The following is a 144179-nucleotide window of genomic DNA, read 5'->3' as shown; positions in this document are numbered from 1 at the left end:
TAATGAGCTAAAAGCTTAGTGAGGTTTTGAGTGAATTTTTTAAAACTTTTCCAGTCACTATTTATAAGTTCAGTCAAATGTGTGTATATATACATATATCCATTTTTGTGTATATATATATGTGCATACATATTTGAATGAAGAAATGTTAAAAATAACTTCAAAGACATTGATTAAAGTTTGCATTAATTTCATTTTGTCTGATTAAGTTTACTTATCTTTATTGTAAGTGGCATCAGAATTGTCATTATGCAGGTGTATGCCACACTTTTTACTTGTCTGTGTGTGTATAACCACAGACAGTCAAGAGCCTCACAAGTGTAAATGCAAGTTTGCTTCTGAGTGCATAGGACTCAAATCTTCATATGCTACTTTTTTTTTCCCTCCATAAACAATACAAAGAAGTTGACAGGTCTGAAAGGGGCTTATGTGAAAAGATAATTAAGAGCTTTAGAGAGTGTCAAGAGTCAATAGCTCAGCACTGTCAGCACTCCTGAGTGTTACAGGCTATAATTAGATGGCATGGAGGTGTAAGGCATGCTTGGCAGTTGATTCCTGCATGATCTCCAAGGGAAAAACAAAGAGCAGCCTCCACGAGATATCAGGCAAAGTGGAAAACAGGCGTGCTGGAGTCAAACCGCTCAAGGGTCTGGTGTTTTCCTGGGTTGCATCATTTGGTGAAGAGCTTCTTTGCCTTTGATTGGCATCTGCCTGGGCTTTTGGGCCTGTGTTCATCATTCCCACAATCCTTTTGGCTTTGGGCAGCAGACATCCCTTCAGCTCTATGAATTGGAGGTCATTTCTGCCATGTCTCTGGGCACAAGATGTCCCAGGTTCCTGTGTTCATTTTGGATTCCAAAAAGTTCAAACTGATATAAGACAGAGCTAGTTGATCCCTGATAAGAGAACATTTTGCAAAGAGCTCTGAAAAAGTCCAGAAGAGTCTCTCCCTAAGCAGAATTGAAAAGACAGAAGATGTGTATGGGACTGCATTAAGATGCCCTAAACATTGAAAAGCTGTAAGGGAGCAACCAACCATATGAAGTTCAAAGTTAAAAAAAACATCTAAATAGTGAAATTTGTATAAGGAAGTTCAACAGTGTTCTAACTTTTTCCATATATATGTGTATACACACATACACTTGTATATATTATATTTCCCATTCCCTTTTCTTTAAGATATACATATATATATTTTAATAATTTGTGTGTGTGTGTGTGTGTGTGTGTGTGTGTGTGTGTGTATTTTTTTTCTCAGATGTAATGCTTTAGTGCTTTTCTTTGGCTGGAGCTTTAGGTACACTCAGCCTGTTTAATTTACTCCTTAGCTCTGGTGTGCGTTTTTCAGCTGAGTGCAAAATGTACCTTGATTTTACCAGTAAACTCTAACTCTGTAGATTCCAAAACACTGTTTATATTATTAAGCCAAACTTGGGGCAAATTTCCAGATAAATACTGCTGCTGGTCAAAAATTGACCTTAAAAGTTTTTCATTATATAGAAGTGTTATTTTAAAATCAATCTTTATTGAAAAAACTTGTAATTTAATCAATAGTATTTAAGTAAAATATGGGAGTAGACTGGCACAAATTGAATAAATACAAAGTTAGAAGAGCATGTGACACAAAGTTGGCTTGAAATAAACCTGTATGCCCTTAAAACATAACTATTTTTAAAATGATTGAAAATGTATTTCTTGCCTCCAAGAAATCTGACTGTGATCAAAGAATAATCCCACACAGACCTGCTAATTTTTAACATTTCCTTCAAGTCTTTTTAGAATAAGAAGTTATACAATATTACAGATGAAGTTAAGTCCTCATAGTTTCGTTACCTTCTCTCATTTCTAAGGTAATTGCTTTAGTAAGTGATAAATAATTTACATACACTTTATCTATATGTCTGGATAATAATAGAGCCTTATTATTGTGTTTTGAAAGCCATATAAATGATGTCAAATATAATATGCCATTCTGTAATTTGTCTTTTTTTATTTAATACTATGCTTTTTGAAATCTATCCTTGTTGATACATGGTTCATTTCTTTCAACTACTATATACTATTAGATTTGATAATCCTGCTATATTTTATTTCTTTGTTACTCTGTTGATTAAAATTTAGGTGGTTTCCAGTTTTTCTCTCATACAAGCCAAGATTGTATGAACATTCAAGTATGTGTCTATATAGGAGAAATTTCCCTATATATTTGTAGAACATGATTTATACCCTTTTTGGAAAATTTTTCATGTTGCTGTAACACTTTGGGTTTTTTTGGCTCCTAGGAAAAAAAAAGAGAAGAAATAAAAATTATCTGATAATGTGAATAGATGCAATTAAAAACAATACCTGAACTTAAGTCTGTTGAAAATATTAACTTAAGTCTGTTGAAATATTGTATCACTTAAATAGTTTTCCGTAGTTTATCAGTCCAATTGAGTTACTTTTTTGAAGTGATATATTTTATCAATGATTCTCAGACATCTTTATCATCCTTCTAGAACTCAGCAGCCACTCAAAGCCTGCAGAAGTTTAAAGATTACAATTCTGCAGGTCCAGATGCCAGGGTCCTTGAAGCTAATCTTTGGATTCAATGACCCCAGATCATGTGGCTTTCTCCTCAACTGGCAAGAGCATCCAGAGAGGTTTTATCTTTTCTTTTCTCTTTTTTTAAACTTGGTTTCTTTAAAAAAGAAAAGATGGTGAAGATGAACTCAGGCATATTTAGGAAGCAAGTAAACATACAAAATGAATCTCCTTTGCTAGCTTTTGTGACCCCCTTCTCCTGCTCCCAATCAGACTGGAAAAAAAGGTGCATTAAGCTCTGCACCTGTCTCTAAGGGCTGTTTGTCATCGCTTCCTCCTTCCTCGTTTTCTCTCATTGAAATCTAGCAATAAGTGTGCTAAGACAGCTGAACTCAAGGATGGGCATTATAGATAGGCTGTGGTCACATCAACATGAGTTGCTTTAGGCCACCATCATCTAACGCCCTCCAGAAGAAGCCCCTAGAAGCCATCTCCTTCTCCACCACCCTGGACAGCAAGCTATCTCAGGCCCTCATTATACTTAAAAGACTATTTTATTACACTCTGAATTGTGGCCTTAATCTGTAGTTCCACAGAGCCCCTCCCAATCTACTTTTCATACTGTCCCCTCACTCATTCTTCTGATACTCAGATCTTATCGTACCCTTTAACACTGATTAACACTTACAGCCATCCTGTGATGGTTCACCTTCTCCCACATTATTCCCCATGGATGAAGTCCAAAGCCTTAAATATGGATAGAGGGCCTCCACAATCCAGTCCAAATTAACTTTCCAAGCTCATTGTAGGTGTTAATTCTTACTTCCATAATTAGTGTTCTTCCTGGACACTCACTGGGCCTCAAACATAACCTTGTCTCTCACAGCTCTTTGCCTTTGATATGAGGAGTGTTAAAAATCTTCGAATGATACCACCCTGCTAAAATCTTACTCAATAACAATTTATATCTTCCTTACTTGAACCCTTCTAAAACTTTGTAGACACATATGATTCATATACAATTTACCTTCCAGTTATTGCCATTGATGTATGTACCTACCTAACTCCTCAAACTCTAAACTTCTGGAAGGCAAGGAAAATATATCTCATTCCCTATTGGATCCCCCTAGCCAACTGCCATGAATGTAGGGGGCATTCATTTAATAGAGTGGAAGCTAGATGAGAAATGAGTCTTATCTCATATTCCGGACTTTTACCTCTTGCACTTAGAATAGCATTTGACATATAAGAAATATTCACAAATATTTTTTAATATATCAGTTGGTAAACTATGATATGTGAACCAAATCCAGCTCAATACCCATTTTTTCAGCTCTGTAGCTCCCCCTCCATTTTTATAAATAAAGATTTGTTGGACCACAGCCATGCATTCATTGGCATATTACTTTGGAATATTCATACAACAGCAGAGTTGAATGACTGCAGTAGATACTGCATGGTCCACAGAGCCTAAATATTTACTGTCTGGCCCTTTCCACAAAAAGTCTTCTGACCAAATGAAGGAGAATGGGCTGTGTAGCAGGAAGATGCAAGATCAGAGAGCAGCACAAAATGTTTATAAAACTATTGCACTTAATTATCACTCAGATTTGTCATTTCAGGATAATGTCCCCCCCCCATTTCTATCCACATGAAGATAGGCACATATGCATCTGTTGTCAGCTTTTATGCCTTTATTTCATGGTGAATGATGATGAGACATCAGTCCAACATAGCTTGGACTGATATTTGGGATATCTACCTATCCATCTACCCATCCAACCAACCATCCACACACATAGATATATGTGACATATATAATTGTTAATCATAGGTATCATTTTGGAAAAAGCTAAAAAATGAAGAAAACATGATCACCCCCAATCACATAGCTCAAAGTTTTAAAAATCACATGGATGGTTTTATCTGAGTGCTTTTCAGAGAGAGTTCAGTTCATTACTGGCTGAATATCCAAGAGTGACCTGCATATAATTGCAAAGCAACAATATAATAATTCCATTTGAAACAGTGGTACTTATTATATGCTAACTTGTGTTTACTCTGAAACTCCATCACCTGATGAATATGCAATTAACCTACTTATTACCACAGAAAACATCTCCTTAGAAATACAACACATCCACATAATTTTAAATCTGATCTTCAAAGACTTTCTGTGAGAGAAAATCATTTTTCCCAATAAGATATATTATTGGAAACACAAGTCTATGTAGCCAATTCGCTACATCATCTGATTTATTTTAATTAGAGGTTAGCTGCTGAATGTGATTACAGTTATAATTATTACAATACCAGTCATCCACATTTCCATTAGCATTCCACTTGATAGTTAGCAATAAGCAGAAATAAAATATTAGGACTTTTAAGAGAAGAGAGTACCAATTAGTACAATTCTCCACTGGCACAAGATAATTATTAATTATGATCATCATGGTAATTATTCACCAAGCTAAATTTCACTGGGCTACCTGTGTGCAGATTCCATCTGTACTGCATTCTAATATCGGCAGCCTTCTTATCTGCTATGGAAATCCTGAAGCAATATTTGTATTAGATACACAGTTGACTGCACACCAAATGGAAAGGCAGCTGCAAAGGTACAGGATGGACCTCCATTTCATTAAAGGATCCCTGCTCTTTGTGGGGTATTGCAAGGGAGTATGTAAAAACATATACTTTCGAAGAGAGGTATCTTGCTAGCTAGTCGCATATATGTTTTCTGATCACACGTGATAAAATTGTATCCAAACTAGTCCTCTCCATGTCAGCTCTTTCATTCTCCTGAAACTGTCATTCTTATCCAAACCAAGACAATTTATTGTAAACAAACAAGCCAATCAAATTTGAGGGATTGTTGATTACTTAAGGACTAATACTATGTAGATAATGTAGAAAATTATCTACAGGCATCATGGTTTTCCACTTATATCCACATCACCATTGAAATGCTAAAATACTATATAAAGACATTATTTAGCAGTATGTTCGTTCTACATAAGTGCCTTTATATAAAACTGCCATATTATAAAACAGCCATATTATAAAACTGCCATATTCTGCTCCAGGCTTTCTCCCTGAAGTGAGAGAAGTTTCAGAAGATTCAAAGGAAATAAATACCAAATGAAACTTGAGAAGAAAGAAAATTTGCTGGAGTAGACAGCACTAGATTGAGAATCAGGTAAGAATCGATACTAGTTTTGACTCTGATCATGCGTGGTTACTTTCTCCAGGTAAGTTATTGGTCTTCTCAGAGCCTCAGGACGGTTACTTGCATTCAGGGACATTATCTCTTCTGCTTTACTTGGGAGGCTGTTAGTAGAGTCTAATGAGATTGTATATGAAACAATTTTTATAAGCTATAAAGTGTTGTTCAAAGATAAGGCAACCTTTAATGATGCAAAGGAATTACATTTAACTTAGACCGTTGGATGCTTCTTAAAAAATAACTTGAGTGTTATATAGCACCAAGCTTACATTTTCATTCAGTAGACAGAAGGGAAAAATCCGAAATTGCCAAAAAATGGAAATTAGGTAAGATATTAGAGTTTCTTCAAACTTTGACTTAGGAAATGCTGATACAAAGTATAAAGTAAGGTTTCATTATTTCCTTTTTTTGTATATTTAAAAGCAAAAGGCAAATAGCTGATGTTTTGGAAGGGAAGAGTCTTTGGGTCACCCGGTACCTCACAGGTAGGGTGAACAACCTCTGAGAATCCCTTTCAGAGGCAAAAGCCACTGTATTAGTCACCAGGATGCTCTTCTTTGCTGTGGTTGCCTCTGTCGTGACTGCACCAATCCAAGTGCTGCTGATTCTAACTAGGAGAAAATAAAGTAAATTCCAAATGATTTTTTGTTTTCATTGCCATTCATGTTTGCTGCCAATGTTTGCCTCCATGCTTGAAAACATGAGCAAAGATTTGTGAAGCGCTCTACTTCTCATGTTTAAATAGCTGGTGTTCTAATGGGGACTGAGAAGAGATGGGGGCACTGCCACAATCCAATGGACACATTTGCTCAACAAAACCCAAAATGTTTAGGAGGAAAAAGAAAGCAATTTGTAATGTGGTATCTTCTATTGCTTACCTATATTTCTTGAGTTGGATCAGAAAGACAAACAGATATGGCTCAAATTGTTTTGGAGCATTTATTATTTTAAATGTTTGGAAAGCCCAGCTTGCATGTAAGTACCAGAGCTATTAAAGATTTATAGATGTAATAGTCATTTTCTTGGTAATTTAATTCTGTTACAAGTTAAAAAAACATATACAACTTCTATTCTAGGCCAAATTTCTGAAATATCTGTCAGGAAGAAAAAAAACTATATATATATATATGAATTTTTTGCCCTATGAACTGATTATTTTTAGCAGCTTTTATGAGCATAATAATAGTAATTTTAGCAGCTAATTTACCTAAAATCATTTTATTCCCAAACCTGAAAGCCCCCAAATCAAAGGGTTCTCTTTATCTAAAAAGTTAAATCAAAATAAATGTTTCTAGTTAGTTTTAAGAGAAGAAATTAGGGTTTCTTGGTGCTGAAATATTTAGTAAGCTCTCAAGGAGGTAGGCATGGGGGGAAGCAATCTGCCTGTCAGAGGAGAGGAAAAAAATTAAAGAGCAGAATTTTTAAATTGTACCTCTTGACACCAATAAATAACGAGAGAGAGAGCTAGTACCATTCTTTAACATGCATGCGTACAATACAATAAGCAAATCTGACTCATCTGCCAGCCTGATTGCTTTGTTTAGAATCCCACTGTCAGAGGTAAGGTGAGGGTGAGGGGGCTTTATGTAAATTAGGCCCTTCCAAGTGGGGAAAAAGTTGGATCATTTAAATTAAAAAAAAAAAACAAAAAACTTTTCCAAGTTTAGAAAGTTAGAAGTGTTTTTATTCCCACATCAATTCTGAATAAGAATGACTTAAAGTTCTCAGAATCAGGTTAAAAATATGATCTGGAAACCATGGCTATGAATTTCCACAGATTTCTCAAAGCTCTGAAAGCAACTGTGATCCGTATCTTCCTGCCTTTCTGGTATTACCATGTGTGAGCGTTTGGGAAGGCAGGGTGGATTTTTGGATGAGATGTTTAGTTTCCTGTTTCTATAATGGGACGAGTGTAATCAATCAGATTAATCTAAGAAATCAACAGCCATGTGTCTGAAGGTTTTGTAAGGTGACGCAACTCCGATTTGTTTATATTCAATCAGAATCGCTAGGAAGGTACCCCTAGAAACCACTGTCTAGTACCCTAACGCTGTGGGCATTTTTGGTTTGTTTTTGAGAGAATCAGGGGCTGGAGCTAGTTCCTAGACTCTCCAATTCCCTACCGTGACTATTCCCTGTGATCTACACTAGAGGGCTGAATTTAATTCACTTCAAGCATTCTAGGGATATGAGCTATATAATACTTTTGCAGGGATGGGAGTGTTGCAGAAATGACCAAAAATTAGGAAGTTGTAAGTTCAAACCTACACCGGTTGTTGGGGAATTAGAGAGCAGACTCTTCTCCAGGGAATGCTGGTTTTGGGGCAAGGGCTGGGAGGTGATTGTGGGGTGCTAGCCATCCATGTATGCATTACTGCTGTCCTTCCTCTCTTCTCAGCTTCCATCCAATCAACAACAATTCACAAGCTGATTGTGAGAATCTTCCAGCTCCCATAGTGAGTTAGAGGGAGAGAAGGGGAGACAGGCACAGAGCAGACCTCCAGGATCCTATTTCCCTCTTGGAATAGTGGTCAGCCTAAAGGCCAACAGCAGATGTCTGGGCCAGTGGCTCTCAGGTTTTGTGGAGAGCAAGGGTGGCTTCTGTCCCCTTGTGGTTCTGGAAATACCTGCTGATCTGCCTCACCCCAGAGGAGCTAAGGGCCAGGAGGACTCGTGTTCCCTCTCTGTTTGAGGTGAAAGGCATCAATCTTTGCTGCAAAGGAGACCAAGAACCAGACAGGCTGCCTCCTGTGGTCTCCGTGGTCTCTGTGACTTACCAGTTGGTGCTTTATGGGCCTATAGGGATATAAATGCTTCCCAGAACTCATTCATTTTCCACTATTTGAAGTCCTAGCAGCCTGAGTGAATCTATATAACAACATACCAAATTGTTGCCTGGGCTAGAATACAGTGGTGTCATCATAGCTCACAGCAACCTCAAACTCCTGGGTTCAAGAGATCCTCCTGCCTCAGCCTCCCTAGCAGCTGGGACCACAGATGCATGCAACCATGCCCAGATTTTTCTAGTTTTTGTAGAAACAGGATCTTGGTATGAGTTCCTGGCCTCAAGCCATCCTCCTACCTCAGCCTCCCAAAGTGCTGGGATTACAAATGTGAGCCACCACACCCAGCCTTCCTCATTATTTTTTAATACCATTTATTATTTTTAAATGAAGAAGTGGAATTAAGCCTGGCTATGAGTGGAATCTCCTGTTAGATGGTTGCTCTAACATTGGCTACCATTTTTCTTGTGGAGCTGGATAGGAGCTAGCTTTGGGCAGAGAATTGGAGAGGAGGTTCAAGGTAAGACAAACACAACTTCCTAAGAGGATGTTAAGGTGAGGAACATGGTTTCTAAGCTGGTTACAAAAGATTGATGTGTCTTTAGTGCCATGATAATGGAGGCGATGACCCAGTAGAAACTCAATTTGAAATGGCAAATGTTTCTGTTACGGATTCTGTTATGAATTTAAAAGTTCCATCAACCCACTTAAACTATGCCCCAGCAATTATTCTACATATGTTGCTTAAATTATTTTATGTTTTCAGTAATTTTTGAATAGTAGTGGGATTGAGTACAGGTTCTATGATTTATAGATTTTTATTGGGTGGCTAGTTCTAATAAGTCTAAAAATGCTTAGAATGAAATAAAAAAAAGTCTTTAAACCAATTATGCAAATTATACAAGCAGATTTCTTTCCAATCATTTTTACTTGTTTCTTAAGTATGAAACATTATTTGATGAATATTTTATTAATACAAGCATTAAGCAACATTATTCAATAGCTTTGAAAAGATTTCAAGAAAGAATATTTTTAAGTGAAAACATTTTAAAAATCTCTGTTCCATAAGAGGTCAAATTTGACCATATTTGAAACAATGTGACTCAAAACACACCCTATTTTCATTCTCTTCCTCCAATTTATTCATGGAGACGGTCATGTCAGTTACCAAATCTCTAAACATGCTCTTTCCAAAGCATCCTCTCAGAAGCAGCTGTAGCCTTGAAGTACATTAAGCCCTAGGGGTTATAGGTGGCTTTTAAAGAGATACAGAATTGCCACAAAATCAAATGACCCATCATGTGGGCCATCCTGGTACCAGTCTATGAGAAAAGTTTTTTACATCCTTTTTATTCTTGTAAGAGACATTATTAGAGACATTGCACAATATTACGAAGACTTATATAATAAATTAAAAAGATTTAGGGGGCTAATGATCAGATATAAGACAATTTTAAAAAAAACCCTATTTGACCCATTGTGTTTCCCATTATATTTTAGTTTCCAGAAAGCCCCCAAATGAGAATTAATTCTCCCTTTGAATAAATTATTAAGTTTATATTTTTAGCATACCTATTTTCCCTTTCCTCTCCAAGGTTTTTGATACTTTAATATTCCATTCCACATTTAATGATATTTCTATACACCTAGTATTTGTTATAATCACTCATAGCATTTTGGATAATAGACTGGATTTGAACCACAAATAACCTGTCTTAGCAAAGACATGTAGTGTAATTTGTGATATTCATGCTGATAAAGAGAACACTAAAGAAGTGAGTTTATGTGAGTAATTTTTCATTTTCTTTTTGTAATTTAAAAGTTCTCTCCCAATATTGTTAAAATATATGCTTCCAAATTTTATGACAACAACATTAAAACACAAACTGTATAGAAATTAATTTATAGCTTTCATATTAGGCTTATGTTACAGTACTTCAGAATGGTGGATGAAAGAAAGCCAGGTCTTCAACTTGGGGACAAATATCTGTGCTTGACAATATTTAAGTAAAATATTTTAGGGCTATAATCCACAGAGAGAATTGCAACCAAGTTTGACTACAGGAACTCAAGTTTTAGTTGTTTATATAATCATTATACATTATAAATATACAAATGTTCTTGAAAACATGTGAAGTCCTTATAATATTATATTTTCCACATACCACCACTACTGCCTTATTTGGTAAATGCTCTCTCCAACTTTGCAATACACCAACATTTTTTCTCAACTTTGCATGCTTTTTATTCTTCCAGAATGCATATTTAAAGACTTGTAAATCTATTGGAACCACACAACAAGAAATAAACAGCAGATGCCCAAGTTCATCTAGAGATGAATAAATTATACAACTGGAAAATGAATGACTTGTGTGAGAAGGAACATGTCCCTTCCTAGACGTGTGGTGTGTGTGCATGTGGGGGATGTCCATCATTTTAACAGATTCTCAGAAACCTCAGGGAGACCACAGAGGCAGGCACTGGCAGGCAGATTGTTCAATCTTTCACTTTAAAACACCTTAACTAGTAGATATCTGAGCTCTAGTTTTATTATTGAAACTTGACTCAGGCAAATATTAAACTCATACGCTTCAGTTTCCCACAATTATTGGAATTATATCATTTTTATTGGTTGTAGTGTGGGAGGGGAAAAAATCTAACATTTTCATTCCTTTCTCCTACAGATTTGACCCCAAAATATAGTGAGTCCTTGTTGCCATTGTGTTCCTCAGCTCTAGTGTCTAGACTAATGTTTCTCAATCTTGCAAGTGCAATGCCTAGGAATCTTGTCAATATGGAGATTTTCATTTAGGAGATGTGGGTAGGACTTGAGATCCTGCATTTCTAGCAAGCTCCTGGGTGACACCAGTGCTGCTGGGCTGTGGATCCCATTTCAAGGGCAATTGTCTAGAGATAATAGTCCATTATAAATGCTGTCTATTGTGCCTTTGATATTTTTAATATAAATTATTTTGGAGAGGGTCTAGGCTTACAGTGGATTCAATTCTATATATATAGTGTAATGGTATTAAAATGTAGAACATGACTAGCAGTGGAAGTACTTTAATTTTAATAGAACTCATCTGTGATGTGAGATGGATGTACAAGAAAGAGTCTGAAGTCCCTAAACTTCAATATAATTTAAATATATCACTCTAGTCCATGTTCTGTAGCTATAAAGAGAAATACATTTTTTTTCTCAAAAAATTTTAGCTTCTGGCTCATTATAAGTCTTCCCAACACTACCCCTTTCATAAGTCTTACTGATTTTCCTGACCGACCTAAATGATTTTAGCTCCTTGACCTCTCCAATCACCCTCTCCTCCATTATACATCAGTCTCATCCTTCCATAAGATCATTTTCAGTCATCTCATTCTCTAACTACCACCTCCTACTTTCCACTTAGCAGCAATAGTCTATTGATGCCCCATATCTTGCAGTCTAGGGGGACCTACACCTCACTTTCACATCCTTCTCCTCTTCTCACTCTCAGTTATCAGGTTTACTCCAATAGTCTACCATAGAATCATCCCCTCACATATTCTCTCTCAGTCCCCTCTCTCCTCTCTTGCTTCATTACTCTGGCTTCACAATACCATAATGCTGCCTGGGGTAGGCTGAATAATGGCTCCCAAAGACATACAAGTACTGATTCCAGGATTCTTTACTTGTCATTTTAATATGACATGACAGACTTTGCATATGTGATTAAGTTGTGGATTTTGGGAGAGGGAGATTACCCTGTATTGTCTGAATGGGTGGTAAGTGCAATTACAAGTGTCCCAATGAGACAGAGGAGAAGTGAATTTGACACAGAAGGCAGAAGAAGACAATATGATGATGGAAGCATAAACCATTTGAAGATGCTATGTTACTGGCTTAAAAGATGGAGAAGGTACCATGAGCCAAGAATTGCCTCTCTGGAAGCTGGAAAAAGCAAGGAAATAGATTCTCCCCTAGACCCTCCAGAAAGAGACTGGCCCTGCCAACACCTTGACTCTAGCCCAGTAAAACTAACTTTGGATTTCTGGCTTACAGAACTGTAAGAGAATAAATTTGTATTGTTATGAGCTACTAAGTGACAATTTGTTATAATAGCCATAGGAAATTAATGCACTACTTAAATGTAACTCTGCCTACACTGTGGTTGCATCTGCATAGCTAAATGTGGTAGAGAGAAAACGCACAACCATCCTGGTTAGTCTCATGTTAAATGACGGTCCTCAAGTGAGCATTTAGTTCTGATCTGAAATTCTATTACATTAATAGAATTTGCCTTCTCGTGTTCTTCCACTACTTTAGGCGATGTTTCCTACATTCTTCCTCCTCAATCTTCTAGTACTTCTAATCTACTTTTGGCTGATGCATTGCTATTTTATTGCAAAAACAAAAAACAAAAAACAAAAAAATAACGACCAAATCGATCAGAAACAACTTGAAGAACTTCAGCAAGTTTTTATAACTTTGCTGTGTCTTTGCTTATTCACCAACTTCCCTTCTGTTATTGTAGATAAACTGTCCTTGCCCCAAGCTAAGTCCAACATCTCTAATTTTATGCCAATTGTCATCTCTTCTGCTTGCTCAAGGATGATTCTCTTCCCTCTTCTGGACTAACAGTTTTTCTCCTTTGAGTTGCTCATTGCCAACAGCTTAAAAGTGCTCTTGTTCATCCCACTCCTACTGTAGCCCTATTTATCCCCTCCATTTTACCATAAAACATATCAAAAAAGTATCCATTCTTGCTGTGTTTACTTCTTACATGGTGTCTTATTCCTGCCCAAATTGGACTTCTACTCAATCATTCAATAAAAGTGTTCTGGTAAAGGTCACCAGTGATGTTGGTATATCTCTGCATCCAAAGGTAAACTCTCAATCTTTACTTATTTGTCCCATTAGCAATATGGACAAAATTGGTCATTTTCTGCTCTCTGAAATACCTTCTTCATTAGGCTTCCAGCACAAAAAGTCTCTGCTGGCTGTTCTATCTCATTAGTCAAACTGTCTCCCAGACCTCTTAACACTGGGCTGCCCCAGAGCTAAGTCCTTGGACCTCACTATTTCTCTACTAACATTCACCCCTTGTTTATCTCTTCCAATCTCATGGATTTCATACTGTCTCTAAACCAATGAATCCCAAATTTATGTATCCATCCTAGGTCTGCTCTTCTACACCCAAGACTTGTACATGTAACCACTTGCTCAAAATCTCTACTCCAGGACACAATAGAAACCTCAAATTTAACATGTATTGACAGATTTGATCTTCCTCACAAAAATCTTCTCCTTACACACTCTGTCCTATCTCCGTAGATAGTCACCCCAGTCTGTAGTTAGACCAAAAACATGAGCCACCCTTGATTCCTTTTTCTCACATTCCACATTCACTGCGCCAGCAAATCCAACTCAGTCTTCAGAATTTTTCCAGAATCTGACCACTTCTTACCATATTCAATTCTCCTACTATGGTCCTTGCCACCAAGAGATGTCACCTGGAATATGGCAACACCTTCCTTTCTACATTCCCAACATCTGCCCACTCTCAGAATTTATTCTTGACACAGCAGCCAGAGTGATATTTTTATAAGTGACACAGATCATGTTACTTCTCTGCACAAAAACCTTGATTCTGACTTTATTTATACCATTTTAGCCAAACCAACCTCCTTCCTGTCCCTTGAATACACTAGGTGCACTCACAATTCAGGGTTTTTGCACCTGCTCTTTTCCTCTGCATTCTTCCTCAGATATCCACATTTATTCACTCTCTCCCTTCCTTCAGAAACATCACTTACTTAATGAATTTTTCTAACATAGTTTTTAGTGAGTTCTTCATAACACTCAGCACCATCAGATAGCCTATAATTTTTTGAACTGTTTATTATCTCTTTCTCCCCCTTACTAAAATACAAAGCTTTTGGGACCAGGGAATTTTCCCTATTCTGTTTACTGCAATATCCCTAGTGCACAGAACGGTGCTTGATGTACACTAGGTACTCAATGAATAATTTTTGAATAAGTGGGTAAATGAATGAATGAATACAATAATTTATAGCTATTGCCTTCAAATAAGCCAGATGAGCAGCTGGATGGCTCCCTTGAGAGTAGAAGCAGTCAAGCAAGAGGTGTGCACTGTGCTCTGGGGTCATGTAGAAATGCATGAATGCAATGTGCCATTTCAAGGATGTTGCTAACAGATTATGCTGAAGGGTTGGAGCTACCTAATGAGAGTGTACCATTGATTGTTCTTTTCTATATTTCCCTTGATGTCTTTGAATGAGGAATCCTCCTTCTTCCTTAAGAAATCAAACCCAGGGAGAAACAGAAGATGTATGATAATGTTGCATTTTCTGAAATGAGTGGCTTTGGTAAAATCTCAACTATTATTGCCATATAAATATCTTCAATTATTTTCTTTGTGTGTGTACGGGTAATATATGTGTGTGTGTGTATGTCTTGGGGATTAGAAGTGGTGGGAAGTACTTAGAATGGAAAGTACATAACATAGCACCTTGGTTATCCACTCTCTTTTTGCCCCCATCACTTTATTTCAGAAAATTTCAAACCTATAGAAAGTTGAAAAAAAATAGTACAATCAATAGTCTCATTCTCTTTACCTAGATTCATTAGCTATTAATATTTTGTCATATTTCTTATGTATACAATCAACTTTGTACATACGTGTCTCTCTAGATATATTTTTTTCCTGAACTATGTGAAAGACAGAGTGACTGAATGGATACAAACACGATACAACTATATTCTGCCCGTAAGACTCACTTTAGATTTCAGGACACATAGGTTGAAAATAAATGGATGAAAAAATTTACTCTATGTAAGCAGTAACCCAAATAGAGCAAGGATGGATTCATATATATATATATATATATATATATATATATATATATATTAGACTTTAAGTCAAAGATTGTCAAAAGAAGTAATTATGTAATGATAAAGGGATCAATTCATCAAGGTGATATAATAATTGTAAATATATTATGCACCCAACATCGAAACAACTAAATATATAAAACAAATATTAACAGAACTTATGGGACAAGTAGTAATACAATAATTCTAGAAATCTTCAATATCCCAATTTCAACAATGGGTAGATCATCTGACAGAAAAATCAATAAGAAAATGGTGGATTAGAACATTATGGACCAAATGGGCCTAACACACATTCCATCCAATAGCAACAAAAAATACATTCATTTCAAGTACATATGGAACATTCTCACAGATAACATCTTAGGTGACAATGCAAGTCTTAAAAAAATTTTTTAGATGAAAATTATATCAGGTATCTCTTTCAATTGCAATGGTATGAAACTAGAAATCAATAATAAAAATTATAATAAATAGTAAAAAATTAGAAAATTCACAAATATGTGGAAATTAAACCACACATCCCTTAACAACCAATGGGTCAAAAAAGAAATTAAAAGGAAAATACAAAATATCTTTGGACAAGTAAAAATGGAAACACAACATACCAAAATTTATGAAATGCAGCAAAATCAGTGCTTAGAGGAAAATTTACATTGATAAACACCTATATTAACAAAACAAAGGATCTCAAATAAACAATCTAACTTTATATATGAAAGAACTGAAAAAAAGAACAAATTAACCATAGAGTTACAGAAGGAAGGAAATACTAATGATTAGAGCCTAAATACATGAAATAGAGATTAGAAAAACAGTAGAAAACATCAATAAAACTGAGATTTTTTTAATAAATGAGAGAACAATCAAAGAAAACTATAAATGAAAGAAGAAATATTATAATACTGCAGAAAAGAGACTACTATAACAATTATATGCCAAAAATTGCATAGCATACAAGAAATGGATAAATAAAATCTACCGAGACAGAATAATGAAGAAATAAAGAATCTGAACAACCAACAAGAAGTAAGGAGATTGAATCAGTAATAAAAATCTCTCAAAGAAAAAAAAGCCCAGGACCTGATGGCTTCACTGGTGAATTCATAAAACATTTAGAAAAGGACTAATGCCAATTCTTCACAAACTTCCAAAAAATTAAAGAGAAGAGAACCCTTCCAAACTCATTTTATGAGGCCAGAATTACCCTGAAACCAAAGCCAGATAAGAACACAAGAGAAGAAAATTACAGGCAAATATCCCTGATGAGCATAGATGTAAAAATTTTCAATTAAATGTAAGCAAACCAAATTAAAAGGATTATAGACCACGATCAAGTGGAATTTATCCCTAGAATGCAAAAGACTCAACATACACAAATCAACACATATAATACATTACATTAACAGAATGAAGGATAAAAATGTCACCTCAATAAATGCAGAAAAGGTATTTGACAAAATTCAACATTTATTTCATCATAAAAATGCTCAACAAACTAGGTATAGAATAAATGTACCTCAACATAATAAAGGCCATATTATATGACAAACCCATAACTAACATTGTACTCATTAGTGAAACCTAAAATCTTTTCTTCTGAGATGAGGAACAAGGTAAGTATGCTTAATTTTGCCACTTCTAGTCAATATAGTACTGAAAGTCTTAGCCAGAGCAATTAGAAAAGAAAAGGAAATAAGAGATATCCAAACAGGAAAGAAAGAAGTAAAATTGTCTCTGTTTGCAAATGACATTATCTTACATATAGAAACCCTGAAGATACCACCAAGAAACTCTTAGGACCAATAAACAAATTTAGTAAAGTTGTAGGATAAAAAATCAACATCCAAAAAGTTGTGTTGCTATGCATTAATGACAAGCTATTCAAAAAATAAAGAAAACTATACCATTTACACTAGCATAAAATATTCTTAGGAATAAATTTAACCAAGGAGGTAAAAAATCTGTACAATAAAAATCATAAAACACTGATGAAAGAAATTGAAGAAGATATAAATAAATACAAAGATACCTGTGTTCAAGAATTAGAATAATTAATATGGTTAAAATGTCCCTACTAGTCAAAGTAATCTACATATCTAATGCAATCCCTTTCAAATTCCAATGACATTTTTTACAGAAATAGAAGAAAAGGTACTAAATTCTCTCGGAACCAAAAAGTCCCTAAATATATAAGTTAATCTTGAACAAAAAGAAAAAATCTGGAGTCCTCATACTACCTGATTTCAAAATATATATTAAGCTAAAGTAATCAAAATAATACAGTAGCAGCACAAAAACAGACGTATAAAACCAATGAGACAGAATAGAGAGCTCAGAAATAAATCCATGCATTTATGATCAACTGATCTTTGACAAAGATACCATAAACACACAACAGGAAAAGGACAGTCTCTTCAATAAATGGTGCTGGGAAAACTGGATATTCACATGCAGAAGAATGAACTTGAACCCTTGTCTCATACCAAACATAAAAATAAACTCAAAATGGATTAAAGACTTAAATGTGGGATCTGTATCTAAAACTACCAGAAGAAAACACAGGAAAAAAGCTCCATAACATTGGTTTGGACAATGATTTTTTGGATACAGCCACAAAAGCACAGACAACAAAAGCAAAAATAGACAAATTGGAGTGAATCATCTAAAATGTTTCTGCATCATAAAGGAAAGAATCAACAGAATGAAGAGAATCCTATGAAATAGAAGAAAATATTTGCAAACCATACATCTAAGAAAAGGTTAAAATCTACAATATATAAAGGACTCAAACAAATATAAATAAAATAAATAACCCAATTAAAAGATGTACAAAGGACTTGAGTAGATGTTTCTCCAAAGAAGACATCCAAATGGCCAACAGGTATATGAAAATAAAAGCTCAAAATCACTAATCATCAGTGAATTACAAATCAAAACTGCAATTAGATATCACTTCACACCTGTTAGGATGGCAAGTATCAAAATGACAAAAGATAAGTCTTAGTGAGGGGGTGGAGAAAAGGAAATCTCTGTTTGCTATTATTTGGAATGTAAATTGACATAGCCATTATAGAAAACAGCACAGAGATTCCTCAAAAAATTAAAAATATAGTAGAATTATCTCACGATTTAGCAGTCTCACAATTCTCTCTCTCTCTCTCTCTCTCTCTCTCTCTCTCTCTCTCCATACACACACACACACACAGAGGAAATTAAATTAGTATGTCTAATTCTTATGTTTGGCTTCTTTACATAATCCCATAATTCTTGTAGGTTTTGTTCCTTCTTCTTAATTCTCTGTTCTTTATCTTGACTGACTTGTTTAATTTGAAAGTGTTGTCTTCAAGCTCTGAGATTTTTTCTTCTTCCTGGTCTAGTCTATTCTTAAGACTTTCTACTGTGTTTTGTATTTCCTTGAATGAATTTTTCATTTCCAGAAGTTCTATTTATTTCAATAATTCAATTTCTTTAGTGAATTTTTCATTCATTCCCTGGATTTTTTTTGTGGTTTCTTTGTGTTGGTTTCCCATTTTCTCTTGTATTTCATTGAGTTTACTTATAATCCATATTTGGAATTCTTTATCTGTCATTTCAATATTCTGATTCTGGTTGGTTTCCATTGCTAGAGAGCTAGTGTTCCCTTTTGGGGGTGACCTTTCACTCTGATTCTTCATAGTTCCAGAGTTCTTTCACTGATTCCATCTGGAGCAGCTGTTGCTTCTTATTTTTGGAGGGTTTTTTTTTGTTTAGATAGGGCTTTTCCCCCTCACCTCACTTGTATGGGTGTGTTTGTAGCATATGGTGAGTGAGAACCTTTGGCTTTGCTTGTGGGTATGTTGATGTAGTCTAGGTTCTGGATGGATGCCTTGGTTATAAATGTCCTCAGTGTGGTGGTTTTCTCAGTTGCTAGTTGTTTGTAGGCTGTAGGAGTGGTGAGCTGTGTGAGTGGGGTGATTCTCTGCCTCTCTTTGACAAGGGAGGATGGAGGTCTTTGAAATCCTTTTTCTTTCCCTAGCTCTGTAGTCTTTTTAACAGTGTGAGGTGTAATAGCATGCCCAGTTTAATCTCTGTGACAGTAGGTGGTGCTTGTGGGTGAAAATCAACCACACCCTGTATGATTGAGTCAGTAAATGCTGTAAAGGGTGTGCAGATTGACCTCCCTGTCAGTAGATGGTGCTTGCCAGAAGGAACAAGCTGCAATATTGTTTTTGGGTCCTGTGACCAGCTCTTGTTCCTCAGGAGAAACACTCTAATGCCCCAGGTATTGGGTAGGGCCCTGGAACTTCCAGGTGAGTCCTTATTCTCCAACACAGCAGAGGTGGATGAGAAAGGTGGCTGGGCAGGGCTGGGTTGGATGATCCTGCCCTCAAGCTCCACAAATGCTGGCAAGGGATATGCTTTAGCAAGGGTGGAAGGGCTGCTCCCAGTTTCCAAGTGTGTGGGGATGCTAAAGTGTCCCTACCCAACCAGCAATTCTTCTTGTGGAGGTGGGGCCATCAACAAGGATGGTAGTAGCCTTGCTCTTCTCCACCTTCCCCTGCTCTGTGGTATCACCCTGGTATCTGCCAGCAAGCAGGAGCGCAAACCAGCTGAGTTCCCAATGATTGTGATGCAGGCTGGGAGGTTCCCTGCTCAGGATCCCTGGCCTGAGCTGAGAGTGCAGCCCTCCTGTGGGGGAAGGGGTGCCCCACAAGCACACACAGCTAGACCCACACTGCACTATTCCCCCCTGATCTGCCCATGTGGGCTCCCTTGCCTACCCAGACTAATTCACAAATCTCTGTTCCTTGCCCATGAGCAATCAAGACCTGAGGGTATGTAGTCTGGCATGCAGGCCCATCCCTACGTCCCTGAAGATCAATCCCTGACCATGCCAGGGAGAAGTGTGCAGGTCCCAAGTTGCCCACAGGATGCCCAACCAGGTTCAATGTCCCTCCATCTAGGTGTTTGCCCTGCTCTGGTGGAGTCTCTGGACAAGTAGCACCAGGTTAGGGCTGGCAGGGAGCTCATAGTCTGAGCACCCCTCAGTCCACTGCAGGACCCCAAAGGGAAAGGTCTGAGTCCCATTCTCTGTAGAAGCCTTGGTGTGATGGCTCAATTGTCTCTCTCAGAGGCCATGGGTGGGGGAGGGGAAAGGGAAAAAACCAGTCTGAATGGAGGAAAGCCAGCACTCTGGTTGTGTCCATCCCTTACTCTGGGAGGCTGCCCACCCAGAATGTCCAGGCACTGGAGTCATGCAGATCACCAGGGACCCACTGATCCCTGTGGCTCCCACAGTCTGGGCCAGAGGTGAGAAATGTCTGTGTGGGAGTCAGCAAGATGAAACCCAAGGAGTTGAAGTCCCCTGGGTAGGACAAAGGTGCATGGTGGGGAGAGAAACAATATGGTGCCTTCCAACCCAGCTCAGGTCTGTGGAGACAGGAGGCCCCCCTGGGGGCTGGGAGCCTGGTACTCTGTCCACAAGAAGCTTCCAGCTCACTGGTGGCAGCTGTCTCTGGGCTCATGTGGGCAGAAAGTCTCTTCAGCAGCTCCAGAACCCACCAACTGTCAGAGATGCAAGGGAGGGAGAAGCAAACCACTTCTTCTACCCTTGTCACTGGACTCCAAGCCACTCAGGGGTTGATCTCTGCCAGTACCTTGCTCCTTCCTGCTCTGCTCTGCAACTTCTTCCCACGGAGTCTCCTGAAGGTTCTGGCACTCTTGCCTCAGATCTGCACCTGATCTCTGTGTGTCTGTTTGTTCATTTTTTTCTCTTTCATCTGAAACTTCCCCTTCTTACTGAGACACTCTAGCAGCTGGTGTCTCTGATCATCCATCTTGCTCCAATCTATATTGTCTACTTTCAAAAGCTCTGATGTTCCTATGTGCTCAGTGTGCTCACCATTAAAAAAGACACGTTTGGAGTCAAATATCTGAAAGTGTTGCAGTGGGCAAACTCTGGGTTATTATTATTATCATTATTATTTTGCCTAGAATATGCAAATAATGGTGGTTACATCACAGGGTTGTTATAAACTTTAAAAGATACAATGTGCTTGATGTGCATAACATAGCTTGGGTATGTCCTAGTAAGTGCTCAGTGAATGTTTTTTTTTACTAATATTATAGTTTTTATTATGTAAAAGACACCCATTTTTACAAAACTAAGAGTGAAGATGCAATTTTCAGGAGATCTGAGTCTTTTTCCTGTTTCAAACATAGGCTTATCTTTAATTCCAGAGCAGTAAATTTCACATTTTTCTTGCCTTAATTTGGCTTATTGAATAGCTAATGATTATTGTAAGATCAAATTTCAAAATGAATCTGCATTCTAGCTCATCTAATTTACACATGGCCGCATGCATCCTTCCACATTCTCACCTTTACAATGAGATTAACAATGCCTGTTCTTTAAACTCTTGTGAAAATATCCAGAGGACTAATTCTGTTTTAGAAAAAAAAAATAAGTTATTAGGAGGTATTATTTTTCCAAACAAATAGAAAATTGCTATTTATTTCTTAGAAAATGTAACAAGGAATCAAAACAAAGTTGGACTGTGCGATTTAATATCTGTATTCAAAAGAAATTGGTATTTTGGATTCTCTAAATGGTGACTAGCCTTTTAGGTAAAACAGTGTTTAGGGACTCTTGACAGTTTTGGAAATTTGTATTCTAACTGGCTTACAGTAAAAAATACGAATCCAGGGTCTATTTTATCCGAATTAGTCTTTTGCAATTGATTGAATGATATGCAGACGAGGGAGAATATACAGGCGAAGGAGCCGCTGGGCTATTGTGGCAGTGCTGACCCATGGCTGCTGATTCAGAGATAAGGGAAACAAAGGCACGGTCTTTCTTCCACTGGACTCACAGGGCTGAGGGAAACAAAGAAACAGGCTTTTATTTTTTCCACTTTTCCCTCCTGTTCCTGCGGTCTCCTTTTCTGACCCATGCCCAAGGATATCAGTGCTTAAACATATTAAGATACAGACATCAAGGCTGACATCTCAACATCGTTATCTCCACCAGTGAGCAAAGCCATGTGACGTCGGTGGTGCGGCTGCACCCAGAGCGTGTTGAACCATATCTCTTGGTGTCATCAGAAAGTGTCAGAACTCTGTGGGTAGTTATCCGTGGAAGTATTAGGGAAGAGGCATATGAATTACTGCCATTATTATCCTGTGAATTGATTGCTTATGAAGACATTGATGGCGTGATCTGCATGTGTACCTGAATAATGCTGGAAAGGCTTTTGCTTTGAAAGTTCCAGAAGGGTCCTCTGACTGTTATTGAAATGTCCAAATATATGTGGAGTATTAATATTATTGATAATGATGGTGAATGTTTTGAATCAAAATTTCTTTCTAATGCACATGTTTGTCAATTAATGGAGGAAATTTGATGTGTGGGAAATATTAAGATTTCAGATTTCGTAACAATAAGGGTTGAATTAATTATTTTGAATACGATATCTTGGGACATATAGAGATGTTTATAATAATCACATTTGGAAGTAGTTGAGAAATTATTTGAGGAGGTGATTTAATGCCCTCTCAGAAAAGAGTAACTTGGAAATTTGGGGTCTAGCTTTGAAAATCTTTTTGATTTTGTTAGTGCTGGTTGGTTTGGGCCGTTGGTTTATACAGAAAATTCTAGAAGGCCAAGTAATAAAATTTGGGGCATTATATCAACTAGATTTTGCTAGATAATAGATTACCTCAAAACTCAAATGCTTATGACAACAATAACCAATTATTTGGCTAATAATTTGGGCTGGGCTGCACTGGGTGGTTCTTCTGCTCTATCATACAGTTATGTTCACCTGCTAGGTTAGCTGAGGTTGGCTCCCTGAGGACTGACTTTAAGCTGTGACAGTTAATTCCTCTACACAGTTTCTCATCCTCCAGCAAGGTCGCTCAGGTTTGTTCACAAAGCACCTGGGCAAGTTTCCATGGGAGCAAACAGATGTGTACAAGACTTCTTGTGTCCTGGGCTTGGAATAGGCACATCATCTCTTCTGCCATATGTTATTCATCAAAGAAAATCATGAGGCCATCCCGGATTCAAGAGGTGTGGAACTAGACTTTGCCTCAAAATGAAAGATACTGCTGCATAGTCACATCATATAGAGTGTGGTTTAGGGAGGAGAAGAGTGTAGCCACTTTTACAGTCTATCAAAGAGTTCTTCAAGTGACTGAAGTTTAGTTTGGTTTATGATACCTGGGTTCTTTTCAGGTCTATTAAAAAATAACCACTCTTTTGAGCTAACTTTATTCTAATGATCTTCCAGGAATGAGGAAATACCAGTGGTCCAATATTGATCTCTTACAGAACCCATTAATAGGTCCAGAGGCATGTCCTTTGAGGTAGTATGAAACAGTTCCATGAGTTAGATATTTTGGAATAATCAAGTGTTTTAAGATGGGTCAGGAAATTGGAAGAGTCAAAAATTATCAGTTAAATTGTAGCTGAACCCAGCTAGTATTCTTGAGCAGGAGGAATGAGTTGAGCAAGTCACAATATATTCATAAATAAGAGTTAGGCTGGATATTGCCATGCATGATTTTCTTCTGAATCTGTACAAAATGCTTCATGCTTATTTTTCATATTTAATTTTGCCTGTAAGCTAAGTAAAATTAATAGCAGTGAAATGTAATGTTTTGAAATAACCCCATAGTTTTCAAGTGCTCTTGAGCAATGGAAAGCAACAGGGCTCTATGTGCTTTTCTCCACAAACTTAACACTTATTGTTTATACTGCCTAGAACGTTGTCTTTAATTGATACTTGGCTTGATATCCTTTTAAATTATTAAAGATTCGAGGCACTCATTAAGAGATTAAAAGACATAGTAGACACAGCTAATTATTAAAGGCCCAAGAAGGGACATGAAATGCATTTTATCTGAGGCTTTAGTGGATTGTTAAAATGAATGAATGTTTTAGTGATAAACCAGTTGGAGTTAATCAATTGAGCAAAACTATAGGGAAGCTATTTTGGCCTAGATTTGAAGGGTTTGTAAGTAATCATTGTTAGAGACCTACAGCTGCTCTCCATTTTTTAATTTTAGACTCTTGAGCTGCTAATTGGTCAGGAAATTGGGCCCAAGCTCTCGAGTGGTGACTAGAGGAAGGCAGTATATGGGTGTTTGTGGGGAAGGTCTGCATTGCTAAACATGAGCAGATCAGAAGGTGGAGTGAATGCTTTCGTGGCACGTTGTGATTTAAAGGCTATCACGAATCATTCTGGAAGCAAAGCTCTGAGGAGACCTATTTTCAACTTCCTCACTTCCTGAACTTTTCAACCTCTCAACTGCTCCCTTAATTTCCAAATAATGAGCCATGTATTATTTTTGCCTACTTACTAAGAGGGAAGGTTGGTTGCTGACATAGCCACTGCTGGCCAGTGAGATTAGTAACATGATACAAAGATTTTCACCCTTTACAAGTCACTGGCTCGACATGGCTCAGATAGGTAATGACTTAAAGTTATTCTGACCTGACAGCTGTTTAGAGGCTCATTTGAAGTGACTATTTCTCGGTTCGCCTCCAGACAGGGGACATGTTGCTGCTGTGGATTGCAAAATGTCATCTCTGTTGGAATCCTACGTAGCAGTGAGGCTCAGCGTTGAGTCATCATCACGAAGGCTAAAATAACATGTTCTCTAGAATTAGGAACATTTGGCTGGCTTTTGTGTAAAGGTTTTGAGCCCTGTGGAAAAATAATATTGAGTTAGTTTCTCCCCAGAGTCAAAGTCACTCTACTTATAAGCTTAATACCATTAACTAGTTCAAGACACCAGGGCACCATTTAATACATTACTAACAATTGACTAAAGCTTCAGAGAAGATACATTTAATGTCCTTTCCCTGGGCCTTCAACAATTAGCCACATCTACCATGCTTTCTAATCACTTCTTTAATGAACATCTCCAATAGGAAATAAGTGTCTGCCAGCCACCTAAGGGTGATTTAGGCACTAGAAAAGATAAGGTTCACAGTGTTCAAATCACCAAGGACTGAGGAATTTCCAGCTTCATAAAATTCACGTTGAAAAGGCACATAGTTCAAAGACAACGGCCAAAACAGATTGTAACAAAAAGTGTGAGAGTACAATGGGATGGCAATTAGGGAAATGGAATATGACACACTGGTTAATAATAAAACTTTGTTTAAAAATGCATACTTTAAAGTGGCTATGCCAGAAGAACATACTCTGTGTAACTGCAGAGTTTCAAGTCGTTGAGTGTAGCACTTCTAATTGTGTGCCTCAATCTACATCAAGGATTCTAATAGCCCTTTTTGTGACATAACCTTTCTTTTCACTATTCGGTGATTGTCATTATATCCAATGCGTGCCTATTACACCAAACGTAATAACATATTTCTGATTTTTTTATTCAATTTTGTGCTGATGTTAGTGCAAAGTATGCAAAGATTTTCATCTGTGGAATTAATTTCTTGTGTTTAATCTTTCTAAATTATAATGGTCAAATCTGTTATTGAGTATTCTCTTTTATATATTCATGTCTTACCTTCACAGATGATCTGTACTTCCTTGGAAGGCAGCATTTTTTTTTTTTAACTGCTATATACCCTCACCCTGCTACAGAGTGTGATGAGAACATGGCCAGTGCCTGATAAATGAATTTTTTAAATCGCTTTTGAGCTCCTTTAGGCATAGAATGAAATTACTAATATTTAATTAAATTATTAATATTATTGCTGCTTGCCATACAGCCCAAAGTTTAAGGCAGAAAGAGGAGACTGTGACTGTTCTCAACCTCCACCCATCCTACGTATGGACAAGGAGGCGTTGGTGTAGAAAGCGCGTATCCTGTGAGTTCCCATGGATGTGCCATCCTTTAGCAGGCCTCTGTCTTCTCGAGGTTCTCTGAGTTGACAAACTGGTTTAGAATTTCTGTAAGCTAAAATTTCTACAAAGTGAGTGCTTTAACCAGAGACTCATAGGGAAACCAAAGGAGTAAGGAGATAAACCCCTAATTCTAGTCATACTGCTTTCCCTAGGGAATCAGGTGGAAGACATGAAGCAGATCATTTTCTTGACTATTTTGTCCCTTCTTAACTCTGCTTGTGCTGCAGCAGGGACTCTATGCTGGGCTGAAGTATGGAGCCTTATATCTTTTGAAGTCACCCTGATCTTAATATGCAATGCCATTTAATGAATTTCTGTGTTTTCTTTTCTGTACTAACAGAATATTTTCAATTTTCCTTTCCCTGGACTTCTATTCATCCTTCTAAACTTTTCACATATTTTGTTCTCTTTGTGATACCTTTCTCTAGCTCTATTCAACAATTGTTCAATTACTTGCTTGTGTTCTGATTAAACTTTGGTTTTAATTTTACTATTGTAAATGCACCATTGGTTTGTAAATGTGTGTTAGTTTATCTGTTTCTCTTACTTATATGTGAACTATTTGAAGGCAAAAATGGGGTCTGCAATTGTTCTATCGAAGCTTTTTCCTTCACTCTCCTTCTTGTCAGCTCTAGGAATATACACAGAGACACATAATACTCAATAAGCATTGTTACATATAATGAATTTGGGAGAAAAATAAGATTTTCTTTAAAAATTTCACAGGAAACATCATTTTGTATTGATACCAAATTTACAGTTTCTGTGTTGAAGTTAATCTAACAGTTAATGGGAAATTTTAACGAGTGTATTGCAGATCGACTAACATAAGATACAAAATGCCTCTAAATGTGACACTATTGTAATACATTCCATTTGAAAATGATAGAATATTGTCAGTTTTTAAGATAATTGAGGAATAACAAAAATAATAATGGACTTGTAATTAATTAAGATGATGGTTTAGATGCTACTCATATGATAAATCTATCACAAAGTTGGGTTGGAGGATGAATAATTAAACCCATGGAAAATAAGCCCTGTAGAATGGATAATAAATTGATGCTTAGGCAAAAGACTAAGAAATGGGTATTTTGATTATCCTTAAATTCACTCCTAAGTTGATAACTTTATACTTTGTTAGCAAAACAATGCCTAGAGTTGGCTTCCTTGATTCTCTCAAGTCTGCATGTCATTCATTAAGTGGCTTTAGTGTCCTAGTGACTTGTTGCTACTCATTGTGGTCTTCTGGATCATCAGAGTTTGTATTACCTGGGAGCTTGTTGAAAACAGACTCTAGAGCTACTTTGCATCAGTGGCTCCATTTTAACAAAAGTCCCAGGCGATTCGCATGTACATTAAGACTGTGCAGTGCTTGTTGTAAAGTATGTCATTGAAATGTGCACGATGATTACAGAAGATTAAGTCCATTTGAACAAACAATCAATTGCCACTTTCTTCCAAGAAAGGAGCAGGATACACATATATAACACAACAGCTTTCTGAATGCCTTTTACTAGGTTAGCAGTTTTTATATGAAAATCAGTTTTTATCTTCTAAAATTTATTGTGCAACTAACAGAAGAAAAAAAAAGGAATACCAAATAGTACAGTTAAAATAACAATTTCTTTCATTTCATTCTGTCAAGAAGTGATGTTTTCAACTAAACGTTTAAAAAATTAGAATTCTTTTTATTTTATTTTATTTTTATTTTTTTCTTTTTTTAACCTTAACAACATTTGTAAAAAGTAGAATTCTTTATGAGAGTTTGCCAGCATCTTTAGTTTAGGTATTTTTAGTCTGCCTACTCAGTGTTTTTAGAGCAGGAACATTAGACTTGTGTTATAATAGAAGATCCTGCTCAAGGGGTATCCAGATATACTGGACCATTGGGGAAACTGAAGGAGTTAAATTTCACTTGGACAAATGAGTATTTTTGATTGACTGATAATGTTAAAACTCAAGGGGATGGCTTACAGTTACATAGTGTTTCTTCTGTAAGATACTGGGCTATAAGGACAATGGACCTTCCAGAACCTTCCAGCTTCTGTTTACTGCTTGTTTGCTAACCGCAAGGCATTATGAGTACATTATGGAATGCAGAGGAAAAAGACAACACAGAAACCGGAGTCTCTCAGCTAGGACCAGGAACAGATTAGAGCCTATCAGGGGCAGGATGAAGTAAGAATCACTGTGGGGGCGGATGCATGACCAGTGTGTAAACAACTGAGTTATAAAAAGGGGACTAACACACAAAGGAGGGTCCCTGCCCGGAAAAGAGGCCACTGCGCTGGCACTCTGGGGGCTCGGACCCTAGCTCGAGCTAGACAATAAAACTCCTTTTGATAATTACAGCCTCGGCGAGTCTGTCTCTCTGTCCTGCGGCCTTGTGAATCTCGAATATAACACTTCTATTGTCATAACTACTTCATTTAGATTTTATTCAAATCCTGGGTGGAGGGTATCCGTGTAGTTTCCTAGACAAAAACCATGTTAGATAATAAAAACGAAATAGTGGACTAAATGAAGCACTCTACTTTCTTTCTCTCTTTCATTTTGATTTTTTTAAAAAATGAGACTCTGTTGTAGAAATGTCTCATGTGATCTATTTGTCTCTATTATGAAATAAGGAGCAATATTAGGCTGTAAGATTCTGGGGCCTGTTAATGAGGGTTAATACCAATTGTTCAGCCCATATGTATAGATACTTGGCTTTAGATTTTTCAAAGGAATCAAACCAGTGATGGTAAACCAGCTTTATTCTGATTGTTGCAAAACTACTTCCATTTCCTGCTGGACTCTCAAACAGCTTTTTCTGAGAAGTCCTCTAGATAAACACTTACTTCTTCTTCCCTCCGCCTCCTTGCCCCTAAGTCAAACACGTGGACTTCTGATGTCCATCCCCTACTAATGTCCATGTCCAATCTCATCTAATTGCAATAATGGAGATTTACTGCTGAGCTATTCTGAGGGATGGTTTTATCTGCTGGACAGCAGAGATCCTTTCATGCAGCAGCAAAATATAAACAACCCTGTATGCCCTTTTCCTCCTCCTTTCCTCCCAGAGCCCAGAGCATAAGATCAGATCAGCTCAAATATCTTAGAAATGGTGCTTTCGTCTGGCAGTTATTATTTTGTTCATTTTTTTTAAGTGACCTTAATTTTTTTCCCCCTCCTCTTTGTTGCACTAACAGCCTGAGGCATAGAGAAATACAAACCCATCCGAAAACACATCCAGACATTTGCTTGTCAGGCCTTATGTTTGTATTTTTGACGGTTTGAAAATTAATTAAGAGATGTTGATTTCAAAGTGCCTTTTCCTAAGTTTCTCAAATATTTAAACAATTTTTTACACACTTTTTAAAAAATTTCCCCTTTCTCTCTGTTTGTAATAAGATTAATTATGTGAGGTGCACCGCTGCTTATCCCCATGAAAGAAAATCTAAAACGAGGGATTTCAGCTTCAAGAAGGCTATTTTGTCCTGTTTCCGATGTTCTAAAGGGATTAATTTACCATATCGTATAGCCCTGGAAGACTGTGATAATTGAAAACATCCATATTCATTGCATGTTCAAAGGGATCCGTCTGACTTTGTAATGTAAAAAGTGCATTTTTAACCTGAACGGGGACCTGCATCTGCTATTGCTTAATCCTATTAGTCCGACAGTTCCAAAGCTTTAGTGTATAATCATTAGCTCGTGTTAATCCTGAGACATGCCTCCAGCTTCAGCCTGTCAGAAGGAATCCCTGCAGGGAAAATGTGGAGGTGCTGATAGCACAACACCAACTAATCTTATCTTAAATGCTAGCAGCAGCCTCTATCTGTGATAGCCAGGGAATTAAAAACAAATTTTTTATGGGTATTGGATAGCAGGATGTTCCTACCCACCCCCCTCTTTCTCTCTCTCTCTCTCTCTCTGTTACTGCTTCTTCTTTGCCCTAGTTTCCCTAGATTCTTTGTTAGGGTGATGCTAGTGATGACAGAACAGGATGAATGGAAAGAGGGTGGGGGAAAAAACGTAGAAGATACTGTTTCAGCAGTGGAAACTCCTTGCTAAATCACTTAGGATGCTTGCCAGGTCTTCTATCATTTTTATTCCTTGACATCAGAAAGTCAGGCCATTCCTGCGCTTTGTGCTGCTGGGGATTATAAAGGAAGATGACAAAAGGTATCTTACAGTTATCACCCCCTCCCATGGCATGCTCCCCCCCCCTCCCCGAGACTCTCAGATCTGGGGCCCCAGGTGCTGGCAGGAGCTTGCCTGAGCAGAGAAGTGAGCTACCATAGACGGCTGGCAGGTGAGCATTTTACAGGTGGGCAAGGGAAGGGCCGTGGGAAGTTGTGAGTAGGAGAAAGTATAGGTTTGGGGGCTGCTGTAAGAGGTATATAAAAATGTCACTAAGTAGAACGTAAAGCTGTATATTTGCACATGCAGAGTGGAACGCCAGTCACGAGTACTGGCTAAAAGCAGTGGGAATATGAAGACCCACCAGAAAGAGGCTCTGCCCTCCAAATACTCACTCTTTAATAAAGGAGAGGCAATATGGACACATCTACTTTTTATAAAGGGTAGAAAGTGTAAAAATAAGGAGTTTGGAGAACCGAATATTGCTAGCAGCTGGCAAGATAAGAAAGTGTTCTATATTAGTTGTCGCCAGCCCTGATTGCAGATTAGAATTATTGGGGGAGAACTGAAAAACCCCAGGGTCTGGGCCTCACTCTCAGACTCAAGTGGTTTAGGTGGGGCTTGATCATCACTATTTTTAGAAACCTCCCTAAATGATTTTTAATGTGCAGCCAGGGATGAAAACCAGTGTTCTGAATACTTGTCATTAAGAACTGGGTGGCTTTGAGAATTTTCAAGACATCATATTTTCAATTAAAAAAAAAATGTCTTGATGGAAAATGGTACATAGATTTTGTATATTCTCAGTGTTGATATGGATCAATTCATTTCAAATGTTTCATCAAACAAATGTGAAAATGTTTCAACATGTATTTTAACAAATTATAGTAATCAGACTTGGTTCTCACAGGGTTCTACTTGCAACGATAAAACATTCATTAGCACATTGACATGGAATTTTTTTTAAAACTTCTTATTCACAGTAGATACAGATTTTATTTACTTTTAAGTGTGAATTGGTAAAGAAAGTTTCAGATATTTCGTCAATATTCTAAAAATTGACCAATGTCATTTGAATTTTGTTCAACTCTACTTTTTCTTCCATATAGAATCTTCTGCCATTTAACAAAGATCTTAGGACTAATTTTCATAATAGAATAGCTACCATAAAGAGCTTTTGAAGAGGAGCTATCCTGAAACTTGTTCATTATAATGGTAGACTATTTCAAAAACCATCTTTAAGTTATCAAATTGGCTTGCTTGCTTTCTGTTGGCCCGATTACTTCTCTGAAGAGAAACTTGGATGCTGGGAACAAGTGTTGTCAAATGGAGACACTATGAAAAGGAGCTCTTATTTTCTCCTAAGGGCTCCTCATTAAGCAGATAGCTTCCTGAGAACTCAGCCTTTACCACTCTGGAGAAACTAATGGAATGCTCTTTTTGAAATTGTCTAGTTTATTCTTTGCTATGGATTTTCTTCAACTGTGCAAAACCTGGCTCAATTAGAGAACTTTCTAATCTCAATTCTTTAGTGAAATTGGAAAGGCACTCAAGAAACCCCCAAATCTGGGCACAATTGTGCATAAGACATGCAAAGCCAGTCCACTCTATTTTTTAAAATTTTGGGAAATAATCCCAAAGAAGGAATAAATAAATGAAGGAATAAATAAATGAAGAAATAGATATGAAAGACACTAGGACCACTAGGTAATAACCTTTCCCAATTGGATAAGTATTTCATTACTTATCCTATTCCTTGTAAAAAGAAACAATAGCTTCTCAATGGCTCCTCTATGAGTCCATCTAAAGCATGAGCACTTGTACCCCTTTCCAAGAAAAGGCAGAAAAGCTCTACTCTGGGGTGTCTCAGGGAGAAAAACCTAAGTCAAAATATCAGAAAGTGTGATAGATATGGCATTTGTGGCAGACAGATATCACCCATCAAATCCTGCACTAATTGCCCCATATTTCCCAGTCTTCTTGCAGTAAGGAAAGGGTCATGTAAGTAGTTTTGATCTAGAAAAATGTGAATATATGTGTGTCGACTGCAGAGTGAAGGAGTGAAAGGCCCATGAACAGTTTCCCATTTCCAATCTCTCTCTTCCCCTAACATGACAACTAAAAAGGCTACCTGTTACAGATAGACAGCTACAAGGAAGGAGGGCCTATGCGTGTCAGGGAGACTGAAGCAGAGGCCTCCCTCTGCTCCTAACCAACCAACAGGGGTAATACAGTGTGCCTGAGAAATAGCAAACCACTGAGCATTTTGTGTTTTTGCTACTGCAGCATAGCCTGGTTATTTCGACAAATGCAATCAACTAATATTAGTACTGTGATCCACTACAATGTAACCTTGCCTAATCCTGACTCTTCTCTGCATTAAATCATTCTCATTCTGCATAACCTTTTGACTTTTTGGAAGTCATGCAAAATAACAGCAGCAATAACAACAATAACAAGTATTGGTAGCTATTAAATCACTCCCTCTGAGCCAAGCCTCAGTTTGTTAAGGGAAAAACTACAAGAAGGCTGAGGGGGAGGAGGTCTACCTACTTTGTGTCCAAGGGGAGTGTGTTGTTTTAATGCCTTTTTGAGCCCGAAGGAAATAATTGGGCTCATTAAGTTGCTTTTCAGTCTTCTTTTCTTTAGTCTAAATAACCCTTAGGTTAATTAGACATGGTTTCTAGCCTCAGGAAATTTTTCTGTGTGTGGTTAGTAATAGAGAGAATGGTCATAAACTCAATAATTAAATTTTCAGTTTTGCAAATGCTAAAGTACCTGTAAGATGTCTTTAAAAATCAATAGCCCTTGTGAAACTAATAGCTTATATCAATAATTCTGCAAATATTAGGTCATAATTGAGATGCTTCTATTAGGGCGACAAAATGGTTAATCCCAGTGCATGCCTGGCCAAGTATGCCACATTCATTAACAGACAGAATTAGGCTGCATGGCTGCTTCTCGGTGCTAGTTGCACATATATCTGACTTTGTTTTAAAAATACTGTTGCCTGGGCCTGATCCCAGAGCAACTGAATAAGAATTTCCGAGTCATTCTAATATCCAGCTATGGTTAGGAACTACTAGTGAAGTGAACAAGAAGTAAGAAGTGTAATGTAGAGTCAGAATCTGAGTTCTGATGCTCTGTCTTTTTATTAGCTGGGTAACTTCAGACAAACCATGGTGTCTCTCTGGATTTTGGTTTTCTTACACCTATGATAAGTATAATACTGCTCTCTCTGTCTTGTTTCAAGTACAGTTTTGATATTAGGAAAAAAATATATAGAAGTGCTTTGTAAATTATGAAGAATGAAAATTATGAAGAGTAAAAATTATGAAGAGCAGAAATATATTTTCCTTATTACCATGGACTCATAGACATGATTCATTCCCACTTCTAATCATTTTATCGGAATAGTACGAACCAAGTTAATGTTAGTAAATTATCCACCTGAGTGTCAGCGCCCAAGATATAACTAAAAATCCAAATGGAGTGACTTTGCTGGTAGACAGCTTCTCCCACTCAGATGTTTCATATTTGTACAAAAAAAAAAAAAGCATTCCAACATTTTGACAAATTATCATTCCTTGGCTCCATTTAGGTCACAGTGGAAGTGGATCACTATTGTCAGAATTGCTGCTGCCTTCGGGGGCTGATCCTTTCCATTTTCCTCTAGGTCTTTATTTCTTTAAGGACTGTGCACCTACGGGCAGACGCTACAGAGGGCAGAGGCAGGACAGAGGTGGGGCACAGGCAGCTACTTCACACTTTGCGTTTAGATGGACCTAGATTTGATTCTTGACTCTACTGTTTGCTGGTTGTGTGAACTTGGGTAAGTCACGTGACCCTTTGAGCTTATTAAATCTTTATTGAGTCTATTACCAGACACTTTGATTAAAGCAGAGAAGACCAGTTTCAAAATAATAATAATAATACTTTTTAAAAGTTCCTCCTCAAAGAACGGATATTCCAAAAGGGAAGACCAGGAAACAAAGGTGCAGTGATGTTTACCTTCAGTGTTGGTTTGTAATTAAGCCAGCCCAGTGACTGGCAGAGAAGCTGTCACCAGTAATTGGTAAGGAATATTGTCATTATCCCTTGTCTTGGGCACGCCAGAGGCACAGCCAAGGGATATGAATCCAAGCCCTCAGCCTAAGCAGGTGGGGCCAAACTCAGTTTATCTGCACTTCCCTGCCCCTGGCTGAGCTCTGTCTGGGCTGAAGGAGAGCAGGGACTTTCTCTGAGTACAAAGAGGCCTTGAAAAGCCTGCCCTTGACCTCAGCCATCCCTGCTATTGGACTTATTCTAAAGCCAACCTACGGCCCTGGGTTTTCTCCAGGACTGACAGGGCACGATTCCAGATCACGATTTCAGAACTTATCCTGGCTGGCAGGGAGCTGCCTGGGTTATCCTCAGAAACACCTTTGCCTCCTGAGAATCTGCCCAACCAAAATTCCTGGGAGCTGGTCCAGACTCCTTCAGGCCTTTTCTGGTCTTTGCTGGGGAATCAGTTTGGGGCCAGAACCTATTCCAAGATGAGAGGTGAGCAGAGGCTTGCCAAAGATGAACCAGCTGTCCCAACCGTGGCTTTCTTTTGTAGGTTCATTATATCAAAATTAATGAAACATATTTTTTTTGAATCACAGAGATTTATCTATGTAATAAACAAATCTTAACTCTGACCCCTCATTTTAAAGGAGACCATAATCATTCCTAGCTTACTGACATTAATGAATGGCGTGCTATTGTGTTATCGGAAGATTCTGCCAAGTTAGAGCTTAAATCTGCCGTGTGCGAAAACCTACAGGTGTTTGTGGTTTAAACAAAAGCAAAAGGAAAACCAAGAAAAAATATCCTCTCTACTAAAGGAGAAAAACTGAATCATAACTTAAAAGTGGAAGAAACATTTTGTATGTGTTTTATTTTTCTGTTTCCAAGCCTGACCTTAAACATGCCCGTTTATTTGTTATCCAAAGACAATCAACTCCATCACTGTCAGCTCCACATTGATGGTCTGGAGATTTAAAGGATCTTGTACTGTAGATAATTAAAAATTCATCAAGAGTAAGCATCCTGTTACAGGTTCTAAGTGGTTTAAGAGAGAAGGGTTGTCTGTTTGGCATCTCCTGCCACAACATAGCTCCTACTGACTTGCTTCTCATGGTGACACTTTCTGAAAAGTACACCAACCTAAGCTATTCAGTGCTGTGACAGACAACATTCCACACAGGACCAAACTTCAGGCAGCCTCCTGAACCTTCCCCTAGGCCTGTCTATGCACTTCCTTGTAAAAATCCCGTCTTCGCAGAGAACCCTAAGTCAGTTTAAAAAGATCCTCCACCCTCAAAATCTGATCATCCTAGAGCCCAATCCCCCCACCACCACTGCAAAATGTCATTGCAGAGGTCACTATACCAACAGTGACGGTCTGTGAAGATCCACCTTACTGTGCTTTCACAAGTACCACTGAATAATTCTTTTCTTTAACACGTGCATGTGGTAAGATCACCTCCATAGCCTGCTTCTATGTTGGAAAAGCCAGAAAAGTGTTCAAATAAAAATAGTGGCATTTGGTGGAAGATGTTTTCTTTCTCTCTCTGCTCATTTTTCATCTTCCCGGAGGGCCCTCCCTCTCCCCGCATCTCCCCTCCTCTGCTAGTCTTTACTCCTCTCGCTCCTCTCTGCTCCTGACACGGAGGAGTGCCTCCACCGGGCCAATACATCAAGCCGTGACACCGGCAGAGTCTCATTCCCTCTGACAGACGTCAGTTTAAAAGGCAAGAGAAGATTTCAACGCAGGGGTGAGGGACGTGAATGGAATTAGTCATCATTACCCTGAAGCGACAGGGGCTGGCTGTAGCTGTTCCCTCACCAGGCTTCTCCTGACTATGCCCCGAGGATCACCCCCATCACTCTAAACAGTCATGACACAGCCAATGTATGGGTTAAAATGATGAGCAGGGGAGACAGGCAGATCCCAAAGTAAATAGACTGAATTAGAGGCATTACAACAGTTAATATGTCAGGTCCCTGTTGGGAGGCCATAGATCCTGTGTGGTCTATTTCCCCTGCATATTGAAATTGATTGTGCCTGGGGCTATGGCAGCCTTGGTGGGGGAGGGGCGCAGGCGATTCATCCTTCTTGTCACAAGGATCAAAGAAAGCAGACAGTGTTATGTGGAATGATTTGCTCTGAAGATGCAGGGAATAGAATTTAATAGAGAAATGGGGTATAATGAAGGAAGCTGCGGGTCTTAGCCAGTGTCTCCCCTTCCACACCACCTGAGAAGTAGAAATAAGGTCATGCTCCTACCCAAATCGTATTTCTCTGGCTCAGCTCTATCTAAAACGGCGGGGACTCTACCCTCCCTTCCTTTTTCTCCACCTGGCCAACTATTTCTAGGAGACCTCAAGGGATGCTTCCCATGCTTTTGAACACAGTCTTCTTGGCTACCATAGCTGAGGTTCTCCTCCTCCCCTTCTGCTCACGGCGGTGATGTCTATCAGGGGAGGCTGCCAACTCCTGGGCTAGTCCCTGATGCCAAATGCAAAGGGCACCGTTGCCACTGTGATGCTGCTGGCACTGCCCTGTCACCTGTAATCCCACAGAGTCTCAATTTAGTGCTCAAGCGCCAGGCACCAACACTCTTCATCTAACTTGGTTCTTTTTAGACTCAAAGCAAATGCAGTGCCACGGTGACTTTAATGGAATCGATCTTTGTGCGTCTACTTCCTTCTGACTGCTGCCCCCCACTTGCAAGCCATAGGCATCAATCCACAGCGACTGGTTCAGAGGACAGTCTGAGTAATTGATACTGCCCCGGTTCAGGTTTTCCCGAAACAGACTGGGAAGGAGAGTTGTGTGCGGCGTGTGCATTGGCAGTGCGCTCAAGACCATGACTGTGAGAGGGGAGGTGAGGAGAAGCAGAGGAACACCGGTGGGAAGAGTGAGGGGGTGTGATTGGGCGGAGGAAGAAGGTCAAAGAAGGTCAGTGGTATTGCAGTTGCAACCAGCACCTTCTCCAAGTGCGTGGGGAGATCTGGAGCTGACTGGCTCCTCAGAGTTGTTCACAATTGAGGCAAGGAGCTTGGATTTTTACCCTCACATCACTCAGTTGTTGGATGTGGGTCGACTCAGGCAGGGAACGTAACCTTGAGTGCAGTGGTCCTTTTCAATGAGGGCAAGTCCCAACAAAAGGATTCAGCTGGCAGTGGTTTGTAGCTGACTCTTTGTGCAGCTCTGGGAATGAGTGCCTTGGTCTTCAAGGGGAATCTGGCTGGTGCACATTTGATCTCTCGGCCTCTCCTTTTACCTATAAACTTTGCTGACTTTGGCTCAACACCTTTCTTTCATCCGAATTATTTCTAAAGAAGATCCTCAAACTTTGGCAAGCCCTTTTCCCTCAGTCCTCTTTGAGCCCTTGGGTAAATGATCGCTAATGCTCATACTTGGACCACTACCATAAGAAAATCAAAATATGCCTCCTTCAATTCCCAGAAAGCAAGGCAGGAAGCTTGCGTAACACCAAGCATGTGAGACCTGAGTTCCCCTCTGCCTGTTTCACCTCTTAGGTGACACTGAACAATTACTCCACCCTTCCAGGTCTTATCTCTTAAATGCAGATTTCCACTAGCCAGTTTCTAAGGTCATTTTTCAGTTTTGGATTTCTCCAACAATGTGATCATGCTGACGTGGGAAAAGCCAATGATATTATCTGTGTCTTGGAGGGTACTGAAACTTTGTTAAGTAGGCAAAATAAGGCAATTAGGAAAGAACTAAGAACAACAAACAATTAGAATAAAAAGCAGTCGATACACTCAAATTCCAAAATAATTGCCAGAGGCAACTCCATCTATACAGGGCAGGGGTCAGGAATTTTTCCTTTAAATGGACAAATAACACATAATTTTGCAATTTGAAGTCACACAGGGTCTCTGTCACACTACTCCACACTGCTATAGTAGTGCGAAAACAGTGTGAAAACATAATAAATAGTAAGGGAAATCCAGTTGTATAGGCAATAGGTTTCTTAGGCCAGACTAAAGTAATTGCCGGCGTGTCTTCCCTGGCCTTCCGGGGAGACGTGAGTCAGCACGGTTACGTAACCAAGGTGTTATCTCCCGTGCGAGCCCGTATGATCATGCTTTCCCATGGCACGTTGCCACTATTGTTCTGCCACGTTGCCATATATAAGTGCCTGCCATGTTCCTGGCCATGCTCTCGTCACAGCTACATTCCCCTGACAATAAAGAGCATGCCTCATCTGCTCTCTGCCACTGCTTCTTATTTCAACTCCCAGAAGCCCGCTCCAGCGCACTCGCTGGCCACAGAGCCCACTCCCCACATAAATTAGAGAGAGCATGGCTGTGTTACAATAAAACTTTATTTACAAGACCTCACTGCCAGTTGTGGTTTGCCAATGCCTGCATCACAGCTAAAGAGAGGAAAGGAGCCTTCATGACTGTCTAATGCTTGCTGCTCAAAGTGCAGCTCACTGGGCGCTCAGCATTGCCATCACGGGGGAGAGATTTGAAATGGAGACCCTAGGGCAGCACTCCAAAAACAGCCCCAGGCGATTTATATGCACAAAACAATTCGAGTAGAACGAATCTATTCTAATCGTCTCATTTTTACAGAGGAACACAATGAGGCCCAGAGTGAACAGGTGACTTACCTGAGGTCACACTGACATGGCCACTGAGGTGGCCGCTTGCCACCTCCCGGCCGCTCCGCATCCCCCAGGGACAGTGTTGTGTGGGGCCCACTGGAGGCCATGGCCGGTGCGTGCTGCTGGGGCTGGGGCCTGGCCTTGCATATGCCAGCCGCCTGCTCCCACCCTCCAGCCACGCTGCTTGCGTGATCCTGATTGGGTGCTTTTTGAATCCCACTGTTACCAATTGGATGTTAAAGCTTGTTGTTGATTGGATGTTAGAGGTCGTTGCTGATTGGATGTTAAAGTTTGTTGTTGATTGGATGTTAGAGCTTGTTGCTGATTGGATGTTAAAGCCTGTTGTTGATTGGACGCTTTTTGACTCCTACCAAAGAAATAAAACCAGGAGGAGAAGAAGGAAGGGAGGAGGTCAGAAGATCAGAAGGTGTGAAGAGAGCTGTAACACTTGCTGGGGTGAGCCTGTCGGAAGAATAAAGACTGTTCTCGGAAGCTTTGTGTGCCACTCGGTTCTTTCCCCAGTCAAGAGCTGTAACACTAGCTGTACACTTGTCGTAACAACACAGTTAGTTTTAGACAAATTGAGATTAGAGATCTTCTGACTTTTTTCTTTATTCTACAAATATTTATTGAGCGTCTCCTATATGTCAGGCAAAACTATGCACCTTCATGGAACTTGCATTCTTTTCAGAGGAAAACAGACAATAAAACAATTAAAAATTAATTATTTGACAAGTTAAAAATCAATACATGTTTTGGAGAAAAATAAATCAAAAATAGAGAATAGAGAAGGAGGTGCAGATTACGATTTTACATGTGTTAGTCAAGAAGGACCCACTGAGAAGGCAACATCTGATTAATGAGTTGAAGGAGGCCACAGAGCTGGCACGTAGATATCCAAGGGAAGAGCCTTCCAGACACAGGGAACAGCAGTGCACAGGCCCTGCATTGGGAGGATGATCATTGTGTCCAAGGAACAAGAAAGCAGCTCTGTGGCTTGGAGCAGAGTGAAAGCAGGAGGAGTTGGTTGGAAAAAAGGTTGTGAGGTCAGAGAGAGGTCATGGACAGTAGAAGGGTAGAAGATACAATTGTGTATGGCCTCATAAAGTGATGTAAAAATTTGCCTTTTATGCAAACTAAAAGTTCTTGAGCAGAAGACAGACAACATGGTCACTCTAGGTCTGTGTTGAGAATACAGAACAGCTGGAGATCTGTCAAAAGACAGAGTAAGGAGACCAGTTAGAAAAGCCATTGCAATCATGCAGGGGAGACATGACAGTGGCTCATACCAGACGTAGCAAGACGTGGAGGGGTTTCATATAGACTTTGAAGTCAAAGAAAACATGTTTTCCTGGTGGATGAATGTAGAGTGTTAAAGAGGAATGAAGGATGAAGTTGACATTAACTGATAGGAAGGAAAATACTGGAGCAGGGTTAGGGGTGATGACCATGCATTTACTTTTTGACAGAATAAATTTGAGATGCCAATTGACCTCCAGTGGGAGATGCTGAGTAAGAGCAAGCATGTGACTCCTGAGTTCACTGGAAAGGTCAGGGTTGAAGTTCTAAATTTGCAGATACACAGTGTAGAGATGACATTTAAGGTCATGAGATTAGATGAGGCAATCAAGGAAAAGGGTGTATAAAAAGAAGAGAAGAGGTCCAACGACTGAGTCCTGGGACACTCTGATTTAAGAACCTGGAGATGAAGAAGGACAAGCAAAGCACACTGTACACTGCTTTCCCTCTTAGGGTATGATCACATTCGAGAAGCATCTCCTGGGTGATACACCACCCCTGAGAGCCTTACCCAAGACACTCTTCTCGTTTCCTATTGCTAATTGTTTTCTACTCCAGCTCTCTGGCTGTTTCATCTGGGCCTGCCTTTTCATTTCATTCCTACCAGATGCTGAGCACGAGGCTTAAAACAGTGTAAGTTATGGGGGGTAAAGAAAGGTTAATTTTATGTGTCTGAAGATGGCTCTTCTGGTACCAATGAACTATTTTGTTTTGGGCTTGTATTCCACAGTAGAAAGGAGAAAGGGCACCAGAGCTATTTTCTCTTGACAAGCTCCATCAAACTCTGCTGATTTAATTTGAATTAAGAAAAGAAAAAAAAAAGATAAACAAAATTAACACAGATGGGGGAATCCTTTATTTCCAGGCTGAAAGAAACTGGTTCAGGAGCATTCAGTCTCAGGATGACATTAGAAAAGGAACAGGCAGGATGGAAGTTGGAAAGCCATGTGCTAATTTCTGCGGTAGAACACATCTGTACTTTGGTCACTTCCACGTTATAGGTCATTTAGTTGAACTCTCTGTGGGGTCACCTCTTTTGGAAAAAAAATTAAAGCAAGGATTGTAGTTTTAGATGTATAGAATGTTGAAGAATTAGTAGACCCACCTGGGAGGCAGGGGGAGTTTAAACAAATAAAAGATGTGAGACTGTAATGATGAGTGATTCTAAGGTAGGAATGAAAGTCTGAATTTTTATGTGAAATTTCCCAAAATTTAAGTATTCACTAACTGTTTCAAATAGTTTTCAAATATAGTGAAAGTAAAAACATACACACACACACACACTCATGTACACATGTCTGTGGAACAACACATCTCTCCCAAGAGCAAACTGTGTGTATCCACAAATAATAAAGAATTTTCTAGCAATCATGATAAACTTCCAGATAAACTTATTACCAAGAAAATATTTCTTGGTAATAAGATTTCCTGCTTAAAAAGAACAATAACAAAGACAATATGTGAAGGAGAAGAAACCTCATTACCTAGTGCCATAATGGAATTTTAACAATCTGTGGAAATTCTAAGAATCAACCTTAAAATTGATTCAGGAAAATTTTTTTTGGCATGGGAGCCTTTTTACCACTGAACCAGCAATTCAGTAGTTAGCCTTTCATACCTCCATGTGAGGGTAGTCTTCCCATTACACCAAATTTAACATAGAAAAAAGGAAAAAGAAGGAAAATAATGATAAAATGCTAAAGCTCTCACAACAGATGTTCTGGAACAGATTTTTATTCTTCTCCAGATAAAGAATGTTAGAAATTGACCTAAGTCAATTTGGCCCTTCTGCATTTTTAAAGGATTTTGGTGAATATCACAAGAGATTAGAAATATGTAGAAGTTATAAGGTCTTTTCACTGGATGCTAATTTACAGTGAAATCAGATCTTAGACGAAACTACAATAATCCTCTAGTAAGTAGGCACAACCCACCCTAGCAGGTGTGAAATCTCCATTCTGTCCTCAGGCTTTCCCACAAGTACTTGCGGTGAAGGACTCATGTGAGTGTGGAAGCCAGAATTCTAAGAACTCGGTCTCAGCCAATTTCTAGTTGGGTCAGTCACAGTGTTCTCCAGAAAGTTCCAAATAGAGCAAGGGCCTGCAGCATTCTCATATCTTTCTTATGCAAGAGTCTGGGGGGCTGAATAGTCTTTTTGTCCAATCATATATTTTGACCACTCATTTCATCAGTAAAAAATTATCCCTTCTACTGATGAATGAAACCACTAGTGTAGGTTTCATTAATGATACTTGAAATTCTTACATAGCAGCAGTCTCTAAGTATTGGCTATTAACTAGAGTTCTTCAAACACTAGGTAATCATTGAAATGGGAATTCCAGAGTAGGTTTCTTCAGATGTTAACAGTTCCTTGGGTGTAGATTACAATGAATCTATACATTAGTACATTACACTTACGAATAAGAAGCATGCTACGTGGACAACATAACAGTAGCTCCCTGTCTTCAATCATTAGACAAAGCACAAATACCTTCTTATTTTGGTTTCCTACCCCCACCATATATATAATTCCAGACGCTCATGTCACTAAAGGCTATCACAATATTGGCTCAGAAAATCATCTTCATTACAGGAAATTTCCTCCTTGAACCTGATATGAACATTTCCAAACCTGTGATTCTACCTTTCAGCTCTTCCCTCCATAAGCTACTATGTTCTTTCTGGCTAGATCAAAAATCCATATGCATATTCATGAAAATTAAAAAGCAATCAAAAGGTCAGTCATTACATTTATCTGTATCTTATATTATCTATATCTTCCTTTCATTCAACTATTCTATAAATGAAAACCATGACAAATAATATGACATTGAGACATTTCCCACATATTATTAAACATATTTTGATTTTTACTCTTTTCAACAGTTCCAAAAAAAAAAAAAAAAAACAAAAAACAAAACTTACCATCAACTTCTTCACTATCTCATCCTTTATAATTTTGTGGTTTGCTTACCTCAAAGACACGTTCAAAGCCAAATGAGAAAGAGAAGTGAATAGGCCCTAAAATATACATTGAGTGCATAACTTCCTTCCTTAGTACTGGTAATGTGACAATAACCAAGAAATTTACCAGAGAAGTGCAAACATTTCAGACTATCTATGGGAGGAGGAAAAGGAGCTATTTAACTGCAATGTGAAGAATGAGCAGCAAAATAGAGAGTTGTCCATAGTGAGAATGCGTGTTTGATGGGGACTAGAAAATACAGGGAACATACAGGAAAATACAAAGAAAAATCAGGAACATTTGTAGTAGCTTCTAGCCATGATTGATTAAAGAAAATCTATTATTAGATTATGAGGTAGCATGAAGCAGGATAAGCCAAGATAGATCTTGCTTGGCATGACTAGGAGAAACAGTGGATTTTTCTGGACATATGAGCTAATTAGATCTATGACTAATTCTTGTTCTTCACTAATAACCATCTGTGTGAAGTTGGCTACGTAACTTAATTTCCTGATTCTCACACCCGAATTTCAGAAGAATAGTGCAAAAATGGAGGACTTAATTATTTTTCTCTCATAAAAACGTTATACATTTTGTTTCCATGGAATCTTAAGAAGAATAGACCAGAGGGAAAACTGTAACTTATTTTGGGAAAAAATAATTAATTGTCTTATTTGCCTGTTATCAAAATTTTTCTCATTTTGTTTTCTTCTTGGTTTTATTCACTATCACATATACTTTTATATGGATTGATGATGATACATAATTTTTATTTTATTTTACCAACTTTGTATTACAATTTAAGTCTGTTCTTTTATAGTTTTCACCCTCCCTTTTACCGTCTTTCCATATTACGGATTGCTGTAAATATTTACAGTTAAATGAAGTAAGATCTTCCAATTAAGTTGAAGATCATAGGGGTCTGGTAGTCTAATTAATAATAGGCAGATTTAAGAATTATAACTTCTGAACAGTTTTGTAGGATGTAAATTATCTCAAAATTATATGAAAGAAACATAACTATACAACAGTATATCAATAGAGACATAAAAGAGACACAGAAACATAATAACAGAATAATTCAACACAATTGTTTTGTCTTTCATCTCTCTTCAAGGATCATGGCAGTTTCAATTTTGGTGTAAATATTTCTAGTCTTTCTCCAAATAAGTTCAAATATGAATGTATGCATGTGTATATATTTTGTTTTGCACCATTATCACAATATTTGAATTATTATGTAACTTGCTTTTTATACTTATAGAAATCTTTACATGTTAGTACACATAGGTCTATAGCACTTTTAATTATATGAAATATATTAGTGTTATTGCTATATGTTGACATAACTATTTCTCTGATGGCCATTTAGTTTCTTTCTCCAAATTTTCTATTTTAAATAATGTTATAAATGAATAATTGTTACATATGTGCCTTTGTGCACATGTGATATTTTTATCATAGGATAGAGTCCTGGACATGGAGTCATTGAGTTAATAAGCCATTCATATTGTAAATTTTCATAGACATTGCCAAATTTTCCTCCAAATAATCTTGTCTAATATGATACCATAAAGAATGCTAGATGTATGTTTCCTAAAAGTATCAATATTAAATGTTGATACTTATTGTAACAATATTAAATGTTGTCATTCTCACTAGATTTTCCAATTTAATGTGAAGGATGGTATTTTGTTGCGATTTAGATTTTCACTTCCCTGATTGTTACTAAGGATGAGCATTTTATCCCTAAGTATTTATTGGTCATGTGCATTTAATTTTAGGAAAATTTCTAGCTCGTATCTTTTGTTCAAATTTCTAACAAGGTGTCTTCTTTTTTACTGCTTTTTTTCAGGAACTATCCAAATATTCTGAATAGTAATTCCTTATATATTATATGTATCGTTCGTATCTTCTTATAATTAGTCAATTATTTAAACAACACCTTCTCATGGGTTTTATTTATAAACATTTTCAAGTCTACCTTGAACTTGTGTGAGACAAGGGATGGCTGTGACAGGAAGCTGACTGTGGTGGTCATGAAAGGAGAGTGAAGAAGAGAGCCCTCACCTTCCTACTCATTTCTCGTTTCTCCTCTACGTTTGATTTAGAACAATCATGTAAAGTAGCTGTGATATATTAGTACACAAATAAGGGAGGGATATTAGCAATTTGCAACAAAACAAGCAATCATACAGTTTTAGTAATTTAGGCATTCAAAGAAGATACAAAGTAGACAGGATAAATAGTAGCATTGATTTAGCTGAAGTGGGAATATGTAGGTGCAAGCTCAGATAGTGGATAGTTTGCTCACAAAAGCCAGCAAAAGAGAATAAGGAGATAAAAAGCATATATATGATAAAAGTAGGATTTATTAAAGATTACAAAAAGGGGTTCCCACCTTTTTAATGGAGTCCAACCTTTTTAATGGAGCCCAGGAAGAAATAAAAATAAAGAGGGAAATATTTGAAGAAATAATGGAAATAAATATTCCACAATTGAAGAAAATGGTGACTTCCAATTGTGACTTCCAAACAGAAATATAACGAAAAACCTACACTTTGGTTAACTTTAGGATTAGAAAAGTCAGTGAGAAAACTCTAAAACTCTTCAGAGAGTACGAGCAGATCATCTACAAAAGAAGAATTGAATTGATATTATACTTTTCAATAGCAATGCTGCAGAAACAGTTTTAAAGTATTGAGGGAAAATCATTTTTAATGCAGAATTTTATATATAGTCAATTTATCATTGAAATATGAAGGAATAACAAACATCCTATCAGATATGCAGGGATTTAGAAGCTTTCTACATAAACACCAACATTGAAACTTATTTCAAAGAATGTATTCAAACAAGAACAGCGATATATGCCAAGGATGATACAAAAGGCATGGAGAATCAGAGTGATTAAATATCTTGGAAGTTTATGTTGTTAAAAAAAAAAAAAAGAGGAAAGCACAGAACCAGTGAAAAGGAAAAGACAAGGTATGTCCATTGTAGTAAACTTTTGAAGTAAAATTTTAGAACATGTCCACAAGATGGGGGTGATAGAGTAGAGGAGGAGGTTAACAGACCACAGGGACATACACGTAAGCAAGCTGAACTTCCTGTCTCATGAAAGTGACAGAACATCAATGTGAGGAACTAACCAGAGAAGGTAAACATGAGTTTGAGTCTTAGTCTTAAGGGAACAAACATGGGCGCAAAAAAAGAATGCATAGCTTTTACACAAGCAAAAGAAAACTTGGTCTATTTAATGGATATTGAGAATTAGAGCTTGCAGGGTGGCTCACTCCTGTAATCCCAGTATTTGGGAGGCCAAGGCAGGAGTATCACTTGAGCCCAAGAGTTCGAGACCAACCTGGGCAATATAGCGAAGCCTTCGCTCTATGGAAAAAAAAAAAAAAATTAGCATGCTGGTGCACGCCTGTAGTCCCAACTACTCAGGAGGCTGAGGTAGGAGCATCGCTTGATCTCAGGAATTGGAGGTTGCAGGGAGATATGATGCCACCATTGTCCTCTAGCCTGGGTGACAGAGTGAGCCCCTATCTCTAACAAAAAAAAAAAAAAAAAGGAAAAAAGAACAAACCTGAAGGGATGAATAATGAATGCATATGCTCAAAAAACACACTTAAAGACACAAAGAATGTTTGAAAGTAAAAGAGTGGACAAGGGTACACTGGTGTGGGAATTATAATATCTGATAATATATAACTTAAGGTAAACAATTTATTAAGGGCAAAAAAACTTTATAGACTGATAAAATAAATGATTTCTATACTAAATTTAATATACTCTCCAAACATAAAGCTTCAGAGTATATTCACAATAACTGACAGTACTCTAGAGAAAAGAGATATATCAAAGACATCCTTCTTAGAGACAGATAGATTACACAAACAGATAAACAAAAATAGATATTAAAGACTTGGTTTAAACTATGTAGACATATAATTCCATAATTCGCAAACAGAGAATGCACAATATTGGGGATTTTTATAAAATAAGACTTATCTATTAAGCCATAAATGAATTAACAATCAATCAAAAACCATCAATATTGTACAGCATTAGTTCTTTTACAGAGTGCAATGAAGTTGGGAAACAAAACGAGAACTCAAATATCTTGTTTATTTGTATGCTAAAAGAAAAATTACTAGATAACCATTGTGTTGAAAGAAAAAAAACATATAATACTTAGAAATGGATGACAATGGCTGTGGTAGCCAGAGATCTGAAATGGCCCCTGGGACTGCTACCCCTGGTGTCCAGGGACTTTGCAGTGAGCCTATAAAGCACAGATCTAGTGATGTAAAAGGACTTTGCAAATATAATTAAGATCCCAAATTATTTGAGTTGGAGATTATCCTTGGTGGGCTAATCTAGTAAACCCTCAAAAGAGACTGGGCTCTTCCTGATGCAAGAGAGTTGAAGAATGAGAAGGATTTGATGCAAGGGCGATTTTTCACTGCTGGCTTTGGAGATGAAGAGGGCCAAGAGGAAAAGACTGTGAGTGGCCTCTGGGTGCTGAAAGTAACCACTGCTGAGGAGCCAGCAAGGAAATGGGGACCGGAGACAACAATCACCAGGAACAGAATTTTGCCACAACCGTGTGAACTCAGAGGGAATCTGGAGCTCCTGATAAGAACGCATCTTTGCCAACACCTTATTTTAGACTTGTGAGCCCCTGAGTGGAGAATTCTAGCCCACTGTGCCTAAAATTCTGCACTAGAGAACGGTGAGATATTAATGAGCCAGCAATTGTCTATATTGGAAAATCTGGGAGGGTTTTAACCATCAATTCATTTCTTAAATAGGTACAAGATTGTTCAAGTTACCTATTTCTTATTGAGTGAGGGTTGCTAGGTGTGTCTTTAACCTCTAGTTTTCTTGAACATAGAGATGATAGCTATTTTAGAGTTCATGTTTGATAATGTCATTATGTGACTGCCCTGTGTGTCTAATTATATTTTCTCTCTCTCCTTTTTTTTTGTTTCCCTTTGATTTTAGTCACTTCTTTTCTTTTTGTATGCCTGGTAATTTTTTTTTTTAATTTTGTTTGTTTATTTCTTTTTGTTTTTTGTCTTTTTCAGAAAGCCAAAGCTTGTGTACGAAAAGCCACAGAAATAATTTGAGGCTCAGGATGATGTTTTATTCCTCTAAAGAGGCTTCACTTTGCTTCTGACTTTCTAGGGTAGGGTCACTAACAATTCCAGATTGTCTCAATTCCAAAAAGTTTAAATTATTTGTACCTAGACTTTGTTCCCTGTTTGGCGCTGGCCTGTTTCTGCTTCAATGTTACTTGCTGTACCACCTGAAAGTGTGGGTTTTCACAAGGACCCTCCCACTTGGTAGGACCTGAGTTCTGCTTTCGGGTCTCAGATCTATGAATCTATTGAAAGCTCTGCTCAGTTTCTCAAGTTATATCTGCTGTTGTTGGAATTGCCAATCACCTTGAGGGAAGCAACTAATGCTTATTGCTGTCCTTTATCAAGTCATAGAGTAATATTCCTTAATATTTATTCATCATCACTTATTATTACTATCTTGAAGAAAATTGAGGTTACTTAAAACTTTTCAAAATATGTAAAAATCAAATATATTTCAGATGGAGTTTTTTTCTTGGAACTCTGCCATTTTTGTTTTATTTTCTTGTGGTATGTAACGTTGTCCAGAAGCAGCCCGATGCTAATAAATATGCTACTTTTTCTTTTGTAGGGCACCTGCAAATTTCTTCCTTTTTGGAATATTTTAGAAGTGTTGTTTTTTTAGTCTTTGCTTGTGGAGTCACACCTTGAATATATTTAGCTTTGGATTTGTATTCATTCTCCAGGTTGACAACTTTGTTTCTTTTCAATGAATTTATTTCATATGCTCGGAAAAAATTTTCTATTATTTCATTGATTATATATATATGTTTTCTGTTCTCTAGGTTTCCTTTTCATGATGTTCCTATTAAATGGATTTCAGGTCTACTGAATCTATTCTCTACAACTCTGTATTTCATTGTAAGTTCCATCATTTTTTTCCTTTCACATGGTGTTCCGTGAAATAATTTGCATGATTGTCTAGGTCACTAAGTTACTCTTCAGCCTAATTCATTTTGCTATTCAACTCATCTTTTGAATGTACAGTGTTTTTATTTACAAGTTTTTCAGATTATTTTTTCAGTAAATACTTTTATAGATATGATAAATATATCATTATAATCTCATTAGAATTTAGTCTACTTGTTCCATTAAGTCTATTTCCACGTTAGTATTCTACTTATTAAACTGAGGATCTTTCTTTTGTAGTTTTGGTTTTCCTCAGGCATTTGTTGATTCTTAGTTTATCTGCTAATATTTCTTAGAAACATTTCCTGTTTACTTGTTTGTAGATGAGTATTTTGATTAAACCTGGTCTTTGAAGGGATAGAAATACTGCAGAACATGGTGTACTGCAGCCTGCTTTGCAGTTTTTTTTCTCTTTTTCTTTTATTATTATTATTATTATCATTTTTATCGAAAATCAAAGCTCACATGCTTTGTAGTATTGAAGGTACTGCCTTCTCTCTCTGGACTTTTAGCAACCTGGAATTCTCTGGCTTTTTTGAACTTATATTTTTTGGGGGCAAACTCAAGTTACTCTCTCCTCTCAAAACATTTGTACAAAGTGATGGCATGACCTGACAATTACCTAATATCTCATCATCATTATCTGGCTTCTTTGACCTTGAGTATTCTCCCAAGCCATTCTGATTTCAATACCATTTCTTTACTCTGTATTAGTGTTTTATTCATTACAATTTGATATAGTTTCTGTTTCAGCCCCATTAGCTTTCTATTCTTCAGAAATTCATCAAAATTTTGTGTTCATCTAAGACAATGTTTTTTATTTTCCAGTAACATTGTAGAATATTTTTAAACAGCTTTTGTCTCATTTCAATGGATTTTAGACTGGAGTGAAAGTGGTTGCTTATGCTCAGTCCACTCTGCTTTAATAGCTTTGTAATGAAAACCACAATGTTGTAGTGGTATAAATTGTAGAGCAAAAAGCTCAGAAGTAGTTTACACAGAAACACATGATGATGGTTCATATCTACTTTTAGGGTTGCTATTATATGGAGAGGATGGGGGTAGGAGGATAACCATGAAATTTCCAGGGATTTATTTGTATTCCAAATTGAGTATGATTGAATATTTGGTCCATGGTTACCCCCACCTCTCCCCCCCCAAAAAAAGAAAGAACAGTATAATAAATGCTGAGCTAGAACACAAATCAGAGGAATGCTTTGGAATAAGTCAAGGCAGGTCTCACATAAATCCTCTTCCCAAAATGCAGGACACAAGTGAGTATTTGATGGCAGGAAAGAAGTTTGAAAGCAATAGCCATATTGAAGTGCAAGATTTTGGTTGATTTCAGGATACTGTTTATTGACAGTGATTGACATTTTATTGCAGCCATCACTGAAGGAGACTGCAATTACCTCTGAACCAAAGCACTAGACCAAGAATTTTCTATGGTATGTAAATAATAATGATATTTTTATTTCTTAACTTCCTTCAATGTATCCACCCCCAGCCTAGGTACTCAGAGCACTTTAGAAGCCACTCAAAATATATTAATAATGAAACAAATTTTCAGCACATTTAAAATTATGTGTTATATGCTATTTTAGAAAGGCCATTACCAAAGGTGCACATGCTGGCATTGCACAATGTGGAAGCAATCTATTGAGGTCAGCTCAATTTTAGGAATTTTAGAAGTTTGAGTCCATCTGTGTATGTTTAACTTTGAAACTTGAGTATGAGAGTAATAGAATGTAGGTAGAAGGAGCTAGAAACTCATAGGCTAATGTCAGCAGCATTTTAATTATCTAAAATTTTAAAGTAAACATGGTTGAGAGCTTGAATTATATCTATGGTGACTGCCAAGCATGGCTGCATGTTAAGATCTCAGAGGGGGCATTTAAAAATGCGGAGCCCTGGGTCTTACTCAGATTTTGTTTCAGTTGGTTTTCAGGGGACCTTGGGAATTTATAATTTAAAAATCTCCCTAGATCATACATGACATGCAGTAAGGTATCAAAATCACTGATTTAGAAAACTTCCTGAATTCTTCAATGTTCCTTTGCTCATAGAATATGCATCCTATGTAGTTTTTATTTTTTTTAACTAAAAGTTCTAGAATTTTCCTCAAAATGCTCCCAGATCTCAATTTTAGGTAAATGGTGGCACAGAAATTAAATTTAGCAGAAAATCAACCTATCTCCATGTCACCTAAATGGTTTTAAAGAGTGTCTCTCTTTTTTATCTACCAACAAATGTTGAAAACACCATCCCACAGTGAAAAAAAATACCCAAAAGAACAACTTTTGTAACTCTCATTGTCAAAAACAGGAAACATCTGAGCTTTAACAAATCCTTTGATGAAAACTTTTGCAAAACTAACTCCTCAGACAACATAAACTAAGCCCCCATCTTCCATATGGTCATTGACAGGGTTCATTGCCATTCTCTAAGCCTTGTGAATCACCCACAGGGTTTTACAGTGTCTTTTAGGGTTATTACCAGAGTATCCAAATTTGTCTTAAGTCTTGATATTCTTTTTCCATTCATTTAAAACTTACAACAAACCTGAAGCATCTCACTTTTTTTTTTTTTTTAACTCGGTGAATAAATGTCAATATGGAAGAAAATGTACATTTAAATGCTGTGGTCTTCTCCTAAAACCTAGAACAGAAAAGACCTAACTGCCCAATTTTAACACTTAACTCTCTTAATTAAAATCTTTCAAAGCCTTCTCATTTTCCTTAGGATGGAATACAAAATAGGATATGCTAGTGATTCTCTGTTTGCCATTTCATCCTCCCCCAGTTTCTCTGTCCTTCTCTGCTCTGCTCTGTGTTCAAAGAAAGACATTGGATGGGATGCCTTCACCAGGCATGAGGACAGAGCGTTGGGAGGTGTTTCTTTCCTGCTGCCTCTCTGTTTCTGGTTTGCCTCTCTGCCAGTGATGTGGGCAGCCTACCCTGGACAGGTCCAGCTACCACTGGACTCCAATAGCTCAATTCCCTCCCCTTACTCCTGAAGGTGGGGGTGAAGGTGAGGGTGACAGCTTCCTGTTACTGCTATTCTCTGGGTGTCTGGATCTCAACCCTTGTTTGTTTCCTAACTACTGACTACACATCTATAAGGATCCCTTTTATCAAAATCTCTTTATTAAATCATCCGAGTTATTTTTGTTTGTTCCTGGAACCTAGACCCAGGCTGAGGTTACAAAGCCCTGTATGATCTAACCCTTGCCTACCACGCCCACGTTTCACTCTATATTCCAACCACAATATTTCCCACTCAAGGGCATGTGCTGCTTCCTTGGCCTGCAATGTTCTTCCTCATACTCTTACCTAGTTCCTCCCTCTCATCCTTAAGGTCTCTGTGTATTTGAAAAGATTTGTAGATCAGTACTGAGAAGTTCTCAATAAATGTTTGACACTTAGTAAATGTTTTGTGGTGGTGAGGATAACACTCATGCAAAGTGTTTCATCCTCAGTTTAGCCCAGGGAAATAGCTATTGATGATACAGATGAATTTGCTTCTTTGTACAATTTTTAAAATTATTATTTGATTTAGTATGTATTGGACATACTCATTAAAAGTATTTTATCCTGATGGAAAATCAGGCAAGTTAGACCATAAGCCTTCTTTGGAATTCACCTGATACATCACATCCTTTTGAAATTTTATCGGAAACGTATTTAATATAAAGGTCTTAAGGAGAATGTAAGTTTGTTCTTATATGCCATTGTACATATAGGAGAGATTTATTTAAAAAGGGAAAGGAAGAGCCAACATTATAGATGGGCCAAGGCAAAGAAAGATATGTCTCTTTTTTTTTTTTAAGTGCCAATCATTAATGTCTGGCGAATAGCAGATATTCTACAACTATTAGTGCTCTTCCTCTTGCAAGAGAACTCTGGAAAAATGTTCCTCTGGAAATAAACAAACAAACAATTGAGAACATTGTGTCTCGGCAAAAATTTGTCATTGGTATATGAGCATAGAGCAAAAGCTGCTGCTGCCACAGAGAATGGAGTTTGGCGGTACTACCCTTGGATCTGTTGCCTTTCCTGAATGAGAACTTAAAAGAAGTTTGTCATTAATTTTAAAGTCATTTATTTAAAGAGAATCTGGACCATCTTATTTCTAACCACAGATTATATCTGCTTAATGAAGGCCATCAAGTGCACTATGAACTCAATTAAAAACAGCCAATGCATCTGCACCTCATAGCAACAATTGACTCCTCCTGTGGTCTGTGGAAACTAGAATCACAGCATGGCACAAGGTGGTTGGGCCCTTTACCTATGGCTGATTTGGCAGACATTTCCAGAAATTGGCTGAATTTCCTTTGTATAAAAATATCACCTCTCACTTCAAGAGCAATCATTTGCAATGACATGATGAGATGAGCAGATGTTGGCCAGGCCCTTTTTCTACCTGTGTAAGCTGATGCAGTCGCCAGGGCAAATGGATGAGTGAGGCGTACCCTTTCTTTCTCCTTGGTCCTGGCTCTGAGGGGGGCCTCCAATTTAGCTCCGTACTTCTATAGTGGCATCTGGCGCTTGTGCTTAAAACCCAGATTCCTCAGTGAATAGTGAGTGGTTCAATGAGAAAAGAATTGTTTAAGTGTAGGATGGCAAATCCCTGCCCCTCCCCCATTCCCAAAGCCAATTGAGACATTGGTTCATTCAGTTTCCTGAAGAAGTGAAGGAAAAGAATCAGGGGAGGGGAAGAGGAAAATCCACTTGGATAAAAAAGCCAATCATCAGGCGACATCTCCGGCACGAACATTTAGTAACTGATAATTGCTGTAACTAGGGCCATTGAGCTTTGCAAATATTATCCAGTAAATTTTAATTAGCACCCGAGGGATTGAAGAGTTTCGGAATAAGCTCCTGGGAGAATCTCCCCCAGCCAGTGGCGATGTGTGCTGAGTAATTTTAGATCAGCTTGCCTGTCAGAGCGGATCAGTGTCATCGCGCCACTTATCCAGAGGAAAATGCACCTGCTTCTACATGGAAATAAGGTGCATTATCTGCCAATTTGTGCTGCTTATTTCTGCTGCTCCCAGGTTTGAGGATTGGGGAGTGCAAGGCCTAAATCAGGAGGCTGTGGAGGAGACAGGCAGGCGGGTTCTGCTGCCCTTCAAGGGCACACACTGTCACAGCTCTGCTGCTTTCGGTTGGGTTGGGACCTTTCTTGGAGCCGTATTGAATGGGATGCGTTTGCTATGGAAACTGATGATATTATTTTGCAACAAAATGTTTAAAATTATTTTCTTTTGGCATGGAGAAATTTTAGTATTATTCTGAAAGATGGGGTGAGCAATTAGGTACAGAGGGACATTGATCCAGGAGGAGGAATCTATTAAAGCCTAAACCAAAATATTGGCTGGAAATGTTTAGAAACAAATAGTATGTACAAATATAAAATGTATTAATTCATTGTTTTCTGTAATCACACAGTACATGAAACATCTCCTTATTGTAAAAGAATCAATAAATATAGAAATATTGAGCTGATATTTATAAATAAGCTATATAGCAGGCAGTGTGATAAGCAAGTTATGTATGCTACTTTTCTTGTCCCCACTCCCAGATAGGGAAAATGAATGTAGAGCAATTACGCAACTTGCTGCAGGTTACTCAGGTATTTTGTGGCAATGTCTGAGTTTGACCTCAAGCAATTTAACCCAAGAACCAATGCTTTCAATAGTTCTGGGACATATACATATGCATATATAAGCATGTACAAACATGTATGTATACACACATATATACACATTCATATCAGCTTAGTGTGTCTGCTATATCTGCTCCTTTTTCTATCTTAGTGATTTTGAATGGCTATAAGATCAAGGATTTTAACATTGAATTTCATAGTTGTAATAAATATTTTAAGACGAACTTCCAAAAAAAGCCTAGGATTAGCCATCTGGGAAATGCAAATAGAAGCCACATTTAGATATTACTTCACAACCACTAGGATGGTACATTAGTCAAGGCTCTGTATAATCAAAGAGACAGGTAATAACAAGTGTTGGTGAGGATGTGGAAAAACTGGAACTCTCATATACTGCTGGTGGAAATGTAAATTGGTGCTGCCCCTTTGGAAAACAGTCTGGCAGTTTTTTGAAAGGTTAAACATAATTGTTATATGACCCAGCAATTCCACTCCTAGGTGAAATAAAAAGAGAAATAAAAACATACATCCACACAAAAACAAAATGGGTACAATGAAATATTATTCAGTCATAAAAGTGAATGAAGTACTGACACATGCTACAACATAGATGAATCTTGAAAACATTATGCTAAGTGAAAGTAGTAGTCACAAACGCCATATGTTATATGATTATTTTATATGAAATGTCCAGAATAGGAAAAATCTACAGAGACTGAGAGACTAGTGATTACCTAGGGGTGGAGGGATGGGAGAATTGGGAGGTGATTGCTAAGGGGTACAGGGTTTGTTTTGGGACGGTAAAAATGTTGTAAAATCGATCGTGGTGATGATTGAACAGCTCTGGTCAACTGTATTATATGTGAATGGTATCTCAAAAAGTTGTTTTAAAAAAAGAGAAACTTAGGTGCACATCGTGACTCTGAACGTTTTAATTGGATGACTTTGGTAACATCAGTTTCCTTCCCAACTCCCAGTTTCCTCATTTTCAAAATATGAACAATCATATCCCCCATTCAGAGTTGTGAGAATTAAAGGTACTTCTTATAAAATATTTGAGGTGCAATAGATTCTTCATAAATGTTGGTGGCAGGAGCAGCAGCTGTTATTAGCATGGAATTGCATTTTGTGGCCAGTAAAGGAAAACCCGGGTGTAGAGGAATCAGAAGAACATGAAGGAAAGTTAGGACTGAGGAGGGTACAGATGGAGAAACAAAAGGACAGCCACACAGCATAAGAAAAAGGGAAAAGGAGGGAGGAAAGTCACGTGGACATTTAGAGAGGTCAGAGTTGAGGGGTCATGCAGGATGTCTGGGAAACAGGAAGCCAGTGGAACAGCATCCGCTGAAGGAGAACAAAAGAGAGCTCCTTGTCACATGCTGCTCCGTCCTTTTGTCCATATCACCCATGTCTTACCTCTGACTACAGTGTATGGACTAGCTGACCCACCACTGTTGCCCTCTTTATTCATGAGTCTTTAAAACTCTGGGTTTTTGTGCTTCCCTCCTCCCGCCTGCATTCCTGCCATGCCCAAGGCGCTCGGAGCACTTGCTACAATGTGATTCTCTTCTGGGGCCTTCCACTAGATTTTGGAGCCCTGTGGAGGGGATAACCACACAGTCTAAGTGGCCTAAAAACAAGGGTGAGGGCAGATAAATTGAAACCAAGGTGTAGATTAGGCTCAGTTGTAGATTCGTCATTTCTCAGCCTCATTCACAATCCTACTGTTTTCTTTCCTCTCATACAGACGCAGGATATTAATGGCCAACGCTCATTTGACTCCGTGTAGTTGGTTCGGGGACGCAAAATGCAACAGTGATCAGAAAACAGACGTAGACATTCAGAAAGACTTGTGTATTCTCGGGAAAATTAATTAACCTTCTCTGAACCTATTTCCTCAAGATCTATTGTGGCTATTTTGCAGGCTTCTTATAATTTTAAGAGGTAAAAGATGGAAACTGGGAGAGGACTCCCTGATTCATGGTAATCTCTTAAATGCTTAGTTTGGTTTAACTTTTTTTTCCCCCACTGGTTTATCACCCTGCACATTTAGGAACTCACATTGTACCAAACAGAAATCACAACATATGTCTGTTTCAAAGGAGACAAGAATGAAGTGATTGATACAAATCAAGACTAAACCTGAAAGTAAAGTGAGTTTTTCTGGTTTTGAAAAAAATAATTCTTCATATAAATAGTGACATAGCTACCTGCATTTGGCAGATATTTGTGTGTGTATGTAAATATTATGCTTTGTTTCCTCTTAAGTGCTGGTACAAAAACAGAAGTACGAAAATATCACACAGTATTTCCAGTTTTACTGTAAGTTTCAAGAATCTCATAGGCTCCTATATTGACATAGTTGGCTGGGGTCATTTATATTAGCTCTTTATCCAATCTGTATTTTTTTTTAAATCATTTTAGCATCTTGTGTAGAATTCATCAAATCTGCTATAGACATTAATTTACCTTGAGGTTTCTCAATCTGGGTTTGTGTCACACTTTGATTTGAATGGAGGCAAATGAATATACATTTATTGAGTAAATCTTAATGTATGTATTAAGTGTCACCTGTGGATTTAACATTCTGTCATGCATTTTGCAAAAGCTGCAAAATATAAAAACCAGTCTTCATCTCAAACTTTGGAGAAACAAAAAAAAAACAAAGTGTGAGATAGCTGGAAAACTGTGAGTGGAATATGGCAGTGGAATATGGCATTTTGGAAAGAAATATTTTAGAGATGGTAGGGCAAGAGGGAAACTGGGTGGTAATATTAGACCAATTGCTTGAAAAGTGGCCAGCATTTGCCAAGAGAAGGTTTGTGTGTGTGTGTGTGTGTGTGTGTGTATAGTCTTAAAAAGCATTTTACAGTGGTTTTATTTTTTTCTTTTCTTTAATATAATAATTCATCTTCTTTTTCCTCTCTTTTTCTTCCTCCCTTCCTTCTCCTCCTTCTTCTTCTGTGCTGTGTATGAATTTTAAAACACTTTAGGACTCATCTAAGAATTAGGTTGAAGGCTGGGGTATGCGGTGGTGTCTGTATTCTTCAGATTTTATTAAGGTGTGTTTCTTCTACATTACCTACTGGCAGACATTTTGTAAGCCTGAATCACTTTAATAACTGCCTTTAATTTCTACTTTACTCAGGTTATATTAAACATACTAACTAATCTTTGAATAGCACTAAAAAGTTTACCTAGAATTCCCACAGATTATCTCATTTGATCTCATAATTACCATGTCAGGTAATTTCATATTAGCTCATTTTTCATCTAATGTGCTGAGACTTAGAGAGAATAACTATTTTTCTGAGTTCACTCAATGATGAAATGAACAATTCTAAGGTTCCCAAGTATCCTTTAAGCATTTTTTGTAAAAAAAAAAAAAAAAAAAAAAAAAGGACTAGATGCAAGAGAAAAGATTATAAAATGTAACTGAATGGGACTGTTTTCTGTTATCTTGGAATTTCAGCAAAAGTTCCAAAGCTGTGAAGTGTATAAAGGGTGACAAAGTTTTTCCTTATACTAAAGAAAAGTGCTGAACCTAACCCCATAGAGTCTGCTAGAAGTGGAAACCCAGTTCGGCCACCATCACTCAAACAGCCCAGGTAAGAGAAGATCAGACATTTCAAAGTAGATTTGGCGAAGGAAATATCCTTTGAATAAAAATGCTGGTTCTTGCTTCTCTCCCTTAGGAAGGGGAGGGGTTGCTTCCTTCCTCTATGCCAAAGTAGGGCCCACAACCAAATATTAGGGTGTCCATAAGAGGTAAACTGGCATCTCACTGTGGCTCGAAGAGCTCTGAGCCTTTTAGGTCACCCAGAGCTGCTCCTGGATGAAGGATACAATAATCCTTGGAAGAGTTTGAAGTGTATCCTCTGGGTTTGGAGAGGGGCATAGAGCCAGGCATCTGCCTCTCACTTTGAGAAGTCTACAAACCTGAGGCTGGATGAAGGTGACTGCAGAGGAAAATAAAAAAGAGAAGACTGAAGATCAGTGGTGGATCAAGCTGTACTTCCCTAATTTGGAAGAGAGCCAGGATACATGTTTTGCTATAAGACACTGTAGGAGGTTGCCAGGCCTGGAAAGTCTTGAAAGGATCTTGACCAAGCAGGGTATGTGCATCTCCAAAAACCAATTCATGTGCTGTATAGCAGGGTTGTCTTTTGGATATTTACTGTGATAGACAGAAGACATTTGGTATCCAAGAAAGAATTACCAAAAGCTCTGGCAGAAGCAGTGGAAGAGGTTGGAGAGAAAGGAGAGTGAAAAAGCCAGGGGTGATATTCAAACTATTTTGCAATTAGTGGGGTGAATATTCAAACTATTTTACAATTAGCAGGGCTTGCATAATGCTGACTAACCAGAAAGGATGCCTTCCAGGCCTGGAGTGACCTGGAAGAATAACAGTGTGCAAAAGTGGGTTTCAGTTATCCGTCTGTGATAGTGTAATACTTATCAAACCTCAGGTCAGCCTTGAACTTGGGGAGCAGAGAAGACAGTCTATGTAGGCTATGATGTGAAAGCCTAGGTTTAGACTGGAGCAGACTTTTTAACACAGAAAATGAGACTTTCCAAATCTATTGGGCCTGCTGGAGATGTTGTCTGGAAGAGAAAATGTTGCCTCCTACAGAGAATGTTTCAAAGTACTTGTGGGAGATCATTCAGACTAATGCTATTTGTATCCTACCAAGTCCAGCAAGTGTACTAAATTATTTACATTTAACAAATTTATTTTTATAAAACAGTCATGAACATGGCCAGGCATTGTGGCTCACACCTGTAATCCTGGCACTCTGGGTGGCCGAGGCAAGTTCATTGCTTGAGGTTAAAAGTTCAAAACCAGCCTGAGCAAGAGTGAGACCCTGTCTCTACTATAAATAGAAAGAAACTAATTGGCCAACTAATATATATAGAAAAAATTAGCCAGGCATGGTGGTGCATGCCTGTAGTCCCAGCTACTCGGGAGCCTGAGGCAGAAGGATTGCTTGAGCCCAGGAGTTTGAGGTTGCTGTGAGCTAGGCTGACGCCACGGCACTCTAGCCTGGGCAACAGAGTGAGAGTCTGCTTCAAAATAAATAAATAAATAAATAAATAAATAAATAAATAAATAAATAAAATAAAACAGTCATGAACATAAAGGAAAAAAGTTTGATGTGGATTTGGGTAACGTTTTATAAGTGAGTGTTTGTACTGAGAGATCCGTGCAGATGAAGTTGCTTGGCCAAAGTGGTACACACAGTTTAATAGAACACTGCACGGTGTACAGGCTTTTCTTGAGCAAGGTCAAGCTCACCTTTTACTAGAGGAATGACATGTTGCGCTGCTTAAGGTTACACAACACACACGTGTGATTTCTCCTATAACAACAGGAAAGGATAATTTGTTGTAGCCCCCAGGAATAAATCAGATTTTTGGGAAGACTCTAAAGAAAGTAAAGATGAAAGGACGACAAGCTTTATCTTATATTGTTACAAGTTGACTCAGTTTTGGAGGAAACGCTGAAGGCTAGAAAACAGCTGGCAGAATCCAATTATTAAAGAAAGGAATCTAAGCCATGCCAGAGAATTAGAGACCAGTTTGCAATACTGATCTCTAAGGAATGGCCAGAGAAAATATTTTGGAGGATCCAGCAAAATTGGGAAAAAAAAAAAAAATTTGTTTAATCAAAATAGGCCAACATATGGGGAAGAATGCCTCATGTCTGGAAAATAATGTAATTGAGGAGAGCGCATATATTTTTTTTTCCTTTTCTAAATTATTGATTCAAAATACTTTACTATCCTCCAGTTTGTATTCTTCCTCTCACACTAGGATACATGGCATAATCTCTTTTTATTAAAAAAAATGTTCTTGCCTTAGGGGTAGGTCTCTTATTTTGGAGAAGTTTAGGGAAAAAATTCAATGTTGTAAGAGATAACTGGGGCCTTAGAGCTACTCTCATGGAGTTCAGATTCTAATGCGAATATACAGTCAATTAAAAAAAAAACGTAATTAGTAAACTGTGTACTGTAGAAAAAATAGCAAGTAAAGGGAAAATGAGAGTTCCAAGTGAGGCTGGGAGAGGGGACAGGTAGCAATTTTAAGAGTCACTGTCATTGTGATAGGAAGAAATATGGCAGGTTAGGCTTGATTTTGACCTGCAACAGCAGATACCTGTGGCATGCTCGTTTGTTCCATGTCTTGTCTGCTGTACTAAAACAACAGCAGATTTTCTGCTTTTAAAACACAAGCCTCTTTCCACCTACTCCTCTTCCTTCTCTTCTGTTAAAATGTCACTTCTACCTGCTACACAGCCTGAGGCTGCTAAGGTGGCAACCGCGCAGGTTAGCGTAGGCAGTTCTCCGTTCTCGTGTCTTGAGTCAAACTCGCACATGTGCCACCGCAAATGGATGGCTGCTCCATTTGTTTGCTTGTGGATCCTCACAACTTCATCGGTGTTTTGTCAATAAAAATGTCAGTATCTTTAACAGCTGGAGGACATGACAGGAGCTGGTACAGCGTTAGTCCGCGGTTCTCAACTCGGGCTGCACATGAGAATCACCCAGGGAACTTGGAAAAATGCAGATGCCAGGGCCCAGGGCCAGAGACATGGATTTAACTGGTCTCCCTGGGGCCTGGGCATTAGTGCTTTGAGATGCTGTCCAGGGATGCTGAGAAGTATCCAGGGCCAGGGGTGCCAAGGTGTGCCGGGCAACCTGCATTTACTTTCAAAGGAATGTGCCACATGATTTAATCCTCACGACACTACAACAAAGGCATGGGGGCGGGGGCTCATTTTGCAGAGGAGACTGTATTTCCAAGCGATGGCATGATTCTTCCCAGAGCCACATCACTAGGGTGTAGAAGGGTGTATTTCATTTCTGACATCGTATTTGGAAATTGTGGGTTGGAAAAGCTAATTCAGTTCCACTCAAATAAAATGGTTTACTTGTGAAGCGTTTTTCCACCATCTGCGCCTCTGAAAATAGAGTGGCAATTTCCATTATGGAACTGCAGAAAGTTTGACCCCAAATGAACAACCGATGAAAAGTGAAATTAAATAACATACCCGATTTTAGAGAGGGGATCCCAGAATAGGTATCTTAAAATGATTTCCATTGTTTGCTTTTATATTTATACATTTCAAAGGAGAGATTCGGCCAACCTTTATTTTTTAATGTTTGAAGCAGCATTTTTTCCCCCATTATTTCTGAGCAAGATAAACCCAGGAAGCACTAGAAATTTCATGCAATAGGTTTTTCTTCCTGATGATAACACTTGAGAAGTGCAAAATGTGGATAAAACACATACCCACTTTTGTTAAGCGATTTTGAATTATTACTTTGGGTATAAATAAATTCCAAATACAGAAGGTATTGTTACAGTGACTGAGACAAGCATGACTGTTCTCATATTGTGATCATGCTACAGTCCTGCACATATATGAATCTTTGTACAAAATGTCTTTTTTTGTTGATTGAATGGTAGTTTTTGTGTATGATAGAAAATACAGAGGTTAAAAAAAAAGGGGATAATAGTGAAAAGACAGTGCAATTGCTAGCCTAGAACCAATGCCCTACTCATCCCCAGAGTTAACCATTTTTACCATATTTTTATTTTGTTTGTGTGACAATCCTTTTAGCAATACTTTTTGACTCTGTAAACATAAAAGACATATATTTACCTTTTCACATAAATAGCCACACACTGTAAATTCATAATTCTGTATCTTGCTATTTTCACTGGCTAATATTTAAGGTCATTAACTATAAGCACATATAGATCTACTTCATTATTTTTAGTGACTACATTGTGTTACATTTTATGCATGCACCATATTTATTTAATCAGTACCCACTGGTGGATATTTATGAGTTGTAAATTTCTTGATGTTATAAACAATAGTACCGCATGCTCTATGAAGTGTTTGAACCAACTTACACTTCGGCCAGTAAACACTTTGGTCAGCTCTGTATTCTCACACTTAAAATTTTTTATCTAAATCTAATAGGTGAAAAATACTTCCCAATTATTCTAATTTATACTTCGTGTGTTGAGTAATACTGACTCTGCATTCATATTTTAGAAAGCAACTTATATTTTCTTTTTCTGTGAATTGCCTGAACCTGCCCATATATTTGTGAAGTGTATAAAGATAAATAACAATGCAAATAGTCATTTGTCTACCACCTAGCTTCATATGTAGAACATAAATCATTCCCTAAAACAAACAAACAAACAAAAATTTGTGGATTATTCTTATTTCCTCCTTACCACTTAAAGACTATGACTGAATTGCATCTTCCATTCTCTTGCATTTCTCAGCAGTTTTATGATATCTGATGGAATCCCTAAATTTTAGATCCTTTAGCTTTTTATGCTTTTCAAGTTTCTACATATGAAATCAAACTATATGTATATATTTGTGTCTTGATTTTTTTTTTCTCACTCAAAAACAGTTTTATAATATCCATCCATGTCTCTACTTGAATGTTAGTGTCTTTCAAATGTTCTGGAAAATTCTCAAGTACCAGCTTACATTCTTCATTCTAGAATTCTTCCTCGTAGCCTCCATGTCTCTTAACTTCTTTTTAGTATTTTCCATCACTTTATTTTTTTGTGTGACATTTTAGAAAACAAGTATATCCATCTTGGTATAATTAAATCTCTCTTAATCTATTTAATCTGCTATTTAATTTATCCTTTAAAATTTTTATATCTATTTCTTAATTTCGAGAATATATATTTGTTTTCTTTTTCATATCTCCTTAGTGTTTTTTTTTTCCTTTCTTACATTTTAAGTCATTTTTACTTTTAATGCAGAACTCTGGTTACTTTAGTTTCATTTGATAATTCTCATATCTAAAGTCCTGCTTAATCTGATTCTGCTATCTGCCGTTTATTTTGGCTATCATCCAAGGTACCTTGAAATCTTTGCTATTATAAATGATATCTTTTTTTAGTGTTACAGTTCTTTTGGATTTTTTTATTTTTTATTTTTTTTTTGAGACAGAGTCTCTCTTTGTTGCCCTGGGTAGAGTGCAGTGGCATCATCGTAGCTCACTGCACCCTCGAACTCCTGGGCTCAAGCGATTCTCCTGCCTCAGCTTCCTGAGTAGCTTGGACAACAGGCACACACCACAACACCCTGCTAATTTTCCTACTATTTTTTTTACTAGAAATGGTGTTTCGCTCTTGCTCAGGCTTGCCTCGAACTCCTGATCTTGAGTGATTGTCCCGCCTCAGCCTCCCAGCGTGCTAGGATTACAGGCGTGAGCCACTGAGCCTAGCCATTCTTTTGGAATTTGTTCACCTGGTTTTCTGATTTTCATTGGAAACTCCACCCTGCCCCACAAAATGCTATCATTTTTACAATCAATCCTCCAGTTGTTGGTTACTGGTGTACAGAAATATAACTCATGCTCATTCTATATACTGATTTTTATCTATCTAGTGTCCTTGATAAATTCATAATTTAGTTCTAATTCTTTACACATTCTTTGGTTTTTCTACATACACAATCATTTATTAATAATGACATTTTTCCATCTTCCTTCATTTATACCTTTATTTATAATTTTTATTTCTTTTGTTGTCTGACATCATCAGCTACAAACTCTAGAACAATGTTAGATAGAAATGACAATACCAAGAGCCCCTGTCTCCTTCCTAATCTCAGGCAATTACCTTTCAATATTTCACCATTAAGCACTATGTTTGCTATAAAGTTTTTAGAGATGGGTGATTAACATATTAAGGCACATTCTATTACTAGTTTGCTAAGAAGTCTTTCTTCATTTATCACGAAAAGATATTGAATTTTATTAATTTTTTTCATCCTCAAAAACAGGATGATTTTCAGTTATTACCCAACATAAGCCCATCTAGATTGTGATGTATTATTATTTTTTATATAATGTTGGAGTTAGTTTGCTAATTTTTAGTATAGGAATTTCATATTCATGTTCATGAAATCAGCCTGTAATTTTTCCTTTTTGTTATCTCTTTCCAAATTTGGTACCAAAGTTCTGTTGGCCAACAAAAAAAATATTTTGAAAGTCTTTTCTATGTTTCTATTCTTCATAAGAGTTTTTGTAATATTGGTAGTATTTGTTTCTCAAATATTTGGTGGAATTCACAGGGAAACCATCTGGACCTGCAGGGTTTTTTTCTGTGGAAACATTTTTATTTTTTTTAAAGCAGCTTTATTGATGTATAATTTACATATCATAAAATTCACCCATTTTGAATGTAAACCTCAATGATTTCTAGTAAATTTACAGAGTTTTTGCAGCTATCGCCAAAATCTAATTTTAGAACATTTTCATCATCTTAAAAATATTTCTCACACCAATTTTGCAGTTATTTTTATTCCTACCCCTAGTTCTAGGCAACCACTAATCTACTTTCTGCCTCTATAGATTTGCCTTTTTTGGTCATTTGTTATAAATGCAATCATACAACATATGGCCTTTTGTCTCTAGCTTCTTTTACTTAGTATAATATTTTTGAAGCTCATCTATATTGTAGCTATTTGATCAGTAGTTCACTCATTTTTATTGCTGAATACTATTCCATAATATGAATATATTTTGTGGTACTTATTAAGTCATCATTTGATGAACATTGGGTCTTTCTTTGAAGCAATATCTATTCAAATTTTTTTCCTATTTTTATAGTTTTAAACTTTTTAGTTGTTATGGGTATATAATTGTTGTATACCTTTATAGGATACATGTGATGTTTTAATACAGATATACAATATAAATTAATCAAATCAGGGTAATTGGGGTCTCCATCACCTCAGGTATTTAACATTTCTTTGTGTTAGGAGCATTCTAATCCCACTCTTTTAGCTATTTTAAAGTATACCCTAACTTATTGGTTTTTTAATTTTTTTTATTTTTGAGACAGAGTCTCACTCTGTTGACTAGGCTAGAGTGCTATGGCATCAGCCTAGCTCACAGCAACCTCAAAGTCGTGGGCTCAAGCAATCCTCCTGCCTCAGCCTCCTGAGTAGCTAGGACTACAGGCATGCACCACCATGCCCGGCTAATTTTTTCTATTTTCTATTTATTTGGCCAATTTCTTTCTATTTTTAGTAGAGACGGGGTCTCACTCTTGCTCAGGCTGGTTTTGAACTCCTGACCTTGAGCAATCCGCCCGTCTCGGCCTCCCAGAGTGCTAGGATTACAAGCATGAGCCACCGTGCCCAGCCCTAACTTATTGTTGATTATACTTTTTTGTTTATTTGATCTTTTCTTTCCTATTTTTTGGTTTTGGTTTCAATTTCACTTATTTCTGCTGATCTTTATTATTTCTTTTCTGCTACTAATTTTGAGTTTGGTTTGCTTTTGTTTTTCTAGTTCTTTGAGATGCATTGTTAAGTTCTTTTTTGAAGCTTTTCTACTTTTTTGATGTAGACAATTGCTATAAACTTTCCTCTTATTACTGCTTTTACTGTATCCCATAGGTTTTGATATGTTGTGTTTTCATTTTCATTTGTTTCAAGAAATTTTTAAATTTCCTTCTTAATCTCTTCATTGACCCCCTTGGTCATTGAGGAGCATATTGTTTAATTTCCATGTGTTTGTATAGTTCCTCTTGCTATCGATTTCTAGTTTTATTCCATTTTGGTCAGAGAAAATACTTCTTATGATTTCAGGTTCTTTCGAATTTTCTGAGACTGTTTTGGTGGCCTGACATGATGTATCCTTGAGAATGATTCATGAGCTAAGGAGAAGAATGTGTGTTCTGCAGATGTTGGATGAAACATTCTGTAAATATCTATTAGGTCCATTTGGTCTATTGTGCAGATAAATTCTTATTTTCTTTGTTGATTTTCTGTCTAGATGATCAGTCCAATGCTGAAAGTGGACTGTTGAGGTCTCCAAAGATTATTGTATTGGGATCTATCTTTCTATTTAGTCATGATAATATTTGCTTTATATATCTGGGTGCTCCAGTGTTAGGTGTATGTACGAGTTGGGTATATATTTAGAATTGTCATATCCTCTTGCTGTATTGACTCCTTTGTCACTATATAATTACCTTCTTTGTCTCCTTTTACAGTTTTTGTCTTGAGATCTATCTTATCTGATGGAAGCATAGCTACTACCGCTCATTTTTGGTTACCATTTGCATGGAATATCTTTTTCCATCCCTTTATTTTTCAATCTATGTGTATCTTTATAGGTGTAGGGTGTTTCTTGCAGACAACATATAGTTGGCTCTTGATTTTTTATCCATTTTATGTTTTTTAATTGGAGAGTTTAGTACACTCACATTCATTGTTATTATTGATAGGTAAGGACTTACTACCACCATGTCTTTATTTGGTTTCTGATGCTTTTGTGATCCTCTCTTTCTTCCTTCCTTCCTGTTTAGTTTTGCTAAAACTGATTTTCCCTGGTAGTTTTGATTTGTTTTGATTTCTTGCTTTTTATTTTTTTGTGTATCTGTTGTAAGCATTTTTGATTTGAGGTTACAATGAGGCTTGCAAAAAACATTTTATAGCCAATTATTTTAAACATATGACAACTCTGTTTACAAACAAACAAAGAAATAAGCACAGCAAAATCTAACAGAAATTCTCCCCTTTAACTCTATCCCCCTGGCTTTTTAAGTTTTTGTTGTTTGCATCCATATCGTTTTATACTATCTATCTCTCAAAAAGTTGTTATTTTTGACAGGTTTGTCTTTTAGTCTTCCTACTCAAGATACAAGTGATTTATGTACTACAATTACAGCAATAGAGTATTGTGTATTTGTGGCCTTACTGTTACCAGTGAGTTGTATACCTTCAGATGATTTCTTGTTGTTTATTAACATCCTTTTCTTTCAGATTGAAGAACTCCTTTTAGCATTTTTTGTAGGATAAATCTGATGTTGATGAAATCCCTCAACTTCTGTTTGTCTGGGAAAGTCTTTATTCCTCCTTCATGTTTGAAGGATATTTTTGCAGGATATAATATTCTAGGAGTAAGGTTTTTTCCTTTAGTGCTTCGAATATGTCATACCACTCTGTCCAGCCTGTAAGGTTTGCACTAGAAGTCTGCTGCCAGAATTACTGGAGTTATTTTTCTCTTTTCTCTTGCTTCCCTGAGGACCTTTTCTTTATCCATGACCTTTGGGAGCTGGATAATTAAATGTATTGGGGTAGTCTTGTTTGAGTTAAATCTGCTTGGTGGTCTATGATCTTCGTGCACCTGAATATTTATGTCCTTCTCTAGGTTTGGAAAGTTCTCTTTTCTTATTTAATCAAATACACTTTTTATCACAGTCTCACTCTCTACCTCCTCTTTAAGGCCAATAACTCTTGGATTTGCTCTTGGCTACTCTGCGTGTGCTCAAAGTGTGTTGACGGTGCATTCTCAAATAGCCTGTCTTCACGCTCACTAATTCTCTCTTCTGCTTGGTCAGTTCTGCTGTTGAGAGACTCTAATGCATTTTCAGTTTGTCAATTGAATTCTTAAGTTCTAGAATTTCTGCTGCTTGATTTTTTTTATTATTATTATTTCAATCTCTGTGTTAAATCTCTGATAGGCTTCTGACTTCCTTCTCTGTGTTGTCTTGAAGTTCATTGCGCTTCTCAGGACAGCCATTTTGAATTGTTTGTAAGAAAGGTCACCTACCTCTGTCACTCCAGGATTGGTCACTGGTACCTTATTTAGTTTGTTTAGTGAGAACATGTCTTTCTGGGTGTTCCTGATGCTTGTGTGTATTCTTTGCTCTCTGGAAATTGAAGAGTTAGGCATTTATTTAGTCTTTGAAGTCTGGGTTTGTTTGAACCCACCCTTCTTGAGAAGGCATTACATGTATTCAAGGGAACTGAATGTCATGCTCTTAGTCTTCTGTCAATGTAGCCATGTCGGCACTGAGGGTGTCCCAAGCCCAAACAAAAACATTTTAAAGGAACTTAATTTAATGTCTTTATTTCAAAAATTTTTCTTGGTCATTGAGTTATCATGTAGAACACATAAAAGGATCCCATAGTCCAAAAGAGATGAAGTTATTGTCTCTATTCACTTTGTTCCTGATGATTCAAAGGATCCTACTATTTCTGAAGCAAGAAAATTTTTATTTCATCTCTGGCAAAATGTTTATGGAGAGCCCTCTATAAGCCAGGTTTAAAGGCCACAAAACCAAACCATAGATCATATCCATGATGAATTTAAAGCCTATAGAAGAAAAGACCTTTTAGGCTTTTCTCTTTAATTTGTTGTTAATATATTAAACTTTTAAAGGAAAGACACTCTCCAAAAGCTTCCATGTTAATGTTACAACTATTTTCAATTATTATACATTATAATTTGCTTATGCCATTATTTATATTAAACTTTTACATGGTTTCTAATTTTTACACTTGACTTTATATCAATAACATTTTTTTATGCATATTACCCTGGAATGACTTCTTGTTTAGGGCATAGGGTTTATAGTATATGAAGTTAGTGTAGACTTCTCTTTTGAGGAACTGGGCAGCTTCCTCTCCCTTCCCTGTGAAAGATCTAGGAGTGCTTGGCTTTCTTACACCCATTTCCCCACATTTCCTTAAAAATCTACAGAGGTAAAACAATTTGCCCTTACAAACACACAATTGTGAGCCCTGTGAATATGTAGCAAATGTAAGGATTATTTTAAATGCATTCATATATTTAAATAAGAATTATATTTTAGCTATGAAAACTAAGAGAATTAAAAAATATACCCTGCCAACTTAACATAGAAAAACTATATATCCTCTTTAGTAAAACATTGTTATGCTGTGTCTTTTGTTGATTCTCAAGAGAAGGACAGAACAAGGTGATGATCAGAATTTGTGAGTCAAGAAGGCACAAAAAAAAGAAAGAAAGAAAAGAAATCCTTGGGAATTGAGAGTTTGTCCTGGAGAAATTCTAAGCACTTATAATAAATTCTTAATTACTTGGCTTCTCGTCTGTATTTGCTTTTTCTCAAAAACAAATGTTATTTACTCCAGGGATGGACAGCTGGGTTTGTGAAATATGTGTGAAATGTTGCTTGGGTTGGAAATACTTCAGATCAAATAATATTGTCACAATATCTGTTAAACCAGGAGTCCTCCAAAATGGGGCAGGAGCTCTGAATAGCTTTATATTCATAATTTTTGAAAAAAAAAAATAAGAGTCATAGCTGAAAGTGAGCTTTTCTATTATTAATTTATAGATAATTTATTAGATATTATTAGTTATTTAAGACAAAACTAATGTACAATTGTTAACATAGGCAGTATTCTATAAGAGAAGGTCACAGGCTGCTATCAAGATACAGGGTCAGGGAGGCTTCTGTAGAGATAAGGTGATTTAACACGATTTTTTGAAGAATGGATCAGTGATAAGTAGACCAAAGAAGAGAAGGGGAAGAACAGTCCAGGCAGAGGAAACAGCATAGGCAAATGCCTAAGGCAATCAGCAGCATGGAAACCTTCAAGGAAAAGAAGGAAGGGTGGTTAGAGGGAATGCAGATGGAAAGGGAGAGCTTGGTGCAAAACTGGATTGTGAAGCAGGAGCCAGATTCAGCAGGGAATTTTGGCCTGTGTAAGGAGTTTAGTGTCTTTGAGCACACAGACAGTAGCCCAGGCAAATAGACACCAGGTGCATATTTATTATAAAAAGTCAGAATCCCACTAAACTTTGCCACTTTTAGGATGTCCATTTAAGAAAAGATGGGGATGAGTAGGTATTTGGTATAGACCCTGTCCCCTTCCCCTTAACAGGCATGATGGCCCAGAGATCAAGGGCACTCAGCCTCTGGAGCCAATTGGCCTGGGCATAAATACTGCCTGCCAATGATTAGCTGTGTGACCCTAAGCAAAATAAACTTTCTGATCGTGTTTCCTTACCTGTAAAATAGGGACGGTAATGGTATATTTCTCACAGTGCTATGAGAAAATCAGTTAAAATTGGAAAGAATGCCAGGACAATCCCTGGCACATAATAAGCATTTAATTAATGACAATAAAAATAATTATTGTTCTAAAGGAAGGGTTAAGATATTATTGCCAGTCTGCCAAATGTGGAGGCTGCCCGTTTTTGTAAATAAAGTGTTATTGGAACACAGCCATGCTTATTTGCTTTTACATTATAATGGCAAAATTAAGTTGTTCGAACAGAGACTATATGGCCCACAAAACTGAAAATATTGCTATCTGGCTCTTTACAGAGTAAGTGTGCAGACCCCTTGTTCTGGAAGGCGTAAGCACCACTTGCCCCATGCATCCCAGCCATCGTGGGTTCCTTCGACAGTTTTCTGAGGACATCGTAGCAACTCTTTAGTTATTCCATGTCCTCATCCCACTTCCTCAAAGTGCACTTATCCTTTATTCTAAACTAGCTGCCAGCATGTCTAATCTTTTCTAGTCCAACTTCATGAGAGCTTCTTAATGGAAGCCTCTTACTCTACTAACCTCTCCAATTACTGGTTAAACAAAAATACCCATCTTCCGTCTCTGCTGTGGTTATTTGGAAGTGTGAGGCTGTCATCTAAGGCTCTTCCAACTAAGGATTGTTCCTAGATGCCACCCCCCTCCCACCTAATTGAAGCAAACTGCTCCCTGGTGGGGTTCACCACAGCCCCACCAGTTTTGCCCTGACACAAGTGCTCACGCTGAAGGACTGAAATAAGAAACAATGTATTAAATGGATTGTCTCATTGAATCCTCACTCTGTTAACCCCCATTTTGTAAATTAGGATTCTGAGGCTCAACAGAAGAAGCACCTTGTCCAAGGTCTCTTTGATGGTCCAAGTCCAGCCTAGGTGACTGTGGGGCCCATGTCCTTAACCCCTCCTCATGCTGAGAGCTGAAGGCTGGCGTTCTAGGCACCTGGCCCTGAACCGCCATCTCCATGTCATCTCCATGTCATCTGACGAACAGGAGGAGCAACAAGGGCTTAGTAACACAGATAAGGGGTCTAGTCCCTAGTGGGTTAAATCCTCATGTACATACAAGCCTAGCTGTCTAGAAAATTCATCTGGACTGCAGGTAAAGGCAGCAGTACCAGGAAGGCCCTCAAAAGAGAGGTGAAATTTAGTCTTGGCTGGAGAGACTTTTACATGATTTGGGGAATAATTCTCTCAAGGGTAGCTAGCTTCGAATCCAGAGTTTGGAGAATATAAGCATATCTCAGAGACAGTTGGTTCCACATCATCACAATAAAGTGAGTTGCACAATATTTTTGTTTATTTGTTTCCAAGTGTACTTAAAAGTTTTGTTTATACTATCTTATGCTATATAGCCTAGTAAGCATGCAATATAGTATTATATCTAAAAACACAATGTAAATACCTTAATCTAAAAATAACTTATTGCTAGAAAATGCTAAAACTCATCTAAGCCTTTAGCCAGTCATAATCTTTTTACTGGTGGAGGGTCCTACCTTGATCTTGATGGCTGTTGACTGAACAGGGAAGCGGTTGCTAAAATTTGGGGTGGTTGTGCCAATCTTTAAAAATAAGACAGCAGTGAAGTTTGCCATATGATCTTCTTTCATGAACAGTTTCTCTGTAGTATGCAGTGATATTTGATAGCATTTTACCCATTTCTTTCAAAATTAGAGTCAATCTTCTCAAACCCTGGTCTCTGCTATTTCAGCTAAGTTTATGTAATATTCTAAATCTTCTGTTGTTATTTCGACAATGGTCACGGCATCTTCAGCAGCAGTAGATTCCATCTCAAGAAACCACTTTTTTTGCTGATCCCTAAGAAGCAACTCCTTATCTGTTCAAGTTTTATCATGACATTGTAGCAATTTAGTCACATATTCAAGCTCCACTTCTAACTCTATAATAGTTCTTTTAGTATTTCCACCACATCTGTTTTAACTTCCTGCACTGAAGTCTTGAACCCTTCAAAGTCATCTATGAAGGCTGGAATTAACTTCTTCCAAATTCCTGTTAATGTTGATATTTTGACATTCTCCCACCAATCATGAATATTCTTAATATTAATAGGATCTGGACTGGTGAATCCTTTCCAGGAGGCTTACAATTTTCTTTTTGCAGACCCATCAGAGGAATTACTGCTTATGGTAGCTATATCTTTATAAAATATATTTTTTAAATACTAAGATTTGAAAGTTGAAATCACTCTTTGATCCATGGGCTACAGAATCGCTGTTGTGTTACCAGGCCTGCAAACAACATTCATCTTCTTGTATGTCTCCAGAGAGCTCTTGGGTAAGAAGATGCATCATCAATGAACAGTGATATTTTGAAAGGAATCTTTGTTTTTCTGCTGAGCAGTAAAACTCAATAGTGGGCTTAAAATATTCAGTAAATTATGTTGTAAACCAATGTTCTTTGTTGTTCCATTTATAGAGCACAGGCGGAGGACATTTAGTATAATTCTTAAGGGCCCTGGGATTTTTGTAATGGTAAATGAGCACTGGCTTCAACTTAAAAAGTCACCAGTTGCATTAGCCCCTAACAAGAGAGTCATCCTGTCCTTTGAAGCTTTGAAATCAGGCATTGACTTCTCCTCTCCAGCTATAAAAATCCTAGATGACATCAATTCCATTCCAATATAAAGCTGTTTATCTACATTGAAAGATACCTGTTGTTTACCGTAGCCACCATCGTCAATGATCTTAGCTTGATCTTCTGGATAACTTGCTGCAGCTTCTCCATCAGCACTTGCAGCTTTACCTTGCACTGTTATGTTGTTGCTATGTTATGTTTGTTATGTTATTATGTTATGTTATATTAAGTCAGCTTTTTTCCTTAAACCTCATAAAACAACATCTGCTAGCTTCATAGGATTTTTCTTCTATAGCTTCATCACCACTTTCAGCCTTCACAGAATTGAACAGAGTTAGGGCCTTGCTCTGGATTAGGCTTTGGCTTAAGGGAATGTTGTGGCTGATTTGATCTTCTATCCAGACCACTAAAACTTACTGTATATCAGCAATAAGGCTGTTTTGCTTTCTTATCATTCGTGTGTTCACTGGAGTAGCACTTTTAATTCCTTTCGAGAACTTTTCCTTTGCATCACAACTTGGCTAGCTGGCACAAGAGGCCTAACTTCTGACCTATTTCAGCTTTTAACATGCCTTCCTCACTAAGCTTAATCATGTCTAGCTTTGATTTAGTGTGAGAGGGGTGGGACTATTCCTTTTATTTGAACACTTAGAGGCCACTTCAGTGTTATTAATTGGCCTAATTTCAATAGTGTTGCTTCTCAGGGAATGAGGAAACCCAAGGAGGGGGTTGAGGGGGGCACAGCCAGTCTGGAGCAGCCAGAACACATGCAATATTTATAGATTAAGTGCATCATCTTATATCAGCATGGTTTGTGGTGCCCAAACAATGACAATAGTAACATCAAAGATAACTGATCCCAGATCACCATAATAGATACACTAATAATGATGAAAACATTTGAAATATTTCAAGAATTATCAAAATGTGACACAGAGACATGAAACAAGCACATATTGTAGGGAAAATGGTGCTGAAAGGGTTGCTCAGCATAGGGTTCTCACAAAAGTTTAATTTGTGAAAAATGCAATATTTGTGAATATTGAATAAATATCCACTCGCATAAAGTGAAGTTCAGTAAAACAAAGTTCTCCTGTACAAATGGAGTTATTTTTCAGGATTGGCATGTACACAAGCATGCACACATATGTACAAAGGTTTGGGGGGAGCAGAGAGAAAATAGTATGTGTTCTAATATCTCCTTTGAACTGTGATGAAGCTAGCGGCATTCAAATATTTCATTTCTACTGGAGAACCACATATATTGCTCTGTGCAGAGAAACTCATTTCAACTAGTCAAATCGAGGAAAATGAATCTTCCTACTTCTGCTTCCCTGTTGTGCCTATTGATGGTAATTTCTACAGAGGTTTATCCCACATGCTGTTTAGAAATGCCACCAACACTTGCTTGCAGTTTACTTTTCCGGGATCAGGAAACCCGGGCAACAGATTTCTTTAGAACTGAAGAGAAGGGTGATTAGTTTTCTGAATTTAGGCCATTTTTGTCTTGTCACTCTTGTCAACAGCTTTTGTTGAGGTGATGGCTCTTTAGATCCCAGTCATGAGAACGTGTGTTTAGTTCAAGTGCAACTGATCAATAACTCTGAGATCCATTTATATAGTAGTTCACTCGACACAATGAGAACATAAAGTAAATAATGTGGCCCCTCCATTGCAATTCTTACAGCGTAGCTGGAGATGAAATAGCACCTGTAATATAAGCAGAGAACTGTAATATAAGCGGTACAAATCAGTATGATGTTGAATATAAAAGGCAACAGGAGTTTAGTGAAAAAAAATCAGAGAATAGAAGTTTAATTTTTAATATTTGGGAAGGTTTTAGTTTTACACAGCAAACATTTATGGAGGAAAGGTGACTCAGGGAACAGGAATGTATACATTGAATTTGGTAAGTGGTAGTGGGGCTATCTGCTATTATAGTCTTGAATCCATGTAATTTTTCCTCAAGTGGCAATTAAAAGTTACTATCTTCTACTACTGACTTTGTCAGCTCTAACTGGCTTTCTGAATTTCATCGGCTCAAGTGACACTTTCTTTTGGTGTGAGAATCTCCTTATATTATTGTTTTACAATCTTGTGCTCTATGTAGTTACTTTTAAAAAGTTAAATTGCAGCTGGTGTTTTGCCTTTGCCGTCTTTGTCATAGGCAAAGCCCTGAACCTCTAGAAGTTGTCCAATTTAGTCAAGTTGTCAAAGGTGAGCAGGAAGCTGTAAGACAACTTGTTAAGATGCAAAGGGCAAGTTAAACTTCAAAATGAGCCATGACAAAAGCTGCCTCGTGACATAGTATATTCTAGGCCCTACTGATTCCACTAGGTCCCTGCAGCTGAGCAATCTGAAACCCACAGGGCTTCTTAGATGAAAGACTCTCTGAGTTACAAAATCTCTCCCATGTACCAGACAGCTCAAAGATTCCAGAGGTGACTGCTACTTTTCAATCTAGGAGGAAACCAGTAGAAACAAATTTCTCATTGAAGAATCTTACATTAATACTCTCAAAAAATAAGAACTAAGGTTTCCTTACATATTATAGATGAAAATCATGATGATCTAATCTTTTAATGAAAATTTTAAAATTTTAATATTAAAGTATGGCTGAAATTGAACATCTGTTCATGTTTCTAATCTATTAGTATTTTCTTCTAAAATGTTTTTCTTCTTAAAAGAAAGGCAACTGGTACTTCATTCTATGTTTGTAATTACTTAAAATGATACCATCATTTGTTTTTCTGTAAAAATTTCTCTGTCTTTTGAGGAAAAGCAATTAAACACTGATCCAAGAGGAAAATTGATAAACTTTCCCACCTAAAAACTGGTTAGCATCAAATACCCTAATGTCAAAAAAAGAAAAAGAAAAGAAAAAATATTTGCAGCACATATGATTGTGTTAAGAATTAAACTCTTTATCATTTAAGCAACTATTATAAATCAAGGAAAGAGTAAAGAAATTTGTAGAAAAAAGAGAAAGATTGTGAATAGTATGACAAAAAAGAAAATACAAATAGCTTAGAAATATATTAACAAATGTTCAATTTTATCTATAACTTCATATTAAAATTTAAAACAACTATGAAATAGCATTTTAACTTTCTATTCAACCAAAAACGTCATTGGTAAAGATGTGGGGAAATAAACAATTTCAAACAACATTAACAGGAATGTACATTAGAACATCCACTTTGAAGCACAATTTAGAAATGTCTTTCAAATTTTAAATTTATGTACTATTTGATCTCGCTATTCCATTTCTAGGAATCTCTCTTATGGATATGCCCAACATGTATAAGCAAAAATATGTATCCATTGTTATTAGTAGTAAGAATCTAGAAATATTCTAAAATGCTCATTAATAGGAAACTGATTGAAAAGATTATGCTATATTCATATAATGGATTACTTTGTGGTCATTTTTTAAATGTGGCTTCTCCTTATGTCCTGACATGCTGATAGAATTTTCTCCAAGATATATTATTAAGAGAAAAAAAAAAAGAAAGTTGTGGAAGAGGGGAACATAGGACACAGTGATCTATTAATACATAGAAATTCCAGAAAATGTACACAAGAACCTTTAAACTGTTGTTCTCTGTGGGATGGTATGGGATGGGAAGAATAATTATTTTCACTATTTACCCATTTTTCTATTTTGCACGTACACTTCTTACTTTAATTATGAAATTTAGCTGAGAATAAGTATATAGTGTGCCATGTCAGAATAGGTAGTCTGAGCACCGTAGATAGGTTTTTTAATATCCTTCTAAGAAAAGTAGGGATAACATTCAGCTTAAATATATCAAAGGGAAATTACGGGAAGAATGAGTAGATAGATGAACATCCAGGGTGCACGTTACTTTCGAATCCGGACATCTAGAGTGTTTCACAGTATCTCCGGGCAGGTGATATGTTCACTCGTCTCGCTAGCTAGCTCACTTTTCATGTAACTCATTCCTATTCCTCACATTGGGTTAAAAGAACACAGTTATACCTAAAGGATTAACAGAAATATCCTTAAAAATGTTGTGACTACGATAAGGAGAGGCATAAAATTCTCTCCCATATTGCCAAATCATTTTTTATGCCTGGTTTATATGGCTGTTTAATAATTTGCCCAGCTGCCATCAATGGCAATGTGTTTTCTTTTCTTCACTGTAATAATACCTAACTATTTGTTAACATTTTCGTAACACAGTCTTAGCATATGGTAGGTACTCGATTTACTTGACATTTTGCATACACTGTTCAAAGGTTGGTGGTTGTTTCTCTGAAGTAGCATTAATTCGTGGGAGTTGTGACATCCCTGTGGCTTCGTGGTTTCTGCTTTCCTCCCCACCGAAGTTTCCATTGAATTCATAAGAAATAGCCATTTATTGAAAGCGCATGACTACATACACGAAATACACGCTGCTGGTGGACTTCCAAAGAGCTCTTTTTGAAATGAAATGCATTTTAAATGCACCCAGATGAATATGTGTAGGTTTCATACTTAACCCACTTGTTTTCCTCTGTGTTGACTTGTAAATTAACTTCAGCTGGTTTCCAGTCTGCAGCCTGAAAATATACTGAGTTAAAATTCTTCCTTCTTTTCTATTTTCAATGAGGACAATAAAACCAATACATTTGGATTTTATACTCCATTTCTCTTCTCTTACTGAACAAAACCCAAGTTGAATATTCCCAGCCCATAGAACACACACTCTCTCTCTTTGTCTCTCTCATTCTAACAGGAAGTTACATGCCCAAGATGATTTTCGTGAACAGATACTCTTGTACATAATGAATACTTTGAAAACTTTCTTGCCAAAACAGTGCCTTTCAATATTATAGTCGTGTACATTCCCTCTTTCTCTCTTTCTCTCTCTCTCACCCTTCTGAAATTCAATATCACAGTCTCATAAGGGATCGTATCTACTTAACATTCTTTATCCAGAAACCTAACATATATTTCGGTACTACTTTTCAAAAAAATAAAACCACTGTCCTTCTGAAAGGCAACTAAAAACTAATATATTGATTTTTAAATACGGCTCTGATTCCCACCAAAATTATAAAAAGTAATTACCAGCAAAAAAGACTTTATTTTTAGAACACACCTGAGAAGATATGAGATTTTTTTTTCTTTTCAAAGTGGTTATTGCCAAGAGTTGGTAAGACTCATGCATAGTTTTGTGATTGCAATGGGAATGAATGAGAAAGAAGGTGTTGGGCTGTGCATGGGGCATAGGTCAAATAAACAGTATTTCTTTTCATAATTAGGTCCTTGCTGAAAGTCTCAGCAAAGAGGCCAAATGTTAAATGTTGTTTGATTAAATACGTCTCTCATCACAAAAAGTAACCAGGTAAACAGCCATAAGGCACTGTCCTAATAGCATCAGAAAGGCTGTGTTGTGTGACCACTGTCCACTGCAGGTTTGATGTGTGACAGTCTCTAGTGCTGTCTATCTGCTGGTTTTCCAGGGATACATGAATTGAAGAGTAAAAGCATCAAAAACCCCCAAACAAAATCTTCCGGGGGTAAAAAGAGTCTGAATGTATGAACTACAACAATGGGAATTGCTTACTTATAAATAGAGACAATTTTCAAAAATCACTTTCTACAATCTTAGAAAATATCAAAATGTTACTTTTTCTGGTTCATCCTTATCTAAAACTGATTAGGCCAATTGGGTTTGGGGATTTACTTTTTTCTCCATACTTGACAAAGATAACACAGTGCGCACACACACATGCACACATTTTACATTATGTAATGGCCCTCAGTGGGGTCTAGGGCCGCTCCCCCTAATCAAACCCGTTAAGATTTCTACAACAAAAAGCATCAATATTTACACTAAGTGAGATAAATGGACTCCAAAATAGTCTCATTATCAGTTCAAGTCAGGTTTTGCCATTAAATAAATATGGTGCTAATTTAGAAAGCAAAATCAAAATTTTTGATTTTCAGAGTTTCTATGTTTTGCCTCTGTGGGTAAGGGGTAATGGAGTTGTATTATATTGGCACTACACATCATGCAAGAGTATGTAAAAGCCTTTTTCAATGGCATCAACAAAATTAATTGCCTAGTCTTTTCTTGTAGGTTGGAAAAAACACCATTGGTAATGGGTTACAGCTCAAAAATACAACTAATCAGAGCCTTTGCCATGAAATATGTAAGCACATAGGTCAAGCAGGATTCTCTGTTCTAGAAGCTGGGAAAACATGTGGGGTTAAAAAGCCACATCAGGCCGGGCGCGGTGGCTCAAGCCTGTAATCCTAGCACTCTGGGAGGCTGAGGCGGGCGGATTGCTCGAGGTCAGGAGTTCGAAACCAGCCTGAGCAAGAGCGAGACCCCGTCTCTACTATAAATAGAAAGAAATTAATTGGCCAACTAATATATATATAAAATTAGCCGGGCGTGGTGGCGCATGCCTGTAGTCCCAGCTACTCGGGAGGCTGAGGCAGAAGGATCGCTTGAGCCCAGGAGTTTGAGGTTGCTGTGAGCTAGGCTGACGCCACGGCACTCACTCTAGCCTGTGCAACAAAGCGAGACTCTGTCTCAAAAAAAAAAAAAAAAAAAAGCCACATCAGCTGATCGGAACTGGGTACCATTTCTGTGAAGAAGGTAAGCCCCATGCTTCTCACTGAATTTGTGAGCTTTAATTGATGTAATTGGACTTTGACCTTGAGGGTTAAGGTGTGGCCAATACACAAGAGGTTATGTTGTCATTAGTGATCTTTTTCCTAGCTGCTGCCCATCTGACATTTTTAAAAACTATTGGTGGTTTAGAATGGTGACTGCTTTAATGAACGGCATTGAATTTAATGTTTCTGACCTCATTGATTAAAAGGAGTCAGCTACATGACAGAAATTTATTATTATTTTTATTTTTAATTTTTTTTTATTTCAGCATATTATGGGGGTACAAATGTTAAGGTTATGTATATTGCCCATGTCCCCCACCTTGAGTCAGAGCTTCAAGCGTGACCATCCCCCAAACGTTGCACATCTCACTCATTATGTTTGTATATTCCTATCCCCTCCTCCCCCTTCCCACCCACCTGACACCCGATAAATGTTTCTCCTATATATCCACTTAGGTGTTGATCCATTAATACCAATTTGCTGGTGAGTACATCTGGTGCTGGTTTTTCTATTCTTGAGATACTTCACTTAGTAGAATGGGTTCCAGCTCTACCCAGGAAAATACAAGAGGTGCTATATCACCATTGTTTCTTACAGCTGAATAGTACTCTATGGTATACATATACCACATTTTACTAATCCACTCATGTATCGATGGGCACTTGGGTTGCTTCCATACCTTTGCGATTGTGAACTGTGCTGCTATAAACATTCGAGTGCAGGTGTCCCATTTGTAGAGCGTCATTTGATCTTTTGGGTAGATGCCCAGTAGTGGAATTGCTGGATCAAATGGTAGATCTACTTGTATCGCTTTAAGGTATCTCCATATTGCTTTCTACAGAGGCTGAACCAGTTTGCAGTCCCACCAGCAGTGTAGGAGTGTTCCTATCTCTCCGCATCCATGCCAGCATTTATTGTTTGGGGACTTTTTGATAAAGGCTATTCTTACTGGGGATAAGTGATATCTCATTGCAGTTTTGATTTGCAAAATTTCCCTGATGATTAGAGATGGTGAGCATTTTTTCATATGTTTGTTGGCCTTTATTCTGTCTTCTTTTGAAAAATTTCTGTCCATGCCCTTTGAACAGAAATTTATTATTAATTGGCCTAAAATTTTAAAAGGGGACAGTGGCTTAATAAACTTAGAACATGATAAACATCATATATAGAAACAGGCTGGTTGAGAATAAGAGAAAAGAGACTCCACGTGTCCGTACAGTTTTGTAAATTAAACTTTATTTTCTCTTGCTGGTTTGAATGTGTTGAATGTTGCCTTCTGGTAGTGAGGCAAAAATATTGGCCTTCTGTGGAAAGCCCTGTTCAGAGCACAAAGTACTTTTAAGACCCAGAGGGAGTGGGAAACTTCCCAGGTAAAAATGCTTGGGAAGTCCCCACCTGCCCACACAACAGAGATCAGTGAACCTTGTCAATGAAACCCACCCTGTTTCCCATCAGCTTTCAGCTCTTACATAGATGCACCTGACATGCAAAGCTATTGTCCCTAGACCTCTTTTAGCCTTTCCTGACAAACAACCATCACTTCCTGATATTCAACCCTCTGCTTTGTTTCTGTATGAGTGTCCCGCCCCTGTCTTCCCCACCCTCCTCACCCACATCAGCTTGATCTGGTTATATAGGGTATTTGATATCTTCAAATTTATTTCTGCTCAAGCCAAAGTTTTAGTCCTGGCTTGTCAAAAAACAAAAACAAAAAGGGTCTCCTTCATCCTCCCCAAATGTCTGCACTGATTCCCATATCAAAGCAAAGCGAACTATTAATAGACCCCAGGTAGATTCCGTAGCCATCTGGATCCTCCTTGAAAATAGGCAGTTGGGAGACTAATAGAACAACTTTCAGGGGAAGCAGAAATACTCTTTCATTTATCAGTTGTCTAATTTTGGGCAAGCCACATTGCCTCTCCAGAGTCGAGATTCGTCTCTGCTGAAATGGAAGATCATGGAATTAAATGACTGCCAAGTCTCGCTTCGACTTTCAAAGCTTATTAAGCATCAGTTCTTCTGTTTTTGGCAGACTCTGCCATACCAGCCTGATTGGCCAGTCTCACCGTGGACCAACAGAGCAGACCTTACTGAATCTCCTCCACTCCTTCCTTGTCAAGCTATTACCTACTTACTCTTCCATGCTAGCTGTTGGCCCTTCCTTCCTTGGCCTCTCCCCCAGACTAATTAAGAGAAGACTGTTTGTACACGTGCTCAACGTGGAATTACAGTAGACATGAGATAATGTGTATGTTTTTCCTAAGCCAGAAGCTTGAGCAAAAATGTTTACTTGTTTCAGGCTTACACTTGAGAATTGGTCAAAAGAATCACTTGTCTGGCAAAACCATAACTCAATAGGAAACCACATTCATTTAAATGCTTTCTAAAGAACATTTGTTGCCTCTTGGCTCTTAATGGCACAATTTTGTTTCTCCAATTCTGCCTATAGGAGTAATTACTGGCACTTGGAGGGCATATTTTTAAAAAAAGAAAGGGCAGGGCAAAAAAAACTCTTGCAAAGATATATTTTTGTCTCTAAAATTATCATAAAACTGTGCAATAACTGAAAGTGTAGTATTGGATGATTGTGATTTTTCTCCCTGCCTGCCCATACATTGGACTTGGAAGGAAAATAGATAAGTAAACTAAAAACAAAACATTGTTTTTTTAAACAATATTTGCTAATATAAATTTCATGTGAAACATGAAATTTAAGCAAAATGGATAGATGTTATTTATGTAAATGAGCCCCTAGTGGCACTAGCATCTGCGATTTTGGTATAAAATTTTATTTGTTATGAAATACATTATCCAGGAGAGTTTACTCCTAAACTATTGGTTGATAAAAAAGAATGTTCCCACTCAAGGAATCCAGGAAAAGGAAGATTCCATCTGATGTAAGTCCTCTAGAAAGAGCCAGTTACACATAAGGTATAGAAAAGCCTTCAGGCAGGAGAAAGGAAAATAATCACAGTCAACTGCATTTTAACTGAAATAAAGCCAGACGCCAATTTTAATTTCTGAATAATTAGTCTCAAATCAGCCGGTACAGCCCTTACCATCTTAGAATCTGGGACAAAGCAGAAATCACGATTTGGCAATTGCTTGAACACGTTGAGATAAGGAATTTGTGCGCAGGGAAAATAACCCACAGGATTTAGTGTTTAGAATTTTGACCTTTAAAAGGTTCATTAATCTCTGCAGTACTCCATTTTTCAGTCAATGAAATGGGATATTCACCAACTACCCTACATAAGACTTGTAATATGAATGTAAGTAAATCATTTAGCAAAAAAATATGGTCATTCCCTTTTAATTTCTTTTTTATTGATTTCGAAAAAATAAAAGTGGTTCATGCTTATTAAAGACAATTTGGAAAAGAGATGTGATAGATATATCCCAGGACTTAACACTCATAAGACTATTTCAAGTCTAAATGGGCCTCAGAATCCTTTACCCTTTTGAAGAGAGGAAATCCAGTTTTTCCTGGGACTTTTTCCCTCCAGGAATCTCTGACATGGATGACGAGTAGAAGGACTCCCTGTTCTCTCTGCTCTGGAACCTGGTGACGCATTCTTTTGCTCACCTGCTCCTGAGACAAGCATCACTTGGCTGCCTTGTCTCCTCTATTCCCTGCATCCAGCGGGGCCTTCAGGGGGGTTTCCCTCTGGAGTTTTTAAGTTAAAATTACAGATCCTCCATTCTCATGCCCACACCTGTAGAATCTAGGGTGCTGCAGGACTGAGACTTGGGGGGGATGGTTGCCCTGTGACTCCCTCGGTGATTTTCTCTCACGAACTCCATCATCTTTGCCTGCAGCCCAGCCTCCCACGTGGAAGCCTGGCCCATTTGACCGGAACTGGGGTCGTGTGATAGCCAAGTGGGCTGTGGATGGAACAGAGAAGGCTGTGCAGCCCGGATTAGCATTTCTCTACAAACTTCTGAGGCTGGAGCCAGCCCGGCAAGGGTCGGATTGTTTCTTTCATTTTTTGTTCCATGAAAAACACATGACCTGGCCCCACTGGGGTGATGGAAGGGGCTAATAGCTTTCTACGTATGAGGCTCAAGTCCTCTCATATAATGATCTTAGGCTAAAGCAACTATTTGCAGGACAGGATGTTTCTGGAACAGGCTGTAGGAGGGTTATGGGGCTGTCTCCCCTAGAGCACACCTACCTTTGCCTTCAGTGATAATCTAACATGGTCTCACCTCTAATGGAGCTAGAGCCTGGGTTGTCTTTCTAACTCTTCTCAGTTTCTGCCTTCCAGACCTGAGCTCTAAATGTTAAAGTTCTGCACAGCTTTTTCTTAGTTTTCATTCTTTTCTCTCCCTCCACTCCCTCTTTAAGGGATCTCCTCTATTCCCAGGGCCATCAAATGTATCGATTTGCTTGTGCCTCCCTAAGGTGTAACTCCTGGCAGACCTTGCTTCTGACCTCCAAGGTGAGGGTGGTTTTGAAGAGTGGGGCTGATGGAAGTGGTGTGTCTGGATTCTTGATCTATTTTGAGGGTCAGGACAATGTAATATCTTGGTTGCTATTGGAGAAAAGAGTCCACAAGAATCCTAAGGTGCTCTGCCTTGAGCAGATGGTTGAATGGAATTCCCATTTGAGATTGGGAAGATTGCAAGACAAGCGGGTTTGTCAGGGAGAGTCAGAAGTTCAGTTTTGAGATGCCCGTTGGTCATCCAAAAGAGGTTGGAAAGGCAGTTCTCTATCAAAATGTGGAGTGAGGAGAGAGGGCTGAGAGATGTCAACACAGAATTTGTGGAACAGAACAAAATCCCCAGTAGAATAGTATAACTGCATTAGACGTATTTGTGTTATGTTTGTGCATTTTAAATATTTTTCTATCATTTGTTTATATTTATATACATATATGTATAATGTAAATGCATGTCATACATGTTATTAATATTTCCAAGTCTTTTGATCACATGGCATCATTACTTTTTTAAAATGGCTTTACAAATGTATATTCCCTTCGTCTGTCTGCAAATGTATCCATTTCTCTCTAGAACACTGGATTTTACTTAGGTATCACACCCTGTCTGGGTAGGAGATACCCAGAAACTGGTGAAGTGTTGTATTTATCTGCAGGCTAAAAGATAGCACTTCTCCAAGATTATGAGCAGTGCAGAGACGTTTAGTCTCATATATACGAGATGGGCTCAGGGATTTTTGCCTTTGAGTTTAAAAGATTAACTCCAAGGGAACTGTCCTTGTTCAAATAGCTACTGTAGAAATCTGATGGAGATCGAGATGACTGATACTTCTCGAGGGGTAAAGAAGAGAATCAGTCACCCTGATGCTGCCGCTTGCTACAGTGGGAGCAGCAGTAAGAAAACCAGAAAATAGAACCAACTCCTTGAAGAAGATGATATTCCATTTAGGAACAGGTAATGGAGTTTTGTAGGTCCATGTTTTTGTTATCATTACACCGAGTATTGCTAAGGCTGTATTTATCGCTGATAATGATTTGACAAATAGGTTGGTGTCACTTTGGTTAGTATTTTCTCTGCCCTGAGCCCCAGGGACCCCATTCCTCCACTTTCACCGGGCCTGGGAGTTAGGTCGGTTTCCCACCAGCTTGGGAAATGAGCCAATGACTGCTAAGTGATCATTCTCTCCAGGACAGCATTTTCAGGCTGGGAGAAGTAGTTGAAATTTATAGTAATACTATATCTTTACAGAGCATCTTTCTCTTAGGAGCTGGCTGTATTTTACAGGCATTCAGCTTGATTCTCCCCAGGACCCAGGAAAAACTGGTAACAGTAATGACATATACAAATACCTATAAACCTTAATGACAGGGGCAGGTACTGTCCTAGGAAAGAAAATGTCTACCTTGAGTACGGTCTTTTCTGCTTGATGCAAAACTCTGCTGAGAGGCGCCGCTGCTGCTGCCTGTCTGCCCTAAACCCTAAGGGCTGAGCTGCACGGTGGGGCTGAGTGGATTTCCCCTTGCAAAATATTAAAGGGAAAAAGCTTCTCATCAGTATGCATCAGTGGGGAATATCACTATAGAGAATGATGGTTCAACAGTTCGGTTCAACAACAATTTATTAAGTGGTTCCTATGTGCTAGTCCTTTTGTGACAGACAGGTCCCTGGCCAAATGCCTAGATTCTAAGATGTGGTTCCCAACCTCGCTACCAGGCAATTGTGCTAGGCAGGCTGCACCAGCACTGAATGAAGGAGGTGTTTTAATAGAGACTCCACTGTCCTGCCTCTAGTGGGTGTCAGCTGGGTTCCAGGTTCTGTCTTTGAAACAAAACCCATTTCAACAAAAAGGTGATTTTCCTGAGCTATCAAATGCAGGAGTCATTGTTCTTATTGATTCGTTACACTATGATAGCATTATATTTTAAATAATTTTGGAAAATGGAGCTGTAGAAAGAAGTAGGATATCATTGAACTGGAGGGAGGCAGTATTGTGCGGTGGTAAATGTTAGATTTTGGAACTGGACTGTTTGATTCTTTCCTTTTCCTCTTACTGGGTGGCGTTTGACAAGCCACTCAAGAGCTTTAGCATCAGCTTTAGCATACCGTTCTCCTCTGTGAAATAGAGATAATAATCCCTTATCTTACAGGTTGCTTTGCTGATGAAATAGAATATTGCATGCAAAGTGTGACACAATGAGTACCCTGTTAATGATAGTTATGTTATTGTCATTGTTGCTATCACTGGTATCTCAAAGAAAATCCAATCCCCTTCATTAGAATACCGGGCCTCTCTGTCATTAGCTCTGTAAGGACAGATATCAGATAGACACACACGTGCACACTTATGCACGTGGTGCACATAAGTGGAAGGTATGACCAGTAGCTCATCTCAAATAGCATTCCCTTTTAGTCTCAGTCTAATTTTTTGCTTTACAAAATAAGTTAAAAGAAAATAATCTTGTCCACGTATGAGTTCCTAGGTTATTTCTCCTCAGAGCAAATGTTGGTATCATTAGTATTGAGGTCTTCTGAGAGAGGGCATAAGCCTTCTTGTGTACAGACCTACCCATAAATATATACAACATTAGCATGGAAGTCTGATCAGATGGTACATTCTGTCCTAGAACTCTAGATTTTTCTCCTGAGAGAGACAGAAAAAGTGCTGGGACACTTCCTGAAAAATCAATGGGCATCACATAAAAACTGCAGGAGAAAAATCCCTCAAGGCTTTTATAATATGTGGCTTGCTGCCTAAGAGTTTTAGTCAGCACCAGTTAAGGCAATACATGTCCCCTAACGGGGGAAAGGAAGGTACCTTCCAAGACAAGATGCAGAACAGAGGCTCCACCGTTGAGCCAGGAAAGAGAGGGTTAACAGAACCAAAGTTAGTCACCTGTTAACATGTGGGAGGTTAATTTATAGACTCAGCAAGTAGAACAGGCTGGATTCCATTTAAGGACACAGCTGAGGCTACCAGACTCTGAAAGGATTCTCGAAATCATCCCTCTTCATTCTACTTTCTTCAAAAAGCTGAAGGAAGAGGTAAAGAATTAGAGAAAGCAATAAGGGAGGAAGGGAGTGGGGGACAGATGTAAACAGTAAGAACAATGGACCTAGCATTTATCAACATATTTTAAAAACTGGTTTCACAGATAATTGATCCAAGGTGTGCAACAGGCATTTCCTGGTGTTTCTGTCACCATGATTTGAGTATTTTTTTAATTTCTACCATATTGTCCCTCAAAATAGTCAATACTTCATCCATTCATTTATGCACTCATTCATTCATTCATTCACCAAAAATTCCTTGAGTCATTTTCTATAAGCCCAAACAATGTCCAATTGGGAGATGGATAGATAGCCAGATGACTATCCTGTGATGAGATAATGTGTGAGAACAGAAGCTATCGGGCCTGGAGACTGAATTTACATGAAATGCTTTGGAGAAAGTAAATACCATTTCCACGTGGATGGTCCATTGGGCCATCAGGTGGGCAGGAAGGGAAGGGGCAGCTGTTTGGGATCATGCTGGGGAGAGTGGACTTTATCTCATGAAAACAGGGAAATATTGACTATTGTTAGGTGGGAAAATGGTATGTTCATTAAGTATTTTGCACATCTTTCACAGACTATAGAAAGATGGAGACAATGGTGAAGAAATAATTAATTAAAAAGACATGAGCATTAACTATAAACCTGCCATCCTACAGGCAGAGTGCTGGGTGCTTCCATAGAAGCATTCTTTATGAAATCCACCCCCCCCACACACACACACGCAAACTGCTATGTAGCAATAATTGCTTCCATATTCCAGATAAGAGAGTTGAGGCTCATTGAGGTTATGTAGCTGGCCCAAGCTGCCAATTTAATAAATGGCAAATGTAGAACCCAAACCCGAGGGTCTCTGATAGGAGGGGCCATACTCTCTCCTCTCTCACCACGCTGCTCCCCCCTACCCCCAGCAAGTTGCTCCAGGTCAGGATTTCACAGGGTTTGCAGGATGATGAGAATCTGTCAGTAACTTAAAAGAAGGCTTGAAACAACAAAGTGAAATACAGTGAAATACAGTCCAACTGCTACAATTGAATAAGACCCTGAATCTTAATCTTCCTGTCACAAAAGACAAAGAAGGATGGTCGGGATTAACACAGTTGGCGATCTCAGCAGCCCGCCATCAGCGGTACACTCAGAGCACACACGGAACAGCACTTAGTCCTACCCAAGCCATGGTGACTGACAAGAGAAGTTCTCTGTCTTATGAACACACACAACGCAGACGATTTTGCCCAATGAATTATTCATTCAAAGCTTCCAACAAAAAACCCGTTGCTTTTTATTCAGTGAGGGGGATACGAGGAGGGGGGTTAGAAGTGCTGAGGTGACAGGAAGGATGTTGACGTTATTTAACAGACGGAGGTGCTATAATAATAAGCTTTAGGTAACAGTTACTAAATAAAGCAGAGCCTAGTGAAATATGCAATTAAAAAAGAACAGAAATTGGTTGGTGAAAACAAGTCAGGGATCACAAATCCAGTCGATTTGGTACCTAAGGTACGAGAAGAATGTAAAAAGGAAAGAAATTTTCTGAAAATAGTTACTGTTTCTTAACAAGTCAAATGATTATTAGTCATTCAAATGAACTAAAAGAAAAAAATGCTGAATTGCCTGTGATAATATCATTAGGACATTTACTAGCCATAAGAAATCTCAGGCAGATGGTATTTTAAAACTGATTTTCCTTCCAAAGGACAGGGGAAATTTGGGAATTGTCTTTCAAGGATAGTCTTAGGACATATAAATAAAATAGAAATAAAAACATAAATCAGAAAAAGTAAGGGCATATAAGACACAGGTCTTAAGATTTCAAAATCTTGCAAATCATTGAGAAAACTATAAATGTCCTAATTTAAATGGGGTAAGAATATCAACAAGTAACTCACAAAAAGGAAAAATCAATTGTTTAATATAATTTTACATGAAAAAAATCCTAAAAGCAAATAATCACGGAAATTCAAATGAGAAGAACAATTTATGATAATACTTATTTTAGGCAACTCAAATGGCAATTTTTAAATAATAAAGAGTCTTAGCAAGTTTGTTAAGGAAATGGGCATTGTTATACATTGTAGTTAAAAGTGAAATCAGTATATATTTCTAGAGACCATTTTGATAATAGTTGTATATAAAATTATGAGAATTGTTATCACTTGTATTCAGCAACAATTTATGTCTGGGAATTTATTCACAGAAGTAATAAAAGTAGTGTGCAAATATTTGTGATTGACAAAATAGTTGCCCAATGAACCTCTTTACCTACAAGAACTATGTTACTACTAAACTTGCCACTACACTTTGAAGTAGAAAGTATCTTAACCCTTATTTGACAAGAGGAGGTAACAGAACTTTTTAGACATTGATTAATTTGCTCAAGTAACCCAACTTGTAAGACATGAGTGGGAAGGAATTAGAACACATATCTGCCTACAGAGCCTGCATTCTGTCATTTGTAGACAAGTAGAAGCTTTCTATAAAGACTTCCACTTACTTGTTTTACTAGATTAATGGACAATCTCTATTTCCTCTGCAAAACACAGGGATGGATGTTCCCTTGTGTTGTGTGCCTATCACCAGTTGCTGTCCCTCTATTGAGCCCAGACTTTCTTGCCTCTCCTACTGAGTTATATGTTTACCAACAGTCAGTTGTGTTTCTCTCCCTGTGTTTATTCCAGGTACAATTATCATTGTCATTAGATAATTTAATGAAATATTGTCTTAAGTTCCTGGCCCGAGATAAGTATGAAAAGATAGGACTTTTTGTTTCAATGGAAGCTAAGTTCGATACTTCAAACACTTTATACCTTTAAGCTGATAGAAGAAAAAATTTTTGCTGTCGAATTAAGAGAGACTAAGACAGTTGTAAAATATCAGGAAGATTTTATTATCTTAATATTAATCATTTCATAAGTAATGACTTCATGTTGTCTTAAAGTTCTTATTCTACTTAAATACTAATAAATAGCAAATATTTATGGAGTACTGTGGTAGGAAGTATAATGCCCCCCTATAAAAAATGTCCTCATCCTAATCTCCAGAATTTGTGCATATGTTAGTTTACATGGCAGAAGGGGAATTAAGGCTGATAATAGCTGACTGTAAGGGAGATTATGCTGGTTTATCTGGGCGCTCCCAATGTAATCAAAAAGATTCTTCAAAATGGAAGAAGAGGGAGACAGAAATGGAGAGAGTTAAAGAAATATGTGATGATAAGTGCAAGTTCACAGGGATGCCATAAGGGAAGGGCTCAACCTTCATCACTGACTTTGAAAGTAGAGAAAGGGGCCATAAAGCAAGGAATGCAGACAACCTTTAGGAGCTGAAAAAGGCCAGAAAATAAATTCTCCCCTTGAGCCTCTAGAAAGAACAGACATCTCGCCAAAGATATATAGGTGACAAATATACAGATGAAAAGATGCATGAAATCATGTGTCATTGGGGAACTGCAAAGTAAAACACTAATGAGAAACCTCTACATATCTATTAGAACAACTAAAATCCATTAACACGGTCAACATCAAATAATGATGAGGGTGTGGAACAACAGGAACAGGAATTCATCGCTGGTGGGAATGCAAAATGGTATAGCAACTTTGTAAGACAGTTTCTTCCAAAATGTACTGTTACCATAGGATACAACAATTATTCTTTTTGGAGTTGAAAACTTATGTCCACACAAAAACCTGCATCTATATGTGTATGGCAACTTTACTCCTAATTGCGACAACTTGGAAGGAACCAAGATGTCCTTCAACTTGCACCTGTTGTACATAGTACACTCATACAATGGACTGTTATTCAGCACTAAAAAGAAATGAGCTATTAAGCCAAGAAAATATGTGGAAGAACCTAAAATGCACATCACTAAGTGAAAGAAACCACTCTGAATAAGCTATACATGTTATGATTCCAACTATATAACATTCTGGAGAATGCAAAACTACAGGTGGAGTAAAAGGATCAGTGGTTGCCCAAGGGTTAGGAAGAAGAGAGGGATGAACAGGCAGAGCACAGAGGATTTTTAGGCCAGTGAAACTATTCTGTATGGTACTACAATGGCGGACATGTATCGTCATACATCTGTCCAAACCCATAGAATGTACAACACCGAGAGTGAACCTTAATATAAACTACAGACTTTGGGTGATATTGATGTGTCTATGCAGGTTCATCAATTGAAACAAATGTTCCCACCTGGTGTGGATGTTGCTTAAACCTTTCTTGTCCTGTCCTTAGAACACATTTTCAGATTTTTAACATGGTCTGTAAAACTCTCTGTGATCAAGCACCTGCCTACCTTTCTTACCTCTTCTCTTTCATTCTTTGTGTTCTAACTTTAAAGGGAATCATTTTGTTAAATATAATATTACCTGAGAATGCCACTTTTATTTCACTGGTTTTCTCACTAGGGCTTTCAGCCTTGCTGTTCCTTCTTTGTGAACTGTCCTCTCCCTCACCCACTTATCTCCTTTTGTTTTCTCAACTTCAAACGGAGCTGGTGTCTGCCCATTGTATTTCCCAGGCTGTTGAGAGGATTAAAAATCAAATATATGATTATAGGCTCTCTGAATTAAAAAAAAGTTATTTTATAATTGTAAATCTCTAGGCCTGGAAACCCAAGTTACTCTGTAATGTCAGGAAAGGCAACCATGAAGAAGCAATTGTACCACTGATATAGGAAGGATCACTAGGAAGAATTCAATAAGTGAAAGAGGAAACTGAGGTTGGGCAGCATGGGGGCGGTGAGTAAGAATAGACTCTGGGCAGATGAACTTAGGCTCAAATCACAGCTCCTCGTGACCATATGACTTTTGACAACTAACCTCCTCATTCCCAGTTTCCTCGCCGGTAAAATGAGAAATATGATAACTTTCTTCCTGTTTGGGGTTTTGTAAAGATTATGAGTGTAAATATTAAATGCATATTAAATGTTATCTGCATCCTTGTTATGATGAATTTTGTTTGGGATATGTTGGATTTAAATGCCAGTAGGATATCCAGTGTGCAAGTAGGCAGCTGAGTGCATGCTTCTGAATTTCAAGAGTGGGCTCTGGGTGGGTAATTTGAATTTGTGAATCATCAACATAAACATAGAACTTGAAGTCCCGGGAATAAATGAGATGACCTAGAGAGAGTGTGAAGACTGAAAAGAGAAGTGGTTTAGACCTCAACATTTAGGGGATGGAAATAAAAAGAGAACCAGTGAACAGGATTGAGAAAATGCAGCCTTTGGAAAGAAATCAGGAGCCTGCCTGTGTCAGAGAAATCAAGGAATATAATATTTGAAGAAGATAGATAGCCAATTTGGAGATATCAGTAATTTAGTGATTCACCTCCATATTCTAGATCTGCCATGCATATGAATAAAATTATGCCTGAGGAAAATGACAAATGATTACATATCATGAACCTCCATGAGTTTCTGACAAAGTCAGATCTCAGAATATTATATCTGTGGAAGTCAAGAGTCTCATGAACTTTTGGGACCCCCTGATATGATCTGCATGTCTCTTGAAACACAACACTTTGACACTTAGTCATCTATGTAGGAAAACACTGTCCATGACATCACTGGTAATAAAATTACCCAGGCTTTAAAAATAAATGTAAAATATCGTATTTTTCTTGACTATTGGTTCCTGCTGCAGTAAAATATACACTTTGAGTTACATAGAGTTGTGGATGGTTTAATTAAAAGCTACCACTCCATGAATATTAGCGAGATAAGAAACCTGCAGCCAAGGGTAAGGTGCCTTATCTGAAAATGCAAACATAACAAGTGGTAATGTTATCTTCTGGATTGGATTTTCAAATAGAGTAGCTGTAATGCCCCATAAAGCAACACTCCTAATTTGTAGTAAAGTTGAGTTGTACCCCTCCTCTGAATCCCTTTGCTGGGTTCCAGTTCTGGCTGAGAAAAGGGAACACGAAACTTGAAATAAGATCCTTGCGTAACAAACACCTATGATTCATACCTGATGTGCAGAAAATGGCAACCCGCTAACAAGCATCTTTGAGCAGCCTGGCTATTTGCTGAAATCTCATGGGTGGACCTAGATTTAATTATACAGAGAAGAGCAAAATGTTTCTGTTCTCAAAGGAATCGCTGGTCTCCAAGGGCTAACGTGGATGTCACTGGCAATAATGCAGTTACTGATAATTGCCATTTTACAGAGCTTTGGGTGGGTGGGGTCATTCAATTAGAAATGCCATGCTGCCTCCATTTCACTGGATTGGGATCAGAAGGTGCTTTAGCTTGAAGTGAAATGAGAAACAGAAAGCGAGTCTCTCACCCCTCTTGGGCCACTAACCCTGCTTTCCTAAGCTTGCAGTGTTTTGAAAGCTGCTCTGTCTGGCCTTTGAAATTGCATTCAAATCCTTCTCTGAAAGTCCTCAGACAGTAACCAATCTCATATGGCGAGGGCAGCTTGAGACTGAAAAAGGAACATATAACTGTGATGGGTCTATTGAATATACTAGAAGGCATCTTAAAGTGGAATAATACAATTGGTTTCAAAAGCTACACTTCCCCCCAAAAGTCACCAGCAAGGGTAAATTGGATGGGAATGCGTAAAAATTGAGTTCCTTGGGCTTTTTTCCGTGACTTGGTACTAGTAAATTTTCCTCCATCTCCTTTTATTTCCTGGCTTGCTTTTCTCTCATTCATGTACGATAGTAGAATATAAACAGCTGGTTCCTTTGCAATCCATTATGACATTTATAATACTGCCATCCTCATAAAGACAAGGTTTATTGTTAGGGATATATTATTTCTAGGGTCTAACAACTTGTTATCTGACAGATTGTATATCTGCATGTTTAATTTATAATTAATCCCAGTTTGGTCCACTTGAAACTGACTCAAAAAACACAGACATGGGAGGGTTTTTTTTGTTATATACTTATAAGAATAACAATTGAAACATGACTAATTACTCAAACCAAACCTTGTTCTCTTTGTCTCTTTGAGGTGAAAATATTATTTTTAGCTAGTTCCTAAATTTACGTGAGCTGTACATTTTGACTCTGACACTTCCCTCCTGGTATTTATACTTTTATTCATGAACTTGGGAATTGACAAGGTATTGTAAATAGTCTTTCAAGAATTCCTATTTTAGGACCTGTGCACCAAAGAGGGAAAGATCAGCTGCCTCTACTGCTTTAAACCTTAATAGGTTTAAACCTCAGTCAGGGGAGAGAGAGAAAAAAGTATGTCTTTTTAACTAATACCATGTCATCTTCTTAATCATGCTGATTCTGAATAATTCAGCCTCCATGGAAGTTGCAGAGCCAGAATCTATAGCTCTGTCTCTCTCAGGGGTGGTGGGGGGAGGCGTTTATTATTACCAAGCCTGACAGGAGAGAGCACTGGCAGGTTAATTGCTACAGCAGGACTAGCTGGGAGTTTGCTGGTGATATACAGCGACTAAAGAGAGTGAAGGAGATTGACTATGCCTGTTACAGCACAAATATCTTCATGCACCTCAGGTTTCTCTGAAAGATATGAGAAATAAATGTTCGCTGTTCATTTTCTGTCTGCACAATAAAAATAGCCTCCAGCTAAACATGGCAACTACAGCACAGAGACTTTAAAAAAAAAAGGAGAGAGAAAGAGAGAGAGAGGAAATTTGCAAATTAACATTATTACAAACATTCCTGCCTCAAAGTGCTGAAAATCAATTTCAATATATTTTGCATTTTAATGAATTGCCAAGGAGATAAATCAGCTAGTGTTTGAGGAATGCTTGCTTGGCAATGATGTTTTCTTATCGCATCTTGTCTTAACTGATAGCATTTAAAATGAAACCAGTGTTAATTGAAGGCGTGGGAAATGTAACTGCTAGTTAATGAAGTAAATGTATGCTAGTTATGCAGAATTAGAAATCTGCTTTAATGTACTTACTCTAACATTGTCTCCCTGCTTTATAGTTCCCTAATTCCAAGGTGGTAATACTCAACTGTTATAAATGGTTAAAAGTTAAGAGACATTGTCACCTGAACTATAGCTAAAGGCCACTGTGTTTTAATCTCCCAATGGAAACAGGATGCAAACACTGTTGTTTTTATTTTACACAGTAAACAACACATTTCAACTCCTGGGCCTTTGGGGGAAGTCTTTCTATTAAGAAAATAAGGAACACAACTTTTCAATCTATCAGCTGTTTATGCTGTTTAAAATTGCCTAGCTGAAAGAAGTTGGTTGGTTAATGTTATTGAGGTTCTAGCTTCTCCATGTTTTATCAGTCCATGCTAGGCACATAGTATGTACTCATTCAAATATTATTGAATAAATAGATGGATGGATGATTGTTCTCCTTTGATCTTTGAGTCTCTGAACAACAAATAAATCATCACATTTCCCACTATATTTGTAAAGGTGTTTAACAAACATACACATTATATAAACCATATTCTATGATAGCATATATAGAATATACATGCAGTTACTTCCTTATGTCTTCTACAAGAATACAGTCCATCTCCAACTCCATATTGTTCTTACTAATTGCATTTCACTATCCTGTAGGTCATGAGCGTTCTTTCTTCCTTCCTCTCTTTTAATTGTGTAAAACAACATAAATAATGCGATCTCTTTCTTAGGAAATAATTTCTTGCAAAGTAACAAAAGACACATTATTTGGCAAACTAAAATTAGGCAGCAACAAAGGAGGCAATTTATATTTTCCTCTGCACTACAGAATATTTTAAGTCTGGAAGCGGCTGAGGTGAGTTCTACTTTCTGTGAATGACACAGAAAGGATTACCTTAAGAAATCAGTTGGCCAATGCAAGACTTGCTCTTTGTAATGCAACCCTCAGGCGCTTCATTTTTCTTAAATTTTTAATGTCAACACTAGTGTGTCAAATAACTAAACTTCATTTTTTTTTTAATTTTGAGGAATTCATAATAAATATGTGGCAATTAATGAGAAACACACTTCACAATGGATAGAAAATATCCCCATTAGATCTTAATCATGGAAAAGTTGTCTGATACAGTGTGCAACTTGCTAGGTAAACTGGACCTCACTGGTTAAGTTAGCAAGGATAACGTGGCTCTTAGTCTTTAAACTGGGAATACAGTGAGAAACAATTTTGATGCCTAATCATTATAGTGCAGTTTATAACTACTTTTAATTTGCAAGGCCTTTTAAAATCAATTACCCCCCAAATTCCAAGGTCAAGCCAGAAAATAGCATTCTGTTTTTAAAATCTCTCTGGTATCACCTCGCCACCATCAAATTTATTGCTCACCCTGAGAGCAAAGAGCTCTCTGTTGACAAAGATTCTCTGCTTGATTACATGTGGAACCCTCTGCTAGGCTTATCTGTGCACTTCCTTATAAAATCCAGTTTTGGCAAGAACCCTGCTAAGTCAGTTTAGCCAAGAACCCACTGTCCTCAATATCCAATCATTCTGGATCTGATCAGAGTCCTCATCATGCACCCTTCCCAAGTGATGTCTACTCACCCTGGCCTGTCTTCAGCAAGAATCCTATTAGGTTGGTTTAGCCAGAATCCCCCTCATCCCTGCTGTTACCTCTCAGAAAATTTCCATCCACTGACCCGGACTCCACTCCTTGGCTATCAATTCCCACTTGCCCCTGCCATATTCAGAAATGAACCAAGTTCTGTACTGAGGTCTCTTTCCCTCATTGCAATGGACCTAACATCTGTTTGTACCACTTTACTCCCCAGTAGTTTGATGCTGGGGAGCAGTGAGAGAGGAAAGAGTGAGCTTCCATTGTATCTTTTCTGGCCTTTTGCTCAATGATAGAGGAAGCAGCTAATTACTGATGTTGGAGAACTCGAGACATTTAGAATGTAAATGTCAAAAAAAAAAAAATGAAGCTTAGTATTTCAGAAGACGCAGTTGTGCATCTCCCTAGATTGTTCTTGCTTTGCCCATTGTTACGCTTCCAGCATTGCAAAAAGTAGCCACAGGCCCACTGTGCTGGTCATCTGTGTTCCTGTTCAAGTCAGCAACATCTTCAGGCACCTTCTTGGTGGCAGTGACTGCACGTGATGCTGTGGAACACAGCACAATCTGTGAAGCAGTTGTCAGTGGTTTACTGAAAAGCTCGGAACTCAGTCCTTCAAATCGCAACCCACCTCTACTGTTTACTCTTTGTACCTCCGATAGCAAGGTGTTCATATGTTCTGAGCTCCAGTTTTGCTTTTCCACAAAATGGGCACAGTAATTCCTGCTCTGTAACTCTGGTGGGGTTATTTGACGACTACACAGGGCAGAAACGCACATAACTATGACGTAAGTTGAACAACAAAAGCAGTGCTAATAGAGGTACTAGTAGTCAAGGCTTCACAAGAAGTGGGACTGTTAAGTTAAACTTGAAAATTCAACAAAGGTATTTCTGGGAGATGTGACATTAAGCTGTCATGTCCACCCTGGAGATTTACTTTATGTTTATGTAAAAGCTCTTTATGATTATCAGCTTGCAGAATTAAATGCCTTAATTTCATTTTTAAAAATATTTTAACATAATAGTATGTAGCATAGAACTAAGTCGCTTCTACTGTTAAAATCAGGGCCCTATTTATTAATATGTTAACATCTTCCCACCATGCTTGTCTTCATGCAGTCTTAGAAAGAGCCAGATATAAACCCCTCACACAACCAAGTTTTATAAACATCATATATAAAACATGGAGTTGCTTAATAAACATGATGTGTTGAGGTGATGAATTCTTACAGTAAACCCAAGGGTAAAGAGCCTTTAAAAATTAATCTAATTCCTCCTGATAACACTTTTCTACACAAAACATGAGATGGCTTGTAGCCAAGCTGGCTTTGAAAAACCATCACTAACAGCTATTTTTTCCTGATCATTTACAAGGCCAATTGCAGGTATTAGAGGGATAATTGGCCTGGGCAGGGCTGGAAATCCTATTGCATAAAAGGCTTGGGACACTTTTTCTTTAATTGATTTCATTAAACTTAATATAAACAACATTTTAAAGTAGAAACCAAAAAATGAATGATAATCAAACTTCAAACTTACCCAACACTTTGCATTTGTCTGAGGAAAAGCCATCCACATAGTATTTTAAATATAAAAATTGAAAACTAGAAGCAATATGATATTTATTTTTAAAATGAAAGAAAAGTTCAGATCTGTGTTGCAGTACAGTTGTGTTAAATAGTATTTCCAAAATAGCTGCTTCCCTTTCTTTCCTCCTCTAAAATCTTCCTCAGGAACCATATCTGAGAAATTTCTATAGCCAAATAGCCGTTATGGAAGGGCTGTATAATGTATACTACTGCATTTGAAGAATAGTGAAAGAGAGGAAAATGGCCTTTTTCAAAGATTATTGATGTGATTAATGTGTCCTTGAGAATCAAATTTATTTCTTATCCCCCTCCCAATTTTGTAATGCTGTTAGTGGTATTTGTTTGCTTGTTTGTTTTTAATGTTTAGGTTAAGAGCTAAAGCTATCAGGATTTCTTAAGGACAGACTTGAAATTTAGAAGCAATTAAGCCATGCTTTTAAAACTGGTTTCCACAATGGGTGATGAAAAAGTCTTGCTCAAATGGCATGGCCATAATATTAATACTAAATATCAAAGGGACATCTGGTTTAGATCCTCTGGGTGGTGCTCATTTTGCAGGAAAGCAAAGAGTGAATCCACTGCAGTTGAAAATCCATGTCTCCTACACCATGACAGAATCATTAGATTCCCCGAGAAAAGAAATATTAACTCACAGCAGCAATTAATTGACAAGTAGTAGAGATTTGTTTTAAAAGGCTCACATGAACCAAGCAAATGTATTTTAGTAGGATTATTGCCTATAGGCATGACTCCAAAATTCTTTTCCTTTATTTCTTCTTGTTGGCATCTGGCCAGTGGTAGGTTGAATGAGATTCTCCATTTCTTCCATCATTTTTGCGTCTACACTCTTAGCATGGTCTCATTTTGGGTGACTGACTTTCCCCACCTTGAATGTTGGCTTTTTCATATGACTTGCTTTGGTGAATGGCACAGGGGCAGAAGTTATGTCGTGCCAGTTCTGAGCTTAAGTCTTTATAGGACCCATGAATCTATTTGCATTCTTTACCCTTGACACCACCATGAGAAGAACCAATCCTGGCTCACTTGCTGGTCCAAGGTACATAAAACACAGGTGTTGCAGACTTGAACTGCAGACCTGCAGCACAGAGCACAACAGCAGAACCTGTCCTGTTGATCCATGTAAGGTAATGAGTGATATGTAAAGTCCTGTTGATCCATGTAAAGTAATGAGTGGTGTGTAAAGCAATCTTTTTTTGCGGGGAGGTGGAGGGGAGGGAAGTGCTTGTTGTTACACAGCTTTATTATAGTCATTGTTGACTGATACAGGGACTTTAATTGACGAAAGCTTGTTTAAAAACTGTTTCCAAAGTGTTTGCTGTAAGTTAATTATGTTGCCATTGTTTTCAGTTTAATATTAAATATGTGTTTTGGGCTGTATAATATTTTCAGTTTCTATGTTATATAGCTAACAGAGTTACAGATTTTATCTTTGGTGCCAATTTTTATTGTTAATGGAAAGACGTGTCAATCTTCAAGGGAAAGAGGACTTTCTTTGATTAACAATGACTGCCACAGGCATGCATTGTATACATTTTCAGACACCTATTAGAGTACTATTAGTAATACTGGGTTTGATTTTTCTATTGGATTCTCAAATCCTGAGCTGCATTTCATCAGTGGTATGATCTAGCTTCATAACCCCCAGGTTAAAAGATCAAGATGTCACTGGATAATTCTGTTTTGAAACAGCACAATACAGGGCATTAGACTAGGAGCTGGGAGGTCTGGGATCTATCTAACCTTCGTTATGCTACCAATTACCTGTTATCCCTACAAAAAGCCTCTTAATAACTACTTGAGCCATAGATCCCATATGACTATAAAGTTCTACATTTTTCTAATCCTAGATTTTTCACTTAGCTGTGCCAATTTACAGTAACATCAGAAAATGAAATTCTGACAACACTATAATTAATCATATAAGTATGGGAGAAACCGAGGAGTTGTCTACAGAGACTTTTGTGGCTGCTCAAGTATCTCTCCAATAAAATTGATTTAAGAAAGGACATGTACAAAAGATGAAAAGAGAGCCATGTAGCAAAAGGGAAATGATACCAATAAAGCTAAAACTCAGAATGAGATAAAAATTATGCAAAATCCTAACTTAGAACTAAGAAAAATTAGGATGAGAATGAGAAAAACAATGATGGCATTGGCTGACCGCTTGGAGTTATCTAAGATCCAGACAAGTGGAGTTCCTACCACTTGCCAGCCCTGTGCTTGAGAAGGTCCCACTCTGGGCTGGCTCTGGTTACTGTCCTCCTGTTTGGGTAAAGAGAACTAGGGAACTAGGACACACGCCCATATAGACCAGACCCCCATATGTCTCAGCGATGGTAGCTTGGTCCCAGGTAGCTTGGGACCCTGAAATTTCCTGCAAAAGGTCTCAAGTCTGCTTTCAGTGCCTGTACAGACCTCTTCCTTCAGTCTGTCCTTCCAAGGATAGATGACCAACACGCAGCTCTTTGTAGGGAATGGAGCATAGTTTGGGTGTGGGATGAACTATGCATCAGGGTATACAGACAGGGGTGGAAATAGGAGTAGGCTGGGACTGCAGTTGGCTTCATGGGTATGTAACCTGTATAATCACACAGGCACCCACACAGAGAAGGACCCCACACTTAGTTTAACACTCCGATATTGCTGTCTTGGTATTCTTAATAATTTCCATCCTTGAATTTGTGCTTCAAATGTGAAGTCTAATAGGACAACTGAATATGCACATGAGCGGACAAGGTACATGCCATGTGGATGTCCACTACCATTCCTTTTCACCCTGTATGCGTACACCATGCATGGTGGCTTGTGAGCATTGAATCTAGTGGACTCACATGTATGGGACTTCAGTGAGACTCAACGTAAGTACAAATAAGTGTGTTAGGTCTACAACTAAGTGGGATTGCTCATCGTCCCGAGAGACCACCCTTTCCATTTGAACCAGAACTTCTATTCAGACCATTAAAACTTTTTCCATATCAGCAGTAAGGCTATTTGGCTTTCTTATTCATGTGTTCGCTGTAATAGTACTTTTACTTTCCTTTAAGAAGTTTCCCTTTGTATTCATAACTTGGCTAACTGTTTGGCACAAGAGGCCTAGCTTTCAGTCCATCTTAACCTAGCTTTCAATCCATCTTAACGTTTTTTTTTTTTTTTTTGAGACAGAGTCTCGCTTTGTTGCCCAGGTTAGGGTGAGTGCCATGGCGTCAACCTAGCTCACAGCAACATCAAATTCCTGGGCTCAAGCGATCCTTCTGCCTCAGCCTCCTGAGTAGCTGGGACTACAGGCATGCGCCACCATGCCTGGCTAATTTTTTCTATGTAGTTTTAGTTGGCCAATTAATTTCTTTCTATTTTTGGTAGAGACGGTGTCTCACTCTTGCTCAGGCTGGTTTCAAACTCCTGACCTCGAGCGATCCACTCGCCTCGGCCTCCCAGAGTGCTAGGATTATAGGCGTGAGCCACCACGCCCAGCCCATCTTAACTTTTGACAAGGCTTCCTCAGTAAGCCTAATCATTTTGAGATTTTTGCTTTACAGTAATTGACATGTAACTCTCCCTTTCACTGAACACTTAGAAGCTATTGTAAGGTTATTAATTGGCCTAATCACAATATTGTCAGGGAATAGGGAGGTTCAAGGGAAGGGAGAGAGACAGGAAAATGGCTGGTTGGTGGAGCAGTCAGAACATGCCCAACATTTATTGATTACGTTTGCCATCTTGTATGGGCACAGTTTATGGTGCCCCAAAACAATTACAATAGTAATATGAAAAGTCACTGATCACGGATCAGTGAAAACATTTTAAATATTTCAAAAGTTACCAGAATGTGTCACAGAGATGTGAATTGAACACATGTTGTTGGAAAAAGTGACACCAATAGATTTGCTTAATGCAGATTTGTTACAAACTTCCATTTTGCAAAGGTGCAATAGGTGCAAAGCACAACCAAACAAGATGGGCCTGTATGGTGATTGAAAACTAGGTAAAATAGAATTCATGGTAAAATATATATACTGGTAAAACAAATAATAGGTCAAGAATGTATAGTAATCATAAGCATATATATATATATACCTAAAACAGAGTGAAACATATAGTAAAACTGAAAACTTCAAATAAAAATTTGGTAATTTAGTGCCAGTTTCTTAAAAGACAAAAATAAGCAAAAACAAAATGAGTAAGTTCAAATTGATTCAAGAACAACTTTACATTCAACAAACAAAATCAACATTTTCAAGTTACATGAAAGTTTTATAAAATGTTGTCAGAAAGAAAGACTTATTACATTTTAAGAAACAATAACACATCATATAAAATATAGTCTGCTACAAAAATGTCATATGTATAAAATTAAGAAAAGAATAGATATAAATTACTTTTATATACTTGATTATTAAAAACAAATTGAAACAAAGCTACTATGATTTTTCAGTTAAAGAGAAGGTAAAGTAAAACATCTTAAATACTTAAAACCAAATGACAATGAAAATACTTTAAGTTAAAATTTGAGTTGAGGTAGTGCTAAGAAATGCCAAGGTTTACATACATGCTTGTTAAAACATAATATATTGAAAACAAACAACATAAGTCTTCTACCCTACAAACTGAGTGAAGAAATATGTGTTTTGAAAAAAAAAAAGTTTAGTAATTTATAAATATCAGGGCACAACTCTCTGAAAGAAAGACCCCCTTCCTAAACACGAGCAAAATAACTTCCACCCCTAAAAAAACAACAGCCTTGTACCTTTGAAAGATTCATATGAAATAAAAACCTCTGGAAAGACCACTGGAGAAATCCAAAATGAACGAAGTGCAAACCATCAAAATACCAAATGATACCAAATAAATGATACCAAAATACCAAATGATACCAAATAAAATACTATAAATGTGATCACTGGAGTCAAACTTAATTTAAAAACTTAATTTTAAAGCATGTAAATTAATTATAAGCTACTAAATTTGTTTAAAAACAAATGTAATGAAAGAATTTCTGAAATGAATGCCTTTCTGTGGAAAAAAGGTAAAGTGGCATATTTGACATAAATAGAAATAGTAAAAAATAGAATATGTGAATAGATAATCACTTAGGAAATTGAAATGGAAATAAAAGAATACCCTGGAAAAAGAAGACCAAAAAATAAAAAGAAACAAATTCAAAGTTTTTGCAGTTTTGCTGGTAGTTTCTATAAATTTTCCAAGGGCTAGATCATTCCCACTAGCTTTTATAATGTTTTACAAGAAAATTAGAAAGTATACTGTGACATATGCAAAGTGACAAAAAATTAGAAAACTTGAATAAAAAGGGTTACCCCCTTTAATTTATTTTATTGGCTTGTTTTCAAAACTAGGTCGGGATAATATAAGAACATAAAATTATTCGACAATACAATTATGAACACAAATTGAAAAAATTGTAAATAAAAGATCTGCCTACCAATTTTAACTGTATATTTAAAAATCATACATTATTTATTCAAGGAATTCAAGGATAGTTTGATATTAGAAAGTTGATCACCACATTAAAAAGGAAAAATATTAACAAATTACTAATGTGTTCCCAAGAAGCTTTAGAAAACATTTAAGATAAAAATTCTTGGAATACAAGAAATAGAATAGAACTTTCTCTACTTGATAAACATATAATACAAAACAAAAACTAAAGTAAAAAATGCTACATTAAAATTTATGGAAAAAGTTTTGTTGAATTTCCATTAAAATTGTGAACAAAATAGAATATACATGGCCGGGCGCTGTGGCTCACGCCTGTAATCCTAGCTCTTGGGAGGCCGAGGCGGGCGGATTGCTCAAGGTCAGGAGTTCAAAACCAGCCTGAGCAAGAGCGAGACCCCGTCTCTACTATAAAATAGAAAGAAATTAATTGGCCAACTGATATATATTTAAAAAATTAGCCGGGCATGGTGGCGCATGCCTGTAGTCCCAGCTACTCGGGAGGCTGAGGCAGAAGGATCACTCAAGCCCAGGAGTTTGAGGTTGCTGTGAGCTAGGCTGACGCCACGGCACTCACTCTAGCCTGGACAACAAAGTGAGACTCTGTCTCAAAAAAAAAAAAACAAAAACAAAAAAACAAAAAAAAAATTAATTAAAATAGAATATACATTATCACAACATATATATTATCACAACATAATATCACATAATATTATGTGATATTATTATCACATAATAATTGTTGTTGTGATAATCACAATTATCACAACATAATGTGTGTTGGATTATCACAACATAATCCAACATATGGATAGCATTGGCAATCCATAGTAATAATGAATGAGAAGATATTATATGAGTAAAGATTGGAAAAGATAAAATTATTATTTGCAGAAGATAAATTCAGCAAACATGACAGAATGAACAAATAAAGTCTTAGAACTAATTATAGTTCAGCTAGGTCATAGGCTACAACAGCAACAAAAATATATCAATATACCTTCCTTGCTAAAAAAAAAAAAAGCAAGAGCAATAAGAAATAATACTTTACTCATATTGCATTTACAATATTGCAAAGTACCATTTTATATATAGATACACATGCATATATACACACACACATTGTATAAATCTAGGATATAACCTAAAAATAAATACAATACCTGAGAAGGGAAAATTTTAAATCTGTAAAAGAATATAATAGAAAAATTTCTTCAAAGGTTAGATAGACCTTGTTCATGAATGAGATGACCTATCACCTTATTATCTCATTTTATTCTCAACTATCTTATAAACTCAGTCCATATACATATAATAAAAATGCCAGCTCAATTTTTTTTGAGAAATTGGAACTTATAAGTAGATTTCAGAAAGGAGATTTACAAGTAGATTTAAAAACAAAATAACAAATAAAGGTTGCATTGCCCTACATGATAACAAGAAAAATTTTGGTATTAAAACTAGTAAAGCATATGGTACAGGAACTCATATTCTAAAATAGTATATAGCAGTGTTATCCAATGGAAAAATAATGCAAGCCATACATACATGGTTTTAATTTTTTGTGTAAGTACTTTATAAAAAATAAAGATGGTATAAATGTTAATCATATATTTATATGTAGCCCAAGGTAACCAAAATGTTATCATTTCAACACATAGTCAACATAAAAAAATTAATTACATTTTGTAATTTTCTCAACTAAGAAAATTTGAAATCCAGTATGCATTTGGACTCACAAGAATATCTAAAGTACTCAGTAGCCATAAGAAGCTAGTGATGACCCTATTGGGCAGCGTGAACTCAAAATTGACCCATGTATTAACACTATGGAAAAAACTGGAAAAGTATTGTTACATACATTAAATTTGGAATATAGTACATTTTATGAAGAAGAATAAACTTAGATACTTAAATCACATTTCATACAAAAGTAAACTCACATGGAATACAGACTTTCACAGGAAAGGCAAAACTGTTGAAAAAGAAGTGCCCTACCAGTGAAGAAAAAATCCTTCAAATAGACTCTAAAAAAAACAAGTCACAAATAAAACAATGTCCCAGCTTAATTATATAAAAATCAAGATTTTCTACTCAGTAAAGAATTTCACAAATAAAATTAATAGACAGCTGATAAACTGGCTGGGAGAAGAAATGTGTAATGTTAAAAACAGACTAAAATTCCAGGAACTCAAAAAGAAAAAGACATAAAACACAAAGGAAAAGGGATGTGAATAAGCAATCAGAGAAAAGAAAACCAGAGTAACACTGATTCTACTTCATAAATCTTTCCTGGACTTCCAAGAGCAAACGGCCATCTGACTTTACATCTTCCATTCCAATTGCTGGGTATACAATACAGCTACAGTATTAATCATGCGCTTAGAGCAATGGATGCAGGAGCCAGTAGGTGCACAAAGGCAACTATGTTTCCTCCTCTACTCTGCTGTCTCTGTATTGTGACACTTGTTTTCTTCTTCTGTAACAGGATTTTTCATCAATACGAACAGGAGTTATTTTACTTCCCATTGAGTGCTGTAAGTGTATATTTAAATTACATGAACATTTCAAATTTGCCTCTTTCAATAATTGCCTTTGCAGTAAATTCTCAGAAAAAAAAGGGAAAAACAGAAGAATGATTACTAATGAAACAAGAAAGCCTATTTTATGTTGAAATATTATATTTTATAAAAAGAGATGAGTCAATAGTGTCAGTGTGTTTGTGTGTACTTATATGTGTGCTTGCCTAGGAATTCTCCTGATTATATAGCAATTGAAATGATATTCAAGTGATGCATACTTATTAAGCGTCTTCTAATGGTAATACTAAACCAGTGTGACCCAGCTGAGATTTTAGGAATTTTTTTTTTCTTTTACTATATGTGAAAGTCCTGGCTTGGCATAAGTCCTCACAATATTCTGGCAGATATAGATCTTGCAGATATGTGAACTGAGATTGAATACAAATTATATTCTTTGTTTTAATTTATTTTAGTACTCACTTTATAGAATTTCTTTGAGTTAGAGTGGGCATTTTTGCAGCATTTCCTTCTAGGAAGTTTTTAAGCCCCAAAAGTTATTATTTGAACAACTCAAGGTGTGTGCATGAATATACAAATTGTTTCACTCCTCTATGGAGGGAGATAGGAGAAAAGTTGGATTTCGATGGTGGTAAGTAGATCCAGGTATTTCATGGAAGTACCTGCACAATTAGGGCTGTCAGAGGATGACCTAAAAAGAAGGAATCTAAAACTGGTGGGGAAAACGTGATAGAAGTTGTTTACACTGCATTATATTTGATGAATTCAATGGAGAGTAATATTTATAAAGTAACACATTTTGTACGTGTGTATATATAGAAAGCAGAACGAAGGTTAGTTATAAAATGTCAGCAGTTAGTTTAAGGGGCTTTTATGCTTTCTGTCTATCCTAAAACTAGTTATATATCTGAATCAGCTGTGGCAGTAAAAAAAAAAAAAAATCAAAGCTCAGATGCTCAAGCCCCATCAGTAAGGATTACCATTCAGTAGGATCTAGATTTCTTCTATAGTTAATAACTCCATAGGTGATTCTCATGTGATGTAGAGCCATAATTTATAGCTTGTGTTTTAAAATAAAGAATACCTTCTTACATAATCATTTTATGGTTTTATTAATATGTATGACATTTTGATGGTTAAGTCTGATGTGAAATGTACTCCCCAGTTGGGGGAAAGAAAAAAAGAAGCCAGTACTCTTTACTGCCACTTGGTGGCAGCATACATATATTGCAAGGGCAATTATTGTAGGAAGCCAATTAGAGTATTTTAGAACTGGAAAACCATATAGAGATCATCTAGTCAAGCTTCCACTTTTTAGAGTTATGAAAACTAAGACCCATATACATGAAGTGATTTATCTCCAGTCAAAGAGAGTTAGTGAAAGAGAATGAAATAAAAAAGATCTCTGGATTTTTAATTTAGCGCTATTTCCGTTAATGTCAAATTATAGCTCAAACTTCAGTGTGACAGATTTGGGATTGAGTTCTTGCTCAAATTTACTGCTGTACGCCTTTCGGCAAGTTACTAAAACACTTTGAACCTTGATTTTCACATATGTAAAATGTAAAACAGTGAGACTTGAATGATATATAGTATAAGAAACCCTAGAACTGTGCTTAACATGTACAAGTACTTAAAAAAAATTGACTGTCATCTCTTAAACAACTTCTATCCATTTAACAGTAAAAGTGCCATTCAGCTAGCAAGCCACCCTAGAGCTGACAACATTTTGGCAAGAGATATAGGATTTTTATTTTCCACTGGGATTCCTTAGACCTAATATTTGAACTACGTTTAACCATCAACTTCTGTTATTTATATTGCATTAATGCATTGAGTAGAAGAATTTTTAAAAGGAATATTTGGGAATTTAGTAACTGCCTGACTCTCAAAAACTACAATTCATTATTGGCAGCTAAAACCATAAACGGTATTTTGACAAGAAATCCATATTAGATATGAGTGACATGCACTTTCTTTCCTCTATTAAGAATTATTAGAATTCTTTAAAATTTTTTTTAATGGGCAGTAATTTTCTTCTGACTCATTTAAGCTACCTGACAAGAAGGAAAAAAAAAGAAAAAAAACAAAAACACCAACCTTCCAGAATTCTTGTTTTAAAGGTGTTTTAAAATAAAGCAAATAAACTTTTGCAACATTTCTCAAACTTTTATCAAATTGGATGAGGATTCCTAAAGACCACTATTTTATAGCTTTATCTTTATTTTCATATTCCTCATATGAATGGACCTAAGAAATTAGCAATGAGACCAGAGTTTCACTCTCAATATATTTTTAATTTTATATGCAAACAGTACGGGGAAAACAGTAAAACAATAAACAATAAAAGAATAAGGAAATTTAGTTACAGAAAGGAATGAACATGAATGAAATTTGAACACTATGCTAATTAAAAGATGCTAAACACAAAAGGCCACCCACTGTATGTTCCATTTATACAAGCGACCAGATTAGGATAATCCATAGAGACAGAAAAAGTCTCTATGATATAGAAAGAGAAAGTTGTTGCCAGAGGCTTGGGGGAGGGGAAAATAGGGAGTGACTGCTCAATGGGATGAGATTTCCTTTTGTGGTAAAGTAAGTGTTCTGAAACTAGACAGTGGTGATAGTTGGTCAACATTGTGAATATACTAGATTCCATTGAATTGCACATTTCAAAATGATTAAAATGGTGAATTTCATGTTATCTGTATTTTACTACAATAAAAAAGAAAGGATTAGGGAAAAGCTTAGTGCTTTGGGAACTACGGTGAACTGGTCAGGAATAAAGACAACTCTACTATTCAGTTTTCTCTCAGCTTTCCCAGTACATAGGCCCTCCTCAAAGAGAGATCTGAGCTCACAGAGGGCCTTTATTCAACACAGTAAAGTGAATCAAATAAAATCCAACTACTTCTCCTAAGAACATCTATGACACCTGTTTGGTTAACTTAGCCATATAGACATACATGTGTACATCGCAACGTGCGGTTTCCTCTACTTCAGCACTTTGCTCATAGCTCATTCGCACAAGTAGGCACCAACACTCCTTCAGGCAAGCAACCCTGCAATACTGGTGGTAATGGGCCTCATGGGAGGAAAAGAAGAGGGAAAAGCCTCCCATTGGCCTGGTGCATGATTGCAGAAGAGGACTGCTTGGTTGTTAAGCTGCAAAATTTTATTTTCCCTTTTCCTTTTCATCTTTCCTGTCAGTTCTTCTGCCCATTTTTCATCACATTCTTTCAAACCAGAAGGATACTAATTGGCTGCATTGTTTTTATTTCTTCGTGAAACAACTATTGTTTCAATTTTCTTGCGGTTCTGCAGATGTTAATTGTTCTCAACCACAAGAAAGCAGCTTTGGTGGTTGACGCAGGAGTCTCTTGAGAACTTAACCTTTCCAGTGACAAAGATGAAAGCTTTTTGTTTGAATTGGCTTTTACTGGGTGCTTTGAGCTTGGTTCTTGGCTCTTTGACACAGGACAGAAAAGCACCACATTTTCTTTGAGGTTCTAATAAAGGATGCCATTTCCTCCTTGGACTTTTAGGTGTTTTTGCTGTGGTCTTTCACAGCTAGATGGGTGTTCCAGGAAGGTGACATGTAAATAATCTGATGTTTTAGAATTTGCTTTGGCCATTCTCCTGGCCCCATTCTACTTCTTGTAGCAAATAGCTTTAGGAGAGCATTAGCCTTATATAAATTTAAATTTATGTATTTTAAGTATTTATTTCACATATAAAGATGAATATATATTTAAAATTTTATTTACATAGGAATCTATCGATCATAAAAAATTGAAATATAAAAATAGGCAATATTTTAAATGAAATTGGCCATAATCCCTCTAACCTAGACATAACTACTTTTAAATTCTTGGACTATGTCTAAATGATATCTATACATCTCTCTATCTACATGTGCATGTATATACATGCACATATATACACATCCAAACACTATATATATAAGCTTCAAGTTTAATGAATATAAATATTTTACATAAATATATATTTTTGTATATGTGCATATATATTATCACGTTTTCATGTATATATATAAATGTGTGCTGTGTGATTTCATTTTTGTATATAAATATAAATCATACAAGTTATGTATGCATATGTATATATATATATATAAATAAACGTATGACCATCTACTTTCTGTATACACAGAAATGTGCTAATTTTAAAAGGGACCAAAATGAAATGAACACATTTCTATAATAAAACAAAGAGTTGTTCCTCACTGTTTTAATAACTATTTATAGTTTTCCACTGTATGTGCTTCCATAATTTTTATGAACAATTCTTTATTGAATGTTAAATTGTTTTCAATTTTTGCTGTTATTAATGGGACTACGAACAATATGGTAGGTAAGATTATTCCCAAAAACTGTTACAAAATAAAATACTTAGATACACTAGTCTAAATTATTTTTATGTATATGGTTGATTTGGAAGAATGTAAATAAAATTACATGAATGGAGAGGGTTATTCCGATGTGAGAGTTAAGGCTATACTGAGAGTAGATTGCAGGCAAACTTTTTCTTGTGGGGTCCAATAGTAAACATTTTAGTAACATCCTCTTTGCAGTAACATCCTCTTTGGAAGATATTGTGTAGGTACTAATAAAACCATTTAAAATGTCACTACTTAACAACTTGACAATCATCATGGTTCATAGGCCATGAAAGATAGGCAGCTGGGTGGATCTGGCCCATGAGCCACCATTTGCTGACATCTGACCTAAAGACTTATAGTGATGACTGAGATCACGTGGAAAGTAAGAGGTTAAGACCTGATCCATACTAGATGGGAAGTTAAAACTGAGAACCTGTACCTAGTCTCATCTTTAATGAAAGAGTGCACTAGGAAAGCATCCACTGTCAAAGGAAGACTGAAAGCAAATTCTGCGGGCCTCTTCTCTGAGTAGGAAACAAGACAGAACCTCTTGAGAACTTAGAACCCCAGATCTTCTTTCACAGTGTTGGGCTGCAAATTTATTTGTGGTCCTAGAAACACAAGCAAAGAAATTAACCTAAAGCGCTCCCAGCTTGGTAGTGCTCCAAACACAAAAGTAAGTCAGTCCCCTGTGGAGAGGAACACCTTCAACCCTGGCCTCACAGAACTCCCACAGACAAAGTTTAGCCAACATGTGATCGTGATCTAAATGTGCACAATAATGAGGAAATCAGCTACAATGAAAAGGAGTCAGCAAAAACATTCAGTACCAGAATTAGATTCTCAACACCACCAGATGTTGGAATTCTCAGGTACGGGCCGGGCACGGTGGCTCACGCCTGTAATCCTAGCACTCTGGGAGGCCGAGGTGGGCGTATTGCTCGAGGTCTGGAGTTCGAAACCAGCCTGAGCAAGAGTGAGACCCCCATCTCTACTATAAATAGAAAGAAATTAATTGGCCAACTAATATATATAGAAAGAATTAGCAGAGCATGGTGGCGCATGCCTGTAGTCCCAGCTACTCGGGAGGCTGAGGCAGCAGGATTGTTTGAGCCCAGGAGTTTGAGGTTGCTGTGAGCTAGGCTGACGCCAGGGCACTCACTCTAGCCTGGGCAACAAAGTGAGACTCTGTCTCAAAAAAAAAAAAAAAAAAAAAAGAATTATCAGGTACGGAATAGAAAATAAATAAACAAATGCATATAACTTGAACTTGAGCAAAGAACAAGAACGTTTAAAGAGGCTAGGTAAAATATTTTTAAAAATTTAACACATGTGTAATCAATAAAGCTAAAACTCAATGTTTGTGTAAAATGGGCAGATGAAACCTGCAAGAAAAGAGGCAAATGATAACTGCTTTCAGAAATATAGTGGATCAGATTTTTGTGTCTGATTATATAAGGAAATAGATCCTAAAAAAAAAAAAAAAGAAACATTGTTTTTATGACTTACTGGCCCTTCAGCAGTAACAGATAATTCTTAGGGCTTCCCTTAAATCAATAGTGAGAAATAGCAAAAGACAGACTAGTAGACGGGAAAAAATGTGCACATATTCATTGTATAGAGTAAATGAAGCACTGGGCCGGCAGCAGTGTGGAGGAGCTGACCCTTAAATGCTTACATGAAGCTGGGACCTTCAGAGGGATGTGAATACTTACAATTTAAAAGAAGATTTTTGTTAACATGAATGACCAAGTGTTTGGATTAAGACATCAGAAAAGCCAAACAATAAACCCAGAGAACATAGAAGGAAGTAGATAATAAAGATAAGAACAGAACTTAATAAAACAGAAAAATTATAAAATAAAGGTGATTACAGGCCAAAAAGATAGTGCCTTGAAAAGATTTATAAACAGACAAGCATTTTGTTTAAGAAAAATGAAAACACAACGAGGGCAAGCTGGCGAACTATATAGAAGCAGCCTGCACAGGCTGCTCTCCAGAAGAGGATTGAAAGCTGCAGGGGGATGCCCACCTACAGATGGGCCTTCTTGGAGAGAGGATTGTGAATCATTGGAGAAATGACGGGACATTCAGAGTGAAGGAGAAGGTCACAGGGTGATCCACTCTGGAAGATAGGAAGGGACCTGGGGGACGCTCATCCACACGTGGGGGAAGACAGAAGAGATTCCACAGGGCTCCATGCTGCCTCCCACAGACATTGTGGCTGAACTGTGAGGGGGCCCTGCCTACCACTGCAGACCTCGGGACTGATCGCGGAGCTGCTTGGAGTCTGTGCAGTGGCATTGCACCAGACAGCAGGCACAGCAGGTGGCTTCCAGTTCCAGGGTTGCTACAACTGATGCCATGCCCAGTTCTCAGTCCAGATCCTGGTTCAGATCACCAGGTCTACACAAGGCTCGGCACAGTTGCAGCTGCCTCTGCATCGGCTGGTCAAGCCAGCGAGGGAGTAGGGAGAGCAGATGCTCTCCCAGCTCTGTAACTAGGAGCCAAGAACCTCTCCCCCACCTGAGAAACTACTGCAACTGCCTCTGTGGGACTGGGCAGGGGGAGTGTCCTGACTGCCTGGCATCTAAGCTCTGCAGCCCTGCCCCCGCAGGCCCCATGATGTCCTGTGGCTCCACCCTCCCTGTTCCCATGCTGCTATCTGGCCCCATGGCCCTACCCATGTTTCTACCACCCACTGCCTGGTGTTTCTACCACCCACCGCCCCCATGCTCCAATGCCCTGCTAGGGACCCACTAGCCTCCAGCTGCCATTGCATCTGGAACCAATTGGTACACCTATAGCCATTACACCCATGGCCACTGCCTAGGTAGCCTTGTCCTGCTGCCACTGTCACTGCCATCGGGAGACACTGGCAGACTAATCTCCTGCAACAACAGCCTCCATGAAGAGAGACTCACTCAGCTCCCCACCTGAGGTCCCAGCAGTGGTCTGGGGAAAAATCCACAACTCCACATGAAGATCATCCAGCACTGGCTTGGACTGTGACAATTGCAGGGGAACAGGACAACACAGAACAGCTGCATTACTCCTGTTGGGTCAATCTCCTGGAGAAGGTCATAAAAGCACCATCAAGAGATCTCTCCTTCTCATTGATTATGAGGGTTCCCAGCAAAGGAGAGCAGATGCACCACATATGTACCTGCACTGAGCTTAGAGAAGACATTCAGATGAGAAGGAAACCAGGAAAAGAATTCTGGCAACATGAAAAAACAAGCTAATTTGACATCCCCAAGGAATCACAATGAATCTACAGAAATGAACTCCAACCAAAAGGAAATTATCAAATGTTAGAAATGAAATTCAGAATATGGATGGCAAATAAGATCAATGGGATTGAAGAGACAGTTGAAAATCAACATAAAGAAGCCAAAAAAATATTTAAGGACATCAAAGAAAAATATGAAAAAGTCACTAAAGAGTTAGATAATCTAAGAAAGGATGTAAACACAACTTAAAGAAATGAAAAAGTCATTTAGGGATTTTTCTATATGCAGCAGAAAATGTTAACAACAGGCTAGGCCAAGCAGAAGAAAGAATCTCAGAGCTTGAAGACAAAGCTCTTGAATAAGCCTAGTCAGTCAAAGATCCAGATAAAAGAATAAAGAAGAAGGAACAATCACCGGAGAAATACAAGACTATGTGAAGTGAACCAAATTATCAATACCATACAAATTATAAGTATCCCAGATTGAGAAGAAGTAAAAGCAAAAAGAATGGAAAACTAATTTGGGGGAATGATTGAGGAAAACTTCCCTGGTATCCCCAGGGATTCAGATATCCAGATACAAGATGGTGATCAAACACTGAGAAGATTCACAGCAAATAGTATATCTCCAAACGCAATCATCAATCTGGCCAACATCAAAATGAAGGAGAAAATTCTACAAACATCAAGATGAAAACAAAAACTAACCCACATAAAAAAATTCATCTGGCTAACAGCAGACTTCTAAGTGGAGACCTTAAAAGTTAGAAAGGATTGGGGTCCCATTTTTACTCAAGCAAAACAACTTCCAGACAATAATTTTCTGTCCTATAAAACTATGTTTCATAAATGAGGAAGAAATAAAGACTTTGCCAGATAAGCAAACACTAAAGGAATTTCTCACTACAAGACCTACACAACAAGAAATACTCAGACTATATTATACACGGACCAGTATAATAGATATCCAACAATGTAAAAACACCTGAAAATTAAAGCTCACAGTTCTTATAAAACAATGGCACAAGAAGGAAAAACAAAACAAGAAGGTATCATCCGATACGATGAACAGAATAGAATCCCACATATAAGTACTAACACTGAATGTGAACAGTTTTAATGTCTCACATAAAAAAAATAGACTGCTGAAATAAAAAAAAACACAACCCAACTATATGGTCTCTCCAAGAAACAGATATAATATGCAGGACTCACACAGACTGAAAGTAAAGGGATGGAAAGAAATATTCCATGCAAATGGAAACCTAAAGCAAGCAGGTATAGCCATTCTCATATCATATAAAATAGATTTTTAAATCAATAATAGTAAAAAAGAAAGACAAAGATGATCATACTATAATGATGAGGGGAACAATTCAATAAGAAGACATTATAATCCTAAATATATAGGGACCTAACACAGGAGCTCCCACATTCATAAAGCAAATTCTACTAGATTAAGCAAAGAAATAAACAGTAGCATCATAATTGCCAGGGACTTGAATAACCCACTAACAAAGCTGGACAGATCATTGAAGCAGAAAATCAATAAAGAAACAAGGCACTTAATTGGGACTATACTACAAATGTACCTAACAAAAATTTACAGAAAATTCTCATCCCAAACTACTGAATATACATTATTATCATCAGCACATGGAACATTCTCCAAGACTAATCACATTTTAGGCCACAAAACAAGTCTCAGTAAATTCAAAGAAATTGAAATTGTACCATGTATTTTCTCAGACCACAGTGGAGTAAAACTAGAAATCAATAAGAGAAATGCTGAAATCTACAAAAAGTCATGGAAATTAAACAACCTACTGATGAATGATCCTTGGGTCAATGATGAAATTAAGACGGAAATCAAAATATTCCTCAAAGTAAATGGCAAAGGGGACACAAGCTATCAAACTTTATGGGATACAGAGAAAACAGTCTTAAGAGGAAATTTCATAGCCTTAAATGCCTACATTAAAAAGACAGATTGCTGCTACTTTTTAATTCTTCTCTTTATTAATATAGTCATAGTTGAGATTACAAAATGAAAAGGTAAGGTGGTTGGTCTGTTAAGAGATTGTAGAGATAGGTCATGATGATAAACACTTGGTAAATGCTAAATAAAAAAACAGCTGAGAACAAATATTTTTTCAACTATTAACAATGTATGAATTTCTTGGCTTAACTATGCAGAAGACATAGGTTAGACTATAGGATCTGCCCTCAAAGTGCTTACAATGTGATAAAGGAAATAAAGTATCATTGACTGTCTAATCCAAGACAGTATAGTATGGCTACTTTTCTCTTCTAGCAACATTTGGTTGAGAAAATGTGGGAGTCCTTATGGATTTAATTGTTAAAAGAATAAAAAGATTAAAAATTGTGTTGGTAGATGATTTTTCTGGTTCATCTGTTGGGATAAATTGGAAAGTAACCAGAAGAAGGAAATGAGTTTAGCCAAAAATAAACTCATATCCAGTTGTGCATTAATTAAATATTTATAATCTAGTTATAATTTCTCCCAATTTATATATTTCCTCGATACCCAATTAATCATTATTAATATATAATTAATAATAATAATTACTGTATGTATTAGGTTTTTTTTGGATCCAGAAGAAACTGTCTCAAATTACCAACTATGGTCTTTACTTGATCTCCTCACAAAGAACAATTAAAATTTCTGGTCTTAAAGTTAATTCAAATCTAAAACTAAGAAGAGTCTTTGATATCATAGAGAGAACTCTGCAGAACCCATTGGTGAAAGTTGGGAAAACATGGGCTTCTCAAAACTGATTTTTGTAGTATTTTAGGGATCACTTCTTAGCCTTTTGGCTAAACTCCAGTGTAGTGTTTTAGGAAAAATAAATGAAACAAAAGGATGTCAAAATGTTTCTTGTTCTATTATTTGTCTTCTACATGAAAAAATCACTTATGTTTCTGTACTCAGTTTTTCCATGTGTGAAATTTATTTACTAACACTATCTAACTCCATTGTATCCACATATAATTTCTGAAACTAAGCAAAATGAAGATTCATTAATCTCATAAAAAATGAAATGAATCTATAGGAGAATAGTTGATGATTAGGTCCCTTGGAAAGTGATTATTGCTTCTTGTGATAAGACATAGAACAAGCTCTGAACTGGGAAAATATTGTTTCGAGTTTTGAATTTGGCAAGTATAAACTACATGATTCTGGGTAAACTGCCTAAATCTTACTTAGTCTATTTTAGTGCCCACCTCACAGGATGTTGTGATGGTTAATTTAATATACTTTGTATAATATTCAGTGTTATTGTTCTTGAATAAATTCACATCCTTAAGGAACTAATTTTTTTTTAGAAGAAGTAATTACTTATATATTTAAATTACTCCTTATCTTCTGTTATGGGATTATTCCCCCACCCCCCACAAATTCATACGTTGAGGTTTTAATACCCAGTACCTCAGAAAGTGGCTGTATTTGGAGATAAGGCTTTTAATGAGGTATCTCAGATAAAATGAAGTCACATGGGTGGAACCTAATCCATGTGACTGGTGTCCTTATAAGAAAAGAAGATTAAGACACAGACACGCTCAAAAGAAAGACCATGTGAAGCCAGAGGGAGACGATGACTATCTACATACAGCCAAGGACAGAGGCATCATAAGAAATCAACCCTGTTGACACTGCTCTGACTCCTAATCCCCAGAGCTTTGAAAAAACAACTTTCTGTTGTTTAACCCTCCGGGTCTGTGGTAGCTGGTGGCAGTCCTAGCAAACTAACATATCTTCTTATGGCCTCCTTCTCTTACATTGAAAATTCAATATTTGGCATCACAGCTAGAAAAAAAAATTAACATTGAAATTTCATGTTATAGTCTTTCTTCCTCAATCTCATTGCTAGTGATTTCCATATTTAGGTCTATTTTTGTATCTGGTAAACAAAAGTGCTATGCCCATTCCTAGTCTTAATTCTAATATACAATAAATATACAGATACTGAATAGACTTTGAAGAAATGTCACATATGGTATGTGGCATTTATATATATATATAAAACATATATATATTATCATATACACATATTCATATATTTGTAATTTATACCTTTCCTCTATTTTCTCCCTTTGCTGAGATCTAGCAGAGTCTGTTTTTGTGACTAGGACATTAAAAACTAGTCACCGAGTTTAATTCACCAAAAGTTGTCAGATAATAATAATACAAGCAAAGCTAAGAGAAAGTGATAAGGGGGGGTAGAAGTAGCAATCAGGGAAGGGCAGTACTATAAAGTATTAGAACCTTACTAATAATATTAGTCTAGAGGGAAAGACATTAAATATCACCAATGAGCCCCACTCATCTTTACTGACTGCTAGAGGCAACCCTGAATTCTGTTTCTTCTTGGTCTTCAACCATATGATTACCAGTGTCTGAGAATATTATTTGAACAACTACAGTCGCTGAATGAAAAGGGAATAAGTCTTTAGAGAATCAACAGTAATTTTTCCAGCTGATTAAAAGCAATGTTGACTGGCTCTTGGGAAATCTCCGTGATATTCATAATCTCGGTGATATTCTTGGTGATATTCAACATAGAAAAATGTTGGCGTTTGAAAGTAGATAATGGGAAGAGAAGGGCAAAGGTTCCGGAACTAGATTGTATCTGAGTTTAATCTTTACTCTGCCACTTAGCCAGATAACCCTGGGCAAGTTTTATACCTCCTTGAAATTCACTTCTTCCAGTCTGTAAAATGGGCATAACAACATAATCATAGAAATTTTTCAGGAAGTTAAAATCAGTTATTGAAAGAAAAATAACCAACAAAATACAAAGAAAATATGGGTTCCTTATAGGTTTTTGTTTTTTTCATATTCTCTACAACCTTCACTTCTCATCAAAGAGAAAAAGGCTTTTGTCCTCTCATTTTTGCTCACAGCAAATACTTCACTGTTATGAAGTTGAAGCATTAAATAGAAGATTAGAAGGAAAAGAAAAACAGTTATTCATGAGAATTCCAAATAAGAATGCAAATTTTCTTTAGGCACTTATTTGGGTATGATACTCTGAGGTTTACAGTACAAAATTAAATTTAAAAGACATATTTCCTTACTTCTAAGACTTTATAGTACTTATTTACAAATTATATACCTGAATCATATAAAATTTTCAGGATTATGGATTTTGCTATTTTGATATTTTCATTAAAATCCCTGTAGGCAAAAGGAGCAATGACTTAAGTACAGAAAACACAAAACACTGAAGGTAAGCAAACCACGTATGTATTTTACTTTTATGCATTTATATCTTACCATGTTTTATACAGCATGTTGTAGCTTACAGGAATATATACACAATGCAGTATAATTGCAAAAATATTTAATACAAATAGGGCTAGGGTAAATATAGAGTAGGAAGAAAAGACTAGGGAAGTATGTTCAGGAAAAAGTACAGTTACTCAGGTTGTACCACTATTTTGACTTTAAGATTCTCCCTGGGTAAAACAATGTAGTAAACATAATTGGTTACAAAAGTCACGCTATTTGCAGGTATCAGACTGTATATTAACAGTCTAACACCAAGGGACAGTGCAGAAACACTATTCAAAGATAAAGATTATTAAAATGTTTTAGTGTGAAAGTATACACACTTCCACCTTGCACATATGGTTAATCATATATCAAATTATGTCTTAAAGTCGTTAGAAATAGTTTGGGGTCTCTGACAGCCATATAAAGCTGGTCTGTAACACACAACACTCAGGAAGGGTTGCTGTCTACCTTTTCAACATCTGAACAGGGAAACAAAGAACATGTTTCACAATGATAATGAAGAATAAAATAAACCCAGAAGGCTACAAAAGCCAAATAACATGCTGAGGGAAAGTATGAACAAAACAAAACCAAACTAAATCTGGTGAAGAACTGGGTCCCATGATTGCATAAATCCTATGGAAATACCCCAGCAAAAAAACTGGAAGAAGAACCCTACCAAGCTTATTATAGTATAATCCTTTTAAATGTCCTCATCATCTATGAGTAAAGGTGAGCCCTCCACTGTGCAATGCCCCCAATTTATCACCTATAAAATCATGAGCATAATTAATAGTTGATTAGTAGTTTTATATAATTAGTAGTTTTACATCTACTTGTGGTGGTTCATAATACTAAAATATGGCTGTCTTCCATGTTTCTCCACATGGTTAAAGTGGAAGAGTTGTGCTTATACCACATGACCCTCACCTCTAGGTCTATTTGGTTAAGTCCGGGATGATCACCTGAGCCAAATTTGGTAATTGAACTCCTTTCTGAGGAAATTTGAAACTGGCATGTAAAACTACAGAATTGTCTGTAGGACATTTATATCCTCTGAATTGCAAAACCATTTGCAATTTTGCAAAAACCATTCTTTAAAAGAAGAATGAAGCAGGTATGCAGGGAGAAGCCAATATGAGGAAGTGAGATAATAGAGAAAATAAAAAAGGAGAGAGAGAGAAAGAGAGAACAGTAGTGCAGGCAAACGAGAGAGCAGGACAACAAGACAGTAATTTCAAAGAAACATTGAGAAAGAACAAACCCTTCCTGGTTTCCTACTGCATCCGAGTAACCTGTGCCTGAGGTCCCACTGTCTCACTACCCCTGGTTACCGGGAGATTCCCATATTCTTCCAATAAACTCCTTTCTCACTTAAGGTAGCACAAGTAAATTTTTATTTGTTTTAACCAAAAATTGTGATTTGTATAGTTATATATGCCAATTCTCTTAAAATGCACCTAAATGTTAGAAAAAATAGAAAGTGACAATACTTCCTAATACATAATTTTTTGTACATATCTCTGAGATTAAGAAAAAAAGTAGGCAAGAAAAATTATTCAGAGTCATGGACATTAGTAAATTGAAATAAGAAAGGAGGAAAAAAATAGGTTAATGGAAAAGCAAGGCATAGAAAAGAATAAAATTGTAGGCCAAGTGAGGAGGAAAAAAGTTGATATAAAATAATATGTAGGACAAAAATAAAAAAAGAAGTAAAAGCATTTGAGTAGATTTAATGCAGGGAATATCTAGTTTCCAACTCTGACATCAGAGTGTTTCCATGCCTCTAAAAATTTCAAACCTATTTCCAGAGTCTGAATATTTTTAGGTCTCAGGACAATTGTTAGTTTACATTATTTTTTGATAGAGGACCTGGGACAGCTACAGAGGCTGAGTTTTCCTTTGCTGAATGGGTAGGTTTCCTCCTTCATGCTTCCTTCCAAGTTAGTCATGATTAGAGCAAAGAAATGCTGATTATTATTTAGTTCAGGATACTCTGTTTGACAATATAGAAACAAATTCGGCTAAGTGATTTGGCTTCTCCAAACCTTAGTGAATGAACATAGTGTAAAAAATCTTTCCACTTAATGAAATATTCCTTAAAATATACTAATGTAGGTACTTTAGTAGAGAATAAAAACAAAACAAAAATTCAGGTAAAGTGTTGAAATAAAAATATACACAGTTACATTGTTTCCTCCATTTAAACTCTCTTTTTAATTTGAGTGGACAGTAAATTGAGATTACCTGACTCTGGGCTAAGGAAATCTAAGCCTTCTCCACACTGTATTCTCTTGTGTCACTTAATAAAGACACAAGTTGGAAAAATAGTGGGAAAAATCAATCTCCCAGATATAAAGGGCTGCTCTTGGAAACATGTGGATTGTTGTAGTTACTTTGCTCTTCTGGCCTCTAAAGTCTCCATCTTAACCTTGGCCCCACAGGGAGAGTGACTTTTAAAACCACTTCTCTATTACCCATTATATGCCTGTTGAAAAAGAAAAAAAAAAATCAGTTCTTTTCCTGTGCTTTTAAACAGCTGTCTTATCCAAAAACCTATCCGAGTTGTTACAGCTCAACTTTGCCTGGCAAGGGACTTATGGGAAATTTCTTATTATTTGAAAGATTGGTGCCAGTGTGTGTGCCTGCCAAGAAGGCAGAAAGTGAAGAAGAAACAGGCATGGCTATCAAACACACAAGTAGTAAAGCTCTCTGTACCAAGGTGTGTGAAAGCAACTTCTCAAAAGGTTAACCTGTCAGAGCTTGCCTTCTTGTTACATTTTATTTTGGAAATACAATAAATATTGACCAATGCTCCTGTCTTTCCTAGTTTCCCAAAGTCTCTTGTATTCATGTTTTATTATCTACCAAGAAAAAGAGTACAGTATTTTAAGTCACTGCTCTCCACCTATATTATTTACAGTCATTCCTCATGGCCTCTCTCCTTCAAAGGAGAGTAAATCCTTAGAAGTGTCTTTTATTTGTCTTTGTGGAGTAAATGGTGGTGATGCAAACCAGAGACTCTGTGAGATGTTTCAACTGTGGCCCCAAAAACTAGGATGGAGAGATCTGGAAAGATCTCGAAAGGTGGCTGGAGGAGTGTAGCCAAAGGTAGGAGGAGAGAGATTTGCAGGGGAATGGAGAGGAACTTTGTGGAGGAGACACAGTGAAAGAAATAATCTACTAATTTAATTTTATCACATGATGTAGGATGTGAACCTTGCCCTCCACCTTTCTATAACGTTTCTTCACTAAACACTGTGCCATCATCAGTGCTGCTGACATAGAATTTGCCATTTTGTTTGGATACTGAGATGAACCCACAAAAACAAAGTTACATTTTGATTATCTTTGAGTAATGTTATTAATAAGAAACACATATATTGGCCACATTAGCAACTCACATAAAACCACCATGTTTTTTTTTTTTTTTTCTCTTCTATTCATACATCAAATTGAGTCTTCTTTTTTTTAAGGTCAATCTCTAACTGTGACACGGTTAAGAAGATCACAGGTATGGGGAAAGAGAATGGATTCCAAACCCCGCCATCCTCCCTCATCGACAAGAGGTAGGGAATCTGCTCACACAATAGCTTACCACTGATACAGCATATAAACAACTAGCAACTGAGAAAACCACTAGACTAAGGATATCTATAACCAAGACATCCATCCAGAACCTGGGCCACCATCAAGCACCCACAAGCAAAGTCAAAGGTTTTTACCCAACACATGATACAGATACACCTTTCTAAGTGAGGAGGAAAAACAAACCCATCTAAAGAAAAGAAAATCCCAAAATAAAAAAGACAGCTGCTCCAGATGAGAAGGAATCAGCACAAGAATTTGGGAAGTTTGTCCAAAGTTTTCTTTTAGCATTCTTATGATTTCATGCCTTACATTCAAGGCTTTTAGCCATCTTGAATCAATTTTTGTGAGTGGTGAGAGATATGGATCCCATTTCATTCTTCTGCATATGGCTATCCAATTCTCTCAGAACCATTTACCAAATAGGACTTCTTTTCACAACTGTATATTGTTGTCTGCTTTGTCAAAAATCAATTGGATATATGTGTATGGTTTTATATCTGGGTTCTCTGTATTATTCCATTGGTCTGTCTTTATTTATGTGCCAATGCCACACTGTTTTGGTTACTATAGCCCTGTAGTATAGTTTAAAGTTTATTAATGTGATGTCTCCAGATTTATTCTTTTTGCTTAAGATTGCTTTGGATATTCAGGCTCTTTTCTGGTTCCAAATGAAGCATAGAATTATTTTTCATAGATCTGTGAATTATTTTTCATAGATCTGTGAAAAATACCAAATACATTGGTATTTTCATGGGGATTTCACTTAATTTGTAAATCACTTAGGGTAGTATGGACAGTTTAAAATGTTGATTCTACCTATCTATAAGCATGATATGTTTTTCCATTTGTGTAAACTGCAATTTCTTTCCTCAGGGTTTTGTAGTTTCCTCAAGATTTCTCTTTGCAGAATCTTCCACCTCCTTGGTTAAATACATTCTTGGATATTTTATTTTCTTTTTGGCTGCTCTGGATGGTATTAGGTCTTTGATTTGATTCTCAGCTTGACCGTTATTGGTGTATAGAAATGCTACTATCTTTGCTGAATTCATTTATCAATTTTAAGAGTCTCTTGGTGGAATATGTGGGATTTTCTAGATATAAGATCATATCATCAGTAAAAAGCAATAGTTTGACCTCTTATTTCCCAATTTGAATACCCTTTATTTCTTTCTTTTGCCTGATTTCTCTGGCTAGGACTTATAGCATTATGTGGAATAGAAGTGGTGACAGTGGGCACCCTTGTCTTGTCCTAGTTCTTAGGGGAAATGCTTTCAACTTTTCCCCGTTCAGTATGATATTGGCTGTGGGTCATCATATATGGCTTTTATAATTTTGAGATATGTTATTTTTATGCCTAGTTTGTTAGGAGTTATTATCATAAAAGGGTGCTGAATTTTGTCAAATGCTTTTTCTGTATCTGTTGAGATGATCATATGGTCTTTATTATTGCTTCTGTTTTTGTGATGAATCACATTTATTGATTTCCATATGTTGAACCATTCTTGTATTCCTATAAGGAAGCCCACTTGGTCATGGTAGATTACTTTTTAATGTGCTGTTGAATTTGATTTGCTAGTATTTCCTTGAGGATCATTGCACTATATTCATAAGAGATATTTTTCTGTAGTTTTCTTTTTTTGTTATGTTTTTTCCTGGGTTTGGCATCAAGGGGATACTGGCTACATAGAATGAGTTGGGGAGGATTCCTTCCTTCTTAATGTTATGGAATAATTCCTGCAGTATGTATACCAGCTCTTCTTTGTAGGTCTGGTAAAATTTGGCTCCGAATCCACCTGGTCCAGGGCTGTTTTTGCTGGAAGATTTTTTATTACTGATTCAATCTTGTTGCTCATTATTGGTCTGTTCAGTAGTTTTATGTCTTCCAAATTGAGTCTTGGGAGATTGTGTGTTTCCAGGAATTTGTCCATTTCCTCTATGTTTTTGACTTTATATGTGTAGAGGTTTTCACAGTATTCACAGATGATATTTTGTATTTCTGTGGTATCAGTTGTAATATCTCCTTTTTCAATTCTGATTGAGGTTATCTGGGTCCTTTTGCTTCTATTTCTGGTTAATCTACCAAGAGGTCTATCAATTTCATTTATCTTTTCAAAGAACCAACTTTTTGTTTCATTGATCTTTTGTGGGTTTTTGTTTGTTCATTTTCCATTTTGTTTAGTTATGTTTTGACCTTAGTTATTTCTTCTAAGTCTTCTAGATAGTGGCTTAGGCAAAGAATTTATGAAGAAGACCCCAATGGCAATCAGAGCAACAATAAAAGCAATACATGTGAGTTGATTAAATTAAAAACTTCTTCATAGCCAAGGAAATAATCAACAGAGCAAATATTCAACTTACAGAATGGAAGAAAAGATTTGCTATACAACTGATAAAAGGCTAATAACCAGAATCTACAAAGATCTTAAGCAAATCAGCAAGGGAAAAAAAGAAGACCCCATTAAAAAGTGGGCAAAAGACATGAACAGAAGCTTCTGAAAAGAAGATAGACAAAATGGCCAATACACATATGAAAAAATGCTCAACATCACTAATCTTCAGGGAAATGTAAATTAAAACCACAATGAGATATTACCTTACTCCAGTTAGAATTTCTTTTATTAGAAAGTCCCATGGCATGGACACAGAGAGAAAGGAACACTTTTTCTATTAGTACAGTCTCTATGGAAAACACTATGGAGATTCCTCAAAGAACTAAAAGTAGACCTACCATTTGATCCAGCAGTTCAATCTTTTTAAGGCTTGCTATTGAACTTTTCAGAGTGGATCACAGAGCACACTTTAGTATATGGCAAAATCGTTTCTTATACCCTTTTGTGGATTCTACCTGATGCTCCGTATATTACAAAGTTTTTATACTCTGGCTGGGCTAAACAAAAACTATTCTTTCTCCTGTGTAATGTCTAGGAATTGTTCTGCTTACTCTTTTCTAATGATTTTTTACCTGACCTTCAATAGTTTCCTCTCATGTACTTGCAGGCAAATCCTCAACCAAACATGCGAGACATCCTTGCACATCTTCAGATCTCTTTGTCAGTTTAGTTTCCTCCTTTCCAGTAGTTGAGCCCACAAATTCCAGTTGCTTTGGCTTCTCCGAGATAAGATCTCTGTCTGTTCAACTCTGCAATTTCTTCAGGCTTTGTTTGGATTTCCTCTTGCTGCACGGGCAGTCTCAAAACTGAAGTAAACTGTGCCCTTCTAAGGGCTCTCTTGGTTTGTTTACCTTTGTTCCAGGATGATGGCTTTGTTCTGCCTGTTGGTCAGTGTCTGAACACTGTTGTTTCATAGATTAAACATCAGATAGGTTTTCTGATAGTCCTTTCTTATACTTCCTTTGGGTTTGATTCAAAGTTCTTTTTCTAGCTTCTTTAGCTAGAGAATTAGATCATTGATTTTCAGTTCATCATCTTTTTCTATGTCCATTTAAGTTTCTAAATCTTATTTTTATGTAGGTCATACTTCAATACACAAATTTTGATAAGTTCTATCTTTACTATCATTTGGTTCAAAATGTTTTTGTTATTTCTGTTGTTACATCTTCTTTGACTCAGGAGGTTTGTTTTTGTTTGTTTGCTTGCTTTCCAGAAGTTTATCCCTCAATTTCCAAGAATTTAAAGATTTCCTATTTTTGTATTTGAATTATTGATTTTTTTAATTTTAAGTCTACTGTAGTTAAATAATATACTATGAATGATTTCAATCAAAACTTATTGAGACTTGATTTCTGAAACTACACAATTTAAACTTGGTAATGGTCTATATGCATTTTCAAAGAATGTGTTTTCTATACAATTGCACAATTTTACATATGTAGTTAGGTCAATTTTTAAATTTTTGTTGAAATTTTAAATTTTTGTTCAAATCTTTCATACTCTAATATTTTGTCTGTTCTATTAGTTATTGAGAGGTATGTAAAAAAATTCTATTAAGATTGTTGATTTGCTTATTTTTTGTTTTAGTTTTGTAAATATTTGCTTTATATGTGTTGAATCTAAGTTGCTGAGTGCCTAGAGATTTAGAATTTTAATATTCCTGGGGTGCTATGGTTTGAATATTTGTCTCCTCCAAATTCATGTTGAAATTTAATTGCTATTGTTATAGTGTTGGAAGATGGGACCCTTAAGAGGTATTTAGCTTTAGTTTAGGTCTCCAATCTTCATAGAATAATACTGTTATTATGAGAGTGGGTTTATCCCTTCTTGTACACATGTTTGCATGCTCATGCTCACTGTTTCTCTCTCTTTCTCTTGCCCTTTCTGCCACAGAATGAATGGGGCAGCAAAAAGGCTGTTGCCAAATGCCAGCCACTTTATTGTGGACCTCCCACCCTCTAGAAATTATGAGCCAATAAATTTCTGTTCATTATATATTTCCCAGTCTCAGGTATAACTGTTATAGCAGCACAAAATGGACTAAAACATAGTGTATTTTCACCTTTATTACCATATGTTTATAAATACATTTTTTAAAGTTAACTTTGATAATAATCCTGAATGTTGTTTCTAATCTTCCCTTTATTATTTTCTGTCTTTGTTGTGTTTTTTATGCACAGTATATTATTTTCAGTCTTTTTTTAAATAATCACTATGCATCCTTATAATAAAAGTGAGTCACTTCTATGCAACAAAAAAGACCAGGATTACAGTGTTAGTCTTGCATGTGGTATACTTAGTTCATTTATCATTTTAATTATGATTGAAATGTTTGGATCAATACTTAATATGTTATTAGTTTCTATTCTCCAATGTTTTGAGTCCATTTTACTTTTTTGTATTGCCTACATTTAAACTGATAAAAAAATTTTAATTTAATTAATTTTTTAAAAATTTTAATTGTGATTTGTTGTTTTTTATACATTCCTTTACATAACTATTACAGGGATTACAACAAAAAATTTGAATTATTACTGTTTCTTTTTCTTTTACCATTGCTATATAAATCTAAAAGTTTGTAATACTTTAACTTTCTTTCTGTACTGCTCTCCTTTCATTTTGTTTTATGCATTTTAGCCTACATATATTTTAAAACCTATGAAGCATTATTTTATTTGTTTTATATAGTCAAAATCCATTGAAATTTATTTGCATATTTGCTCATTCTTCTTGTATTTCATGTTTCTATCTAGGGTCATTTTTCTTTCACTATTGTGAAATAATATTCATTGAATATTTCTTTCAATAAAGAATTGCTCGTGATAAATTCTTTTAATTTTCTTGGTTCAAAATTATCTTTATTACATCTTAAGAATTTTTTTTTTGGTGTAAAATTCTAGTTTGCTTTTTTCCCTCTGATTACTTTAATATGCAGTACATTTTTTGTGACACCCCATTGTCTTTATTGAGAACTCAAATGTCAATTTTTTTTTGCTGTTAATTTGAAGGTAATGTGTCTTCCTCCCTCATCATACCTTCTCCCCAGATATTTATAGTTTTCTTTTTGGTTTTAAGGATTACTTGTATGCTTTGCCTAAATATAATAATCTTTGTATTTATTCTACTCAGGGTTTTTATAACTTCTTGAATCTGTGATTTAGAACCTTTAATCAATTTGGGGAAAAAATTGGCTATTCTGTGTTCAAATATATCTTCTGTTACATTCTCTTGTATTTTTCATACTTCAATTATACTTTTGTTCAACCTTATTTCTCCTTCTCCACAAGTTTATTTTTCTCCTCATATTTTCCCTCTCTGACCTCTCAGAGATCGGCCAGTTCTCTAACCATGTTTTCTGCTCATAAATCAATCTATTAGCTCTTAAATTTAGTTGTACTTTGAGAATACCTATTTGATTATTGTTTCATATATTTCAATTTTTGGGGTAACATTTTTCATCTTTTCATTCATTCTCTATCTTTAATCTATCTTCTTGAAATTATTAACTCTAAATATTTTAATGTCTTTACCTGAGAACAGAAATATCATGTGTAAATTTCTTTCTATTTTCTTTTCTTCTCTTCAAGTTTTAGCCATATGATTCTCAGTATGTTTAGACATTTTTGATTGAATGCTGGTCATTTTATTTGGCTTTTCAAATAAACTATGTATTCTATATACATAGTTTTTAATCACGAGTTTATCTTGATTAGAATTTGCTTTTAATTACTAATAATTGTGAAAAATTTCTTTCAGCTTCATAATTTATTATCAATAATGTTACACTAATTATCATCAATTGCTTTTAAATTTGACAAAACTTTTATCTACAGATTACTTCTTCATAAATACTGTACTGTTACAAATTCATTACTGATTTCAGTAACACTACAGGTTTGTGTATTACAAGAATTCTAATAAATACTCTTTTATATCATTCCCACTACATACACAAACATACATATTCCATTATTGATCAAGTATGTTCTTACAGGAGAAAATTTCTGTTTTGACTAAGCATAGATGAGAAGCAAACCTTTTATTTACATTTTATGTCTGATTATTGAAATAATTTTCTATAGAACATCTTTTGGTTTCATACTTTCAATTCTTTTGTTCCCCCCCAACCTCACATGCTTTCAGATCTGTGAACTGTAGGACATGGCTATACTTTAAAATTGCCTTTGTCCTTGTGCATGTCCTAGTGCCAGTTAAGTCAGTAGAGTGGGCAGTAGGAGCATTTCTGGATGCCATTCCTGTGACAGAACAATAAATTGTTCACTATACATGGTACCGTTAAATCACACAATAGCTTCAACTCAAAAATCCCTTTGGCCAGATCCCCAAAAATCCTGTGGCCATTTCAATATAACCCCAAATAAAAGCAACATTATGAAGGGGCAATTGGCAAAGAAAGAGCAGTAGTCTTATCTAGTTGAAGTGAAAATATATCACTTTTGAAAATTTTGCAAAAGCATATGATTATATGAACTAATTTCTAGGTCTCCTCCTAAAATCTAAAAAGGACCACCCATAGAGTGTGTATCCTTGAAGCTTAAGCCTCATTAGTTTCAAGGAAAATATGCTTGTTATATAAAGTAGTTGAGAAGAGGTAAGAAAAAAGGGTTATAAAATGAATCATTAGAAATAGACCAAAGGTAGTTTTTAAACAAGAAAGTAAGACGAACTAGCTGAATGATGGGACTTAGTTAACACTGAGGCAGAAGAATATTAAAGGGAATAAGAATTGCAATAGAAATTTCACTGGGCAAGATATAATAATGGAGGTAACATGTGTTTGATCACTTATTATATGACTGGGCCTATACTAAGCAATTTAAATATATACTCTCATTTAATCCTTATAATACACATGTGAGGCTGGTGGATACTTTGAGTCTTACTTTATAAAACAGGAAACCAAGGCCTAGGTAGGCTAAGTAACTTGCCTAAGATCACACAGACAGTAAGTAGTACCCATGAAGTTTGACCTGGGCCTGCTGGATTCATTGTTCATGCTTCTAGCTACCTTGTTAGAATAGACAAACTAAAAGTTAGAGAAACTGAGGCTATTAATTATAATTTAGCATGACCAGCAATATAGAAAATTTCTTTTACTTATAGTTTATATTTATCACATAAATTAGTATATGAAAATCACCTACTCCTATTCTTATTTTGCTAAACCCAAAATAAGACTTTTTTTTCAATAGTATGACCTAGATTCAGCAGTGACATTTAACGAATATTTATTCATTGACAAATATTGAGAAATTTTAATAATTCCCAATTATGAGGCCTGAGAAATATGATGAGAAGAAATTAATGTTTTCAGAGCTTTTTAAATATGAAAAATGGTATCTAAGATTCTAGCATTATATACAACATTGATTAATTATTAATGGTTTGGGAGAACCAATTTTAAATTTCCAATCTGCATGCATCTAAATTCACAGCAATAATGTTTTCCGCATTAACTATAGGAGGAAAAATCCAGTCATGTATTTTATTTCCAGCTGGGTAGAAAAAAAGTCTATTTGGACTATTAACTTTTGATTTTTTTCTAAGGCAAATGTATAGGTAATTTTTATTCCCTGATTAGGGGAAAAGTGATGGAAGAGGACCGTACTAAGAATTAAGCAGCAAGACTGTTAGCTTCCACATCGGGCAAATTATCCTTATACCGACTGTCAATGTTGTCAGCAGAGACTGTTGTTTTACTAATCCTTATGATCCAAATGATTTCTTTTTTATGTTTCAGGGCCCAGCAGGTGAGAGAGTGGATTTGTTAAGCTGGGTGGGTTTATCCTTCTTTTATATGTTTGTTCAATTTTATGTTCATTTACTTACTGTACACATATGGCAATAGAAGCTGCTAAAGCAATCATTGTTATCCTGCAAAACAACAAAGCACAGAAGCAGATGTTGTATTTTCAAGATTTTTTTTTTTAACACAAGATTATTATGATTAAAGATCCTTTCCTCCCCTCCCCCTTTGAGGGGAACCAAGGGCTGTTGGCCGGAAGCTTTCTGATGACTTGGGGAAAGGCTCAAATATCCCCCCATTGTGCTCCCCCCAGGAGCAAACCAAACATGAACATTATAAATTTAGTCTATTTCTCAAAATTACATGGATGAAGAAAATCACCAGAGTGACATCATACCATGTTTGTTATAGTTGTATTTACTACATTGAAAAGGCAAAACACAGCACCTTTTTTCAAACAGGGAAAATAATTATGTACATCAAAGGTTGGCCTTAGAAAAAGAAGATTTAATTCACATCGGGGCAAGAGGTTAGCTTCTGTTTTCAGCCATGTGGCTATTCCAAGAATTAAACATCATGAATAATGCAGGAAATAGAGGCATGGTCTGAGAAAGGGAAATCATACTTTGCATTAGGAAAGAAAATTTAATGTTTAAGACTTTTTTTCCTTTTTCTAAAGAAAGGTGCCTTATTTCAAATAGGTAGGAATGCTAGAGTTTTCCTTTTTTCTTTTTTTGGGTATTTGACCTCTAAGCGGAGATGACTGAAACTGCCTTCTTTGAACATCAACCTTTTTAAAAGACATTTTTCCTTCTCCCTAAGGGCTATTTGTCTCTTGATGGCATTGTCTACATTTCTCACCAAAATGTAAGCATTTGTCCTTGCTCTAGACTCTGAGGTCTCCTGATAAGAGGACAGCTGAAAAGGAGAAGAATTAAAGGTCAATATATTTATTTTGCTTTCAAGTGCATTTGTGTGTGTGTGCTAGGGGAGGGGAGTGGGCTTGAGTGTGTGGGGGAGGGGTGTAAATACTTTGTGATGCTATCTACCTATGGGCTTATAAAGTTTGAACTGCATTAGGACAAGCATTACCATTAGCATCAAGACGAGAGTAAAACTTAATTGCAATAGCTTCTAGCTGAGCACACAGGGCACTAAGTAAATGATACACATTAGTATTGCATTCACCCCTTCTCCCTCTCTTGTTGAAGATAATTGGAAATTTCAATCCATTTCAGACAATCAACACAACTGTCAGTCATTTTACGTAGCACAATTTGTCCAGGAGGAAGAAAATGGAATATACTTAGCAACAGAGCTCAAGTGATAGCCCATGTGTCTTAGATTTATATGTGATCATTAGTTGACTTGCACACCATAGGCAGTTCACAAATTTGCTGCACATTAGGATCGCCTGGGGAACATTGAAAAAAATCCCTATGCCCAGGCTTCTGCCTAGACCTAGTAAATAAGAATCTCTGGAGGTGGAACCTAGAAACCAGGGTCTCTTAAAGCCCTTTAGGGAATTCGAATGAAAAGCTAAGTTTGAGAACCACTTCAATAAGGAGACAAACTTATTTCACACACATGAAATAGAAGGAATTCATATATCAAAAGGAGATTATATATATATTATATATATAATATTTATTTATATATTTAAACATGTTTATATATTTCAATATATACTTATTTATATATTTAAATATATATTTACTTATGTATATTTAAATGTATATATTTCTTTTTCTTCTCTTCATTTTGTTTATGTTTCAAATAGACTTTGATATGAAACAATGAAGAGCAAGATGGCTGACTAGAGTTGCCAGGCACTTGGCTCCCTCACAAACAGGAATCAAAACAATGAATAAACAACTATATTTTGAGTGGAGTCACTGAGGAAGTATGCTGGAGAGCACCAGGTGAGCAGCAAAAACATTGTGGAGCACAGAAGTCTAGGAGAGCATCAAAGAGAAGGGAGCAAGTTACCCTGCCTCTGCCACAGTTTCCCCTGCTGTGATCAGCCTGGAGTCAGGGAGACATCTCATCTTCTACAGGGAAGAGGTAAGCTGGAGACTCCCAGCAGTTCCTCTTCCCCATCATCCATTCCTCTCCCCTACAGGAGAGTCCTTCAGTCATAACAGGATCTAAATCTAGTTTGGAGAATTGCTGGGAGTTCCCACTGCTGCATTGCCCCAAAGTAGGAGCCCAGGCTGTACACCCTCACCTCTGGGACCTAAGCTGCTGTGGCAAAGCACCATCTTGAACCCAGACTCAATACTAGAGTGTGTTATGCCCTAGAAGCCAGTATCTACTGCCCATCTCCTACCTTGAATCCCCACTGTCATTCCACCATGTTCACACGAGTGTCTTTAGCACCATGACCCTAGATGCATGTAGCCTAGACCTGACAGAATGATCAAGTTCCTGGCATCTAAACCTATAGGTCATTCCTGTCCCCAGGGAACAGGTGGACCTGCACAGAAGTGAGGCTGCAGAACAGCGTGCTGTCTCACTGCGCCCATGCATACCCACTCCTAGCTTAATAGTCCAGTGGCTGCCCTGCCTCCTGGAGAGACCATCACACAATGCACAAGCCCTCCACAGCACATGTGGTCACATCTGGACTGACAGCCAGTCTGGCAGTAGCCTGCCCACCAAAGAGGCCACTGTACAGCCAATGGGCTCAATAGTGAGTCTGGCATCTGACTTACTTTCCTGAAGAAATCACTGCATAGCCATCTGGCCCACTGTGTGTTCATGCCTAGCCCAACAGCCAGCCCAATATAATCCCACCACCCAAAAAGCCCATTGCATAGCCTGCCAGCCCACAACTTTTGAATTTGCCCAGGTTGAAAACAAGCTAGGCATCCCCAGCTGTAGCAAAACTATATGACCGAAATCACAAACTTCCATAGCTTAGTCCACTGAGGCAATCACAGTTATTGCTGATGAGGATTACAGCAGAATAAACTGCATGAGGACCACACTACTGAGTCCACCCTGTATCAAAGGCAACATACCATACCCAACTGACACTCTAGGTCCCTGTAAATGTACATTAAAAAGTCTCTCTCTATGAAAGCTACTCTATAAACTGGAGAAAGCAACTGTTCCCCTACATGTGTAGATATCAGCATAAGGACATAGGAAACATGACACACCCAAAGAAACACAATAAGTCTCAGTAACAGACTTCACAAAAAGGATATTTACAAAATACTTGAAAAAAAATTCAAAATAATGATCTTAAGGAAACTTAGCAACATTCAAAAGAATACAAAGTATTAAATAAAAATCACAAAAACAATAAAATCATAAAATTATCTGAATGAGAAATTTAGTAGAGATAGCTATCATATACAAGAATCAAACAGAAACCTTGGCAATAAAGAATTTAGTGAATGAAATAAAAGAATATAATTGAGAATTCAAAAACCAACTACATCAAGCAGAAGAAATAATTTCTGAACTTGAAGACAGATCTTTTGAAATAATTCTGTTAGAGGGGAAAAGTAGAAATACGAATTTAAAAAAAAGAAACCCTACAGTAGTTGTGGGACATCATTAAGTGAACAAATGTTTGCATTATAGAGTTATCAGAGGGAGAAGAGATAGAGAAAGGCACAGAAAACCTATTCAAAAAATAATAGCTGAAAAGTTTTCAAGTCTTTGAAGAGATATAGACATATAGATATAGGAAGCTCAAAGATCTCAAACTAGATTCAACCTAAAAAGATCATTTCTGAGGTACAGTATAGTCAAACTGTCAAACATCAAAGACAAAGAAAATTCTAAAAGCTGCAAGAAGAAAGCATTGAATCAATCACATAAAAGGTAATCTCCATTAGTCTGTCAGCAGATTTCTTAGCAGAAACCTTGCACCCAAGAGAGAATGGCATGAAATAGTAAAAGACTAAAAGAAAAAAGTCAATAATCAATACTATACCCAGCAAACCTGTCCTTTAAATATGAAGGAGAAATAAAGACCCTCCCAGACAAGTAACAGCTAAGGGAAGTCATCACCACTAGAAAAGGCTTATAAGAAATACTTAGGGAGTTCTACAACTTTAAACAAAAAGATGATAATTATTGTCTTGAAAACATGTGAAACTATTATATAATATCACCAGTGGAGGTAAATTTGTAATGAAGCTCAGAATATCCTAGGACTATAATGATGCTATGTATAACTTTCACTCCTCTAGTATAAAGATTTAATTTTAAATGGTCAAAAGCAACAGTTGCTACAGTTAGTGACTAAGGAACACTCATAGATAAGAATGTAAAGAAAAAATATAAGTTGTTGAGGGGAAGGAAAAAGTCTAGAGTATTTTTATAGTCTATAAGACTGTTTATGTTGCCCTATAATAAATACAAGAAAGAAATTACAGCAGATACACAAATGAGAAAGAGAAAGAAAATAAAGCTTAGCACCACAGAGAACTACCAAATCACAGAGATAAATAAGAGAGGAACAAAGAATCTACAAAACAACCAGAAAACAATTAATAAAATGGCAGGACCATATTCCAAATGAATCTAACAGACATTTACAGAACATTCTATTTAATGGCTGAAGAACAAACATATTTCCCAACTGCACATTGAACTTCTCCGGGATAGATCATATGGTAGTGGACCAAACAAATCTTAACAAAATTTAAGAAGAGAGAAATTATATCAAGTATCTTTTCTGACCACAATGGTATGAAACTAGAAATTAACAAAATGAAAAACTTCAGAAACTTTACAAATACACAAAGATTAAATGACATGCTTCTAAATAAACAATGGATCAAAGAGAAATTAAAAGGGCAATTTAAAAATTTTTGAGAAAAATGAGATTGGAAAAATATGATACTAAAACCTATGGGACACAACAAAAGCAGTTATAAGACTGAATTTTACAGCAAAAAAATACCTACATCAAAAAAGAAGAAAGATTTTTATTAAACAACCTTATGATGCACCTCAAGACACTAAAAAAATAAGAATAAACTAACCCAAAATTGGTAGCAGAAAATAAATAACAAATCTTTCAGCAGAAATAAACAAAATACAAATTAAATAACAACTTAAATGACCAAAAGAAGTTTTTATTTTAAAAAGATAAACAAAATTGATAAACCTTTAACTAGTCCAATTAGGAAAAAAGAGAAAAGACCCCCCAAAATAAATGAGAATTTTAAAAAGAAACATTACACTGATACCACAGAAATATAACTATGTGTCAACAAATTTGATAACACAGAAAAAAATGCATAAATTCCTGGACACATAAAACCTACCAACAATAAATAATGAAGAAACAGAAAATCTAAAAAGATCAACAATGAGTGAGGACATTCAATCAGCAGTAAAATGTCTTCCATTAAGGAAAGCCCAGGACCTGATGGCTTCACTCCAGAATTCTATCAACCATTTAAAGAAGAACTAATATCAATTCTCCTCAAACAATTCCAGAAAATTGAATAGGAGGGAATATTTCCAAACTTACTTTACAAGGTCAGAAATACCCTGGTTCCAAAACCAGACAAAGACACAACAAAAAACTATAGGTCAATGTCTCTGATGAACATAAATGAAAAAATTCTGAACAAGATATTATTAATAGCAGACTGTAGAATTAAAAAGATCATTCACTATGATCTAGTGAGATTCGTGACAGGGATGCAAGGATGGATCAACATCTGCTAACGAATAAATGTGATATACCACATTAACAGAAAAAAGGACAAAAACCAAATGATTATTTCAATAGACACAGGAAAAGCATTTGACAAAATTCAACTTCCTTTCATGATAAGAACTCTCAATATTTAGATATTTACCTCAACATAACAAAGGCCATATATGACATACCTATAGCTAATACATTGAATGAGGAAAAATTTTCACTTTTAAGATCAGGAACAAGAAAAGGATGTCCACATTTACCATTTCTATTCAACATAATACTGGAAGTCCTAGTCAAAGCAATTAGGCAAAAGGAAAAATAAAAGGCATCCAATTTGGAAAGGAGGAAGTCAAATTGTCCCTGTTTGAAGACTGCATGATGTTACATATATAAACCCTAAAGATTCCACCAAAAAACTGTCAGAAAAAGTGAATTCAGTAAAGTTGCAAGATACAAAATCAATATCAGCATTATTTCTATATGCTATTAATGAACTATCTGAAAAAGAAATCAAGACAACAATCTCATTTACAATAGCTACAAAAAAGATAGATACCTAGGAATAAACTTAACAAAGGAGGTAAAAGATCTCAATACTGAAAACTATAAACATTGATAAAAGAAATTAAAGATGACCCAAATAAATGAAAATATATCCTCTGTCCATTGATTGGTAGAATTACTATTATTAAAATAGCCATACTATGCAATCTACAGATTTCATGTAATCCCTATCTAAATATCAATGTCAGTCTTCACAGAAATAGAAAAAAAGCAATCCTAAAATTCATAGAGAACCACAAAAAACTCCAAATAGCCAAAGCAATCCTAAACAAAAAACCCAAAGCTGTAGATATCATACTACATGACTTCAAAATATATCACAAAGCTATAGTAACCAAAACAGCATTGTATAAGCATAAAAACATACACATAGACCAATGGAACAGAATAGATAATCTGGAAATAAATCCACCTATTTTGAGCTAACTGAAATTTGAAAAAAAAACGTGCAAAGAACATACATTGGAGAATAGACAGTCTATTCAATAAATGTTATAATACTGGGAAAATTGGATATCCACATGTAGAAGAATGAGAATAGACCTGTACCTCTAACTATATACAAAAATCAACCCCAAATGGATCAATGACTTAAATATAAAAACTGAAACTATAAAACTACAGAAGAAAACATAGGTAAAATGCTTTAAGACATTGGGCTGGGCAAGAGCTATTTAAGTAAGATCCCAAAGCTTGGGCATCAAAAACAAAAAAAGACAAATGTTATTACATCAAACTAAAAAGCTTACACACAGCAAAGGGAACAGTTTACAGAGTGAAGAGACAATGTAAAGAATGGGAAGAAATATTTGTAAACTATACATCTGAAAGGGGGTTAATATCCAGAATATATAAAGAACTTAAACAACTCATCAGCAAAAAACCAAATAACCTGATTTTAAAAATGGGCAAAGCAAAAGACCTTAATAGACATTTCTCAAAAAACATACAAGTGGCCAACAAGTATATGAAAAAATGGTCAACATCATTAATCATTGTGTAAAGGTGAATCAAAACCACAATAAGATACCACTTCTTTCTAGTTAGAATGGCTATTATCAAAAGGATAAAAAAAACCCCAGATGTTTACAAGGATGCAGAGAAAAGGGAATACCTACACACTGTTGGTGGGATTATAAATTAGTACAGGCACTATGGAAAACCATTTGGAGGTTCCTTAAAAAATTGACAATAGAACTACCATATGATCCAGCAATGTCTCTACTATTAATGTATCTAAAGAAAATGAAATAAGCATGTCAAAAAGACATCTGCACTTCCATGTTTATTTACAATAGATAAGATATGGAATCAACCTAATTGTCCATCAACAGATGAGTGGATGAAGAAAATGTGATATATACAATGGAATAGCATACAACCAGAAAAAAAATGAAATTCTTTCATTTGCAACAACATGGATAAACCTGCAGGACATCATGTTAAATGAAATAAATCAGACACATAAAGATATACCATGTGATCTCACTTATCTGTGAGCGCTTATAAAAAAGATGCCATAGAAAGTAGAACAGTAGTTGGCACAGACTGGGAAGGGAAGGGCAGATGGGAAGATGGGGAGAGGTTGGTCAACTGGTCAAATGGTACAAAGTCACAATAATATAAGAAGAATAAGCTCTGACATTTTACTATATAGTATATAGTTACTATGAGTAACTATTAGGTATTATATATTATAAAATAGCCAGAAGAGAGACTTTTTAATGTTCCTACCACAAAGAAGTTATAAGTGCATGAGGTGATATACTTACTATCATGATTTGATCATTATTCAACATATACATTCATTGAAATATTAAATTGTAACCCATAAATATGTGCAATTACAATATGCCAATTAAATAATTAAAAAATAGGTTCCAAATAAATGAACAAAGAGTCCAACCAAGAACAAAACTTACTCCTCCCCCACAAAATATAGTTGGTGATAGTATAACCTGGATCTGGTAAGGGCTTCCTCCATTAGTGTCAGTATTTCATGCCTTTTGAACAGTGATTCTCAAAGTGTGGTCACCCGACCAACTTTATCAGTATCATCTGATAACCTGTTAGATCTTCAGATTCTTAGGCCCTACCCCAGACCTATGGAATCAACTCTGGTGGGACACAGCAATCTGTTTCAATAGGCATTCCAGGTGACTTTCATGTACTCTAAAGTTTCATGCCTTGGTAGAGGACCAAGTTCTTCTTAGTATAGTTCAGTACTGGGTAGAAGGGAGTATCACAGCCAAAGCAAAGATTTGGACTTACTAAAATTATTACAGCAGCATTTGCTGTAGTAGTAATGGAGAATGCCTTTTCTCTATTTGTTTCTCTATTTTCTGACAACAAACCAGTATCTGAAAGCAGTAACAGGGATATTTAAAAGAATCTTCTTCACATTTCAACATAGAGTGACCGGCTAATAGGAAATTTAGGAGAAACATGATCTAGGTTGGACAAATCAAAAATTAAAATTAAGCAAGTATGGACAAAATCTACCCATTCTGAGGGAGTTAAATCTGATTGAGTGAAAGACATTATTAAAGATCTTTACAGAACATCTCCTTCTGCTTCTGCTTAGTTTATTGGTTCTCAGTTTTGGCTGGACATTGGAATCATCTGAGGAGCTTTAAAATTACTGATATTTGAACCCATTATCAGAGAATCAGAGATTCTGATTTTATTGGTCTGCAATGCAGCCTGGCATCAGGACTTTTAAAGAGATCTTCAGATGATTCTAGTGTTCAGCCAAATTTAGAAACCACTGCTTAAGCTTTTGAACTGTTACTTCCTTCAAGCCAGACTTCCTATGATGAGACCCAACTATAGTTGGATCTTTCTTTTACACTCTTATCATAAGGTAAAATGAACTCACAGCAGTCTTTCTTACATGGACCTCACTAATCTTTTTCTGTACCCACTGCTACTATTTTAGGCTGGACCCACTTACATTTTTTTAAAAAAATTGTAACATTATAGATTCCTAAGATGTTATAGAGTATTGTACGGGGAACTCTGTGTGTTTTTCACACAGCCTCTCAAAAAGTTGACATCTTGCATAAATACAGTAGTAGTATATTAGCAATACCAAGAAATTGACATTGGTACAGTCCATAGATCTTATTCAAATTTCACTAGTTCTACGTGCTGTCCAACAGGGTAGGTCATAAACAACAGTGATTTATCTCACAGTTCTGTGTCCTCTTTATAAAGACACTAATTTTATTCATGAGAGTTCTGTCATTCTCATCTAATCACCTCCCAAAAGGCCATACCTCTAAATATCCTTACACTGGTGATTAGGTTTCAACATATGAATTTTGGGAGGATAAACATTGACATCATAGTATATGAACTCTATATTTTGTGTGCATGGATATAATTTTACCCAATTTTATCACATATGTAACTTCAGGTGACCACTAGCACCACCAAAACACAAAACTGTACCATAACCTCCAAATCTCCCCATCTGCTACTCCTTTGTAGCCACACTCACTCTCCTCCATCTGTAATTCCTGGCAAACTCTAATTTATTCTCCATCTCTGCAATTTCAAGATGATATATGAATATAATCAAGCATTACTGAATCTTTTGAGGTAGGCTTTTGTTTCACCACTCAGAATAATTCCTTTCAGGTTCATGTTAATTTTAGTATGTATCAATAGTTCATTCCTTTTTATTAGCACATCGTATTCTGTGGTCAAATTATACCACGATTTGTCTAAATTTCCACCCACTAAAAGACATTTGAATAACATTTTTTAAATGCACCATTTTCATCTCTGTCTTTTAACTGATATATTTAGACCATTTACTTTCATTGTAATTACTGCTGTATTAAAGATTAGATCTACCATTATTTTCTGTCTGTTCCTCCATTTTTCATTCCTCTGGTTTTTTTTCTTACATTCCTATGGGCTACATGAAAATTTTTTAGAATTCCATTTTAATTTATTTATAATACTTTAAGTATATCATTTTATTTAATTTTTTTAGTGGTTGCTCTAGGTATTATAGTATTAGTGTGTAATTTATTATAGCCTACTGGAATCAGTGTTTTATTGCTTGAAGTGACATTTTAACTTTATTTCTAATTAGGTCTTTTGACCTTTGGCACTTTAAAAATATTATTTTCTTTAATATTTTCTACTTACATTGAGAATCACATAAGCTGGTATCATAAGTTTTGCTCTAACCATCAAATAAAGCTTAAGAAACTCATGAGGTGAATGATTATAATATTTACCCTATTTTTTCCCATTCCATTGTTTCTTTTTCTTTTCTGTAATTTCCAGTCTTCTGTTACCATTTTCTTTCTATTTGCAGAGTGTCAATCTCAATATACGATATGTGAGCTTCCCAATGCCATTGAGTATGAGTTTTAGAAACACTGAGTCTGGACTGCTTACTGCTGCTGGATGAAGGGTGGGAGATATTGGGCCTATTGGCACAGCAGGTGATAGCAGAATAGGCCTGCAAGTGTTGATGGGTATGAGCAGGAGGATGGGTCCCTATTTGGGCTATGCTACTGCCACAGTAGATCAGATCCACCTTCATCCCAGATGTGGGGCAGAGACTCACTGCTGCTGTCACTGCTTTGTATTGGGCCATTTTTGTCCCGGGTCTGGGGTGAGGTCCATTGAATCTACTGCTGCTATGTATCATAAGACTGGACCCCATTTTAGAAATGCTCACATCAGAATACATAACCTGAATCTTGCAGCATCTCTGTATTTGTTTTCTTTGCTATGATACAAATTACCATACATTTAGTGTCTTAAAGCAACATAGATTTATTATTTTGCAGTTCCCTATGTCAGAAGGCTGACACAGATCTCAATGGGATATAATAAAGGTGCTGGCAGGGCTTCATTCCTTTCTGTAGTTTGCCAGCTTCTGGAGGTCATTTGTAGTCCTTGGCTCAGGGCCCACTTTTCCCATTTTCAAGGTCAGCAACATTGCACTTCTCTAACCCTGCTTCTATCATGTCCCCTCTCTCTCTTACTACAGATAAGACTTAGTTCTCTGCTTTTGAGAACTCACGTGATTAGATTTGTTCCATAATATAATCTAGGGTAATCTCTCCATTTCAAGGTCTGTAACTTTAATGATACTTCCAAAGTCTCTTTTGCCATGTAAGGTAAAATATTCACAGCTTCTGGGGATTGGGGTGAGGATGTCTTTAGGGGCCATAATTCTGCCTATCACATCCTTGAATAGCTTTGAAAAATTATTTAGCTTTTCTAGACTTATTTTTCTCACATAGAAAATGGAAAGAAAGATATCTAGTTTATATAATATTATGAAAATAAAAATGCAAACAGTCATATGGAAGCAACTAGTACAGAAAATAAGATTTATTTTTCTTTAGGACTTACATTATTTTCAGAGTTCATTCACTTTTAAAGAAAAAAACAGAATTAAGAAATTGTAGAGTCCAGGTACTACGATGTTATTTGAATTATCTGAAAGGCAATTAACAAGCACATATATACAGCATTTGATTCCCTCTCTTGTGTTCTTTATCATCTCCTCCTATTAAATCTATAAACCCTTGTCCAACTCTATCCAGTAGAGTCAGAGCTTGTTATACTGTTTCACCCTAGTTCAATGTAAATTCTCTCTACATCTGTATAATGTGTCTGGATATGAATATGGCGGTGGTTCTCAACTCTGGAAGCACATTATAATCACCAGGGGAGCTTTCAAAAAAATACTGATGCCAAATTCCTACTAATTATGGATATTTGGAGAGGGACCTGGGAATGAGAAGTTCGGCTTGTGGTTTCTGGAGCCAAATCACTACACTGAATTAAATAATTCGAGAGATCATCTCTAAAGAGGAATTTGTTTATCATGACTAATGCTCGTCTTTTGCCAATATGCTTGATTTGTGCAGATGTGAAAAGAAGGAGCAGTTTTACCCCCTGAATTACATCCTTATGCTATAGAATTAGTGTGGCTCAGAGCAGGTACCTTCAGATGCCCATTATTTTCTCCTGTTCCCAGCCTCATCTACTCATATACTTGGGCAACTTTTAACCTGCCACATTGTGGTGGGAGTCAGGTTCTCATTGATAAAAATAGACATTCTATGGAACCCATTTCAAGTGTAGGTCCATTGGAGACCTATCTCATATATTATCTGAAGCAAGTAGAAGTGAGATTGTATTTTTAACATTCTTTCTAGTCCGTTGTAGAGATAAGTCAAAATTTATTAGGTGTCTACTCAGTGGGCAAATGGGCTCTTTCCTTTCCCTACCTACTATGTGCAAAATTAAGGGTAGAATATTATCTCTGGAAGGGATCAACTAAGTCAAATAAATCAAATTCCCCACCAAAAGATGAGGAACCTGGGACTGAGATGGTTAATTTTACATGTCAACTTGGCTAGGCCATGATGCCCAGATATTTAATCAGACATTACCCTGAGTCTTTCTGGGAAGGTGTATTTTTGGATGAGATTAGCACTTACATTTGC

Source organism: Microcebus murinus, chromosome 12, assembly GCF_040939455.1.
Source record: "Microcebus murinus isolate Inina chromosome 12, M.murinus_Inina_mat1.0, whole genome shotgun sequence".
Lineage (NCBI taxonomy): Eukaryota > Metazoa > Chordata > Mammalia > Primates > Cheirogaleidae > Microcebus > Microcebus murinus.
This window is presented reverse-complemented; position numbering follows the sequence as displayed.